The following is a 121,896-nucleotide window of genomic DNA, read 5'->3' on the forward strand; positions in this document are numbered from 1 at the left end:
GTTTATGTAATTATAGTTACTATATATTTATAATTTTTATTAAGATTATTTAATAGCAAAGCTAAAAAAAATTTATTAGGTAAACTAATTTTTTTAGCTTCTAAGCTATTAGCTAAGAGTTTAAAATTTTTAATATATAATTCTAAATTATCTTTATAAGAATTAATGGTAGTATTGTTTAGTTTTTTACTAATTAAGAATTTGCTACTAAATTCTTTTACTTTGTATAGATTTTTTAGCATTTACTATAATATATAAAAATTACTAATATATCTAACTTATAATAAAAGTCTATCTTCTAGAGCTAATTTAATAAAGCTAGTAGCTTTAATAGCTTTATCTTATAATAGAACTCTAGTAGCTTTGCTTAAACTAGATAAATTATATACTATTACTTCTAGATAGCCTTCTTTAGTTAAAAGAGCTTCTATTTTAATAGACTAAATATTATAATTACTAGATTTCTTTAATTTACGGATTTTAAATATAGTATCTAATATTTTTTAGTTATTAATTAAATAATAATTAAATAACTAAAGATTTTATTACTTAAAAGTAATAAAATTATTAAACTACTTTAAAAAAGTATTTAATAATAACAGATATAGAATAAAGACTATTTATATTTATTAATAATAATAAACTAGTTATTATTATTAATAATATAGCCTAGGTCTATACTTCTTTCTTCTATATTCTTTTAATAAAATAAAATAATTAGTATTATAAAAATACTAAATTATTCTTAGAGTAATATTAATTACTTATTACTTAGAATAATTCTAGAATCTAGAATATAGAAAATAGTAATAAAGCTAAATTTTTAATAGTAACTAAAGTAAAACTTTATTACTATAGATCTTTAATAATAAAGATAAAGTTATTATAGTAATAATAACTAAGATTGTAGACTTTTATATTTTAGATAATTAATAACTTAAAGAATTCTCTCTTTTTTCCTAAGAGAGATTACAAATACTAGTATATATAAAGTAGAACGCGTTTTTAAGGCGTCTTTTTATATATAGAATTTTAGTAAAATAAATTCTTTAAGCTTATTAAAGCCTTTAGCTAGTTTACTTTTAAAATAATATATATAGGTAACTAACTACTCTCTAAATAGAGAAAACGTATATAAAACTTTATTATCTTATATTCTTATAAGTAGGGTAAGTAGAGACTAATACTAGTAAAAGTCTTAGCTAATACTATTATTTTATTAATATTAATAAGAAGTACTCTAGTTTCTTTCTTATTAATTATTATTAATAATAACTAAAAGCTTTTTTTCTTATTATTATAAAATAATAATAAGTACTTTTCTTTTTATTATTAATTATAATAGAGGCTAATTAACTACTAAATAAAGATTATATATCTTTAAATAGCTTAAAGCTAAAAAGGTACTATTATAATAATAGATAAAAAGTATAAGTTAAACTATATAGTTTTAAAATAGATATTTTATTAATTCTAAAGAATAACTCTTTTAGAATAAATAAAAATCTTTTTTTTTTAAATATATTAATTACTTAGAATAAGTAATAATATAAATAAAATATGTTTTAACAAAGCTATAAGCGCTTAGCTAGGCTTATAACCTGTAAAGAATAGAGAGGTAATAATAACTATTCTCTAATAATAGAATATAGCTTTATTAGAACAAAGTAGTTAAATACTATAATAAATAGTATAACTAATAAAGATTATAATAAAGTAATTATAAAGTAGATAATAAGTAAAAGGTAATAATATTATTGCTAGGTTAAGAATAACTATAGAGAATTGCTATTTCTTTTATAGAAAATAGCTACTAAAATAATTACGTAACTATTTACCTATTTCCGCCTAAAGATAAGAATTTATAATTAAATCTACTTATTTTCTATTAATTTCTAGATTTATAATCTAAGTCTACTAAATTCTTCTTATCTTCTAGATTTATAATCTAGACTAGTACTAATTATATTAGTTTATGCGTTATATTGCATAGACTAATAATTAGTCTATTACTAGATCTTTTAGTAATTGTAGAAAAAGAGATAAGAAAGATAAAAGTTATTTAATTACGTAATAACTCTAATATTAACTAGGCTAAGATAAATAGAGGTGTTTTAGAATCTTCTAGTGTAGTAGATTAAAACTAGCTACTAAAATCTTAATTACGTAAGTAATTAGATTTACTAGGAATTTTTCTAATTTGTTAAGAAATAATAATAAGTGCAATCTTAACAAAGCTTAATAATAATAAAAAGATAATAATAACTAAGTTATTATAATCTTTATAATAAGTAACTAATATATCTTCTATAATATAACTCTTAACTAAATATTCTAAAAAACCTTTAATAAAGAACTAGTTTATAGTATTTTAGATTAGCTTATATAGCTATTAAAAAATCTAGTAGTATAAAAGATAAGCTACGTAAATCTTTACTACTTAGGTAGCCTTTTAAATTTTTAGAGACTAACTATAGATAATATTACTAGTTATAAGCTATTATAGTTTTATTAAGAAATAAGTATTATACTACTATATTAACTTTTAAGAAGTTTTTAAAGTTATAGTTATATTATATAAAAAAAAAATTCTTTGTTATACTATATAAGCTCTATAATTACAAAGTATTTATAAGATAAGAGCTAGATTTTATTAACTATATAGTAGATAGTATAACTAGTAAAAGTATATAGATATTTAGGTAGAGTGTTAATATAAAGTAGAGTAATAAAATATAGTTAGTAACTCTATATAGTAATCTTAATATAAGTATATTTTCTAAACACTTTATACTTACTATATATAGCTATAAGTATTAATAAAACTCTCTTTCTAATATTTACTATAGATATAGATAGTAATAATATACTTATAGAAAGTAATAGTAATAAAAAGCGTTTCTAGTAGACTTATAAGTAAACTTAAAAGTAGTAATAAAAAAGCTATAAAGCTATAAAGCTAAAAAAATATTAAAATATTCTTAAAAGTTAATATAAAAGCTTTTTAAGAGAAAGCTCTTAGTACTTAGATAAAAACTTTATTAAAAAAAGTAGAAGTTAAAGTAAAAGTTAGAGCGTAGTATAATATAGCCTTTCTCTTAGCTATAAGTATAGATAGGTAGAATTCTAAGTAAGTGTAAGTAAACTTTAAGTCTAGAGTAATATTAAATTATAGTACTATACTACTATAAAATATAAAAAGATATTTACGTAAGTAAACTATAGTATAGAGAATTATAGCCTAAAGAGAATTATAAAAAGCTTTATATATAAAGAATACTTCTCTTTTTCTTTTTTTTTTATTCTATAACTTTCTATCTTAAAGAACTTCTTATATTTCTAAAAACTCTATATACTAAGATACTACTCTAACTAAACTTAATACTAATACTAATATTAATATTACTTTAAAGATATCTCTCTCTATAATAAATAATATTATAATTAGTACTTCTAATAACTTTTTTAAGAAGTGTCTTATTATTAAGTATATAATAGCTTTTACTATACTAATTCTAGTAGTAAGTAACTATAAGAATAGTTTAAGTACTATTCTAAGTAAGACTTTTCTTCTTATTAAAAGTATAATAATATTTACTATTTAAAATATATAAAAGAACTTAAGTACTAAGTTTAACTTAGAAGTATAAAGTATACTAAATATACTTAATACTACTTCTAGAGTATTAGTTATTTTTTTTATACTAAGTAAACTATTTATAAAGTAAAGGCTAGACCTTTTATACACTAAATAAAAATTTATAAATATATAGTATATATAGCTTTAGTAAATAAAGGTTAAGTTATTTAGAGTACTACTAGTAGCTCTAATAATAAAAGAATATAACTTTATTAAAGCTATATTATATAGCGTATATAATAAGTAGAAAATAAAGATTCTTTATTATCTCTATTAGATATATAATTACTAGGCTAAGGTATAAGTAGTATATCTTAAAGAAGACTATATTAAGTAAGTATAGTATACTATTATAAATAACCTAAGTATTATTATAAAGTTTAAACTATAGCTATAAAAGCTTAGAAGTTATTAGTATAGATAAAGAATAAGTAGATAAGTAGATAATAGTAAATATAGATAGTAAGTAGTAGTTATATAATATAGTTAGAGTTATTAGACTTATTAGTAATTATATATTAAATATAAGTTACTAGTAATTATATAGGTATTATATAAGTGTCTTAGGTTAGTTTAGAAGCTTTATACTAGCGTAGCTAGACTTACTATTACTAAGTTATCTTTTAGAGTTACGTAATTATATAAGACTAGTACTAGTACTAGTTAATAGTCTAAATAGCTATTAGTAATATATAATAAATATAAAGTAGTTAGTATATTATAATTACGTGCGTAGTAACTATTATATTAGTAGTAATAGTAGTAGTAGTATAGGTATAAGGATTATAAGTTATAAATCTAGGCTTATATTAGAGATTTTTTAAGTTTACTTTTAGAGTCTAATATAGTAACGCGTTATTATATAATTATATAATTATATAATTACTTAATTACTTAATCTTAAAAAAAGTACGCTATAGGCCTTGTCTTTTAGGCTTAGAGAGAAAAGTATATAGATATAATAGTTTTATTACCTTCTAGATACTATTAAACTAATAAAGCTACTTTATGTATATTTTATATTATATTTAAATTATTTAACTAATAGAAGTACGCGTAGATTTAGTAATAAGTAAGAAGTATTAATAAGAAAAAAGAGTAGTAATTAAGAGTTAAGTATTAATATAGGTATCTTAAGTTAAATCTTAATAATAAAAAAATAAAACTTTCTTAACCTTACTCTAGAGTAGTAGTATAATAAGTAGAAATAGAATATTCTTATATTTTTAATAAGATATATAAGTTCTTATTCTATATTACTTTAAATAGTTAAGACTTTTATTATATAATACTATACTTTTACTTAAAGCTAGTTATTAAGATATCTATTATAATTATAGTAAAGTATTAATATAAAATAGCGTAATAATATATAGTTAGTAACTTTATATAGTAATCTTATTATAAGTATATTTTCTTAATACTTTATACTTACTATATATAACTATAGAAATTAGAAAAACTCTCTCTATAATACTTACTATAGATATAGTATATTAATAATAATAATATACTTAGAAGAGATAATAGTAATAGAGGCTTCTTTAGTAGATTTAGAAGTAGATTTAAAAGTAGTAATAAGTATACTATAAAGCTATTAAGCTATAAGAATATTAAAATATTCTTATATCTTAAATTTAATATAGAAATAAGCTTTTGTAAGTATAAATACTAATAGTAATAATAAAAAAGTCTTAGTAGAAAAAGTAAAAAGTAAAGTATAGTATAATAATAAATAAGAGCTTTTTAATTAGCTATAAAAGTAGAAAGAAAACTATAGTAGAGATAGTATTAAACTTTAGTACTATATAAGTAGATTTTTATTAGTAATAAAGTTAAATTCTAGTATAAAGAATAGTAGCCTAAAAGATATTATATAAAGCTATATATATAGAAAATACTTTTCTTTATTTAATATTTTACTTAATATCTCTACGTACTTTAAAAATTATAAAAATCTACTATTATATCTACTTAATATAAAAAGTCTTTTATACTAAACTTCTCTTTTATACTTATAATAAAGGCTTTACTTTTTATAATAATAATAATATCTAGTATATTAAAATATACTACTTTAGTAAATTTTACTAGCTGTATATATAGCCTATTTATCTTTCTAGTTCTTTCTAAAAACTTTAAAATAAGAGACTTATATTATATAGCTATAATAATAAAGCTAAAGAAAAGCTTTTATTAAAATAGAAAGAAGTAAATAAAGATAATTACTACTAATAAAAGACACCTTATAGCTTTATATATTATAAGTATATACTCTCTTATCTAAAAAACTTTTATTTATAATATTATAATAATTATAAAGAAATAGTTAATTTAGCTTAGTATATTAAATAAGAGACTAGCTAAGTTAGTAGATACGCTAGTAACCTAAAGTAAAAATAACTTTATCTAAAATATAGTAAGAAAGGTTTTTCTTAGCTAAAAGTAAGTAGTACTTTACTAGCTATATAAGGTAGTGTATATATAGTATAGTATTAAGCTATACTAATAGACATAATAATAGATAGAATAGATAGTTAGTATACTAGAGAATAGTATAATATAGCTACTAATATAGCTAGCTTAAAAGTAATTATATATAAAGTTTAAGTTACTAGTAATTAGAGCTCTTAACTTAGACTCTCTAGTCTAAGTTAGAATAATCTACTTATATACGTCTACTTAATATAGCTTTTAAGTCTACTAAGACTATATAGTGTTTTAGGCGCCTACTACTTTAAGTAGCTACTTAGCTAGTACCTTTATAATATATCTATATCTATATTTATACTTACTTATAATATATCTACTATACACTTATTTTATATACTATATTCTACGTAATATATAATTACTTATATATACTATACGTATTATATTATATTATATATATAGTAAGATACTAAATAAAGCTTTATATTTAGCTACTTTTATAGAAATATTATTACTAGTAATATTATAATACTATTATAATTACTATTATATATATATACTTATACTTATATAATACTTAACTAATATATTATACTACGTGCTTTAGAGGCGCTTAAATACTTAAGTATAATACTAGACTATTTTTATTTTATATAGTCTTTACATACACTTTAAAACTTACTATTATCTTTTTTTTTAACTTACTATTACTTTTACTCTTTAAGTTAAGTTTATCTAATATATACTATACTAGCTTATTAAACTTTTAAAGCTCTATACTTATAAAGATATTATAAGTTTTTATATACTATTAGTACTTACTTACCTCTATACTCTATATATATATATATACTTTATACTTTAATATATTTAATAAACTTTTTAAATAATTTTATAAGCTCTACATTTAATAGTAAGCTTATCTTCTTAGTATTTACAACTTTTATACTTTTTCTTCTTATAATAGTTACTATATTTAGATTTATAAAATTTATACTTATAAAAGCTTAAACTTTTTTATACTTAATTAGCGCTTATATATATATATATATATATATATATATATATATAGTAGTATACACTATACTTACTTAGCTTCTTAAGATACTTTATAGAAATTATCTATATTATTGTATACTACTTTAGAACTTAGATAGAATATATCTACTTATACTAAATAAAGCTCTTTTAAAGTACGCTTTTTACTACTATACGTCTATTACTATACTCTTAATTAGCTCTTTTTTAGCTTTTTAGCTTCTATAGTTTAATATATAACTTAAATTAATCTAAATCTCTACTATATTCTAGCTATCTAACTTATAATTACTACTTTTATACGTTAAATTTTATTTATAGCTACTATAATTATACTTACTATTTTTTCTTACTTATAATTATATAAGTATTATATATATATTATATAGATATCTTAGATTAGGTTAAGCTTTATACTAGTAATAGACTTACTAGCTTACTTTTTAGAGTTATATAATTATATACAACTAGTACTAGTACTAGTTAATAGTCTAGATAGCTATTAGTAATATAAAATAAATATAGAGTAGTAATCTATTATAATTATATATATAGTAAATATTATATTAGTAGTAGTATAAGTGTAAGTATTATAAGTTATAAATTTAGACTTAGGTTAAAAATTTTAAGTTTACTATTAGGTAATATAGAAACGTGTTATTATATAATTACGTAATCTTAAGAAAAGTACGCTATAGACTCTAACTCTTAGGCCTAGAGAAAGAGATTTATTATAATATACTTAGCTATATTAGCTTTTATAACTATTAATAAACTTTTAAAGAACTTATTTACTTATATAATACTTACTTTATACTTATAAAGTAGTTTATAAGTTTAAATTAGTTCTACTTTTAAAACTAAAAATAAATATATATTTTAACTTTATTATATATTTAAAGTATAGAGTAAAGTACTTAATATAGCTTTTTTATTAAAGTATTACTATAGAATTATAAATTTATAAAGATAATAGCTTTAGACTTTAAATAAAAGAATTAATAGAAAACTATAAAGCTACTAAAAGATAATTAGTAATATCTAGTAAAGAAAGTAGTAGTAAGAGCTAAAAACTTATTAGTATATATAAAGAATAGATAAGTATATAATAGTATATATAAATAGTAGTTATAGTAGTTTAGCTATTATAGCTAAACTTATAAGTAATTATATATAAAATATAAGTTACTAGTACTTATATAAGTATTGTATAGGTTTTTTATAAGTATCTTTAGTTAGTTTAAGCTTTTATAGTAGTAGTAAACTTACTAAGTTACTTTTTATAGTTATAGAATTTTATAAAACTAATACTAGTACTACTTACTAGTTTAAATAGCTATTCGTAATATATAATAAATATAAAGTAGTTAGTTTATTATAATTATATATATATTATAATTATTATAGAAATAGGAGAAATAGAAGTATTATAGTTTATAAATTTAGACTTCTATTTAAGAGTTTTAAAGTCTACTATTACTTTATAAAGTATACTAGTGTAGAAATATAAGTAGAATCTAGTTAATTAATATAGTGTATTATTATAATCTAAGTATTTTTTTTAATATCTTATATTATAATACATAGTAGTACGTGTAGAACTTAATATCTTTAATATAGTAAAGAAGGTTAATCTTCTTTAACTTATTATCTAAAATAACTAATAGAGAAGCTATTTTAAAAAGAGAGTAGATTATAAAATAAATTAGAAGATAGTCTAATATATTTATATTAATATTAATATTAATATTAATATTATTATTAATATTATACTTATTATTATAAGTTAGTATTATAAGAGATAAAACTAAAGATAAGTTTAGAAAGTATAGAAGATAAAAAGAATATAAGAAAAAAGAAAGCTAAATATAGATATTTTTACTTTCTAACTATATATAAAAGCTTAGTATATATATATATATATATATAAATGTTCTTTATAAACCTTTCTATAATACTCTTTTACTTACTTAGAATACTTATTATATATTAGATTTAAAGTAATAAACTAGTATATATTACTATCTTATAGCTTTATTTAAAATATAGCCTTAAATACTTTAAGTTCTAAGATATTTATTACTATTTCTTTATAGTTATAGCTTTTTCTTCTCTTTACTTTTATATAAAGCTTTTAGAAAGTAATAATATATATATATAACTTCTAGAAGCTCTTTTAAGTATTTTTATACTTCTAGTATAAAGTATAAAATCTAAAGTAGCTTCTAGTAGAGTTAAGCTACTCTACTTCTAGCTAACGCTAGAGGTAGTAACTAGATTTTTTAAAGTATAAGGCTGCGTAAGCTCTAGAGCTTATACTAGCTACTAGCTTATAAAGCTTTTACTTCTATCTAAAGTTTTATAATATTATATTTTATAGTATATATATTACGCGTATATTATTTTACTTCTATTTAATTATTTTATACTAATTTAAAGTTTTAGTATTTCTTACTAAGACTTAGAGTAGTAGTCTAACGTAAGTATTATATTAACCTACTATAGTAGCGCTAGAATAACGCACTACTATACTAAAACGCTAACCTTTATAATTACTATAAGTAAGTTAGCTAATTATATATATTTCTAATTAGGCTAACTAGCGCTTATACTTTTATTCTAAGATTATAATCTTAAGAGCTCTATAAGTAGAGTAATAAAATATATAAATACTTTTTTATTCTTTTTTTATAGATATATAAGACTTAGAAGTATTAAACTTTATAGCTTTATTTTAGTTTCTAAGACCTATACTATAAAATAAAGTATTTAGAAAATATACTTATATTATAATTATATACTATATTAATTAACTATAGTATATTTATATTTCTATACTAGTATATTTAATAAAGTAATAGTAAATAGTAGTATATATTTTTCTAAAAGTTTTAAGAATTAAAAATAAGCTATAAAGTTTAATACTTTTAAATCTTATATAAAAGTATAAAGATAAAAAGCTAGAGTTTAACCTAGAAACTATAGAAAAAAATATAGAGTAGAGTATCTACGCGTTTTATATATTTCTTAAAGAATATTTAAAAGTTATATATATATTTTATTACTTTTTAAAAGCTTTATATAGAATTAGAAAAGGTTTATTAGACTTAGTTTTAATAGCTAAAAAGTCTATTTTTTTTTTATTTATAATATAATATAAAATTATAAGATATAATGTAGTAGGCTCTATCTCTAAAACCTCTAGAGAGCTAAGTCTACTTTAAAGTCTAATATAGTAATATACTATTATATAATTATATTATTATACTATTATATAATTAAATATTTCTTAAAAAAATATACTTTAAGCTCTATCTTTTAAATCTAGAAAGACTATTATTTTTTTTTTTTTTCTACTTTATAAAATATTTTTAAAGTAAGCTTATTACGTAAATACTATTAATATATTACTTTTCTTCTAATATCAAGTTTCTTTATATTTCTAGCTACTATAATATAATAAATAATTAGAACTATTCTAAACTATTACTAAATTCTAGCTACTTAGCTAATACTTTCTTTATCTTTTTTATTATTTTATTAGTAAACTTATTAATAATCTTTTAGCTAATAAGCTAGTTTTAAAAAAGTAAGATCTATTACTAGTATACTAAAGAATATATAACTTAAAGTTTTACCTACTCTTAAAAATAAATAGACTAAGGCTTAAAGTATTAGTGCTACTACTTTTAAAATAAAATAAGCTTCTAAATTTAGACTAGCTATAGAGCTATTCTAATACTAAAGTACTTTATAAAAGAATTTTAATACTAATTCTTAAAAGAATTTCTTTCTAATCTTAACTATTTATAGTAACTATAAATATATTTTCTAAATCTTTTTACTTTATAAATAATGCTAGTATTATAAAAATATATATAGACTAGATTAATATTCTATATTATATTAGCTTAATACTTAAAGTAGAATATAGTTATTATAATTTAAAATTACTAGATATATATATAGTTCTAAGCTAATATAGTATATTTTCTTTATAGATATTTTTACTAAGTATATTATAGTCTAATACTTATAGAAAAGCTATTTTAGTAGCTAGTATTATAGATATTTCTATACTCTAGTATTCTTAACTAGTAAAGCTAAATAGTAAAGTAGCTAAGCTTTATCTAAATATACTTAGAGTTTTACTTATTATTTTAAATTAGTATAAGAAATATTTATTCTTAAAAGTTTTATATCTTATAATTATAAAAAAGCTATTAGATATTATAATATTAAATTATTTAAAGTAGATTAAGTACTAGAAGTATTTTTTTGTGTAGGCTTTAAATTACTAAACTTAGTAGTAGATATAAGAATGTCTTTTAAAGCTTTAACAAGTTACTATATATAAATTATTGTGTTTAGACTTTTAATTTTCGCGCTAGTAGGATTTATGTTATCTTATTATTGTACGACAACCTACAAGTAAGTATGCAGCCTTAGCGACGGATCTAGAGCTACCCCCGGATCGCTCGGTCGAGATTATCACCTGCGTTCATTTCGGAGCGAGGAATCAGGGGAGAATGGGGATGCTCACGGTGGTGAAGGGAGCGTACGACAGCTTGGCATACGGCTGGTCGGGTGTTTGTTTGACTAATGAAGTGAGAGTCCTAGGGGCGATTAGGTTCATGTTGAACGTGTTCAATCGGCAGCTCATTTCGCTACCTTAATGCACTCATGAACTTCGAAATGAGGATGGCCATGTCTTTCGAGTGATGCATCTTGCCAAACACGATGTTGAATCTCATTCCACCCTGTATGTACCGTACCGAAGCAGTTCCTATGCCTTGTAGAGATTCACTCTTCCGGCTCTACGTTCTCATCCACACCGTACTCTTCGACGATCCAAGCACAGTACTTCTCCCACTTGCTCACCCACTCCTTCAATCTTTGCGCCCGTACTCCCTTCCCAAACATTCCATCCTTGACATCCTGGGTCCACTCTTTCGCACTGTAATCATCCAGACTAGCCCAACGCACGCTGTTCTCCGCCAATGAGCCCAAGCCTTCAAGACCAAGATTCTCCCATCCTTGAAGCGCTTGCCAAAAGTCATGCGACATGCCAGATACGCCTTGACCAAGGATAGTAGGATCATCGTTGCAAAGCGAGCAAGGAACTCCACGGGCAAGCAGCGCTGGCAGAGGATGCGACATGATGCTCGAGCAAAGTCGTAGCACTTCATTGGATACTGGGCAGCTCTCCACTAGGATTCTCTTCTCCTTGACCATGTCGATGAGGAGGGGATGCTTGTAAAGGCTGAACCCATGTCCTATCCGTCGCGTACCCAAGATGATAGCGTCAAAAAGATTCTCGTCAGTTGAGTCGCCGTCGCCAAGCGTTTCACCGGCATGGAAGAAGAAAGGTATGTCGACTCCTTCTTGAGCGCAGGCCTTGCGAAACCAGAAAAGCTCGGGTGCAAGGTCCGAGAGCGGGCGGCCGAGATCTTCCTGGCCCACGAGGTCGTAGCCTGCGATAATCTCGGGGAATTCGATCTTCATCTCGATGCATTGCTTCATGCCTGGCCGATTGTTAGTATGGTAATACAAACGCTCCCAGGCGCGTTGAAAATGGACGAGATGTGTGCGAGCGGCAAGCAACTTACTCTCAATCACCTGCTTCTTTCCGAACTGTCTAATGGTCGTCCAGATCATCCTAGCGCCCCAAAACTCTTTCCCGTCCTCACTCGCCTTAAACTTCTCAATCTCGTCCGCCAGATGCTCAAGCAAACTGAAGTGATCCGAGTCCCAGATCTCTTTTTTGCTGCTGCGGTAGGGCGTATAGAACGCTGCACGCAAGTCAACGTAGTATACGCCATCGTCGACTAGAGCCTTGCACATCCTGCGTACGAACTTGCGGAAGATGGGCTCGTAGTATATGAGGGAGCCGAGAATAGGAAAGCATGATATGAACTTGCGCCATACTTCGTTGGGACCTTCGTGATGAGAGAGGTGCTCTGAGTGGGTAATAGTGACGCGGGAGCGAATCCATTCGATGAAGGCCTTCTTGCCACCATTTGGAAAGGTATCCGCGGCTTGATTTACAGGCACCGGTGTGTTCGCAGTGTAGCTGTCGTGCCATATTGAAGCGTCACCGTTCGCGTCCTTGGAGTAGGTGAAGGAGAAGCCGGTTTTGCGCCTAGTCTTGTCGTCGGTGATGGGACTATCAGCAATAACGCAGACACCCTCAGTGTTGAAAGCTTCTTCAAGCGCCCAGTCAAGGTCCACCATGGCTTCCAAGTGACAGTGCAAGAGTGCGCCTTTCGGCATTCGCTTGACTATCTGCCACAGCTTGCTCTTCTCCATGCGCTCCTTGGCAAGTGAGAACATCATGCCTGGAAAGACATCGACATGTTCGGTTAGTAAGCTGTCTTCGTATTCCTTTGTCCAGAGGGTCTGCTGCTCCTCAAATCGAATCTGGGAGACGATGGCGCATGCTTCCTGGGCCATGGGCGATAGATTCTGGCGGAAAAGATAGTCTGGAGGTGGTTAGACCACTGCACATGCTGTACAGTGACGAACATTTTGGTTCACGAACCGCTTCGTTGTCTCTTCTCTTGCTGAACCAAAGCGTCTCGGCCCTGTAGGTACTGTTGGATGAATGGGTCGCTTAGGTTCGGGACACCTTCGGCCTGCGCCCACTCGTCGTCGTTCGCAGCATCGTTCGTAGTCATGATAGCGACTGTGTCTGCGGCTCAGAACAAGGAATGTTTGGTGAAGGAAATGTTGTTCACAATATGTTGCAAGAGTGTCAGACGCCCTATCGGTGACTTCCGCGAGTTCCTTCCTGAATGGAGCTAGTGACTGCTGACGTAACAGGGTCTAACTCGTGCCAAGAGCGGCGAGATACGGAGGCCTGCACAGATTACATGTACCAGCAGGGCACGCGGGAACACAGGGAATGGTGTCTTTCACTCTCCGACTGTGAAGTCTAAGCCGCACCGCAATCGCCACTATTGTCCCATTCACAGCACGCGCTGTTGACGCGTTGGGGCTTTGCTTATCGATTGCCTAGCGCGCGTTGGTGCATGCGCGGGGCGGTAGCGGGTGATGGCAGCTGCACGGTCGCCTGCGATGGCATAACACATCATCTGCGCTCCATAGCACCGCAACCTCGACGCTAGACGGCGGAACCTCGCCCTGTGATCACCCACGTCTTTTGTTGCCACGCGGACCGGCACCCTCACTAATCCCGTTGCTGATGCCCCTACAGTCCTGCTTTTTCTAGATCCGGGACCGTCCATACTTCACATCCGCGGCTGGTGAAGCAACCAGACTTGGCAGGCACCACTGTGCATCGCCGTACTGATACGAAGACTTTCACATTTCGCAGTTGTGATACGCGCCACCAACCCGCACGCTCCGCTATCCATGGAGCCTCTTCTCTCCCGTCGATAGGCGTTCGACCAGCCTGCCACCAGCGCGTCCCCCAACCCGGTCGCCAGCCTCTCCACCGCCATGGCTTTCTTCTCTACGCTCTCGAGCTCCATCGGCCGGAAGATGCTCCTCTACGGGTTGCGCCACATCGACATACTGGACAAAGACCCTGCCGACTTCGTGAGCGTCGATGTCGGGTGGCGCACTACACTCGAGGTTCGGGACGTTGGGTTGCACGTCAAGGTACGTCCCGGAGATGTCCATCACTGTGCGCCTAGTACTGACACCATGTTCTAGAAACTCCTAGCACTATTACACCTCACCCTCCCTCCCGAGATCCAGCTGTTGAAAGCGCAAGCCTCGCTCCTCCAGGTTACCTTCGTCCTCGAATTCGGCGTCCCCCAGATATTGATAGAGGTACATGGCATACGCGTAGAAGCTCGGTTGACCGAGCATGTCGAAGGTGCTCCCTCTTCAAATACTCGCCGACAGCACACCCAGAAACGATCCTCGCCACCTTCAACGGCCGCTTCGCCTTCCGCTGCCCCCAACAACCAGGACACGGATGGTTCAGACAATGACACCGATGACGACGACTACGTGCCCACCGTAGACGAGCTGGCCAAGTCATTCATAAAGACGGAGCCTCTGGAAGAAATTCGCGAGCTGCAGCATGAGCTCGAGTCTCAACCTACGTATATGCACGAGTCGGTCGCATCGAGTGACGATGGCGAAGAGGCTTCTGCCGGTATTGGAGCGCCTCTGACGATCCCAACATATCTTCGCAATATGTTGAATACCGCTTTAGATCGTCTAAGCATAGTTGTCAACAACATCGATATAGATGTGGAGGATCACTTCCCTAACGATGCCATGGACTCGTCAAAGTCAAGCGAAACCTCACCTTCTTCTCTGAGCTTTCACATCGAGCGTATAGCGATTGACTCGACCACTGCCAAAGATGTTCGCATTGAGGCTGAGTCTACAACGTTGCCTCCCGCCACCTCGAAGCTAGGTAAGCGGAGGATGCGGGTGGAAAACATCTGCGGGCGCCTTGTGTCCGATGTCAAAAATTTCGTATCTCAATCGCAGCTCTCGCAGACGACGTCATCTCCGCCTACTTCGCGATCTCAGGCGTCAAGCAGGCATGAAACCACCAGCGAACCTGCGACGAGTCAAGTTCAAGACCAGCCTGTTGAGTCTAGGCAATCCATACAAGAGGAAGTGATAAGCTCGACAACATTCCGGAGCGATCAAGAGGCGTCATCCAGCCAGATCGTTTTGCCAACAGAAGTCCAAAGTGCCATCTCTCACGGAGAAGCTGCCTCACCCAAGCGTTCTTTATCCCCGGACCAAGCACAGCTAGCGCTGTCGCCGCAAACAACAGACGATGATCGTTTTGCAGACGCTACTTCCGATGACGGCGTGTATGGTCAACAACTGCAGCCTTCACTCGGCCAGTTTCAGCAAGATCATGATTTCCCTGATCTTGGCGAGGGTAGTTTATCGTATGACGACGAGGGCTTGCTCAACTTCGCGATGCAGAATGACATGCTCAATTCACAACTTGAGGAGCAACCGGCGATGGAACAGTCCTCGGAAGCGGCGGCGTGGGGGCTAAACGGTGCAACTTCAAGCCGACATACTCACATCTCCGAAGCCGCTAGCGATGCATCCGTGTCAGACTTGCCTACTGTGTCTGCTCTGGGTCGCTCCTTTCCAGTCCCGAATGTGATCGACTCATCGTCTCAATCGGGCCATAACCAGGCACCCCACATCAGTACTGACAATTTGGCTGCAGCACATGAGCGAACAACGGATGATACTCAGGAGCTTTCCGACGACGTGCACCAGCACCTTGATTCGTCGCCTTCACCAGATGAAGACATGGCCCAGTCACGGTTTTTCACGCACGATGAGGCTGAAAGTATGTACATGAGTGCAGTGAGTGCGACGCAGGCTAGTTCCGCTCATGCTGGGCATGTTCCCGGAGGCTGGGACTCTTCGTCAGACTCAAGTAAAGAATCTAGTTCCGATAGGTCGGAACCGATACCAGAGGATATGATCTCCGGTAGCATTTTAGCGCCATTGCCAGAAGCAGACGATGGATGCGAGACTCCACGTCCGGGAAGCCGCCAGAGCTCGGTCTTGCCGCCAAGACCCGAACTTAGACAAACCCCTACGCCTGACGCGCCCGGTCCGCGAAAACATGCCAAACGGTTTCTCACCATAGATGAGATTACTGTGTGGTTCCCCATGGCCCTCGGTGATAAAGAGCATAATGATGCAACAAGTGAGCAAGTCGATGATGCGGCAAGCATGGAGTTTAGTCCTTCCAATTTGGGTGAAGATTCTATTTTCACGGAGATGCCAGGATCGTTCTCCAATTATGCACATTCTTCTTCACATCGTCGAAAGCCCTCCCTGGAAGCGTTGTCTCGCGGACGACCTACCCCCGCATCCCCACAAACATCTCGGCCTCCAGCGCAGCCCACGACAACAGGCGTGGCTTCGATTATTGTCGATGTCGGCTCCATAGTCGGTCATATGGACATTTCCACTGGCCGCATCATGGCCGCTATGTTTGCTAGGGCAACACAAGCTCTCACCGGGGAACTGTCCTCAAGCGAAGGAACTGTGAAATCGAAGTCCACGGAAACTTTGGAATCATCTCCCATGAGTCTTGAAGTTTCCGTGCAGAGCATTGCTCTATCGTGGCTGGAGCACGTGTTGGCGGAATCTACGCAGGAAGGGCCGCTTTCAGGGCACCAACTGGAACTTCAACCTTCGGATGCAATATTGAGAGCCAATTTCTCGGCTATGCACCTCACCAGTGGCAAGCCTTCCGGTATTTTGCGAACTCAACTTCATATTGGCAAGTTCACATTAGCATCTTTGGATCAAGACATCATTTCCTTCCACAGCTCACGGCCGAAATCCAGACGGTCGGCCAATGTCCCGCTAGAACAACCCAATCACGATATAGAACTGAAGTACGAGCAGGGGCAAGACGATCGTATCACCATCGTCACCCGTCCCCTCAACATTTTGTTTGACATCCAGAAACTGGACGACGCGTTGGGCTCCTTTGGTGGGTTCAGCGGCGTATTAGAGTTGAGCAACTCCATCAACTCTAGTAGCGCAGTCGCAAGTCCTGTCATATGTCCAGCCCGTTCTCGGCCTCGCGGTGTACATTTTGGTGATGGTCTACCTCCCCCTGTCAAAGAATCACCACCCACGAAGTCTCCGAAGATCGACGTAAAACTCGGTGAGGTATCTTTGGCCCTCAGGGGGAAGTCATGTTCCATGCAACTTCACACGACGACGGTGCGCATTGCTGTGCGGCAAAGCAATGTGCGCCTCAAAGTTTCCGAGACACAGCTGACTGGCCCTTACACCGAGGTCGCCCCCAAGACTGCACCTTTCGTTGGAGAATTGAAAGGCACTGAAATCAACTTTCTCTTCGCCCCTGGCGAGCAGGATCTGACTAGGCTAATATCCTTGATCACGCCATCAAAGAACCCGTACGAGAATAACGACGACATTCTCATCGAAACCCTGCTACGTCAGCGACAAAAAGGCTCCGTACTTCGAGTTGAAATCGCTGAAATCGGTGTTCATGTCTCAGATCTTGAACACATGAAAGCGCTAGAAGCTCTAGGGATAGAGCTGGCGCGATTGTCCAAGGTCACCAAATACTTGCCAGATGATGATCGACCTGGCCTTCTAAGCCTCGCATCGGTGAAACGGCTGGATGCTCGCGTCACTGTAAATGAGAAACTTGGAGATGTCTCAGTCATCCTGCAGGAATCCGCATTAGCACACGTCGGAGTTCCTGCTTTGCTTGCTGTTGAAGTTGGCAAAGCGACTGTCCGGCGCAACGACGAAGTATTGGTTCAAGAAGTTGTGGAGCTACGCCCGTTGGAACAACTACCCGTCATCATGTTGAGGATGGTGGGCGACGAGATGGAACCCATGGTGAAAGTCAAGTTGTTCAATCTATGCGTTGAATACCGAGTCAGCACGATAATGGCAGCGCTGGGGATTGCTGAGGATGGCACGGTAGACGATCTGGCTATAGGCCTAGCCTCAAGCGTCGCAACTGTCACAGGCGCATCCTCTCCTAAGACTATCAGCCGACAGTCTTCCCAAGCGAGTTCGCCAGTCACAGCCGTCGCTCAGCCGCTTCAGGTCGATCTTCTGCTGAGGGATTGCGCAATTGGTCTCAATCCTCGAAAATCACTCTCGAAGGGTCTTTTCGTCCTCACGGAAGCGCATGTTACGGGTAAGCAAGCAAAAAACGACTACTCTGTCACGGTGAACCTCCGCAAGGCTTCGATACATGCTATAGATGACATAGCGCGCCTAGAAGAAGAACACGGGCCTGTCTCGACCACACCCACTGCCAACGGCCATTTATATGGACTGAAATCCTTGGGCTATGTGTCTCTAAGTTCGATTTCGGCCGCAAAGATATTTGTCAACATTGGAGGTGATGGACAGGAACACCCCCAGCTAGTAGACGTGGAGTTCAAAAATGAGCTGTTTGTTATTGAGTCATGCGCAGATTCTACACAGACGCTCATGACAATTCTGAGCGGTCTACAGCCCCCAACGCCACCATCAACCGCAGAACAGTATCGTATGGTACCGCTACAGCACATGATGGAGTCATTCACTGGCGATGGATTGTTGCAAGATGAAGAAGCCGATGACTTCATGAGCAATGCTGACTTGATCGAGGATGATCTGCCAAGGGATCCTACCTTCGTTGGTGGACTCTACAATTCACAACCCCTGCTGACTGAAGAAGAAATGGGCGACAGTCTATTGGGTGAAGAAGATCTCAGCGCTTTGGCCACACCGCCTGTAACTCGCCAACGTGGCGATCGAGCTCTCCTTGAGAGCTTCCAGGAGAAGCACGAAGTCACTCGAGGAGAAGAAGCGTTTGATTTTGACGACGACTACTTCGGAGAGTCAAATATTGAACCAAAGGGTAAAGCCCGTAAATGGGATTCTGCCAAGAACCAATATCATCCATCCAATGAGTTCAAGGTCACAGGCGCTCCACTAAAGGTACGGGTCCGCGACGTCAACGTAATCTGGAACTTATACGACGGCTATGACTGGCCTCGAACACGCAGCGTTATCAGCAAAGCTGTGGATGACGTTGAGGCTCGCGCCGAGGAGCGACGGCATAAGGGACGAGAAGAGGATGACGACGATGACTTCGTTGAGCAAGACTTCCTCTTCAACTCGGTTTGGATTGGTGTGGATGTGAAGGACGAGAAAGGAGCTCTAGCCCGACGTATCAACCATGATATTGACGATCTTGCCAGCGAGACGGGCAGTTACGCGACGTCAACAGCGACACGCTCGACTGGAGCTACTCTACGGCCTCGAAGTACTACCAAATCTAGGCGTCGTCTCAAGCTCGAGCGTAGTAAACACAAAAAGATTGCATTCTCCCTCAGCGGGGTCGCAGTTGATCTTGTCGTCTTTCCGCCGGATACAGGCGAGACGGTCAATTCCGTCAATGTCCGCGTACGAGATCTAGAGGTTTTCGATCACATGCCCAGCTCTACCTGGAAGAAATTTGTCACGTGCGCAATCGATCCAGCGAAGAGAGAGCTCATTCGTCCGATGATAAATCTTGAACTCAATACGGTCAAGCCGATCACTGATCTAGCGGCTTCGGAGCTCGTCATTAAAGTAAGTCTTGATGCATGTTGAACATCCCAGCTCTTGCTAATTTGATCGTCAGGTGTCTATCCTTCCACTCCGCTTGCATATCGATCAGGACGCTTTGGACTTTATCACGCGTTTCTTTGAGTTCAAAGATGATTCCGCACCCGCTAGCAGCCCAGCTGGTGACCAGCCTTTCATTCAGCGGTTGGAAGTGATGGCGGTTAAGCTGAAGTTGGACTACAAGCCAAAGCGCGTGGACTATCGCGGCCTCCGGTCCGGCCACACAACGGAGTTCATGAATTTTCTCGTCCTCGACGGCTCGGACATTACCTTACGCCACGCGATTCTGTACGGAATTACATCGTTCGACAAACTTCACAAGACTCTCAATGACGTGTGGTCACCGGATGTCAAGAACAATCAGTTACCAGGCGTACTATCGGGGCTGGCAGGCCTGCGACCTTTTGTGAATGTCGGTTCCGGCCTCAAAGACCTCGTCGTTGTTCCAATGCGCGAGTACAAGAAAGACGGTCGAATTGTGCGCAGTCTGGGGAAGGGTGTACACGCATTCGCTATGCACACAACGTCAGAGGCGGCACGTCTGGGTGCGAAGGTGGCGATCGGCGCGCAAATTGTGCTGGAAGGCACTGAGGAGTTCTTGAACCCACAGACTGCCTCATCGAGCCGCCATCAATCCCTCGACTGGGATGGCGAAGATCCTAATTCCGACACAGAAGAGCCACGCGCCGCATCGAACTACGCCAATCAGCCGATCGGTGTGGGCGCTGGTCTTCGCAGCGCGGTCCGGCACTTCGAACGGGACTGGAACACTGCTCGTGACGCAGTAATCGCGATTCCTGCATCGGTCATGGAAGAGGGTAGCGGCACGGGTGTCGCAAGGGCCTTCCGTAGACATGGACCGACTGTCGTCTTGCGACCTGCAGTTGGTTTTACGAAAGCGGTGAGCAATGCGTTACTAGGCGCAGGCAATGCGCTTGATCCCGAATCGAGGCGTAAGATTGAAGATGTAAGTGGTGCTACTATACTAGTGATGTGAACAGGACTAACATTTGTGCAGAAATACAAATCTTACTAGCGACCAGCCTTCGTTAACACGAGTATGAAGTCAAGTAGCAGGCCATCTCTGCTGTAGGCTGTTTGTTCTCGATCTAGTGTTTCTCTTCACTTTTCTTCAGAGCGTTTGCATAGCGACGGACGGAGTTTGGGTGGTGAAGGCGTCGCATTTCCAGCCTTTTGCTATGCCGTTGGCACTGGGCAGGCGTTGTCACACATTTTGACATTTTGATCTTTCGCTGAATACCACTAAATTTCCTTTCAAGTGTATATAATACTAGATTCCAAGCCGCAGAACGTGCTTTGTGTAGAACACTGTCGCCCGCTCCTGTACATGCTTTCCAAGGCTCCCATTCTGATGTTGTCTTTCCCGTTAATCATGAGCCTTCCGGACCCATAACTCCGTCCTTCTGGCATCAAGGGCGTGATTATACCCTTGGTAGGTGAGTACCTAACGATGCATCTCTGCTACCGAACTAACAGCGCCATCCCCGGACTAGCCTGTCCCAAAGCCTGTTCCCCGTCCCATTGCGCACGCCGCCTCGTCTCTACCTCACGGGCGGCACGTCGGTCTCGAAGAGGCAGGGTATCAATTCGGTCGTCTTCGCAGCTACGACGTGTCATCTCGCAGAACTTTCCGTTTTCGGGTGAATCCATATTGATCAAAAAGTCGACCTTGCGACGGGAGATGTTGAGGCTCATGGTGACGTTTCTGGTACTTGATCTAAACCTGGTCAGCTGCTGTTGAAGCTCCCGAGCGCGGGGACGACTCACGTACGTGAGAAACCACAGTGGAATGTTGGTGATTTAGCTCAAAGTAATGCTTGGTTTTGTGTCACCCCGGTTCGATATTGTAGTTTTGGTTGGGGTGATAGTGAAAGCTTCTGAATGTTTCGGTGGGTGATTAAACTCCGCTCAGGTGCTTTTATTGCAAATCTGGTCGTGGGTAGATTCGTGTGCCGTTCGATGTGGAGAGATAAGGACACGCAGAATTTATGTGGAGGGGCGGCCTCAGCCGCCCCTCAAACTTGACCGCAGTCAAGGTGCATGAACTTCGCCACGTTTGTGTGACCGGCACCAGAAATGCATGGGCTGAGCTCATCCGAGCTTCAGCTTGCTCCCCGACATATCTGTCGAATTACTTACAATTACCTCGGTAGATAAGGATCGCTTGGTCTGGCCTATCTGCTCCGCCTTAATACATCACTGCTTTGCGAACAATTCATCGTCACCTGGGTACAGCACATGATATCGAACCAAACCGGTCAAGGCACAAGCATAGCCACAACGTCATGACCCCATCTACTTCGCCTCTTGTCATCGATCTCGCCGACGTCAGAAATGGCTATCCATCGCTAGCCAAATGGATCGCTTGAGATCCTGACGATGAGCCGCTTGTGTTTTCGCAAATTTGGAGTACTTGCAGCGCGCAACATATTGTCGCTGCAATGCCAGATGGTGACACTTGAAGATGAGATCGAAGGTCTAGAATCTGAGATCAGGCAGTCAGCCGATCTGGACACCCGCCGGTCGCTTCAGCGGTGGGAAGTTATGTGCGAACGGGCGATACCCAGTTCTAACAGCCTCGAATTGCAGCTTCAAGTAAAGCTCAAAGGATTGCAGGGGTTATTGAAAGAATACTGTTGGTCTCTTCATCACATCTTGGGCTTCATGCTGATTCATTGGCCAGACGAAGCGCTGACCTTGCGCGCTCAAGTCGCCCAACTCGGTAAACCCAGTCAACGAATCCTGACCACCTATACGGACTATCTTAACGGAACCGCGATTCGAAATATGCCGGTCTCCTCGAAGAAGCTGATATTTGGTCGCACGAGCAAGTTTCTGGAAGAAACACAAGACCTGGTGGCTCTTCAGAAGCCGTCCAACCAAGATTACCTGTCTCGTTCGCTGAGGAACCACTGGCTCTTCACCAAACATTCACCACGCGAGGAACTAGACAGATCAAACAGATATAATGACACACTCGTCGCACAGATTGTGGCTGCGATAAGCATGGTGCTCGCTGCAGTTTTGCTAGTCGGCGCGATCGTCAGTCTCTACTTTCTGAGCAACCCAAACGCAAAGCTGGGGCTCTTAGCCGTATACACAGTGCTATTTGCACTAAGTGTAAGGCTTTGCACGAACGCAGGACGAGCAGAAGTCTTCGCTGCCACTGCTGCGTATGCTGCTGTATTAGTAGGTTCGTTTCGCCCTTTACGAGATCTTGTGGCCCCTGCTAAACATGCGCAAAGTGTTTGTGAGCGGCGATTTCGGTGGCAGCAATAGTGAATGTTTTATACAGCTCGAAGGAGGACTCTGGAAGACTGTGAGCTGTCCCTAGGAGGTGGAGCCGGCTATAGCGAGCGAGCTCAACACCACTTAGCCTGTATGCTCGATTGAATGCGAGTTGTGGGCTTTGACGTGTTCAGCGTCCAGTAAGACCCTGGATTCCAAATTGAAATCTGACAGGCGTGCACGTGCCAAGACGCGAAAATTGTGCCACCAACACACGTAGATGTGCTAGATAAGAAGCGCGTGCGCACATTCCGCCATCCAACGCTTTATGACGTTAGTTCCGGCAGCGCATAAAGTCGCGTTTACAAGAGCGGGTGACCCGTGCTTGAGTGGAAGCAGACCAACAAGAACATGATTACTGATCCCGAGGCTGGCAAAACACCATATAACAGCAGCCTGGTTGTGCACGCACGACGTGTACAGCTACCCGGTCCAAGATCTTTTCACGTTCATGTTGCACATATCTGTCTTCGAGAACAATCACCCAAGGCAGTGAACAATGGGGCATGAGTTCATTAATATCGGGCCGCATTCTAACGCCGGAGAAGAATCCGCGTGAAGAAGACGATCGTCGGGTGTGGCATCTCGAATTCGTACAGAACCATCAATGGTTTGATGATCCGGTTGGTGCAGCTCTAGTAAGTATACCTGAAGCCCTTCTGGTCGCCATCCTGTGCGTACGTTAATATCTTGTCACATGAGTAGAAGGTTGAGAAGACGTACATCATTGTACTCCAGTTCGAGCTCACCACGATCCGCACGCTTGTTCAAGCTCCAGGATCTCAGTGTTATGAGGATGACAATGACGATTGTGAGCAGGCAGCACGCAATGCAGGCGTACAGTCCTGGCTCGTATCCGGGCTTGTCTTGTTCCCTACTCGACATTAGAATGGCACGGTCGATGGAATGCAGTTTGCAGATACATACCTGAAGACGAGACCTCCAGCGATACCACCAACACCACCCATGCCGACCAAGATGGCAGAACAGAACGCGCGCTTCCACTGGCCTCTGATGTTGTTCGCCTGATATGACATCGTCGCGGGAATGTTGCTATTTGCGCCAGCGGTGGTCAAGAAGACGCCAAAGTACCTGACGTTCGGGTTGGAATGGAAACCCATGATGGGCAGACCGACAAGGCAGAGAACCATGTTGAACAGGATGATGGGTCCGCGAAGGTGGTATTTGTCTCCAAGCCAGCCGGTGGTGTACATGACGATGGCAGCAAAAGCGTAAGGAGGAGCAACGAGACACTGGGCAGCGCCGGTGCTGAAACCCATGTTCAATGTTAGGATGATGGGCAGGAAGTACGCCAGTGCGTATGTAACTGTGGTGGTGTTGAAGAATATCTATACCCGTCAGCGAATGGGAGATCATTGGAAATATTGGGGCTTACCATCGCGAAACCCCAGATTTTGATGTCAGCACCACCCTTGAAGAACTTGGCCATGGACCATGGCTCTGGCCTGGCATCACCACGATCCCTGTTGACGCGGTCGATGATGAACATGGCTTCACGCTCAGTCAGGAAGTTCCAGGACTTATGCGCCTTGTCCGGGAAATCAACCAGAGCCCAGTAACCGACGATACCAAGGAAGCATGTGAGCGCGCCTTCGATGATGAAGATCCCTAATTGGAAGATGCAACGTCAGCAGAGTCACATCAAGGCGTAACCGGGCGATGACTTACAGCGCCAACCATTCAGGCCCTGCTGTCCCTTAAGTTGCATCAAGCCGTAAGCGAGGATACCGGCGCAGGCAGATGCCAAACTTCCAAGGATGTAGAAGCATGAGTATCGCTTTCCGATATCAAACCGGGTATCTGAGAGAGGTCTTAGCAAATTGCGGCGATCCAAGGGCCGACATGCGCTTACACCAGGTGGACAGCAAGTAGACACAGCTCGGGAAAAAGCCAGCCTCGAGGATTCCCAGGAGGACTCGTAGCGCGGACATGGTACCGTAACTATCGGCAAAGCCCATGCCAATCATGACACCGCCCCACAGCACAACGATAGCCGATAGGAAATTGCGAGGTCCGAGATAACGACAGATGACGGTTGCCGGGGGTTGGAAGACGATGTAGGACGCGAAGAATACGATGGTGACGATGGAGTAGCGTGAAATCGAGCCCTCTAGGAGACCGAGTTTGAGGTCAACGGTCATACTACTTGCCGTTAGTCTTGATGACGCGCAAATTCACGTGTCGTTCACGAACCCAGCAATGGCAGCGGCACTGAGGTTGGTGCGGTCCATCAGACTGATGCAGTAGAGCACTCCCACGGTTACGACGAGGCGTCGGTCGATGCGATGGATGATCTTCTTCTGCTCGCGCTCGCTGAACTCGCACTCGTATCCGGAGCCATCCTGGGAGCCGTCGACGTTCTCTCTAAGAGAGACGGGCCTCTTCTCGAACGCATCGTCGTCACGCATGACAGCCACTTGGTTGGCCATTGTTGGGGCGCGTAGGGTAGGTGTTGACCTCTAGGGCAGTAGGTGGTGAAGGTGGGTTGTCCGGGTAGGAGCACGGAAGTCGCACACGATAGACGCGTTATATGTCAAAAAGCACCTGCCGTTTGCCTCCCCGCCTGGACGCTGCCAAGTGAAGTGGGCGTGTTGGGAAGGCATCCCGCAGGCAAAGTACCGAGGCTCGGGGATTCACCACTCATTCATCCAGCGTGTGGATACTCATCGAGGACGATACGACGCCATCAGCAGAAAGCAGGCCACCTGCGGGAAGGAGCGAAAACGCGAAGGCGATGAAAGCTGGGGAGAGGCTTGGCGTGTGGAGACCCCGCATGCTAGCGAAAACCGCCGTGGCTTCCGGATCCACTGACACGCCAGATGACCTGCGAGCGAAGCCTTTCCACGAGCCGGCCGCCCGTTCTTATCGTCCGCCCTGGCAAAGCTACTTCTAGGGACGAGAGCTGAAGATTCGGCATGGCCCGACTGGCGTGCTTTTCTTTGTTCGACCTCACGTTGTGCGACCCAGCTATCAAGCGATCAGCGTCACCACGTTTCAACGACACGCGCGGGGTAAGCGGGCACGTTCCTGACGCTGGAGGAACTCCACATGGACACATTCCACCTTTCAGGCTTGCCCCAGGTGGGAGACTGCTCCGACCTGCTTTGCGGCGTGTGTGGTTCGAGCCGCATTGAAGCTTGGGGCATTGGCACTGATATCCCGTTCCAAGCCTCCGGCGCCTTGGCAGGCTGTTGTCGGCGTCATTCTGATCATTCTCGCGATGCTTGACGCTGAGGAAGATTTCCTTTGCAGACGCTTGCGGCACGCCTACCTCCGCGGGGGACCCGGTAGCCAGCGGCTTGGACTGCGGCGCAAACCCATGAGTCTCACATTGTATCAGCTCAGCAGAACTGCTCCAGCTTTTACAGGGACATCAGATCTGGTACTGTATTACAAAGCCGCGAATGTGTGGGGCTTTGGCGAGAGAACGACGCCGCATGTAATGCTCTACACCCGAAAGCGAAACCTTCAACACACCGACTCGCTAATTGACGGTGCCTCTAGTCTAGACCAGCAGGCTCCACCAATCTTGTCCCGAACCTGCCATCATCACAAGCGCTCGCTTATGACTCCTTCAGTATCCGTCGCTAGGCCCGACAGCAAGGGATGCAGTGCATGTGTCTACCGGTGCACAGCATCACAGACGTGGCATGATGACACCGCCCAGTATCTACGCTCTGCACGAGTTCGTTCCACTTTCGCGTGTCTAATTAAAGCAAGGGATGTTCTTGTTGATTGTTCGAACCGGATGCTTATTGAAGGTATAAACCCCAATCATGGTTAGGGATTAAGACGATACTCTACGCACCTAGAAATCCCAGTTTGTCTGTATCTACGAGATGCGTTTCTTCCTTTCCATATCGGTTCACCATTCCTTGGGAACCAGATCTCATGCACCCATAACCAGAAGCTCGGAACACGGCGATCGTTGCATAGTAACCCGGTGCTTGGGAGCCTAATCGGTAACCTTCCCAAGACTCTGGCTTCCCAATAAACTCTCCAATCAGCGTTGAGTTGCTACTCAAATGACCGAGGCAATTATGGATTCGACTTTCCAAGCCAACGACACTGAAATCTCAGCTTCGTAGATGCATCCATGACGCGTGCCGCGACCACAATGTTGTGTGGCTCCTAAGTCCTCAACACCACCATACCTAGGTAACTCGTATGCCGTCACCAATCGCGGCGCATGCATGGAAAGAACCGAGGCATTTACGATGTTACCGCGTGGCATCTCAACACTTCCCGCGAGGCACCTGAACATGAACACAATTTCAAGGACCGCATTTGCACCATCGATATTGGAAGCGCGCGATTCTACCAATGAGCTGGCTTGGAACCAAACAAGTTCCGAGGCAACGCGCCGTCAGATCCAACGGCCAAGGAACGCCGTACACATCGACACAAGCCACAAAAGTTGCAGTAGGCGGATAGATAGGCTTGGACATTGGCAAGAAAAAGGTTCGGCTCCGCTTCGCGTGATGACAGCGCAAGATCGCTCAAGCAACCTTCCGCCAGTATCACACTACGCGTAACAGCTCTCGCATGTGACGACGTTTGGAGCAAGTAATGCTATGCGACGATGGCCTCGCTGTTCCTACCATTCTCGACTTGATATGTACCGGTCCCGCAAAGTTTGCAACTACAATGGAATAAAATTCCCCAGGCCTCTCGGTGGCTTCGGCATCCATTTCTCTCCAGCATCCGTGGAGTAGAAGTAAATCGCACAATTTCCTTTCTGATCACGGTCTTCCAATTACAAGTCAAACCCTGATGGGACAAATACGGTACACTTAGTTTCGCTGTCATCCTGCCCTCTACAGCATCGAACGTATCGGGAGGCAATAACGACAGATGCTGTGCACTGCGAGCTGGAGGTGAGGTGCTCGAAGTTACTATACGAAGTATGCAGAATGATGAGGCCGTAGCTACCCCGGGAAGAGACGTTGCTCGCGATTGATACATTATAGGTCTGCTCATTCTGTTTTCGGTAGTTCTCGGGGCAACATAGTGGCCACGTGTAGTATGTAGTCACTCTCACTCTTATGGAACCCGCATATTCCTCGCGGGATCCATCGCAACGATACCGGGCACATCATCCACTCGAGTTATTCTATTGTCACATAAGCAGACAATAAGAGAGGACATGTGTCTGCACAGCCTCTGTTACGGCCTCAACGGTCTGTAAGAACGTTGATTATCGATGGAGATAAATCGTAGAATCTTGGCAGTTTGGAAGAATAAAGTCGTATGATCAATATTCAATTGTAGCAATATTAAGAGTAAAGAACGCTGGTAAAATCGGATGAGGGAATACATGTGCATCAACCACCGAATGCAGTTCTATTCAGCCTTTCGCAGACGGCACATCGCTAACCTGAGTATCTGAAAGGAATTCAAGCGACAGATAACGCGATAGGCGATGCCTGAACAAATTGGTGATGGCTACGCATGAGGGGATTGGGTCAGGCATGGCAACTTTAGCCGAAGTCCAGCCGTCCCACTATGACAACATCGTGCCGAACTCCACCTCAGCATCCCAGCTTGCGCTGCCCTACATCCTGTTTACAGCATTCCACAGCATGTCTCCCACGCGCGTTGATCACGTCGCTCATGCGCTACCCACTCTCATTAGCCGTCTGCCTACTTGAACAACACAATGTACGCACTGACGCTAGCCGGCATTCCCATCTCCATTGGCGCCAACGAAGCGGTACACCAACAGCGGCTGCTAGACGAAGAAGCAGAAAGCGATGAGCGCCAAGAAGAGTTCTACCTAGATGTGTTCTGTGACGCGAAGAGTCGGAAGAGGGACGAGGTGGACGGCGCGATCGTAGTACTGAAAGATGGCAAGGTATATGCGACGAATCTACTTGTTCCTTTGGACAGGCTGACCAGTATGTAGATACGGCTTTGGCCCAAAGATCCGGAAACAGGACTACCAAAGCCCGGTCCGAACGATGAGCCACCACCACATCCATTCACCGGTTTCTACCTACCGTTCCCGTCATCAGAACTACCGCATCGCCCAATGCCTGCAGCACCAGTGCTAGGCCTCGTCAGTACTGTGCCACCTTCACCACCTCCATCGCCCGCTTCATCCGCGCCCTCCACACCATCCCCCACGCCCTCCAACAAAGCTCCTTCGAAACCCACGAAGCCCAAACTCAATTGGCTTTATGCCAACAAGACGACGCGCGAATTACGCTATGGACCGCGCGTTGAAGCGAAGAAGCATACAGTTGGGCCTTGGGACTGGACGGAGGATGAACAGGGGCTCACGTTGGATGGAGAGGAATGCCTTGTTGCCGTGGAAGAGGAGAAGGGGGGATATGGTTGGGCTGTGTACTGGGATCGGGAAGATGATTGTTTGAAGGAGCACGGGATAGGCAAAGACAAGAGGGTGCTGAGATGTAGCTTGGAAAGGAGACTTGTGGAGGAACAGAGGGTTAAAGGGTTGGACGAGGACTGATGCTACCCAGGTGCTGGTCGGAAACAGGGCGAATAGCATTCGTTTCCCAATCACTAGGACAGTAAAAGTAAAGTTCATACAGTGTTATCCCTTTGCGAGTTATGCGAAATATCCACCAATGCATCACCCCCGATGTGGAATTTCACTTGCATGCAGACAGGCTTGGCCACTACTTCAAGTGGATGCACTTATCCTCACCAAGGAGGATTTACAATGAATTCTATGGGGACAAGTAACAAAAGAACTTCTCTTCACCATTCACCCTTCACGATGCGTCGTCCTGAAACACAGGCGTTGTGTCAAAGAACGCGAACCTCGCGCGCTCTGATTGGACGAGGGCGATCGACGGTGAGCGGGGAAACGTGTGCAGGGATGTGCACGTGTCGGGGCCTCGTTGCCGGGCAGACGCAGGGAAATCAACACAACATCAAATCCACGCCGTGCCTGCATTAGCCACGCCGTCCCACGCGCCCTCCTACCCTCTCGCACACCAGCACGAACGAAGCAGAATTCACGCCAGCCTCTTGTCTCTTTCACACTACCGGACGGACCGGTGCTTTGCTAATCTCTCTGCGATCAGAACACAAGTTGCCCCGCTGCAACTCTCGACTCCGTGGTAAATTCTGCAGACTTGCAACGCAACTACGCCAAAAGTTTCGTCTTCAACTTCGACATAGACAAAATGAGCGGTGCAAACGCCAACATCGCAGCGCGGTCCGTATCCCTCCTACTCAAGATCCATGGACCTGCCACTAACGCTCTCTCAGTCTGCAAAAGGAGCTTATGGACATCATGACCAAGCCCACCCCTGGTATCACCGCATTCCCCGATGACGAGAACATGACTGTCTGGACTGCCACTATCGACGGCCCGGCCGACACCCCCTACGCCGACCTCGTCTTCAAGCTGTCCATGGACTTCTCCAACAACTACCCCTACATGCCGCCGACCGTCCTCTACAAGACCCCTATCTACCACCCCAACGTCGACTTCTCAGGCCGCATCTGTCTCGACATTCTCAAGGACAAGTGGAGCGCCATCTACAACATCACCACTGTCTTGTTGAGTCTCCAGAGCTTGTTGGGCGAGCCGAACAAGTGAGTCAAAGACTTGTCTTTGAACAAGCGTAAACAACGAAGTACTGACATCGAACAGCTCAAGCCCTCTCAACGGCCAGGCCGCTGAGCTCTGGGACAAGGACCCCGCCGAGTACAAGCGCCTTGTCCTCGCCCGCCACAAGGCTCCCGAAGACCTGGACGCGTGAGCGCCTTCGCCGCATCTACTTGGATCTGACAGTGTCTCGCGGCTCGGTGCGTCTGACAATCGGCCCGGCATGCTGCTCGACGGCACAGTTTGTTGCGCAACTTCAGCGGGGCGTTGGGTCTTAGTCGATTTCTTGACATCACCTGGGATAACAAGCAGGATTGATATGCTGGGTTGACTTTTGGCTTCGGCATGGAGTTGCATTCGGCGCTTTATATTGGTTCGCATTGCGACGGCGTTGGATAGTGTCAAAGGATAGTCACAGTAACTCGACTGTGATGTCTTGTGGCGTTGCGATCTCAGGAATTACGAATACCTACGACAAATCTCTGTTTCACGACATGCATTCTTGATGTCTTTATTCTGTTGAGTGATGTTGCAGTGCCATGCCATCGGTGGCTGCTTATCCCACCAACACCAGCTCACCCAGCCATCGCCTCAATGTACGACAAAACGTACAAACCTCATTGAGTAAAAGATCCAACAAGAGAATAGCACAGACACAAATCATCATCTACTGCTCGTGTGCGCAAAAACATGGCGGTGTCGCCCAACACAGGCGGCCTCAGCAGCGCGATCGCCTTGCCCCACGCCACTGCCGCTCAACGCGGGATCGAAGACCGGGGTCACGCCGCACCTTCGGAGTCTGCACTTGCGCCCACGCCCACGCGCCCAGCGCCGTCCCCCAGGGCCTGACCGACCTGCACATCAGTTGATCACCGCGCGCCTCGCCGATCAGGGCACGCAATCCACGATTTTGCTTCTTCCAGGTTTTCTAGACTTTCTAGACAACTGAAACTAGACAAGTTGCGCAAGTCAGGTTAGTGACGACGTACATGGCGGACTGACAATGTACGACCTGAGATTACAAAGCCATGCGATGCGTTATGAACTTCTAAATGGAGATTAGATGGAGTCTGGGTCATGGCGTTATGCATGACGGCGTTTCTGAGGTGGTGGTGTGCTGTGGCTGGGAGGCTGGGAAGCCCTTCGGATCGGGGATGCGCAATGGGAAGGTCTGAGTGCGACGCTATTATTTCCGCAGCGGCTGTTGAGGCAGACTTAATATTCTAGGTTTACCACAATCATTTACGGACATTGGATGCGTGGCCAGCCATGTGGGAGCCACTCTGTCCGGCGCCCAATCTCCCGAAGCCTCGTATTGCGTCGCGCGCGTAGCCAGGAAATGATGCGGACCTCTTGTGATGTGACAGGAGGGTCATCCGTAACGGTGCTGACGTAGTGTTCGTGAGGAATGTTTTTGCTCGGACTTGCTTTCCAATGTTAATGACATTAGCATAGTATAGGGGTAGTTCTAGATCAACGTTGTCCCATGATGTGCGGCTTTGAGTACCGCAGAATCGCGGAGAAAAGCAAAATCTCCATGCAGAGTGGGTATCAGCCTCATTCGTCAAGGATAAAATCCGATCATGATGAACACGCCCGGTTTGATCGGGTAGGACGAATCAAGCGGGAGGCGAATACTCAATTACCCCAGTTGCCGGCGCAGTCATCTGCAGACCCAGAAAGTTGCTGGACAAAGGCGAGGCAAGTTTTGGGGCTGGATCGCGATATGCAGTCTCGATCTCAGGTTTGCAGCGTTGCTTTTCGACACAACGTTGCACGAACGAGGGGCGAACCCATCGAAAAGTAATCGCCCTGACATCGTTGTGCTCACTTTCCATGGAGATTTGATGATCTTGTGACGGCAGCTTGTGGTACCTCATCTACGTACCCCGCCATGGCCTCGCAATGCAATATCGCCAAAAGACGGGGTCAGGGGTGCAGATATTATACCTCGGATGCCTTCCAGAACACGGATGGTCTCCAAATTGGAAGACGCTTTGCAGACCCGATGAGGTCGGGAGTGACGGCTGATCGATGTTGATCTTTGACATCAGCTGTTCGCATGGCTTGCTGGCAATGTTTGTTAGATACACTGGATGGGCAACACTGGCGAGCGATACGGACTGTATATGCAGGTCAGCGTTGGTCTCGCTGCAGGTGCTCGGGAAGGTCAGAAGCAACCACGAACACACGCTGCTCGTCTACCTGCAGCCGTCGTTACTCATGCACATGTTGAGTAACATGTTCGTTCACGCATTCGGTTATTGTTGCTGGCCGTCGAACCGGACGCGAGGTTCCGACGCGGATGGCTTCTAGTCTCTGATTTAGTCTCCACCATACCGCCTGACGCTGCAGCCGATGATATTCTACGAATCATAGAAGCAGCCCTGCTTGCCGACGTACGCCTGGTCAAATGGTTCGTCGTAGTCGATGAGTGTGGCTGACTGCTAGAGGTGGGGGGTTGGAGGAAGTGGCATGACTCGCATGAAAACTTTGAAGCGCAACGAATTCAGCGATGAATGATGTAGTCGTTTCGAGACACTGATGAAAGCTTGGAGAGCTGCTGGTATTTGCAGAGTTCCACCATAGCTCCCACAAGTGAGTCGTTCGAGGAAGCAAGCTCCCCACTCTCGGTGGAGGGTTCCGCAGGCACCAAAATAGGTCGGGCTTGGATGACCCTGTCATGGCGCCTCCCGATGAAGCTGATCTAACCAGCACCGAACCCGCCGCGCCGGATGACAGCGCGGGTGACGCGATGCCCCCAACCGAAAGCCTCAGCCCGTGAGGAATCTTTCTGGTCAGGCGATGCGCCCTGGGGGATGAAGAAAGCCTCACTGACAATACTGGAGAGACACCTGCAGGCCAACGTGAAGCATGGCCTTGCTGTGGTCTCAAACACGGACAGGGCAGCTTGGATTCGAAACAGGTACAGCACATACCCGACCCTGCCTGGCGCACCCGGCTCCCAAATTCCGCGCCCGTCGTTTTTAAACGCAGGCCATTTGCTGCCCGCAGTTCTGCCACGAGTGATGGTGGACCCGCCCAGGCTTGCCAGACTCAGCACACCGTGCAGCTCTGGTCAGCGTGTTGGAATATGGCGCAGCACTGGAGATCGAGTCCCGAGTCAAAAGCTGTCGCTCTGCGCTTTTTGCATGCTGTAATGATCGCATCGTACCGTGACAAGCATGCTGTTTTAATAAAACGAAATGGGACCAGTGGGCGTGAATGGCAATGCCTTGCAGCGGCCACAGATTGAGGTAGCACGAGGTACCTTGCAAGCGGGCCGCCGCTGGATTTGGCACCCTGAAGCGTAATCGTGCTATGCCTCGACCGCCCTTGTCGGCACCACCGCCTTCTCAGGCATGTGTGCTGGCCCAACACCGCAACTCGCTCGGCCTCCGTCCAGCTCACTACCCTTCACTTTTGCGTGTGAATACACTGCATCGTTATAGCAATATTGTCTGGTTCTCCCAGCCGTTGATCCTGTGCGTGACAACCAATCGTTTCAGCATCGTACCTTGATATCCGTGCACGCTTGCTCGCTGGATTCCGGGCGCGCTATGACAGTGACAGTCTGACCTGTCTGACGGTCCTCCGAGCAGCGTCCTTTGTTCGTTCCTCCGTCCTCCTCGAGCCTACCAACGCCTCACCCAAACGCCAGAGACGTCTGTGACGGGTCTCTGCCTCGGGCCCGACTGCACTGCTTGCTCTTCGCTCAGTGCCTGGGTGCTCTCTCCATGCATTGCCTCTCCTAGCAACATCCGGGTGCGAGCTTCACACCTCGTTCCGCCTCTTTGATTCCATAGACGCCAACAACACCAACATGGCGACCTCGCTGCTCCCCCCGGGCGGCATAGCCCTTGTCGGGGCTCCGGATAGCGACGCCGGACTTAAGGACGATAGACGACCGCCTGTGCAGGCCATGCAGGTGGACATTACCCAGGACATTGTCGACGAGCTCCTGGCCAGTGTCAGGAGCGGAAAATCACCGCAGATAATCTTCGGACGGACTCCAGTATGTGTGCACGCTTGGTGTTGTGTTGCTACCTAGGTGTTCCTGGGTGGTTCGACCCGGAATGGGGGCTGGCACGAGCTGGGCTAACCACAACAACAGCAACTCAAGTATGGCGACAAGACGCACATGCTGCAGAGCAGCAGCGAGCTCCACCGATACGAATTGTACAAGTCCAGCGGGACTGGCAGCCCGGACAGCCTCGAGTTCGCGGGCATGATCAACCACAGTCTGATGGTACACAAGGCGGAGGACGTGACGGCAGGCGTAGACTCGGCGCTGGAGCAGCTACGGAGTAACATGGCTGCGATATCAGAGTTCAAGGAAGCCAACAAGTATGCCTCCCCGGTATCCCATGGCTGCCCACGATCTCTGGCATCAGGTCGAGAGACTCGAGCACCCCTGTCGCGGATGATTGCCATGATGAAACCAAGTTGTGTATACCAGGACTGACAAAGATTGCTGCAGGACCATTGTCGGCGATGCTGCTCCCGGGCGCACACCAGCCCATCGCCGCTTCCCGTCGACGGGCTTCAAGGCATCGCACCTCGCTCCTTCCATGCTGGGCTCGCCCTCGCTCAGCGCGTCGTCGTCGCCCATGCACAAGCGGGCTCCTACCTCGCAGCCGAGCAACAGCCATGACGTGATCGTCAGCGCGCTCCGAGTGCCCATCATCCACCTCCTTGCGCGGGAGCCCGCCACCGAGGCCTCTCTCGCCGCCACCTGCAGGACGTCGCTGGCCAACATACGAGACGTCCTGCCCAAGATAGCCAAGCGCTCCACTGCCGACGCCGACAAGTGGCAGCTGACGGACAAATCGTTCCGTGAGGTGAATCCGTTCAAGTTTCCCTACCAGAGCGCCGAGGACCGGCAGCAAGCCATTGATGGCGCCATCAAGTCGTTCGACCGCCAGCGGTTGGCAAAGGACGACAAGCTCTGGCAGATCCTGCTGCCCCGTGACCAGAGAGGCCAAGGCATATGCCTGTCGCGTTCGACGGTGAAGGCGCCGGAAGCGAAGCCGAAAGCCAGCACCCCAATGCACAAGATATCTGATCTCACCAAGAAGAAGACGGTCACGAAGAAGGCGGCCGATAAGCCTGCAGTTGAGAAGAAGCCCAAGGTCGCCAAGGAAGTAGAGATCAAGCCCAAGTCGTCCATGAAGGAGAAGTACTTGGCCCGTGAGAAGGCAGCCGCGGCCGCGAAGGAAGTGAGCGTGAAAGAGGTGAAGGAGGAGCAGCCCACAATAGCAACAGCCCCAGCCTCTTCGACGCCTTCAAGCTCAACTCCTCGCCCCGTCGCACCTTCCAAATCCAACACACCTGCCGCCGACGCCTCGAAAATACGCAACAAGAAAGCCTCCACTTCGGAAGGCACCACCAACCCTCGCGCAAAACCCAAGATGAGTGGCCGCGATTCGCAGCGAGACCGCCCCGCCAACCGGCCTTTCAAGCCCACCATGCCCATCAACACCAAGCCGAAGAACCCCTCGCCGCTGTCCGCCTCGCCGCCTGTCAATGCCAGCGACTTCGAGGACTCGCACCCAGTCCACAAGGCGCTTGCGGCAGCTCCATCGCCCGCCAAGTCTGGTGGTAACTCTGACCGCTCGCTCAAGCGCAAGGCGAACGACATCGACAGCGACATTCACAACCACAACCTGGCGGTGAAGAAGCCCAGTGGCGACCGCGCAACCCCCACTCACACCCCCTCCCACACCAACGGCAAGGCCAACGGCTCTACGCCTTCCAGTACGAGCTCCTTGAAGCGCAAGTCGGACGACTCTTCCTCCTCCAACACTCCCACCACCGCGCCCAAGGTCCGCAAGGTCGCTAACATCGACACCGGCCTCGCCTCGCGCTACCACCACAACAACCCACGCGCATCCCCTGGCGCCTCCTCCACATCGACCACCTCACCCTCCATGCCCAACTTGAGCTTCCGGCAGACTGTCGAGCTCTCGCAGAGATTCCAGAAGTACTATAAGAAGTACGAGGAGCTGTACTGGCAGCTGACGGAGGCGGAGAAGCCCCCGACTGAGGCGCAGAGGAACGACCTCCTAAAGATGCATAAGAAGCTCGAGGAAATGAAGAGAGAGATCAAGGCGGGTGCCGTGCACCGATGAGCATCACACACTACCCGTCACTCACGACGCTGCGCTTAGTGCGCATACGACTTACTACATTACAACCTGCATATATACCCACGGCCTACCGATCTCATAAGGATGGCAGCGAATTGCATACCCACAAAAAGGTGTTTGGGATCTTTCCTACTGGCGGCGTTTGGATGGCAAGACCGGTCACGGATGCATTTGGGACATGGTGTTTTTGTATACTTTCTACTCTCCTTATTCATCAATACGTGTCGCCCACGATCGCTCTCTACATCCACGACTGCGACGATATCTTAATGCTGTCGGTTACAGAAAAGGATCATCTACGAACAATTGCATGGCGCAGTAACTCTGTTTCAATCACTTCAAATCAATACCATTCCAGATGATGCAACCTTTCTCAACATGAATAAACCTCCGTGTGAACTCTGTCCAGACATGCCGATCACCTGGTGGTGCCTGCATACTGCTTGAAGTCCGCTAACGCCACATACTGGGTAAAGACATAATTGCTGCAGCCCGCATGAATACCGCATCCAGGACGTCAAGACCCGGAATGACAATATCAGGGACGACAGATCAAAAGCACTCATCTACAGCTGCGATGGCATCACAATCTAGATCGTCGCGCCGATCGCCGCTCCTAGGCCCGCTCCCCGGCAAAGACGCCCAACGCCCAGATCCCAGCCGCGGCCCACGATGGTGCAACAGCCGATCGCGCAGCTCTCGAGATCTGCGGCAGCTACCCCCCTGCCAAACGTCATCCATTCAGCCCTACGCGCTAAACCTCCGCTCTAACGCTCTCTTGACGCCATCTTGAGCACACCACCACCCGTCAAGCCGTCAACCATTGTGTGCACGTTAATAACTGCACGTGCTGCTGCCATCTCCTCACTCATGCGCTTACTACGCAATCTCCTCTCCAACTTTACACGTTCAGCACGAATAGCTCCGAAACGCGAATACGCTCACGTTCACGACGTGCAGATTAAGTGGGAAAGAGCGCCAGTTCAAAACCACGGGGAAAAGCAACGGGAAGAAGCTGGCAGTATGTCTCTAAACGGTACGTAAGATCACATGATTCAATCGAGAAGAGGAGACAAGACATCGGGATCCCGCATTGGGTCGTCTCAAGTCTCAACGTTCGGGATCCAGCCAAACGGTTACACGACATCCCGATCCTGTGTTCATTTGCATGAAACAGTTTCGTCGCGGACTCGGGATCTTCAGGCACGCGTTTCGCAGTCTCAACGTCGTTCATGCACTGCGACGGGTGTTTGCGATTTGATAATGAACGGGCGGCATGTCCATGCTAGACATATACAAGGACACCCATCACCGGCCCACCAAAACTAACACACCACACGCAGTCTTCAAGCAACCCCTCGCGCTCCACTCGACACAGCCCCTAACCGGCTTCACGCGCTCAGGCTACTGCGAAGTGCCCGCCTCGGACGCCGGCAACCACGCCATCGCCGGTGTAGTATCGAAAGAGTTCCTCGACTTCTCTGCCGCGCGGGGCAACGACTTGCGCCAAGTGGGGCTGACGGATGGCTGCAAGTGGTGTCTTTGTGTGAGCAGGTGGAAGGAGGCGTTTGATGCGAGGACGGGCATGGATGATAAGAAGGTGCCGAAGGTTGTGCTCAAGGCGACGAATGAGAAGGCGTTGAAGGGTGTGGCGATGGATGATTTGAAGGCTTTTGCTGTGGATAAGGAGTAGAAGTAGAAGGGTGGGGTAGATGAGTGGTATTGCTATTGGTACTACTGAATGGTAGACATCGTACATGGATGGGGATACAGATATCTCTTGGACCATGACACAGCGGATATGCTTGCGTTGTCCCAATAGCTCGCAAACCTCATCAAAGACCAACAGCAGCCATCTCTTCCTGCACCTCATCACCCTTTTCAATATCCCTGATACCCTCATCAAGCGCCACCTCAACATTCTCCAGATCCCTCTCCGTCATCTCCATCAGCACCTCAGGATGCGCTCGCAGCTCCGCAATCCAAGCCTCAAACACCTTCTGAGCCCTCTCCTCAGCACTAACCTCAGCATTCGAGTCGATGGCAATAGCAACGGTGGCAGCAGTATCCTCGGCGGTAGTGTTGACGATTCCAGTCGCATGCATCATAGTCTTCTCCGGCTCAACCAAATCCCTCCTGCCCATGACCCTCACACCGGCGTAGTAAATCTTCGCACCGATACGGCACAAGTGTTTGTGCTTTTCTTTCCTGCATTGATCGTACATGTCTTCCTTGAAGTTCTTGTCGATTTTCTTGCGGGCTTGCTGTTGTGTGGCTTGATTAGTTTGTGGCTCTCTTGCATTGGAGAAGACCGAAAGAAAAGACCAGCGCGGAATTGTGGGGGAAAGGGAGGGTGAACTCACATGACCTAGCCTCCCCTGGCGCTTGAAGTTTCTATACGCAAAGTCATGGCGGATACACGCTGGTTTGACTACCTGACGTTAGATCCAAGACTCCCTCTCTCCGCTACCAGTAAACTCACAATCCCACTTAAACGGCCTGTCATCAACGCCTGTACAGGCATCCGTCACCCAGTCCAGACCTGTAACACCGTATGAGGCCTCATGGTCATGCCACATGTCCATGAAGTGCCAGAGAGGCTCGACAAAGACCATGTAGTTCACGGCCTTGGCTTCCAGGGTGTGAGCCGTCATGTCTTTCTCGAGTTCTGCGGCGGCTTTCTTCTTGTCTTTGTGGGCGGAGACATCGGGGATGAGGATGGCGCCTAGGGTGAGGAGGTTGAGAAGGGGGGTTGTGAATTTCATGATTGGCTGGTGGCTGGTGACTGGTGAGAATGTGGATGGGAAGATGGAGTATCAAGATGCTGGGAGGGAGATGTGGAATATAAATGGGGGCATTTTATCACGATACTTGGAACGGTAAAATAGGGGACAGGATTTCATGATGTATTCAGTCTGGCATGGAGCCTATTGGAAATATACAGTCCAGGGATGAAAGGGAGTCTTGATGACGATGGACGAGGGGGGGGAACACGACATGTAGACGTGGATGACTTATCTTGTCTGGAAACCGACCCTTGAAAGACTACACGTATTCGCTGTGCTTAATCACGATGGAGAAGAGGGGAAGAAGAGGAAAGGAGCGTGATGATGCATTCGGTCTGGAATTGAACCCTTCAGAATTACACGTATCCCCAGTCTAGAGTTTGTAGGACCAAAGAACACACCCTTGGCGCCGACCAGAAACGCCCATCGCTGATGCCTATAATAATGATAAAAACGCGACGGAACAGCACTGTGCCTTCTCATAGATGGCTGTGGAGAACCACTCGATGCATGTCCTCGTGATCTGTATTACCCCTCTGTTCCCCATCACACGTCATGCACTCAACCAACCAAAAGACCCTTCACCCCGCTGCCAAACCAAACCAAACTACGCGCAGCAAGTAATCCCGGTCCAGCATATGCAGGTGGACCCATACCCTTGAGTCCACCTACGGCCCTAATTTCCAAATCCCCAGTCACAGGAACGTTAGTCCTGCCCTTTTGTAGAATAGCAAACCGGAGCAGAACCTCCAGACACGTTATGCAGATACTCAGGACAATGAGTACGATGATGATCCACGTAATCTTGGTCATCTTCTTGTCGCTGATGGAGTCGGAGAGGATCTCGCCCAGATCTAAGAAGACTTGGCATCGCTCGTTGAGGACTTGGATGCGGGGTTTGATCTCGAGGTATTCGCGGACGGCGGTGTAGAGTGGGTGGAGGGTAGGTTCGGAGTCCCAGAAGAAGCTTGGGGTGTCGAGCATATTCGATGCTGGGAGAGTGGTTAGTAATTGTTGGTTCGTGAGCGGGTGGCTCAATACGTACACAGGTTCACCTCGACACGGCTGGTGAAGAGTTGTCCAATCATCTTGACTACGTCCGTTCTCCTCATGCCCAACTTCCCGGTAAGTGCTAAGCGCTTCGGTACGTATTGCGCGGCGAGCATAGTCCGGCTCATGCTTTCTTCAAACAGACTAAGCTTGGTGCTCTGCGCGATGGCGTGGCTCATGGCTAGCTTAATCATGTGGTCTCCGCTCTTGAGGGTAATCATGTCGTTGTAGACGCGGGGACGCTGGATCTCGGGGTTGTATTCGAAATGGAACTCTTCCGTCTCGAAGTCGGACTCGGCCAAGGGTCGGCTTGCGATGTTGATTCCGGTAGCGACGGCGGAGAAGGTGAGGTCGGCCAAGATGTCCTTCTCCTGCTTCTCTGTAAAATTCCAGAAGACGACGACACCGTACGAGAAGACGAACATCTCGCCAAAGGTCAGCGCATTGGGGGCGATTCTGGAGTTCTCGGTCGAGTCTCGGCGGTCGTGCATGCCGTCCCAGGGCTGGTCGAGCTCGTGGTCGTCGCGCACGTAGTATGTCTCTTCGTCGCCAAAGTAGCCTTCGTGGTGATCGCGCTGCTCGTTGCGCTCGATTTCTTCGTCGAGCACTGTCTTTCCGCCTGGGCTCTTGAGCGCCGGGCTACTGCGGACCCGGTAGCCATCGTTTCCGGGCAGAAGCGGGAGGTGGTATACGGTGTAGAGGCAGTCGTCGTACAGCTTGGTGCGCGCATTGTGGGTGTCCTTGACGAACTGAGCGGTGCTCTTCATCTTATAGGCCTGGGCGGTGCAGTAGGCCGTGACGCGCGAGAGCTTATCCGTCCGCTTCGCTTTGGGCAGGCGCTCGGCATAGCTCTTGTCGTTTGGGCCGCCCTTGGGGGTCCGTCGCGCGAGGTCTTCGTCGGTGGGCGGGCCCTCGTACTCGTCGTCGTCAAAGTCGCCCTTCTCGTCCTCCTCCTGGCCCTCCGTCTCCGGCAGCAGGACGAGCTTTTCGCTGAGCTTGCTGGAGCGCGTGGGCATGTGCTGGGGGATCAGGCGGCCAGTGAGTCTGGGATCGAGCGGATGGCGTCCGCTGGGGGTGCGCGTGTGCATGATGGGGCGGTTGGCGTTGCCAGGCGGGCCGCGTCGCTGCTGCTGCGAGGGAATGTCGGAGGCGTACTGCAGGATGTTGTCCACCGAGATCAAGCGCGCGCCTGTCGCCTGTCGCTGTCCTGCGCCGGGTCGTTGGGGTGCTCGGGGTGCGGCGTCGCGGCTGTCGGTCATGAGCACCGTCGGCCCTCTCTTGCTCTTAGCTGTTGGCCCGCTCATTTTGCTGGTTGCTGCTATCCACTCCGCTAGTGCCTGTAGCTGCAAGAAGGTTTGGCACGCCGGATGTCGCGATTGCAAGCGATTGGAAGATCAGAGCGTTGGGCTATAGAGTGCTGGCAGTGGTTCCGATAGAGCTATACAGAGCGCGACTGGCGATGCGCGTACTCTGCCGACAATGGACGTAGAGGGCACGTCGACGTTGTGAAAGCCGGCCGCGGTTCACGTCATTGCGCCTTGGCGTGCATGCACCAACTCCACACCTAACGGCTCGCCAAACGTCAATCAGGGGTGCATACATCTCACGCTTGACTACTTTCACATGGCATCTAGGCACTGCTATAGATGAATATCAATTGATGGGGGTTATATCTCAGTTGAACTCGCTATTGATCGTCTCACAGAGAACGCCTGAACACCATGCTCTAGAAAGAGAACAGCCGTCCATTACCAGAACATGGCCGATCCAAGCATCGGTTCAAAAACAAAGGAAAGCCTGCTGGAGGTCGGATGGCGACGAAGCGAGGGGGTATCTTCTCCATGTCCCCGCTGGTCTTGATTCCCTCCGCGCTTCGCATTCTGACAACGCCAAGAATAAACAAACATTACATGTGGTATCAAAACAAGCCATGCAGCTGCACTGGCTTACAGGCGCTTGCCTGGAACGAAGATGAAGAGACAGCAGACGGCTACCGTGACAGCCAGGAACATGACCATGACAGTGATGGAGCGCCGGTTCAGCGTTTTCTTGACGAATGGCTCCCTGATGCGGTTGAAGTCGAAGAAGGTGTACTCGCTGAATCCAGCCAGGGCGAGGATTGGGTCAAGCATGTACTGGTGCGTGAAGATGAGGTAGATGGCGATAGTGAATGGGAGGATGATCTGCATTGAACGTTAGTTGATTTTTCATCGTACAACTGAAAGGTCACATACCCAGCAGCGCGTGCTTCTTGACTTGTCAAGGAATATAAGAATGAACGACGTCCACATGGCCGCAAAGAAGCTGATCAGTCCTACTATGAGACGGAGCATCATGCTCTGGGGCACAAGGTTGCCGAGGCCCTTGTTCTGCAAGAAACCTGGGTATGCGTCGCGCTCCATGGCTTGGAAGACGTAGTCTTTGGCACTGTCAAAGAGCTCGGGATCCGCACGCTGCTCTGGCCCTTCTATGGCCTCTTGAACCTCGGTCAGGATACTCTGGGGAATTATTATTTCCCGCTCGGACCCGGGGAGCAAGTACGTGTACAGAATCTTCTCTGCCGACGCGCGCAGGTCCTCTCTGCTGGGCTGAGTGTTATCAGTGGACGAGTTCTGGCCGGGTGAGCTCGAATCACCCGGAGTGTCTAGTAAGTTCAGGCTTGGACGCGGGAACTCTCGGCTTTGATTGCTACCCTGACTGTTTTGTGGCGAGTGGTTGCGGCTGCCGCGGTCGGAACGAAGAAAGGCGGACAAGCGCTGGTCAGACAGATTGTCACCTTTCTCGTTAGAAGGGCCTTCTCCAGCGTTGTTTAACATATAGGACGAACGCCTACTGTTTTTCTCGAGATCAGGAGTTTCTTCTATCATGCTCCTATGTAACCGTCGGACGTAAAGCCTGCATAGCTGCAGATGTTGCGACACATCAAGCCTGTCGGTGGTCAGCAAGGTCCGAGAGCCTGGACATGGGATTGTCTTACCAGAAGTCCAAGTAGTCGACAGAGCGCTGCTGGTCGCGCATGTAGATGTAGAAGGAGAAGAGATCCAGCGGTGGCCTAGTTGTCCTACTGAGGACTTCGAAGAGCGTTGGGAATCGATTGCGGTGAGCTGGAGGCACCGGAGAGCCGGCATCCTGGGGGTGCGACATGACTGCGGTGAGTCGGGAGATGTGATGTTAACGAGAGGCGCGCGACGATCGTCGCTGGTGGGTGAAGAATGGCAGGTATCGATAGACGATAGACGATAGACGCAGGGTCTGGCGTGGGCTGGCGGCGGGCGGTGTGTTTGCGTTACTAGTGCTGTGGTTGCTGAGCGAACGGCGGCGAGCGTGGTGGTCCGGCCGGTCGCAACGCCAGGGACGACGTGTTGATAGACGGTGGGAAATGGGCGACGGTGGTCAGGTCGCGGGGAATTGAGCTTTGCGGCGTCGCGTCAGCGCCTCGGAGCGTCGTGAAGCTGGCGTGGCAGCGGGAAATTAGGAGTGAAGTCGGCACCTCTAGCTTGGCGCGACGGTTGGCGGAGCAGGGAGGCAGCGGCAGTGGCTTGCGATGGGCTTGGTCGCGCACTGCACGACGGCGCTGGTGTCGATAAGAAGCAACGGTCACATGAAACTGCCTTCACTGTGCTGCGTCCGACTCGCGTCCTGTGGATGAGCTGGTGGATCAGTTGTGCGCGGTGACGATGATGATGCAGCCCGGATGCAGCCCGTGTGCCTGAAACGCGAGGCTGTGAGGGTCGAGAAGGGCCGCGAATAGCTACTGCCTTTCCACGTGACAGTCCCTGCCACCCCAGCACCCAGCAACACCTGGACAGGTAACAAGGCAGCTGTCACCCATGGTAGGTGAAACGTTGAGAACACAGCGCAGAAGGCGACGGCCGTCTCTCTAGAAGTCATTTGTCCAGCTACTGTGCTTTCTTTTCGCCGATCATCGTCCCGCGGCCACGCCAGGGACCCGCGTCATGGAGCTACTGCTTGTTTCTTCCAGGGCGACCAAGGCATAAGATGAGCAGGAAGTCGCTCCTGAGGGCTTTCACGCGTTCCTTGTGGGCGATATGCAGGAAATGCACGATAGACGCCTTGTGGCCTCCATGTCTCTCGTATGGATCGACGGCTTCCAGGCAGCAGTCAGCTGGTTTCACAGCCCGGCGCAGCCTTTATAGTCCGCATTGATTCAAAAATTCATTTCAGGACATGCTTCCTTTGCGCACATTCCGAGTTTCAGGGCGATATCTATCAACAATGGCAGCTACCAGAACCTTACCCGCGGACTTGAAGGAGGACCTGCTTCGCACCCACGAAGGTCGGACATCCGTCCAGCCCAGCCCTCCACCCTCCACATTTACACTGCCCAATGGTTTCCTCGAAGGCCCAGCGCCCAATTTGACCAGGTCCAAAATTGATTTTAAAAAGGCTGGCCTGTTAGAAGACGAAAAGTCATGGGCTGTCATACTTGATGGTGTCCTCTCCGAAGACGAGTGCAACACTTTAGTGCAAGCAGCCGAGGCGACCACAAACGGCAAGTGGGAAAGGGCTCTGGTCAACGTTGGTGGAGGCATGCAGGCTATGTATGAGGACACGAGAAAGTGTGGGCGCATTATCTGGGACAACAAAGAGATCATGGCCAAGCTATGGGCGAGGATAGAGGCGTCGGTGCCAGAAATCCATCGATTGCACAACTGGGTCGACGTCACAGGCAACGGCCCAGCGAGACGGGGCGAGACGTGGAAGGTGACCAGACTCAATGAACGCGGACGCTATCTCAAGTACATCGGTGGGGAGTATTTCAAACGTATGTATTGCATTGCATGGTGCGACTATAGTTGCTGACTAGATCAGCGCATTGCGATGGGACCTACGAAACGCCCGACGGCACCGAGCGCTCTTATTTCACCCTGCATCTCTATCTCAATGACGCGGTATCAAAGAGCGGAGAGAATCAGCTCGAGGGTGGCGCCACTACATTCTTCAACAGCAGTATGAAGAGCCGCATAGACGTCGTGCCAAAGGCCGGACGCGTCCTGCTCTTCCAGCATCGCTTCCTTATTCACTCGGGCGATGACGTTGTGAAGGGAACTAAGTATACGTTGCGGACAGACATCATGTATGCGCTGGAGAAGGACGTGGTATCGGAGCCGCAGGAGGAGGCGCTCTAGGAAGAAGATAAGAGGAAATCCGCGCAGTAGTCGTAGGGCTTTGTTTCGTTGGATTCGCATGAAGTTTTATTAGCAGTATCCCCGAACCAGAGGAGTCAGCGCAAAGCGCACTTACATAGGAAAAAAAGGTGAACGGCCTGCCTCGCCAGAGTAATCAGAATCGAATGATACCGTGCCCTCTTTCGCCCAAAGGGCTACTCAAGGTCAAGTACGCTGCGTATTGTACTACAGTGTCACCTCTCACCCGAAGGATCAAAGCACACAATCTTCGCACCGACTCCCATAGGGCCACCAGTTCCACGCTCCCTCCCGCCGAAGCAAGAAGTCGCGCTTTCTGGCGCCCTGAGTTTTCTGATGCCGGATGCAGACGTGAGTCACGCCAGGCTCTTACGAGCAGTACAGCCCACAAGTGGGCGTGATAAAAAGTGAAGATTACTCCGAATTTCTCATTTGCAGGGTAGGACGTGCTCTCGAAAGAGTGTCTGTGGGTGTGCAAAGAAACGCAGCGTTGGCGAGGCAGGCCGTTGGAGGAGCAAGGAAATAGTTTTTGGCGGGGTTTTGTAGCTGGCGCGCCGGCGCGCTAGTGCTCGGCTAAACTGCGCCCGTGACGCGGATCCACGTGGAGACTGCCCGCGTCTTTCCTCCGTGCCTACCGACCATGATTTCTAGTCATCTCTTTTCTTTGGTCATTCGTCCGAGTTTGAAAATGCCGAAGGATACTACGGGTTCTGGTCCATTGATGTAGATGGCTTGATGTGGCGCCCACACCAGCCACTTCACACATTTCCAATGGTCACCTCTCGCTTTACTAACTGTACTGGTACACAGCAATTACGACCAAAGTTCTTAGGGATGCGATACTTCTCCTTCGCAGAAGAGCTCCTTGCGTATAAGTCGTACGAAATGCGGGATGTGTGGTTGGCTCGTCGCCTCTGGGTCACCGCAGTAATTACGAGTGGATGCTCTCTCAATTTCACCTCATCTTTCACTCTCCAACCACTTGAGTTATTGCACAATGCACCCTGCCCTTCAAACCTTTTTGGTTTACATTGGAGTGAACTGACATATCTGCACGACTATTTAAAATCGCGTGGCCCATACAACAGCTTCCCAAACTCACCACACAACCTAAACAACAACCATGTTCGAAAAGCTATTCGGTGTTACGAAGAAGACCTTCCTGGAGAAGAATGTCGTCCGCGCTAGCGACCAAGACAAATACTACGAAGACAAGTGCACGTTCTGTAAGTACTTCCACCTATCTTGATATGTAACTATGTACTAATATTCTTAGGTTGGGGTCCATACGACGAAGACCATCGCGCTGTTCGTGTGCAGCCTTGCGATCACGTATTCGGAGACGTCTGCCTCGAAGACATGATCGACGCCCCGAATGGAGACAAATGTCCCATCTGCCGAGCAGTATGGTTTCAGCCTCCTACTCAAGTTTTCCTCTGGCGTATCCTTCTGGACAACTTTATGCGTCTGCAAATTTGGGCAATTTTCGCCTTCAGTCGACTCCAGGCATTCTGGTACACACTCCAACCGTTCTGGTATAGACTTCCGGCCTGGATCAGGTTTCCAATCAAGGCCGTCAACTCCTGGTTCTACATGTCGAACGTGTGCTACCAGATCGACTTCGTCTTACAGCGGCTTACCAACATATATCCGAGGAACCCGCTCTTGCAATCCCAGCTGGAACTGGGGATGCGGAATTACGCGATCGTTCAAGCCCTCTATGTTCATCTCATGATTTCATCGGGACGTTCCAGAGCCGAGGCGGTGAAGACCAGCATTTTCTACCTAGTAGACGAGATTTTTCAGACGCCATGGCAGTGGCAGAAGCTTCCAGTGCTGTTTCTCTGCGCCATCGCAATTAGCGTACCCGTGGGTTGCATGGACCTTGGACTATTGAGTCGGCGCGACCGTGTCATCTTCTCAACCACCGTATTCTCGGTTATATTGGTTCGCTTTTGCTTTGCTCAGATCGTAATAGCTTTGCTATACGGAGGGACCGTCTACAATCCGTCGATTTTTTAAGCCCACCTCCGATCAAAGGTGGGTTGGTTTGGAGCGGCAGAGGTACGAGATTGTTTAAGCGTCGTTTATGGGCATCCACCAGCAATAAGCGTACTTCTACGCGTTGAGGTAAATTAATACTCTTTATCGTAATCATGTTCCTTGGTTCTACCACTCCGTTGTCCAATATGCGCAAAGAGCTCTCTTCTCATTCGTCCAGCGTGGAAAACTGATTTGATGGCACCAACCAATTCCAACATCATCCTCATCCGTGGTTGCCCACCGCTCACCTATACTTAACACGCCCTTGCATCCCGTGCTGTACTAAACGAACTCTACAGACCTACCACCCAACTAAACACCAGCCATGTTCGAAAATTTCCTCGGCCTTTACGTCTCCAGAGACGAATTCTTGAATTGGCGGACCTTCCCGGCGGTACCGACTGACACATTCAACGACAACACATGCTGCCTCTGTTGGGAACCCTATGACAACGCTACTCACGCCGGGATGCTCTTTCTTCCCTGCAACCACGTTATGGGCCGAGACTGTCTTGCCGAGCTCGTTAAATCTCCAGGTGGACATTTATGTCCTATATGTCGGTGCCAGCTGTTCGATCCGCCGTTTGCTATTGAAGAAAAAGTCGGCCAGCTATTTTACGCCTTTGGCGTATTTTTCGCCATTCTGATGGTTATGTTCATGGCGGTTGCGGTACTTTTCCTGTTGTGCGATGCCGTGATTTGGATAGATCTCATGATGGATGAGCGAGGTTTGAGAGGCACGTTGCAGACTCTGCGATAAACATGTTGTATGCTTGGAACACCATGTTCCTGCGGTTTTAGGCGCTGGTCGACTTCGCTACAGAAACGGAAACATGATCAACACACGGCTCCGGGAACGACAAACGCGCGAAAACCGCAACCTGCGTACGAGGAGTTGAATCTCAGTGAACCCATCCACGATGCGCATGGAGGCGAACAATACTGTTTCCTACCACACCCTGGACCCATTCTGCGACGCAGCCATCACTTGAGATCTGACACCAGTCTTGTTCTCCCAATTCCCCCAACTCGTCCCAAGCCTACCGCCACCATCCCCAACCGACCTCACCGTACGGCGATGCGCTGCATCATAACTCGATACCGCCGGCAAACTGTTCATTGGGAAGTCCGGCGCAATTGTTGTCGCATTCGGGTCAGGCGGCGCACTCGCTTGCCATTCAACCTTGATGGAGTTGTCTTTTGAAAGCTTGACACCGTTATGCCACAGTTCGAAGGATACATCAGCGGGCCCGAGGTTCACTTTGACGACGTAGTTGATGCGATGGTATTTCGGGCCGGAGTTCCACCAGTGTCGGTTTTTGAGCTTGAAGAGGGAAAGTGGGAGGGATGAGAAGTCGGATTCGATCTTGCAGATTGAGCGACAGGCTGAGGATGTTAGTATTTCATTTCATCATGTCGGGGATGTACACCTACCGTTATTTTTCACTGTTGGAAGTTCAGACTTGTCGACTTCTGTGCATATTACTTCCGTGGGGTAGATTCTCGGTGGGTTGGGGTACTTGGACGAGGCTGGTGGGCACTTTCGTTGAAAGTTCTTTACTATGGGGAAGTCGCTCGAGACTGGCTCGCCCTGACACAGTCAGCGTCTTGTTATCATATTGTACCCATAGAGTGCGCTTACCTGCTTGATAAACCAGTCGATACAGTCCATGACGTATTCCTTCTTATCCAAAGGATCAAATTCCGTCCTCAACCCAAAATGCGCAAGGTTGAACGGGTCGTACAGCATCTTACACATCGTTCCGTATGATGCACGGCTACATCGCCACCCGAGCACCGATTGACCGGTCTTGAGCTTCTGAATACGGTCGGCCACGTTGCCTTTGCAGACCACGAGTTGCGGGTCGGGTGCGATGCGGATCTGCATATGCTGTGCGTTGGAGTGTGGCGTGCTGCCGAATGCGTATCGGCTTCGTAGACAGTTTTGAACGTATGCGGAGTTGCCGAGACCTCCGGACAGGACGAGATGAGACTGAACTGGGTGAGACGGTGACATTATAGCGTGACATGTAAGTTGACGTACCACTTGTTCGGATGGAAACTTTTGCTGTACACGAGCGAGCTGTTTGTCCATCATTTCGAAAAGCTTAGATACCTGAGTGTCGAAAAAGCCTTTCAAATCGTCGCTACAGAGGTGTCAGTTAAGAATACCGCGAGTAGGTCTCATGTGTAAGTCTAACCGCTGAAAGTACATGTCGCCGGCGCTAATAGCGCATTCTCGGTTGTTGTAAGCCTTGTCCAGTTTGGGTACCCGCACCGCAAACGTCTCGGTATCCATCAAAGACTCTTCCGAGCCGTAATCACATTTTGCACTGAGCGGTCAGTAAGAATGTCATCGCTCTCTTCGATGATGCAAACTAACTTTTGGTATTCCTTCGAGATTCGCATTTCCCATGCCGCCTGATGTATGTCCTGAAGTCCCATTGGCTGAAGTCGGTCGGCATGCTCCAATCGCTGTAGCACCTCTTTTTCGTATAGACTGTCGAGTTGTGCGGCTCCGATAGTGGCACCTCCGTGGAGTCAGTATAGCACGGATGTAATGCTGCGAGAATCTTACCGAATACAACATCAATCTGTTCGAGAGTAAGAGAGCCACCTTGAGTGTTCTTCACTCGAAAAACCGATAGGTCCTATAACACTCAGCGAACTAGCCATGAGGCGGCACTACGATGCTTTCTCACCGTTGTACCTCCACCTACGTCGCATACGAAGAGTAACTCGTTCTCCTGTTGGCAATGTTACAGTCTGCGCAAGAGTATCATGATTTGCTAGGCGACTCACCTTGAAGATACCAGGCATACTACGCGCTGTATGCACCGCAGCCGCCTCAGCTTCCGTCAGCCCTATTGATGCTGTGTGGTTGGCGCACGACCCAAAACCAGCTGCGGAGATCGTCTTCCTGAATCGTTTCACAGTGGGTATAGGCTTCCATGTTGTAGGTACCGAGAAGATGAACTCGATGTTCGCGTCTTCCCATCGGCTCGCAAGCTCGCCTCGTAGTCGTGCTTCGATCGTACGGTAGAGGTAGCTGAAGTAATCCGTGTACCTGGAAAACCGTTAGCTAACTACCCGACCGACTTCGAGTACCGGACTTACCATTTCTCTACTTCTTGGATACGTGGTACTTTCGATGGCTCACTAGACCTGGATCTCATTTGTTCCAGTAGGTCCTCGTCGAGCATGATCTTGAACCATTCCCTACTCTCGTGGCCTGCACCACTGCTCTCTTGTGCAGTTTCAGCAAGAAATCCCCACGATGATGGCGCTTCGGAGTTCTGTGGGTATACAAGTAACGTCGGTACCTGCACGAATTTAGCTTGTGTTTCGTGGTATACCGTCGAATATCTTACTTTGTTCTCATTCGCTTGCGTTCGTCCGGGCCAGCGTTGAATGTGCCGTACATTATCAGACCCAGTCGCTACGTTGCAGTATGCGACACCAGTACCTGTAAAACCTATGAGCGCTGAGATCTTGCCGACTCACAAGTCGCAACCTACATGTCATTCCAAAATCGATGGATACAACTAAATCTGGTCGAGATTGTGGAAGTTCCATGATGAAAGCGTGTGTTAAAATGATGAGCAATTTCTATCACGTAGTAATAACACGGACACTACAGCTTCGCGTGGTTTCAACAACACGTACTGATGCTTGTCATGTATGAAATCCAGGTGCAAGAAGTGACAAGGCTGAGGTATGCCGGTCTTCCCTGTCCGGTCACTGGAAAGCCATCCTTGGCTCAGCCTCACACTTCATTCTTGCCGACAAGTCGAGACCGCTCCCAAAAAAAAGTACTACGTGGGGTCTGCTGCGATGCCAATTTATTTGCGGCGGTGTTACGCGATGTTCATTCGGTGTGACAGACGGATATGAAGTAGTGACAAGCCACACGGGCTCGTGCTGATGACCGTTCGGCAACAATGCATTCGGACCCCACACCATAGAGTTCAAGACCATGTTGCTAGTATCAGCCTCGCCAACATTTACCAATTCCGGCGAATAAATCAAGTGGTCAGAGCTTCGCAGCCTGCGTTACTGTTGTACAGCTGAAGCCTGCATATTTCTGATCGGGCTGAGCTAGCGAATCGAGGTATGAACAGCCTATATCACGGCATCGCGAGCTCGATCAGAGAACACTGTCTCGCTTCCTTCTTATTCCCGATCACTTGTTAATTCTCGAGGGTTTTGGCGCCAATATGAAATTCGTGTGGAGGCAACTCGGAGAGACTCCGCAAGTGTCTGTGACATCAACAACTTCCACACCTGCAGTAACAGAACCGGCTGCTACAGCAGTCCCAGATCCAGCGACTTCAGCACCACCGCCACCACCACCAGTCGGTGACCCGAGTACGGTGCAGACACCTGCCGGAACTATAATCCCAGATCCGGCTACGAATCAAACTGACTGTGCCCCAAATTGTTCCTCAAGCGCAGCGCTGGAAACTGGCTCACGCAGTGAAGAAGCAAGCCAATCTCAGTCCGTTGTCATATCCAAAACTGCTAGTCCATCACCGAGCAGCAATGGTACGATTGCAAGCGGCAACCCTTCCCCGGACACGCAACGAGCAACCGCCGGACTGTCTGGAGGTACGGTGGCCGGAGTGGCTATTGGAATGTTTCTCGTCGGCTTGTTGATAGCTGGAGTCGTGTTCTTTTTCCTGTTACGCCGTCAGAAACAGAAGCGTTACAATCCAGCATCGACTCATCTACCGTCTCATGCCCACAATCATGGCGCTGCTGGGCACGTGGAGAAAGGCCCGACTGTCGCTACCAGCGCTTATGCTTCGAATATCGACGACATGCTGCCTCAGCCTGCATCAGATGATACCATCACCGACGCAGCCTTGAAGATACGAGACAACATCAAAAACCACGTTCGAGAGTTTTATCATGTCTCTCCTGTCCCGGCAACCAGTATCATCCAGGCAAATATCAAGGAGCTGGCAATTGCAACTGGCACAAGCTCTTCCGTACTTGCAAGTATGCTCTTCAATATCTCAACCCGAGTGGAAACGCTTCGCCTAATTGTCGCCTGGAGTGTGCTCTCGAGATGCACCGGAGAACGCGCTGAGAGCTTGCTTCCGGGAGAGCTTGCGCCTCTCGCCTCAGCCGTTCCTGGAAAGGACGGTAAGAATGCCGGTAAGTTCATCCCAGCCTTGCGAGTCCTGGAACAGGAAGCTAACTCCAAAACTCAGCGCAATCAGCCATGTACAGCAAATGGAAGACCATGACTGGTGCTCTCCTGCATGGTCGAGTTGGTCAGGATACGCAAGAGCGATTCCAAAGATTCGCCAGTGCGGCTGCAGACCTGGATGCCGTTGTGGCGTCATTCGTGCAGAGTGGCTTGGAAGCTCAGCGCCGCAAGAATTTGGACATGATTCTTGCGCGATCGGCGAACTTCGCGTTTCTACTCTTTGAACAGCCCGGAGTATTCCGTTTCGGATTTTCTAGCGAACATGGGGGGTTGGCAGTGTTCCCAGCATTGCTACAGATAATTGGAGACCAGGGGCAGGTGCTGGTGCCGTCACGCGTGCTGCTGGAAAAGGAGATTGCGGCATGAGAATAAGGTGTGGTGGGGCGAAAATGGCGTTTCATCGATAGTTTATGCAGTGTGCAATGCAACCATTGATCAGCTGAGATGCGTCTAGGACATGGCGATGGGTGCGGGCGGAGGCGCACAGGAGGAAGGGACGAGGCTGAAGAGCGAAGTTGATGCTTGCTTTTGCACTAAACCCTATGTGTCTTAGCGCCAGTGCCACCGGCGCGGAGAAGGAGCGTCCCTTTTTGCTCCGTCCAATCTGCGACTCGCCATCGCGACACACGCAGCAGCCACTCGGTCGTGAGATATACTTAGGTTGATGGGTTCGATTATCTGGTATAGGCCCGGCATCATGGCCCGCAGAGCAATGACCCTATGTTTAGGCGCAGGCGCATGAGCTCAGCCCGTGGAAAGAAGCATTGAGCTGCAGATCGGTTCTCGAAGCACGGCAACACAGCATGAGGGGTATTCCAGTACCCGCAGGTTCAGCCTTGTTGGTGCTTTCGCTGCTTACAGAGTCTTGGGGGTCTATGAGTCGCCCACCGGCAGCTGCCATGCTCGTGAACTTGTTCTTCACGACCTGCATCTCCGTTTCAACATGAGCATGAGCCGTCACTGAGGAGCTTCTCCGTTACCATTCGAGCTAGTCAGAATCTCCTAATATGAGCGGACTGATAGGTACGTATGCTGTACGATCCGAGCGCAGCGCAAGCTTACTATGTAGCAGGTATACCCACGAGATCCGCCAGTGTCAGCAAGGCGTTTCAGTTCGCTGATCTTGCGATACGTAGCGCAGACATAGGAAGCGAGAGCGAAGTCTTCTTGCGAACGATACGAATCGTTCGTAACGACCTGTCCGAGGTCGAGCGTTTGGTCGCCGTTGGCTCGGTACGGACAAAACTCGCAAACACACCCGAAAGACTCCCTTGGATACGGAGTTGTATCGAGAACACCACCTCCGCCTTGGAGGAGATCGGCAGATGGGTGGACTGCGGCAGCGTCGAGCAGCATCGCGATGTCTTGGACCAATCTCAGAAACTTCGACACATTCTCAAAGACCGAGAACGACTAGCGGACCGCAAGAGCGAACTCATGGTATGCCATCAACAGTTGTCGAATGTACTCAGCTTCCTTAATCGCTTGGAGGACCTTCCCAGTACTGGGGCGCTTCCAACGTATCAGGATACCACCTACTTTGATGACATCGTGTCGCGGCACAGAAGATCAACCGGCCACGCTCAACTGGGTGATGGCTCACCGAAGGTCTTCTTTGGGGACAACAATCGAACGACATCTTACCCTACCAACACTTCGTGGCCAGCGAATCAGAAGTCGTTCTTTACCGAAGCACCATACACACAAGACGCGTCGACCATTGATGCGGTGAAGTCCACCCTACGATCGTTATGTGGACAAATGCAAGTAATGCCAGACCACCGAGACTACAAGCCATACAACTCGCGATATCAATCGCCTCCCAGCCTACCAAGCAGTCCGCCCCCTACATATACATCAGCTGAACAGCGCAGTCCCCGCTCGGAAACATCGCTCGAAGATACCAAGCGTCATCTTAGTATTGATCAGCCGATCCATAGAAGCTCGCATTCATTGCTGAGTGAAGTACGTGATGACGCGCATATCGTACCATCAGCCCGAAAAGACACATGGGCCTATACGTATGAGAGGCATCAAGTGCCCGCAGAACTGGCAGGCGACAGCTTCATGAGTGGCACAAACTCAGACGGACCAGTGAATCCGTACGCGTTCCATCCTACCGCACCAACTCTGGTCCCAAGACCCCATGTCTTCCAAGACAAGAAGACGGAGATACTTTCGGAGTTGTTGGGGGATGTGAGTCTGGCAGTAGAGCTGCCAGGTAGCGTACCAGCTCATACTTCGAGACATAGTCTACAGCTCAGCTCGCGAACGACTAACTGTGAGTTGCCTGCGAGCCAAGCATACAACACAACATTTGCTTCAGAATTACCGGCTATCCCGATACGCAGACCCGTCATCTCGCATACGGTCAGCGAGCCGACCGCTACCGCCAACGAAACGTCAATCGCGCCGCCGAGATTCGAGCTTGATTCTGTCTCTTCCCGAACACACCCTTCTCTGGTCACACGAGATCAGGCTGAGAGTGGTAGAGCGTGGTCAGTGTCTTCTGTCTCTTCAAGGCTGCGGCCACCTATGAGCAGCACTGCATCTTTGAACAATGCAACAAGCATCGCTCCACTCGCGCCCCAGGCAAGCCATAGCCGTGAACGGCCAGCGTCATTGCATACGCCACAGCCGACACCCAATTCATCATCAGCGAGGATGCGACGTCAGAAACACATGTTGGATCTACTTGATAGCATCGATAAATGACAATATCACTATACATCTGTTTCTCTCTCACACATCATTCACATGTGGCTGCGCTGAAATCTGTTCTTACGGGCTGACCAAGTTGATCATCATATAGCATATGCATGGACTGATAACATTGGCCTACTACATTCAACCCCTACCTCCCAGGACGCGGATGCATGACACATCGTAATGGAATACTAGGAATTGTTCATTTCCTGCTCTCAATTCTCGCTACGATCTGAACGAGAACCATCTTCATCCCACTTATTCCATCCGGCAACACCGTCTCCCCATTTCGTCTCGTCTTCATCATTTGCGCCTTCTTCACTATCTGCCTCCTCCTCACCACTCGTTCCATCCGTGAACACTCCAACTTCATAAACGTCATCCGCGATCAGAAATCGACGCACGATGAACGTCTGAAGAGGCCCGTCGTTGAGATCTTCCGTGGCAAGGACGTCGGTCTCGCTGTACTTGTCCGCAAGTTCGTCCCTGACCTCCCTAACAGCGTTGTCCAAGCTTCGCGCGCCGAGATCCTTACTGTAGTACTTCTCGGTCAAGGCGGTGCATATCTTGCCGTCGTCGACGAGTGATAATCTACAATGTCCGATGTATCGGATGACGCTAGGATCGTGATCGATCGGTTGGCGGATGCTGGTAGCGTATTCCAGCATGAACTTGTGAAGTACGACCGCGCACTCAGAGGGCGAGAACGGGAGGAAAGGGACGAAGAGATGTAGACGCCCGGTGAACGGCATCTAGAGTGGTTAGTGGATACGCGTGGCTGAAAGAGAAGTACTTACCCCGAACTTGCTACCGTACTTCTGTGCCAGACTCACTTGGAGGGGTCTGATGTCGAGGTTGTGCTTTTGCTTCTCACTGAGCCTCTCGATGTGTTTGGCATAGTACGTGTTGATTTCGTCGTCACCGAAATTCGTTGCAACAATCCATATTGTCTGTGTGCAGTCCACACCGGTGTCGGAACGCCGATCTGCGTACTCACCTGCTCAAGATTAGCTCATAGTGCGCGAGCATCGTCAAAGACGTAGGAGACTTACCGTTTTGCATGATGACGAGAAGCGCGTCCCGGACCTTTTGATCGGTCTTATCAAACTCGTCTAGGAATACAACCGATCGTTTTCCACTGTGGTCAGTCAGGAAGTTGTTGAGCTTCGACCGGTAATCATTCCGGTCCCAACCCGCGGTCGACCCGAAGAGTGCCCAAACGTCACGGCAACTGGCGCAATCAATCGATACAGTGTCCACGGATAGAAGCTGTCCCATCGATCTGGCCAGTTCTGTCTTCCCGTGACCAGACGCACCCGCGAACGCCATGATCAGTGGTTTCATGGTACGATGAGCGATGTGTGAGTAGACCTTCTTCATGACCAATCTCGTCGCACATCGCTGGCCAACAAGGAAGTATGGAAGCTTAGTAAGCTCAAGCATCTTGTTTCCTTTGGCGATTTGACGCGCTCTGGCATGCAGCGGTGCTATGTTGTAAGCCAAGGACAGTAGATATCGATGGGTCAGGTGCAGGGCCCGAGCTAGAACAGGCCGGAGCGTCGGGGTACACCATGCTGACTTCTGCAAGGCAGATTTAGGAACCGAGATCGCGGCAACAGGCTCGTCTTGGGGCGTTTCCAAGAACTTGACCCACATGTCCATGGGTATGACCGTAGGATTGGCCCCATTGGCAAGCACAAGCTTCATGACTTCGCTGGTGTCGATGGCTTCTGCTTGACCGTGAATAGCTACGTATGCTAGCAAGGGAATGGCAAACGTGTTGTTAGGGACTTCAGTGTTGACACCATGTTGCTGAAGAACAGATATCATCTCGACAGAGTTGCGTTCAGCCGCATAATACAACAGGGGCCAGCCGTGGTTGATCAAGGTCTCTCGAAACCCAGGACTTCCCGCGTATGTTTGTAGATACGCTTTGAAGGCCGTGAGAGAGCATTTCTTTTGGATAGCAGCACATAGTGTTAGGATAGAGAAGGCTTCGGGAGGTCCCCAGGACTGAAGTATATCGTCGGCTGGCGTTTTTGAGTCGTCGTAGTAGGGATGCAGTGTCAGTTCGTGGAGGCGATAAGATTCAGGATCGAGCGTTAATAAACCCGTCCAGGAATCTGGATCGTTTTTCTTGGTGATCTTATTCTCGACTGTATCACTGCTGGTCATGTTGATGTTGATATTGTTATGGATGTTGTGTGGTTGAGAAGGGTACACGAGGGCAGCGTAGCATGCAGGTATTTGAAGCGATTTTGTTTGCTTAGAATGCACCTGCACTGGCGAGGAACATCTTGCATTGCGCTTACAAAGCGTTGTGTGATGATGTTTGCCCAACGCAGAACATTCCTGTAGCGGCTAGACGCGTCAATGAAGGTCAAATTCTGTGTGGCTGAAGGGTTGAGAGCGAGTTCTGCTTCGTGCTGACATTCCAACGAAGCAGAATTGGCCGTGAAATCTGCCATATTCCAGTGTACTAGATAAAATAGCAAGCAGCGGCCGTCCGGAGGCACTCATTCCTCGGCACCCTCCATGTCGACATCGCCTTCTTCGCCCTCTTCCTCTTCTCCGCCTTCAGCCCACCATAGAGTAGGACCAAGACCAGGTTGAGCCATTGATCCCTAAGTTACACGTCAGCAATGCTTTGATATTGGAAGTTCAGAAAACCTACGATGATCTTCCAGGCCGTCGGTCTCTCTTCGATGATCTCGCCTTTCTCATCCTTTTCAATAATAGTCGGTCTCTGGTCGTACCATTCCTCATGCTCTACCCTGAACAGAACTGGCTCGCCCTTATCGAAGAAAAGTTCTGTGCCTTCAGAGTTCCAGATCCAGACCATCTCCGCTTTAGAGAAGGACGAGTTCTCTGGTAGATTTTGGTAGGGAACGAAGACTTCCGATGTGAATTCCAGGTCCAGAATGATGCCTTCTTCGTTGGATGACTTGATCCGTCCGTAGATGATTTCGCCGCGGAAAGGGCGGAAGACGGTCATACGGAATTCGACTGCGCTGCATGTAAGCGGCGTTTCCACGAGAGATGTAGTAATACCTACTATTAACATTGACAAGCCCAGTCCCGTGACCGATCAGACCCTCGGTCGCGGAAATGAGATCCCACATGCAGAGGCATAGGCCAATGCCAGGAACGATCCTATTGCTGTACTTGTCGTTGACTACATCTTTGATAGCTTGTGCGCTAGGCTTCTCGAAGTCCTGCGGCTTGATTTGTATCAAGTCTTGAATCGTGGTCTATGCAATAATCAGTACAAGATCCACAATATCCACACGACGCGATCCACGGCTACTGCTGTACGCGTAGTCATAGCCAAGTCATGTCTTTCTCATCCGCTCAAATTTTCTGACGCGCAGCGCGAAAGCGCGTAGGCGATGAAGACGACAATGGATTTGGGAGCAACCTACAAGTATGAACATGATCGCAGCTTTGGAGGCTTCATGGGTCTAAGAGCAGAAAATCGGTGGCTACCTGGACATGGCGGATATAGACAATGAAGTTGATGGTGAGAGTCCTTTGGGTGACCACTAGCGCCGCGCTAGTAGTATCGATAAGGAACTTTTGGGATTTGCGGACTCCCGAGGCGCGTCGCATGTCCTGCAACAGCCATCCCAGCGTTTTCGCGATTTCCACTCTGCCATCATTCGCTTCTTGTAACTATTATACCCAATGTCTTAGCACTTTTATTCGCGCGCAACACGATTTCTCAACCACAGTAATGTCGTCCTTCAGATTTCCTCCTCCGCCACCACCGCCGCCGAAGGCTACATCCAGCGAGCAACCATACGCGAGTCAACGGGGCGGCTCTGCCCGAGGAGGCGGTGATAGGGGTCGCGGCAGAGGCGGCAATCAAAACCGTGGAGGGGGCTTCAATAGCTCTGGAGGCAATCCAAGAGGAGGTCATGGGCAGAGTCGCGGTCGCGGAGATGCGCGCGGCAGAGGAGGCCAGCGAGGAGGCTATCAGAACAACAGAGGCGGCGCAAATAACAGGGGAGGTTACAATGCCGGCAACGGACAACATCAGGCGAATGCGCCGCCCAACAACGCCTCCCCGAATGGCTACAACAATACGTCCTTCGCCGGCACCGCTCAAACATATGGCGCGACACAGCAGCAATACGACCCCAACGCTCTCGCCCAGGTCATGTCATACATGTCGACACCGGCCGGTGTACAGTCGATGGCAGCATACGCCAACCATATGACAAGCACAGGCAACGTCCCCTTCCCCCCATCTCCACAATCCCATCAGTACCAACCGAGCCCTCAGTATTCGCCGCCTCAACACGCCGGTCAGAAGAGAAAACTGAATGACCGAAACAGCAACTCACAACAGCAGCGGAACCCACCGCAGCAAAGTTCGAAACCACCGAGGGCCAAGGCCGCCGTACCTCCTCAGGTGCCCAGCTTCGGCTTCTCCCTGCCTCCACCTCCCGTGGTGCGACCGGACAACAAGAAGCGCAAGGTCAATCTAGGACTCTCGAAGCAGCCAGTTCCTGATGAGAGCAGCGATGAAGAGGACATTGACGAAGAAGCCGCGTATACGGAGAAGCTCAAAGGCGGAGGCTTCGCGTTCGAGCACGGGGGAGAGATGATTAGCATTCAAACAGGAGCTGAGGTCGCTGCATGGATCAAGGACAGGAGAAGAAACTTCCCCACACAAAAGAGGATCGTGGAGAAGGCAGAGGAAGCCGCGAGGAAACGAGCAGCCGAGATAGACTTTTTGCGCAGAGTCAGCGGCAAGCCCCCGAGAGAGCACCACGTCGACGACCAGGTTCAGCAACCGAAGCCCCGCGAAAGGAGGCAGGAAAATACGATCAAGAAGGAAGACGGCGCAAAACGTGATGCCGAGGACCGCAGACAAGAAGAGCTCGCAGCTTTACGGAAGAAACTTCACGAGAGCATGATAAAGAAGCAATCTGCGCCGAGCGTGGTGGATCTGGGTCTAGGATATGAGAGCGAGACAGAGTCTGAGGCCGAAAGTTCAGTGTTATCCGAGTCATCTGTGGTATCAAGTTCCGAAGAAGAGGAAGAGGAGTCCGAGTCCGACTCAGACGACAGCGACGAAGCGCCAGAACCCACATCTTCGAAGATTGCTCCACCAGTCATTCGAGTTCCTCCTCCCCCGCGGGCACCAGTCACCGCAAAGAAGGAAACGAGTGTGTGTAGCAATTGGAAGCGCAACGGGAAATGCCCTTATCTCCGCAAATGCAAATTCCAGCATCCTCCAAAGGAAACAAAATTACAGGGATTGTACGAGCGCATGGTAGAGCAGGAGCTGGTCAAGGCAGACCAATTGGCACTCGATGCCATCAAATACTTGGGACAGCATGGGTTCTTGGGCTAAGATGCTGGATGGACATGCGTGCAGTGCTCCGATAGTTCATTCTCCAATGACATATGTACAACCTTGGTTCCCTACCCATACTTCGTGCACCTTATTCGCATCGACATCCCATCTAGCGCCGGGTCCTACTGTTTCCTTCGTCGCGTCGGGGTCATCAGGGTATGTGTATGTTATAGAGCCATTGAGTACAAGATGTGTCGTCTTCCCGCTGTGCTTGTGTGGCGAGTAGTGCGCATTGCTATGAGGAAGTCAGTCTACACCTAATGTAGTAGAGCGATTGTATACTCACGGGCTATCGGTCCACGTAAACACATGGTCGAAACCCCAAGATCGGACTTCGCTTTCTGCTTCTTTCCGTGACTTCACCATTGTGAATGTGATGTACGTCAAGAATGTCAGTGCTCATCGAACGATGATATCTTTGGCCATGCTGGACCCTGAGTGACGTCGGTGGGCTTGGCGAGGCTGCAGAGGCACATGTCAAAGCTAGACCCCTTTCACTCAGCGCCGCAAACAGGGCAGCCCCCATTCATTCACCTTGCGCATGCAGCAAACGTCGGAAGTTGCGTGTCAATCTCCAGCAGGTATTAGCGATGAGCGTGCTCCACCAATTGGATGATCAAACGCCGGTGCGGCAAGCCAAGGCAGGCACGAGCTGACCATGAGGCTATTGTGCCCGCGTCAACGTCGCGGCCCGCACCCCTCATACCTTCACAACTAGATCCCGCTACCACTCCACAAAGGCTTTGTAGTCGCGAAACTAAGTTGCGCATACTTTTGGTGCGTATTGCATGTATGTTGACTATACCCGCCTATGAACCAATCGCGCAATTGGGAAGGAGATACTGACACCTCAGAGCCAGCTGAGCTGCCTGGATTCAGCCATTACTCAGGCACGCATACGCGTCCAGGATCATACACCGCTGCCACTCTGCACTTTGCTGCCGCCTATAAACCCTCTCGTCGCCCCTCTGACTTTATTCTCCCTTCGACCCCGCTGTATTCGTAACATCAACACAAGATGTTGCCCGACAAAGACAGCAAGAAAGACAGCAAGCTGGGTACGCCCAAGGTCGACAACCCCGAACTTCAAGCAGGCGGTGGTACAGCATCCGCCTCTGTAGCAGCTCGCAAGGTCGACGCCTTATCACCACTCCTTACGCAACACCTCAAGAGAGTCTACGACCAGATCACAACGCGCTACGACTTGACGACAAAGAAAGGGCAACAGCAGTGGCTGGTCGAGGAGCAGGAATGCTCAGGACAGAACGCTGAGCTTCTGGCCGACGGCTCATTCTCCAACTTCGCCAACTACTTCATGTCGGGCTCAGCAAGCGTCCTGAAGCCTGCGCAACCAGTCGACGAGTCGCATCCCATCTCCAACTACTTCATCTCATCGAGCCACAACACATACCTTACCGGCAATCAGCTGTCAAGCGACGCCAGCATTGATGCCTACAAGAACGTCCTGATGCGAGGATGTCGCTGCGTCGAGGTCGATGTCTGGGACGGAGACGAGCTTTCCGACTCCAGCTCTGACGAGGAAATGGCGAGAGGCAACCCAGGATCAAATGATGCGAGAAAAGACAAGAAGAAATCAAAGTCCGGTCTCAGCATTCGTCAAAGGCTAGCCCAGAAGTTTGGCAGCAAGGACAAATCCGAGGAGGAAGAACAAGAGACATCAGAGCCGCCTCACGAGGACGCCAACAAGGTTCAGCCCTGGCATTCCGCTTCCTATACATCGAGAGCCGAGCCTAAGGTAACCCACGGTTACACTTTGACCAAAGACATGACGTTTCGCGCGGTGTGTGTAATCATCAGGGACTACGCATTTGCTGTGTCGAACCTTCCCTTGATCGTCAGTCTCGAAGTACACGCTAGTCCAGAGCAACAGGAGATCATGGTCGAGATCATGAACGAGTATTGGAAAGGCATGCTACTTGAGTTACCTCTCGATCCAGCGCAGGGTCTGCTCGAAGCTGAACTTCCCACACTGAAGGACCTGCACAACAAGATCTTAGTGAAAGTCAAGCGTGGACATCTGAAGCCAGCCGCGGCTGAACCACAACCAACAACGCTTGCCGCGTCAGCTGCAGCGCCCCAGCTACAACATACCATGAGCACCGAGTCTGCGGCTTCGGACGACTCTAAAGAAGCCGGACCAGATGGCGAGAACAACCCTCCAGCGCCGAAACCCAAGGTCATTGAAGCGCTATCACGATTGGGTGTTTACCTAGGAGGATACTCGTACAAAACTCTCGATGCTCCAGAAGCGAAGGTTCCTACCCACGTGTTCTCTTTGTCAGAAGGTACACTGATGGAAGTTCACGAGAACGACCCCGTCCGACTCTTCGAGCACAATAAACATTTCTTCATGCGCGCATACCCCAAAGGCACGCGGTTGACATCAACAAACCTGAACCCATCCGTCTTCTGGCGTGCGGGTGTGCAGATAGTAGCGCTGAACTGGCAACGCTGGGACGGCGGTATGATGCAAAACGAAGCCATGTTCGCAGGCACCGCCGGATGGGTTCTCAAACCAGAAGGCTACCGCAGCACGAGCGAAGCAGCGACACAAAAGACCGCAATAACTCATCACGACCTCAACCTAAGCATTGAGTTTTTCGGAGGACAAGACATCCCTCTGCCGCCCGACGAAGACGATCCGAAGGATCTCAAACCTTATGTCAAGGTCGAGCTGCATGTTGAGTCGCACGAAGAGCGCAACTCCGAACATGTGCCCGGTGATGGAAAAGGCACGAAGACCATCGACCCCGACCTGAAGAAGGAGACCGAGAAGGCAAGGACCACGAACCCCGACTTCGGTGGTGAAATGGTCAAGTTCGTCAATGTTCCTGGTGTTACGGAAGAATTGACATTTGTCAGGTGAGTCTCATCTCTTTTCTTTCGCTACGTGTCAGGCACATGCAGGTCGCCATAAGAGCCTCAAGCATCAGCCTCGCACCCACCCGCAGATGCTTTTGCCGATCTACCAAGAGAGGTGGTAGAATGGCGGTCATGGGGTCCGGTCGGGTGACATTGTATCATTTCGCTGCATGCGCGCCATTACATTGTGTGGCGAGCGTTGGAAGAAAGATTCCGAGTGAGCAGTCGTGGCACGGCTGTTGAATGAGGGTCGGGATCACTGCACCTGCAGATCGCCGTTATTCCCGTTCACGCCGTTCTAGCGCCAGCGCCTCGTCGTTTCTTCGATGACACCGCATGACTCTGCGTCTGATCCAAAGAATCGGTATTCAGCGTCGAGCTATGGGGCAGCTGCAGTACCAAGGCGGTATACTGCTGTGGCTTCCGTCCATCGGCCGTCTGGTGACGGCTTCAATCCGCAGCAAGAGTAGCTTTGCTGTGCGCAGATGGACGTGGGCGCGATGTTTCCTCTCGTCATGACATTGCTCGCTATCTCATTCATTGACTGACCATGTCCATGCTAACCCCTACCTCTCAGATTCAAAGTCATCGACAAAGAGCGCTTCGGCAAGGATGACCTAGCCGGTTGGGCATGCTTCCGCCTCGACCGCCTGCAGACCGGCCTCCGCATGCTGCATCTCTACGACTCAAACGGTGTCATCACCAAGGGTGTGCTATTAGTCCGCATCACGAAGACGGTCAGTACGGCTTGAATCAACTATATCTGTTATTCCTGACCGCTACTACTTACCGACCCATCTTCTTGTTTCCTTGGAGCTGGTGCACACTTTACTGGGTGCGCTGTTGTGGCTAATGCTGTGCTTTAGTTGTTGCCGAGAGGCGCGCGGGTGCAGCGTGGGAACCAGTTTGATCATGAGAGTTTGTCGCGGCCTCAGCATTTTGTTCATAAGTTGTGGGGTGAGAAGCATAAGCGGGGTGGTGGGCTGAGGAGAAGGCTTGCGTCGTTATGACGGTGACCGATGCTCCGTCTTGGAGTACATTGTATGTTATCTCGGGTGCATGTGTCTGTGATACACTGCGCGGTACCCACTCAATTTGCTATGCATTTATACATCATAAGAAGAACATGTATCCTGAATCTCTTAGGAAAGCATCCGCATGGTGTGTAACAAGATTCAGTCTCGTTGCATCCAGCCTTTGATGAGTTGATGTCGGCAGTTTCGGGGTATAGTGTTCGCCCAAGTGTCAGCAAATGCGCGCAGAAGCCAACGCCTATCGGCTTCGCGGAATAGGTCAGGAAGGACTACCGGCTCGAGGAACACAGAATCAATTCGCACCAGCAAGCACAAAGACTTAGCTGAAAGTGTTGACATCACCTCGTCCCACGCGGCAGCATCACCCGAGCGACAGCCGCGGTTTGTACGACATTGCGACTGTTGACACGGCAGTTGCGTGGACACATTTCCTTGAGGCAGACAAAAGCGACGCCTGCAGTGTGACTGAAATCGGAGGGCAAGGCTGATGATCACCAACGGCCACCATCCCGACCTTATGCGGCTCTGTGGCGTTACTGTGCATGTTGCCTGGCTAGGGACTATCTCCCGGGTGTGTTGCTACACCCACCAGCTCGGTGCGTCGCTGCACTAAGGATTTCCCCTTGCAGATTGGCGTCGAGCCTGGCGCGGACGAGTCGAGTCTTTGACGAAGATACTGTGATATTGGTGCGATGTCATTTCTCACGATAGTTACAAGGCAGCGTTGTCTCACGATACAACTAGGTCCGAAACAAGTGCCGCAGACCTCTTGCGCGGGTGTAATCGGATGGCTGGTGGTAAGAAATGAGGGAGGTAATCAGAATTTGCTGGCGGTACGTACCGTGGCCGATGCTGTGTGACGAAGATGTTGAAACTCACTCCGCGTGGCGTTGAGGCTGTACCTCTTGGGTGTCTTGCATCATGCAAAAAGTACCTTGTTGGTTGTTCGAGCGGGACGCGGATGCATTTGGCCAGTCGTGGATACTGGTGCTGGAACATATTCAATGTTGCCGATCGACGGGAACGGAGGTCATGGGCTTTGCAGATGGCTCCATTTGTAGCCATCGTCGGTTGCTCATCGGTGGTGTATGGAATGCCCAGTTCAGATGTGATTCAACCTGTGGTGATGAGCTGGATACGAGCAAGCCGTGCCGAGCGGATGCTACAAGAGCCTTAGTTAGGTTGGGAACTTTTCTGAATTCATCGGTGTAGCGCGTGCACCAGATCAAAAGTGAGCACCGAGCGGCGAAGTATGATGTGAGTAGCTAGCTCGCGAAGTGAAGCGACCGACAGCTATCGCTCGGTGATGAGAGTGACGGGTGGGCCTCACGGATCAGACCCGGCATGCTGCGAGATACTCTTACTCTCAGCGTTTGACCAAAGACTAATTCTGCGGAGGCGATCTCTCGAGCCCGGTGTATGACTAGAGAGGAAAATCGCTGGGGACTATCGAACGTGCTTCGACAGTCTTAGTGGGTACTTAGCACCATATGGTTCATTTTCCCGGAGGTAACAGTATGTCTGGATCCGGGCAAGTCTTCACAATGGTGTACCCTGGTTAATCCCAATTCGTGGTAGCTTTGATGAATACAGCTATCGCATGACAATGAATGAGTAATTCTGCCCGATAGCTCACTTGCTGAAAGAAGCATGACAGTGCCATTGTTACCACGCGGGTTTATTCGACACGGTAAGCGGACGGAACGGCCCCTTAGTCTGGGGGATGCAGTACACAGATTAGCGCCAGACTAATGGTGGATAATACCCTCGCATCTTCGTGTGAGTTGTCGGGTCGACAATAATGACGTAGCATTTCCAACGCCCGTAATTTGTACCGCTGGCTGAAGCAACTGGGTTTCGAATTCGTACTGTCTACCTGTTGCCGAAAGGGTTTGACCAGCGATGCCAAGCATCGGTACGTGAAGGAGCGGTGTAGTGTTCGGGAGTAAAGAGTCGCTGTCGGGAGAAAACGTTTAGCCACGGGTGCTGCACGAAGAAACGAGACAGAGAATGCCTACTCCGTTTCAGCTGCGGCGCAAAGCATGCAGCCGAGATCGGATTGAGCGCTGTGCCACGGCTTTCAAAGCAGCTCATCAGGGTCTGAGTCGGAAACGTGGGCGCGAGGACAAAGAGCTTTGCAAAGGCACTGTTGCCGACACCCTTCCAATATCCGGAGGATTGGCATAAGAAAAGCCTGAGTAAGAGGCGAAGGGAACTGCTGCGTTTTGTTGGCTATAACACCGGTGCTTCATCGAGAAGTATACCCCAGGGGTAACAGTGCTTAAGTCAGATATGTTAGTCCCATCGACAAAAGACCAAGTGATGATCCACAAATAGAGGAAGCTTAGCGATGTCAGTAGGATAGTCATGATTGGTCGATCGAAAGTTCGACTCGTGATTATATTGCACCGCACACAAGAGCTTGGAACGCATCCTCAATCTGAGGAATATAGGGACCGGGGTTCGAAGGATTGTGTAGTACAAACGACAAGCCGTTATCTCAGATCGCGATCTCGTAGCTTGCCTACATCTTTCAGATGCTTGAGATTGGACAGCTCGAATTGACATCCGCTGTGAACGTACGACAGTTGTAGATGGTCATACCACGGAAGGACGGCTATCGGTATGAGCTAAGAAGCGAAACGGCGATCGCAGTCCAAACGGGCGGCGGGTCGCGAGATGTATCGCCAAACGGTTTGGCTCATGCAAGGCTGCAAAAGCATCGCGAGCCTAGACTGTGCAGAAAGGCGGGGATAGGGCGTAAGTTTGCTTGCGGCTGCATGTTGCAGGGCTTGTAGATAATCGTGGCTTCGTTAGCGCCGAACTTGACAAAATGAAAAAGCGACGAGGCTCAGCGAAACTGACGGTGCCGTGACACGCACGTACACTATCTAGCAAAGATAGGGTAGCAAACCATAGTGGTGCCATTGAGTTCTGATCGAATGACCTCAAGTTGGCTTGGCGATTCCGACTTGGTGTGATGGAAGCAGTACTGTTTCATCGCATATTGATGAAGGACACCTCGTGCGGAACGTATCTTTTCGTCGTCAGCGTCAAATTGATCCATTACGATATGCAGCTGAGCTCCTTGCGTACCGGTATTGGTTCCGCAGTCCAAATCTTTGTGGCACCAGTGTATACAGCCGTTGACAGCCTCTAGAGCGACTTGCGGTTAGGTAGACGATCTGGAAGTTTAGCGTCCCCGGGATACTGGTTGACATGTACCTGTCCATATGCTCCCAGGCAGGTGGATAAACATGGCGCAGGCATTTTCTGATCTGCTCTCGTTGGAGGTGTACAACGCACCATGCACATCGTGCAGGTCAGAGGCACAGGAGAGAGTCGTCTCCTTGAATTCGGAAAACTGCAGACCGATGGCGCTACAAGCGCACTGCGAAGGACAAGGGTTACGCTAGCGATAGAGAATCCTGGTGCACCGAAGCCGTTCGGGAAGCTGAGAATGTATAAAGACGCGTCTCTGGCCTAGATGAGAGGTACTCGCTCTGTTCACCTTGATTCTTTAGTGTCGCTCCACATTCCTTCAAACCTCAAGTCGTATTTTGCTCGCCTCTCTCTTCTAGATCATCACTGTCATTCGCTTCAGCCATGTCTTCCAAGATGCAACTCCAACACCGACACCTACCCAGAAGCGTCATGTGGATGAACACGCCCATCGACAGAGTAGCCATTCCTTGTATGAATGACGCTGAAGGCATCGTCACTATGCCGGTTAGTAAAAAAGCATCATCGTCCTGGGCGTCCACTGATTGTTAAAGGTACCCGGTCGTCGCTGCCCTGCCTGTCTCGAGCGTGGAGACACGGTCTGGGTTATCCCTGGAAAATGCTGCATTCAGTGCGGTACTCCCGTTAACTAGACGGATGCTACATCACAGTGAGTATACACTGAGGCGACGCTGTGACATTGACTGATCACCGTGCAGGACGAACGTAACTTCCGAACTTGAGCCTTCGCGTACTTTCCGGCGGTCGTCATGGCGCGCTTAGAGTGACTTCCGCATCTTGCGTTTGGGGGTTGTTTGTCTGCATTTTCAATTGTTGTCCAGTAACGTTGTACTTGTGCTTGGATTGGTGGATCTGTAATCAACTCAGACGGTTCCATGTGGCTTAGTGCTGGTGTGAGCGTTAGATTCGAGCTCAATCTACGTGTGTCAACTTGGTGATCAGTGAGTGCCTATTTTGGATGTGGCTACTCTTACCGTCATGCCCGGAGTGGACATTGTAAAGTGGAAGAGCGGTTCGTGAAGTGCAGTCCACCCACAATTGTGAGAGTATTGTGAATGATGAAGCTCACCCACGATGCTCTGAGTTCCTGTTGTATTGTCGTGAAGGCACCATCTCGCGCTGTGACGACGTTTTCGAGTGTGATGTAAACAAAGCTGAGCGTGGAAGGGGCCGATGGAGCTTTGCTTGGCGCGTCAGGGTCCGGGAAAGAGCGCCAAAGGATCAGCTGCGGCTGACGCAACGGCGGGCGGCGGCAAAATCAATCGCAGCCTGTTGAAGTGACCAGTTCAGATTTTGAGTGTTAGCAATGGAAAGTGAAAGCATAACTGGGTAGGACTGTGCGACATGAAAATACACGGATGAATTAAGTGAGATAGCTGGATCGGAAAACAGCCGAACAGTGTCCGGCGCGTGCAATGTCAGAATGTCAAGCCTGACTACGATCTCCAATAAACGCCTATTCATCCCAGCATATGTGGTGATGTATGCCAAACCTCAACGCCATATCCAAATATATTACAGATTGCCATTCAGCCCAGGAAACAAAGCTTGGTCATTATAGTCGTATTGTGCGGGACCGCAGAGGCCGGATCGTGCTTGGTGCGCATGCTGGCTCGGTCCTATATCGCGTCTCGCTCGATGCCCCCTTTACCGGGTTGTTGGGTGACGTGTGGAGTACGTGATGAGGCGTTTATTTCCCCCCAGTTTGCCGTTCATGTTGAGTCATGACCCATCGCATCTTATCGCGGGTTTGCTCCAACGAATCGACAAGTTTCTGCGCTTCACGCTCCTTCTCTGGTAGTGCGCGTCGCAGCCTCTCTGCTTCCTGTATGAGACCGTCCATCTCTTTCCGGTGCTCCTTCTTGTATACCTCCATCAGATTGACCAGCTTGGCCTCGGCCCGTGTGGATCGCGAAGATTCGTGTTGCAGCTGGTCGCTGATGATGGCTTGTCGCTTGATCTTGTCGGCGTCTTCGAGGCGCTTTCTCCGTAGCTCGTTGAGCTCGTCGTTGATTTGGCGGACCTTCTTCTCGTAGCCGTCGGTGATGCGCTTGAAGCCGTCCCGTGCTGTTTCGAGGTTCGTGTCTGCCATGCCCCTCATCTCGTATGCTTGCGAAAGCTGTCGTTGCGTCTCGGATCGTGTGTCGCCTAGCATCCGCAGCGCTTCTTCGGCTCGCTGTTCGGCGGACTTCCTTCTTTGTATTTCGGCGTCGAGTGTGGCCTTGAGTTCTTCGAGCTTCCGGTCTTTCCGCTCTATGGCTCGCGCATTGGTGTCGGCAAGCACCTGGAGATGTTGGTGCTCGGCGCGGGAGTCTTCGGCTTTGGTTTGCGCAGCCGACCAACGCTTGGCCTCATCTTCTCTTGCGAGCTTCTCGGCCCTGAGTTCTCGTCGCAGGCGGTCGTTCTCTTGTGTGATCTTATCAATATACTGTGACGTCTTTGAGTTGGGGGTGCTGTAGTGGTTGGGGCGGGCCCACGGGCTGTTCTCATCGGCGGCGGCAGCCATGGCGGCTTTGTCGACGGCTAGCGGGCCTGAGACGTTGCGGGGCGATGTGTACGAGGGCATGGTGGTGGTCGAGGTCGTGCGTGCTGGTGCGGCGTTCGCAGTGCGAGAAGTGTCGTCGGTGGTCCAAGCTGACCCGTTCATGTCATTCCTCTTGCGGGCGGTGAAGTTGAGTTCGGGGAGCAATGGGGCCGAGTCTTGAGAGGGTTAGCATCCAACGTTGTGAAGGCGCGTTTCAGGAAGCGGCATCGGGGGGCCAAACAATGCAATTGTGCAGCGCAGCGCGGACAGGAAAGATGTTTATGCGGCGCGTCAATCAGGACGATGGGTGATGCGCTGTGTTTGGGCACGCCAGGGGTCCACCCTAGCGCTAACTTACCTGGAGCCGTAGCGGCCGCGACTACCTTCCTTCTGCGAAAGGGAAGGAGCGGCATGCTTCGAGTGCGCAATGCGGCAGGACTGGACATCTGTCTCTGGATTAGTTTTGGTTTTTCGAGAGCCGTCGACCAAGATCCAAGATCCAGTGCTGCTGCTCAGCAATTGCCTACGAAAAGGCACGAAAAAGAATGCAACTGCAGCAATCTAGCGGAGATTGCGCACCACCAACAGATGACTGGGTTGAGGGGGACTCATACCTTGCTGATGGTCTTGTCGTGCTCCGGCGGATCTTCAGAAATCGTTAGCAACCTCTATTGTTCTTCACTCGTTGGTATTTGGCAGGCGGCGAGGTTGGGCGGATGAGGTTCGAAACGGTCGTTATATCACGAGCAACAGGAGCGGCCAAGTCAAAAGCAATGCATTTTGCAGTGAAAACTAGTCTAGCCCTTTGAAGCGCCTACAAACCTCCCCTTCACTTCACCTTGGATTCATCGTGGTCTGGTAATGCTGGTGTAGCAGTTCGCCAATCAGCGATGATCCCCGTTCAGGAACCCGCTGTCAAGTGGGGCGGAACCCTAGCAACTGCCCTACGGAACGTGACGTGTGCGTTTCCCGCACGAAACACCGTAAGACTGCTAGGCTCGTCAGCATGAACGCGTTCGTGCCGGGACATTGCGATGCTTACGAGTGTGCTGGGGAGTCCTTGGTACTCCAAGATTCGATGCTTTCGCACCGAATGACCACCACGAAAGCCAGCAGCCATCACAATGATGCTCATGTACCAAGATATTGAGCCTACTGTAACCCGCAAGTCTGCCTGCTCCCTCCGTCACAATAATATCGCAGGCAGTATACCCCACATTGCACTACCAACGTGGCTGAGCCTCACCGCCCCCAGTATGACTGTGCTGGGAGTCACTGTGCAACATGGTTGGACATGATTTTCACTTGTAACAACGGCCGCCACCCTCCATGCAGATGGGCCTGGTACTGTCTCTATGAATAGACCCCTGAAACATTTTCCGTAGATTGAGGCTTGATGTGGTCATGGACAAGTCAGTTTCTTGGTCGATGGTGCGCCTTTCCACCGTATAGACCGAAGGTAGGCTGTCTCACAGTGAATCAGGGCGGCCAGGAAACAATGGCGGAATTAGCGATGCGATACTGGATACCAAAGACCGACTGTCAAAGCACAGTAACAGACACTACAAATAAAACGGATATCATTCCTTGAGTATGTACATCTAGCGAGCCAAATTCATCTTTATCTAGAACATGTCGGGCGCCTTCTTGACGCGAGTCTTTGGGCCTGTCACGGGCGTCTCGGACGAGATGTCGTTATTCCTCAACTTTTCCAGCTTGCGCTCATTGTCCTCGTACGCCAGCTTCTTATACTTCTCGATGACCTTGTCCATTTGCACTTGGCTTCCGGCGGGGACGTTGTATGGCGATCCAACGTTCATGATCCTGTATTCGTTAGCCTCGCACTTCCATGCCTATCAGCCCTCCATGTGTGCTAATTCGCCTTCATCCCAAGTCATAGTTCCTCCTCCTATAGGGCTGCGTGCCGCATTATGGGTATACGTACTCTGGGAACTTCATGTCGACGTATTCCTGAGGCCGTGTGTTCGCGAACAGCACCCTGTCCTCACCCGCCTGCTCGATCATGCGCACGTGGTGGTCGTTCTGCGAAGTCCACTTCTCGTGTAGTCCAGCCGTCGCATTGGAGATCATGCGGGTAATGTAGGGCTCGTTGTTCTCGCCGTCCGGTCGCGACAAGGCGTATACGGCGATTCCAACGGGGATGACTCCAATGGTCATGAAGAAGCCATACTACATGCCAATTGAGTCAGTAGTGTCCTTTGTGTAGTAGTGCGATATCTCGGAAGAGGCCTAGGACCATCTGGGAGGGGTAAAGGGCGGTTGACATACGCCCATGGGCTCGTCGGCGGCTGGGGTCGGGTGGCCGTGAGCGTGCTCATCGTGTGCGAAGCGGCGCGGCTGGCGCGGGAGTGAGGTGCGGCTCGTCCGGGCAGCAGCCACTGCTGTTCTGCGTAGTGACTGCATCGTGAGGTTGCTGGCGGTCGTTGGTACCGCTGGGTTTCGCGATGATGCTGAGCTCGAGATTCGCTTAGTCAGACGCTCGTAGTGGCTTGGCATCTGCGGTCGCTTGCTCTCAAACTTAGCAATCATCGCATCTGCAAGTCATATCTCTGTGAAATCATTTCACGTGTAGGGAATGGTCTATAGTTCTGTTCCGCAACTAATCATCATATTGAGAAGGTGACCAGTTCATGCACGTGTTGACGTGAACATGCGCCCACGGAAGCAGGCCATCGCCACTCTAGTAGAGTTCTACTCAAGTTATCGAGCATCTCAAGATATGCCTGAAAGTCTGAGAATGTCAGCTCTGAACACACACGCAATGAGTCGTTGCGTGATGAAGATTAGTAACTCTTACGGCCGTTGAGATTCCTTTGTTCGGCCCTTGGATTATGTAGCGGTCCTAATCGGGAAACGACCACCCGAGCCTCGGTATCTTCTCCGCAGAACACCTGTGGAGGATCTGTGCGGACACGAACTACAAACGCGACCGAGCTGTCTCTACTTTTGACTTCCCATACCATCAGTCTTCATTCAAAGGCACCTTGCTTTCTCGTCTCGTCTCCCAAATCACTACCGCGAAAGTCGACCAAAGCACTCAAGAGCCAGCCATCAATCCATCAACTCCATCATCATCATGCCTTCATATACATCTATCCACCTCGCCGAACGGCCAGTCGATGCTGTTGTCGCCGGCAAGACCTTCACACCAAAGCAGCAGGAAGTTCCATCGGCATCATCACTCAAAGATGGCGAGGTACTTTTCCAGACACTCTACCTATCACTTGACCCGGCGATGCGCGGCTGGCTGAACCCAACGCGTTCTTACATTCCTCCGGTCGAGATTGGTGCTGTCATGCGTGGTAGCGGTATTGGCCTTATCGTCGCGAGTAAGAGCAAGAAGTTTCCCGTCGGTACCTACGCGACTGGTATGTGCGGATGGTCCGAGTACTCGGTGTTGAATGAGAAGCATGTTGAGTCGTTGGATCTGCCGGAGGGGGCTGTACCAACCGATGCGCTGGGCGTATTGGGAATGACCGGTCTTACCGCTTACTTCGGCCTTTTGGAGATTGGTCAAGTCAAAGCAGGTGACTTCGTGGTTGTTAGTGGTGCAGCTGGAGCTACCGGAAGCGTGGTTGGCCAGATCGCGAAGCTGAAGGGCGCCAAAGTTCTGGGTCTTGCTGGCGAGGACAGCAAAGTATCATGGCTGAAGGAGGAACTCGGCTTTGACGAGGCGCTGAACTACAAGGACCCGGAGTTTGCAAAGAAGTTCAGGGCTGCAACCAAGGGTCTAATCGACGTGTACTTCGACAATGTAGGCGGAGAGATCCTTGATCTTGCTCTCTCTCGAGCGAAGCCTTTCGCGCGCTTCGTCATGTGCGGGGCGATCTCGGAGTACAACAAAAAGAAGCCACAAGGACCAAAGGTATGCTGTGTTCGGTCACTAAGTCCATCCATCAACATACTAATCCATTCATAGAACTACATGATGATCATTTCAATGCGCATTCGCATGCAAGGTTTCGTCGTGTTTGATTTCGCGGACAAGTACGCCGAGGCTAGGAAGCAGCTCGCGCAGTGGCTCTCAGAAGGCAAGCTCAAGAGGAAAGAGACAATCATCCAAGGAGGCATCAACAAGGCCGAGGACGCGCTAGTCGGACTGTTCGAGGGAAAGAACACTGGTAAGCCCGTCCAATCACTGTTGAAGAATCGAGTCACTAACCACTGCAGGCAAAATCATGGTACAGGTCGCAGATCCTGAGGCAGTCAAGGCGAGGTTGTAGAGGTTAATTGATCATCAATCGAGTTTCTATTAATCGAATGTGTTAAATCTGCGTGTAATCTTGGTAAGTCTGTTGTGCGACGAGGTGCTCCTTCCACCGCGGAGGCGCACGGTCACACCTGACGTAGCCGCCTCCCTCAGGCGCGCGATCTCGACAGTTGAGCTACCTAGGTACACTCGACACCCAGCGCACTCGATAAGCTCACCTCCCGCCCTGACAGCTACATGACCTCGCAAGTGACACCAGCTTCAATGGCCGCGACCATGTCGACTCCTCGCTACGCAGAGGCAACGAGCCGGCTGGAGTCACTACCTGCTGAACTCCTCGAAAGGATCCTACTCGAAGCGGTACGCGGAGTGCAACCCGCACTGACGGAAACAACGGTATCTCTCAACAGACGATGTATGCAAGAAACGCTCAGCGGGCAATCCCGCGCTTCCAAACTCCTCGCGCTTAGATACGTGAGCCGCACCATTCACAACCACGCATGGCGCGCTTTTGCAAAAGTAATCGACGAGACCACGTTCGACTTATGCTCAGAGCAGAGCATGAAAAACTTCGTGGCCTTAACGAATTGCAAGGATTTGACCTCGTGGGCTCGAAAATTGACCGTCACTTCTCGCTACACCGAGCACCTCCTGCCAGAGGTTGGTAACGTGGAAACTGGTGAAGTTTATAAGCACGAAGACGTATTCGAAGCTGGTCTTTTGAATAGGACTCAGGCTATCATCAAGAGCGAGCTCGATTGGTACCCGGAGCTATGGTTGTCTTCCGATGACTATCACAGCAGTACTGCACGTACACTCCAGGATGCTGTTAGGAGCAGTCAGCTTTGGCAACTCATTCTATCGTGTCTGGAAGCTTTGCCGAATATCGTCAACATCCATTACTGCGCCAGGAGAGTCGCGGGCAGATTCACCGAAGTCTTTCGAGAAATGGCAATCATCAAGGACGTCGACATATTTTGGTACATATATGAGCACTCAGGCATTCAGATAGGTCAAGACCTCCTCCTCAGCGTCCTAGCGCAATCTATCGTTCTTCCCAAGAGACTCGAACTCGTTACGGAGATGAACGGATTACATTGCTTCACAATACAAGCTACGATACAAGTCATCAAAAAGGTCTCGAGCGAAGTCGAGGTCCTGATTCTCCGAGATGAGTTTGGCGAGGGTGGGTCTCCACAAAATCCACCCCAAGCATTGTCGACCGTGGCCATCACCAGAGACACATTTCCAGCATTACGCACGCTCGTTCTGGATGGCTCCATTCAGCAAAGTACCCTCGGCGGCAGACCGCTTCCATCAGCCATGGACGTACCCACTGTGGCGAATCTCGTATTCAGAGACACCAGAGTCGACTACCCGAGGCTAGTCAATTTCATCGCTCTGTTTAGAGAAACACTTCGCCAAATAACGTTCGTGGACATGTACATCGACAAATACAAGTCGATATTTGAGCTTTGCCAAAATCTCAATCTCGAGCGCTTGGACATCACTGATGGTTATGGCGACGGCCCGCATGAGGTCGTGCTCTTCACAGACGTTCCGAAAGCACTGTTCTATAGGGCCGCAAAGACTGTTGTTGTCGATCCACCAAAGAGTATGGATGCGCTCGCCAGACACTGGGCAGAAAACGAAGTCACCGATACGAAGAAAAATGAATAGGTCTAGAGCCTACATCACCGCCAGCTCACATATCTAGTATCTTTTCATGTTGATGTAGGCTGCAGGCCTGTCCAGTTTCTTTCTTGGTTGATATGCTAGGGGCGATCTGGGTGTCTTAGATACTATCATTGAACGAATCAAATGTCTATGCAAGTAATGCGCGAGCTTAGTCAACATGGTTGTTGACTGTGCCACCTTCCACTGGATGCGGAAGTCGCACCCCGCACTTCAGATGCCCAGTTCCCAACACGACACTCCACTTGTCTCTTCCCGTATCTAGCATGGCAAAACCTCCACCTTTCGCTTACGATCCGTTGCCCGCAGGCTCTATTCGCCTGCTCACTCCCGTCTCCTGCGAAGCCGCCGATGGCCACACCTGGAAGTTGCAAACGGTCGCTCTCGACCGACCCGACTTGGAGTTCGATGCGCTTTCTTATGTTTGGGGCTCTGCGTCGGAACTGCTCAACATTCGTCTGAACGGCTGCGTAGCGCAAGTGCATCGTAATTTGTACACTGCACTACCGTATCTTGCGCGCCGCGACAATACTACGCCAGTGCGGCCGATTTGGATCGACGCCATCTGCATCAACCAGGCAGACCACATGGAGAAGATGGTGCAGATCCGGGAAATGAACCGGGTGTATAGACAAGCGAAGAAGATCTGGGTATGGCTCGGAACTACAGCGCATCAAGAACACATTCCCGAAGCCATTCACTTTCTTCGACGTGTCTCTGATGAAAGGCACGGCAAACCGGGAAAATATGTCGATGAACTCGTACAGAGAAACTTCGACACCTTGGATGTTTCATTGAAAGCCGCACTCCATCATATCGTCCTCAATGCCTGGTTTGGAAGGCTTTGGATTGTACAAGAGGCGACTTTGGCGCGAAAGATAAGTTTTCTTTGCGGGGACAGCAAGCTAAGCTGGACACTTATGAGGACGTCCATCAAAGACGGACGGCTCCTTTGGGCCCTCCAGGATGATCTTCCCACATATGAGCATCTCTTACATCTATCCGATGGATTTACATGCGTTGAAACGAGATCATCACGACAAGATGGAACGGTGTTCTATCTACGAACTACGGTGAATACGGCTTGGAACTGGAGAGGGCCTGCTGCAGACAGCTATCAGGCCAACGTTCTGGCATTCGCCATGTTGATTACCCAACAACAACAGTATCTCAGACCTGAGGATCGCATTCTGGGGTTGTTAGGGTTGATTGATCCGAAATATCTAAAAGATACCTATCTCGATCCAAACATCGCTTATGTCTCAGTGGAAGACTTATTCACTCGATTTACCAAATTCATACTGGAGACAGCTTGGAAGCAGGGAAGCAGTTTCCTATGGGGATGGTTCAGCTGGGCATTCAGAATTGATGAGCGAAAGCATCTACCGTCTTGGGTACCAGATTTCCTTGACTGCGAGCGTTTGCATCTACATATGGACGCCAGCCACAGAAGAACGTCTCGGTACGCACGTATGAAGCGATACCACCGGTTGCTAGGCGGCTCGAGACTAGAGCAGCTGGTGTTGACAGGGCAGGTACTCGATGATGTCGTGAGGGTGTTTCCGATGATGCCTTCTCCTAGCCCGACACTACATCTGTCATATGAGCCTGGGTCTGAAGAGAGTGATTACCTGATAAGTACCGCTATGTGGGAAGAGACGCTTGCTCATGATACGCTGGGGCGCACATGTTCAAGTGGTGAGGAACGGCCACAAGTAGAAGTCAGAGACAAAGACTCCCTCGAAGAATACTGGCGTATGCTGATCGATCAACAAGAGTGTTATCGATACGAGACGATAACGCAAGATTGGTATCTTGACTTTCGGGCGTTGGGACAACAGCTGAGGAGAACCACTACTGGTATGATCACCCAAAGGTAGGCCATCCCTCCTAATATTAGTCGATATATTCATGCTCTGCAGAAACAACACAAACATTACAGGTGCGCTTTCTCACAGTCTTCTGGAGGATTCCGAACAGGTCTTCAGTACAGGACACCGACATGAAAATGCGTACAAATTCTTGGCGGCCATGTGCACGGTCTCCGAAAAGCAGTTCTTTGAAACCAAAGAAGGCCATTTTAGCTCAACGACGCAGGGTGTAAGACCAGGTGACTTGCTAGTCGCACTAAATGGAGCGCCGATACTACACGTCATCAGAAAGAATACTGCTGTCGGGAACAATGAACCAGAGACATGGAAGTTTGTGGGGGAGGCATATCTGCCTGAAACTGTGTACGAGGACGAGCCGCAGAGCCGTCCAAGATTGGACTTTATAACGTATAGAAAGGACATAGATGATGAAGACACGGAAGATGATGATGATGAGGAAGAAGACATGAAGGGAACACTCGGAGAATCTGATGAAGAATTTAGTAAGAGGATGGGAGAGAGGAATGTAGAAGGAAGAGACTTCATATTTGTATAGCTAGATCAAGGATGATCCAAGTGATCAAAGCTTTGATGCTCCAGTGCTGGAAAGAATATCTAACCGGTCAGAACTCGTGTGGCAGTTCTCAGGGCCCAGAAAACCCAAATTTGAATGCTTAGTATCTAGTCCGGAAGGTGATGTCAGTAGTGAAGCGTTAGTAGGAGAGGTGATTGTATGTCTGCCAAATGGTACCTGCAGTGACGCCCCCGCGCTAACCCCACCCACGAAGGCACGTGCACTGAACTTTCAGATTCGCGCTACGATTTCCCTCCCCACTCACTCTGATCAAACCTCCGCCCTCTGTGAAGGCATGTTATGCTTCGAACCCTATCACGATCGATAACACGAGCCATGGCATCCAGCGAGCCCGCCCGCGTCCCTATCCCAAAGAATGGTGTCGACTACCGTGGCAAAGTGGTGCTTGCGCCCATGGTGCGCTCCGGCGAATTGCCCTCACGCCTCCTCGCGCTGAAGTACGGCGCCGACTTGGTCTGGGGACCCGAAACCATCGATCGCGCCATGATTGGCACCACGAAGCGACTAAACCCGCACACAAATACACTGGAGTTCTCGCGCCTGCCGACTTCGAAGATCAAAAACCCCACCCTCGATCCCGAGAATCGCGAAAGCGTTTTATACCGCATACATCCGGAGCTGGAGAAGGGAAAGCTCATATATCAGATCGGTACGGCGAATCCGGAGTTGGCAGTCCAGGCAGCCAAGATGGTCGCAGCGGATGTTGCAGGCATTGATGTCAATTCCGGCTGCCCCAAGCCATTCTCGACTTCAGGCGGCATGGGCGCAGCGTTGCTCAAGACACCAGACTTGCTTTGCAAAATTCTGACAAGCCTCGTGGAAGAAGTGGGAAAGCCATTCGAGATTGGCATTAGCGTCAAGATCCGAATTCTGGACACGCCAGAAGAGACAGCAGCATTGGTCAAGAGACTAGTGCGCACCGGCATTACGGGTCTCACAGTGCACTGTCGAACTACACCCATGCGACCGAGAGAGCGCGCGATCCGAGATCAACTCAAGATGATTGGAGAGATATGCCACGAAGCAGGCGTCGCATGCCTGATGAATGGCGACGTCACATCGCGCACCGAAGCCCTCAAGCTCGCGGAAGAGTTCAACGTCGACGGCGCAATGATCGCAACCGCAGCCGAGAAGAACCCCAGTGTGTTCCGACCCGACGCAGAAGGCGGGCCACACGAGTGGAAGTCGCAGTGGAAGGCCGTCGTTACCGAATACATGCGTTTCGCGCTACAAGTAGAGAACCGGTGGGGGAACACAAAGTATCTGCTCAGTCAGATGATACCAGGGAAAGAGAAAGCGTATCAGGCGATGAACAAGTCAAAGTGCTACACGGACTGCATCAAGGCGCTGGGCCTGGAGAACGTTGACGACTTGCTACAGCAGGCCAACGTTGTTGACGAGCATCTGGGCATCCCGCAGAACGAATCGCGTGCTTCTAAGCGCGCTCGGGTCAAGGAAGCAGCAAATCCAGAAGGCGATGCTGTCGAGCGGAAGGAGAAGCGCAAGGAACGGGATGATGACGAGCCTGAGGCCAAGCGAGTCAAGGTGCCTGAAGTGGAGCCAGAAGCAACTGTGGCCGTCCCACCGCAGGAGATGGCGGCTCCTGCTGCGTTGAGCGTATGAAATATGTAGAGATTTATGGAATGGGCGTGTATCTATTTGGGCATTGCAGGCGTATTGAGCATTTACGAAAGTGTGGGGTTCCCTCGGTAGTATGCAGCCATGATATGGGACAACGAATTGATATGAATACATACATTACTGTGACTGCGATGCACCGCATGTGTTCAAACGACTAACAAAGTCCCCGTGCGTTACGTCGCGTCGCTGATGTACTGAACGCTGGCACGCGAAGGCCTTCGAAGATTTGGTACTAGGGTCTGCTGCGTGACGGCTAGCGCCACGCTAGACGACCCCACTGCTACCCGTGGACGGAGGTACATACTGTGCCACATACTTCGCTACCGTCTTGAACGTCAACATTCACTTTTCATCCTCACACTTAATATCCTTAGGATACATAAAGAGCATTCCAGGGCCGACAATGGCCGCCTCTACAGACGCGGTTATGGCAGATATCGGCGATGACAAAGCGCAACTCGGTAGTCTACCGAACGAGCTACTAAACCTCATTACAGACTTGGTGGTCGCTGGTGGCACGCCAATGGCGGTGATGCGACTGGTGAACAAGCGATTCAAAGCATGTGCCCAATCCCACCTCGTCGAGGCTCTTCAAGCGAAGGTATGTACATCACCAGCTTCGACGCAAGGATAAGTTGTGCCGGCAGCGGAATGTCGTCTAGTACGATCGGCACAGCTGACATTGATATCTTACCATAGGCTTGGGATATTCGTAGTCCCCATGATCTTCGTTCGTTGAGTGAAATCAGCAAGGTGGATGCCTTAGCCCAGGCGATCAAGTCTCTTCGCATGACTTGCTGTTATGAGGAATATCACGAAAATCCTGTCGCTCTCAGAGACGAAGCAAACCATCGACATAATAATGCAATCAAAGAAGTCACGGAACGTACGGTATCGGCTCAGGACAGATTCCGTATGCAACGCAGAACCGCCCTGTTGGAAAGGTTCGCGCACGCTTCCACGCTTTCAGAAGAGATGGAAAACGACAGGGTAGCTGGGAGTAGGAACTACGCACAGGACCTCTTTCCCGAATCTTCTTCAGAGATGAACGTGGGTTGGTTGAGAACAATAGTTCTACCTGATCTGGAGTCGCGCTGGGAAAAGTTGAAAGAGGAAAATAAGTCCATCTTCGGCAAAGTATGGTACTCTTCCATCGTACACCCCAGATTATATGGGGCGCATTATGATGCCGTCGCCGAATACGTCTTAGCGAAAGAGGGGCTGATAACCACCATCGCGAAAAGCTTGGCTCCATTCAAGCAATTACATACTTTCGCCTTCGTCGAACCCGAGATCGATGCCTGGAGCCGTTACGAAACGCTTTTCAAGGAAGTTGGTGAAGAGCACGGCCGCTTACAGGGATGTAGGAGCCCATATGCCAGGGGATCAAAGCGAGACGCAAGCTCGGAGGCCATCGCATACAGCGGGATGATGATCGGCCTTGACGTTGCACTTCGAGCTCTACAGCGAGCCGAAATCCACCCAACCAACTTCGCAATGCCAGTACCTTCTATTGGATTCCAATCCTTCAAGACCTCCGTCTCGAAGTACGTTTTGCACGAGGTTCTTACACAAACAAACAAGCTATGTCTCAACCACCTGTCGTTGAGATTCCTACGTATTGGGGGAAGTATCGACGACAGACCCACCTCTACAAATGTCTGGTCTCGAGAGACTCCCCCACCGGTTCACACCGAAATACTCTTAACAAATGACAGCTTTCCTAGCCTACGCGACCTGACTTTAAATTTTAACCAGGTCAGATCTGAGAACGAACCGGGTCCAAGCATCCACGGCTGCAAGGCAGCAGAACTTGAATCCCTAACCATTCGATACGACCCACGATTTGAAGCTTCGGCAGATGTTCTTCTATGGCACCCAGACTGTTTGAACCACTTCCACCAGAGTCTCAAACACCTGACTATTGTCAACGCTTTTTGCGGCAACTGGAATAACTTCTTCCGCGACATCGCAAAGGCTCAGCTCGAGACATTGGATATTGTGATTGAGGATGATGTTCTCGGGGTGGTTAGGACGAAAGTGCCGTCGTATGACGACGTGGAGAATGGGTTGGTGTGTGTTCATGAGCGGTTTAAGAAGGCCGCGGAGAAGGTGGAGGTTAGACCGGATTGGGTTTTCGACCTTGTGAAGCGGGTGTGGAAGAATCAGGATGATATTGTTGATCGGTTGTTGGAGGATAGTGATGAGGAGGGTGCGTTTGATTGGGAAGAGGACGATGACGAGGAGGAGGAAGTTGAAGGATGAGAGCACGGCATACGTAGATGAGGTTCAAACGCCTGGGATACGGGGTAGATTCGATAGCAATTGATGTACGCACTTGAATTGCAACAGGGCGACCAACTGGGACAGTTGGTCAACAAGTGTATTGTACACAATCAAAAGTCCGGGTATCAACATGTACATCCTAGCATCGTATACCTCCAGGCAAGTACCACTACTACAAAGGAAAGCGCACTCCAAGATATGCCGCAAGGATATCGCCAACGTAAAAGCTATGAAATATCGAAGAAGCAAAAAGAAGAAGATGTGGTATAAACAAAAAAGAAGTCGTGAAAATCTCAAGAAAAAAGAGACGTCAACCTCTCACAACCCATCCATCAACCTCGTCAACGCCAACCAATCCGCCAACTCCCCCCCACTCTCCCTCTGAACCACCTTCGGACTACTTAACTTCTCATTCACAATCTCCAAATCCAAAATCCCCATCACACTACTACTACTCCGACTTCCCCGCTTCTCACTCAACCCACTATCCACTCTCGCCGCAGTCGTGCGCCGCTGTATCGCCGCCGGCAGCGCGATGACAGGCCGTGGATCCATCATGTTGTTGAATTCTGTGCTGAAGAAGTCGGGGCTGGCGAGGATGTGGGGGGAGGGGATGGCGCGGTTGGGGATGATGGGGGGTTCGAGGTCGGAGTTTGGGTGAAGGGGTTGGGGCTTGGTGGGTGGGGTGTTGATGCGGAGACGGAGGAGGGATGCTTGTTTTGGTTTGGGGAGGGTATCTGAAGGGAGTTGTGGGGTCGCAGCTTTGGACTTGTTGAAGAAGAGGGAGGTCTTTCGGGAGAGGAAGGAGGGTTTGCGAGTTGTGGGTTGTGGTGGTGATGTGGGCATTGGGGCGGGGAGGGACTGTTGGTGTTGTTGCTGGGGTAGACGTTGGGCTGCGGCTTCTTCGTTGGCTTTCTGGATGCGGAGGAGCGCGTCTTGCTCTTGTTGGAGCTTTGCTTTCGCTTCGTCATCTTTTAGCTGCTGGACCTTGGCTTCGTGCGCGGCGGTTGCTTCGATGCGGTTCCGTTGGTCTTGTTCGTCTTTTTGCTCCTTCTCTTCGGCTTCTTTGAGCATGGCTACGATTAGGCTCCGACCTTCCTCGGAATAGTTGTCGCCTACACATGCCATGGGTGTTAGGCCTGCCACGTTCTTTACATTTGCTTTGGCGCCTTCAAGGAGGAGGGAGGAGGCAATCTTGTCATTGCCACCGACAGCTGCGGCGTGCAAGGGTGTGTTGTTCTCTACATCGAGCGTGTCCATGCGGGCGCCGCTCCGAAGCAACAAGTTCAAGATCTCCCAATCCCCACCTTCAGCGGCCATGAAGAGTGGTGTTCGTCCCTTGTTATCGAGACTGTTCACGTCCGCCCCGTGCAGCAGGAACTCTTGCACCACATCAAAGCGATGCGCCACAACCGCCGAGTGAAGTGGCAAGCGACCGTTGGAAAACGGAGATGCGATAGTAAGCTGCGCACCCTTCACTACCAGCAGCATCAGGACATCCAATGCGACTTCCGGGCACTCTTCAAGCAAGAATGTGAGCGGATGCTGCGTCACAACAGAGGTCTGCGTTGGCTCTGGCGCAGACTGTGGCGACGACGAACGCATTGAGCTTCGAGGAATGCCCGCGTTCGGGTTCGCACCTCCATCAAGAACCACATTGAGTATGCTCAAGACGTACTCCGCGGGCATTGGCGGGTGAAGAGTAATGTGGCGAAGGACCGCGCATATCAAAGAGACGCCCAGAGCTGATCGCGGTAAAGCATTCACATCCAAACCCATCGCGACCATCTGCTCAAGGTCCTTGACAGGCAACGTCGTGGAGAAAGACGAGACTTCCGCAACAGGATTGCTAGGCCGTCTTCGCAGTAACCCTGCGCGCTTCATCCACTCGTACTGCGCAAAAAGCTTTAGAATTCGCTTATCGGCCTCCACCGAAAGCTGCAACTTGCTCTTAGCAGGCACCCAGTCTTCAAAGTCGAATGTGGCACCATGCTTGAGCAGCGCATCTACGAAGATGGGCTTGCCTGTCGTCACCGCGTAGAACAGCGCATCTTGCTTCTTGTGATCTTCGTGGTTGACGCAGTTCCGACTCGCTTTGCGGTCCGCCTTCTGTGCTAGCAAGGCCTCGATCACGGGTAAGCCGTCCTCCGGTAGTGTCTTGATGGCAAGGATGAGCGGTGTAGCACCTGATCGCTCGCGTGTAGTCCGGCTGACGCCGCGCTCGCAGAAGGGGCCAACGATGGCGGCGATGTCGTTCCATGTCGCCGGCGCTTTGGGTACGGTGCAAGCAATGAGATGGAGAGGACTCATGCCGTCTTCATCCCAGGAGTTGATGCTCGGTGGTATCGTGAGCAGTGGTACGATGGACCATTGGTGATGCTTTACGGCAAGAAGAAGCGGCGTGTTCTTGTCCTTGTCGCCGATGGCGGTGTTTGCCCGGGCTCGTAGTAATGACTGCACAGTCGCCTCCAATCCATTGGATGCGGCAAGATGCAGCGCTGTTTGTCCGTTCATGTTGGTCTTGCGGAGGTCAGATGCCTTGATGAGCGACTCCAGATCTGGCTCCTGGTCTTTTGTACTGTTCGTTGTAGCATTGAGCAAAGGCGTAAGCTCTTCAGCATTAGTAAGATCTGCGTTTGCTCTTTGTCTTAGCAACAGCTCTGTGCAGACTCTACTGTGCGTTGCGAGATGGAGAGGCGTGTCGCCGTCTTGGTCCCTCGCATTGACCTCAGCGCCAGCGTCGATGAGCTGAAGCGCGATTTTAGGATGGCTGAAACGAGGAGATACGGCATGATGAAGCAGTGTCTTGCCGTCCGGGTATGTCACTGTTGCGTCAGCGCCCTGCTCAAGCAGAGCACCCAGAATGATAGACATGGTCTCCTTCTCTTGGGCTAGTGGGCTCTCGAAGGTGGCCTGGAGTACAGTAAGGCCCTTTCTGTCGCGGATGGTGAGATCCGGGTTGCGCTTCAGTAGTGCACTTATTACTGGCGCACCGGCACATTCCAATGCGACGAAGATGGGACGAAGGCCGTTGGCGGTCTCTCGATCCGGATCCGAGCCTTTCTCTAGAAACATCTCCACCAAGCTCGCGTCATCTCTCTTGATGGCCTCCACAAGGACGTTGGACTCTGAATCGCAAGCTGCGGCGAAGATATCCGCGATGAGGTCATTGCCTACGGAGAAACGGCCCTGTGTCTTCTTCACGTGCTTCAGCAGCAGCTCCCTCTCTTTCTCGAGCTTGTTGCGCTTGCCATGTGCGGCGTTGATGATCGCTACGGCGCCTTGTATGTTGTTGGCGTGTAGGGCAGCTTCGGCTGGCGTCTGACCGAGACCGTTGAGCGCTTCGTAGCTAGCGCCATGCTTGAGCAAAGTCATGACTGTGGCCAATGATCCGGACTTTGACGCTGCGTAGTGGAGGGATGTCTCGCCGGTGTCGTTCGTCTTCGTCTCGAGGTTGGGTCCGTATGGGATCAAAAGTTCGATGAGATCGCTGCGACCATTCTTGACGGCTATGTGAAGGGCTGTTTCGCCGCTGGTTTTGATCACAGCATCGGCATCGGCACCAGCATCTAACAGTATTCTCGCCAGACTCGCGTAGCCGTTGGCGATGGCGATGCATAACGGTGGTAGTCCCAAGCCAGCGGCATCATTCGGTGTTGCGCCAGCGCGGAGGAAATGTGAAAGCGCTGCCTCTCGTTGGTGGTAGACGGCATAGTATATCGGTGTCCAATCTTTCGATGGCTTGAACTCGCCAGCACCCTCCGGTGATCCCGCTGGCTTCCCGAACTTGCATCTCATAACCTCCACCGATGTTTGTAGTGTTGAACCCTTTCGTTTCAACGCAGTCGGCCTCGTCGTGTCCCGATCCAGATCAAGGTCGATATTGCGGGGAATTGGGGGCTCCATGTCGCTTGAGTATCTGCTAGTAAGGCAACCGCAAGACTTAGATTTCATGCTCGCGACCTGACATCAAGGCCTGATAAAGCAGACAATCAGGGTTCAGGATAGCGACAAAAGAAAATATGCAGGGTAAGGAAAAGCATCCGGGTACCCACCGCAGAAGAAAGCTACAAGAGCGACAGGAGCTTGACAAGTACGCTCCCCACCTTTCCCCTTCTTTTTGCCAAATTGGAGGAGCTGAAATCGTGGCGCGCCCACGAATCAAGTCATTCTCGTCGCGGTTGTCGTGCCATTTCGCCTTGCTTACCGCTAGGAGCCATGGTTCAATTACCAACAACGGGTGCCTTGTCGTGCTACAAACCTAATCGCGCCTCTATGTAGTCCCGAAACGGGTAGCTAGGTGCCTGGATTCAGTCGACGGCAGGTGTACGACTCGCATTCTCGCGGAACGGTGCGCCTGGGGCGATCGCCGCAGCGCTTCCCTGCAGGCTACAGCGCTTGCTGTTGTCAATCATCTCAGAAGGAATCCCAGAGGCGTTGTACAGTTGTCTTTTCGCTTGGCTTGCTCGCGACGGTCCGCGAATGACGGAGACGCTACTAACTATAGAGGGGCAATGGCGCGGTGCAGATCTTGCTGTTGGACACTGCAAGCCAATGCGTCGTGACGGCGATGGACGCGAGGCAGAACAACAAGCAAAGTCAATGGCGACGGAGGACGCGATACTTTCGCGCTCGATGTTCGGAGGGAGGTGCGCCCGGTGCTGCTTGCGGCGTTTCGCTAGCCGACCCACGTGTTTGTAGCTGGATTGGCTCAGGGGTAAAGTGGCCTCCATCGCCTCGCTATTGCGCGCCGTCGTCCTTGGCCAAGTAGACGGCGCCAGTGCTACGGGTACAATGTTTCCGCAACAATGTTGTCGAGTGTGCAGGCGTTTATTGAGTGGAGATTGGACGAAAAGTCGAATTCTAGCCGCGGTGATGCATGGGAATTTCCAGGCAAGGGATTCATTCCAGCTGCGGTGGCTGCTCCGAATAGCGGGAGATCATCCGCAAGCTTGGTATCACGTTGAAACTCAAAATGGGAGCCGGTTTGCTAAGATCATGCGCAAGAAAGAGTGTTTATTCTTCGTGTACTATGCCCGCGAAGATCGTCCTAAAATCAAGTAAAGAGTGTAAGAGGACGCGAAACCGCCGTCCACAGTCGAGTACGCAAGTGCGCAAAAGCAATTCCCGCCTTCTTTTTCCAATCTGTGTCCCCTTCGTATTGCATCGTCCTCCTGTTACAGCGATCGAATCGCATTCCAACGGCAACGACGAGTACGTAAGTCGCTGCACGTTCAACCTCCCCGCAACCCCACGTGGCCGCCAACACCACTCTCAGAACTTCACACCCAACTTCCAGCCAACTTGGAGTGCGCGACTCCACACAAAGCAAAGTGACGCCACGATGTAGCAAGCTGCGGTCCAGATGACCACTCCCCAGTAGTGTCCACCAGTGGCCTGGATGATAGCACCCGCAATAGGAATACCGGTAAGCGTGCTGAAACTGACCACGGTGTAACAAGTAGCGTAGTACCTGCCGTAGACATTCGTATCGCAAAGCTGGCCGACGCAGACTGGCGTCAATGAGATATTGGAGCCAGATGCGAAACCAAATAAGACCGCGTAAACAATGGAGAGTGCTTTGATAGCCGTAGCTTCGGCCGCGGAGGTGGGGGTGAGTAGCGATGCGGGCAGCCAGAAGACTAGCGATGTAGCTGAGCAAATGGCGAGTGCAGCAATCATGCTGTTGAAGCGCCCGAGCTTATCGGCTAGGAAGCCTGGAACCCATCGACCAAGACAGCTTCCCGCGTTGAAGATGGCGATGAGTTGGTACGAGAATGACGGGCTGAATGCGCCAGTACTGACCGCAAATGTTGTAAGGTAAGTGATCGGGATGAAGAGTGCCCATTCCATCATGAAGATGCCGACCGTGAGCAGGAAGTAGCTCTTGTGGCGGAAGATTCGAAAATCCGGCCATACTGATTGTCCAGCTTTGGGTGGTAGGCGGGAGCGGATCAGGAAGCAGGCACCAATGCAGCAGAAGAGCGTGATGAAGCCGATGATGCGAGTCGCCCATGGGAAGCCTACCCTGGGTAGCAGCTTCTCCAGCGCCAGCGGGAATATGACACCACCCAGCGAGCCTCCAGCTGCGGCGATACCCGTTGCGTTGCCTCGCTTTTGCAGGAAGAAGTGGCTGACTGCAGCGAACGCAGGCGTGAAGATCAACGATGTACCGAGACCCCCAAGCACGCCGAAGACGAGGAAGAAGTGCCAGTACAGTGTGCAAATCCCGAGCAGGAAGTTTGACAAGCACAGTAGGATGCTACCTGCCAGCACCAATAGCTTCGGGCCGTGCGCATCGAATATGGGTCCAATCTGAAGTCCGCAGAAGAACGACAGGAAGACGTACATGCTGAAGATCCACGAGATGGTCGACTCGGTGTAGTCCGCAAGGTAGTGCTCGGCAATGTAGGCATGGTAGATACCGACTGTGTTCATCATACCCAAGGATGCGATGAGTCCAAGGAATGACCCTAGAACAACCGACCAGGCACCTAGGCCACCTTCTGGATAGGTTACTTCGTCATTAGCGATGGATGTTGATCGAGATTCCTCATCAAGAGGTCGGTGGGCTTTTTCATCTCCAGTTGCAGTGCTGCTTGGGCGATTCTCCTTGGAGTTGGCCGATGCCGGGGCATCGGCGTTGTGAGTTTGGGCACTTGGGCATGGTGACAGCGTGTCCGATGGCGGGATGGTAAATTCGGCGTGAGGATAAGTGTTGACTCTAGTCAAGTTGTTGTGTGGGCTAAGTGATCCTGGCGTGCTGCCTTTTGGTTCGCTGCTCATACGAAGGGCCGAGTTGGTTTGGGGGGAGGTTTCGTCTAATATGTATGACGATGCGCGTTGTTGCGCTGCAAATTGATGTCAAAGGCGTGAAAGATGTCGCAAGCTCCTGCACAGTCCCCGAAAAGCGTCCTCGCAGCCTTGAAGTACCTCCCAATCGATGATGCGCGCCGAATTTGAATCACAGATTGTGGTTCCCCGAGCGGTTTGGTGTTGCATAGTCGAGCTCCCCGAGCGGTATAAGTACGTTGGATGCCACAGGAGGGGTAAAGAGCCATGACCAATAGACCCACTCTGCCGCTTCGGCAACCACTCGCAATGCGGTATCGCCCGCTGCCGACGAAGGGTTTTCAGCACACCTCTATTCCGACACGGTGCATGATTCGCCCTAGACGCCGAGAACCAAGACTGTGCTGGACATTGGCGGTGAAGTCAGCATGATGGTCTGGACGACAATGCCTCCGGACATAGTAATTCTCGGAATTGAAGTCGGAGTTGAGCGTCATCGGCATCGGAAAACTTCTTGTGGGGGTTTCCGACCTGCTCGATGATGTCGAAAGCTTTCTTCTCTTGCGAAATGTACCCCAGGAGCTGTTCAGCCATTGGTGCGATCTTCTGGGTGTCGTCGGTGGCTTCAAGAATGGAAAGCCATAGATGCGCGGGAGACGGTGTGAGTGTGGATGTAGGAGCATCGCCAAACATAGAGTCATAGCGATCATGGTCGCTGCCATGTCGGGTATATGGTGCAGCTCGCATCTTACTGACCTTGGGTGTAGACGATCGAGTGCTTTGGTTCAGCATATCTAGAAGCATTGTATTCTCGCTGGCCTTATCCGTGCCGACGCTGGAGGCATCGTCGCTCTCGTCCGGACGACATCCTTGGATAGCTCTGTGGAGCACTAGCCAACTACCGCGGAATCTCCAACGGTCTTCGTGCGACATGTGGCGGTCACGAGAATCATACGTAGCCCTAAGTCTGTTTTCTAGGAGGTAGTAGAGTGTACCGGGACAGTTCTCTATGCTGATTTGGGGAGTGCCGGGACTATTTTGGGGTGGTTCCAAGGTTTGGAGTATACGCTGTCTTGGCCGACATGCTGTGATGACGGTTTGCTGCACGGAATACCTTGCGGCAGTTGTGGATACGTTCCTGGTACAAGCCTGTTGGTGCGCCGAGCTGCTTCTCGCAACGTCTACAGGACCGCCTTGGTGCTTCGATCGTGTAGTGTACTTCGCCCGGAGGTTGCGTACATCGCGGTGGAGAAGCTTGGCTGTCCAGCGGACGTCATACGGCAAGAAAGAGCGCATCATGATGAAGAGTATCGCTATCAATATGACTGACTGTATCCATGTTAGTTGAGATTGCAGATTGAGGGTTCACTTGGCGCACACTCACCAATATCAACATGCGTTTGAGTGGCATGCGCTTGGTGTTGTGTACGGAGGTAGAGGCTAACTGAATGTGAAAAGAGTAATACACGCGAGTGAATATAGTGTGATTGAAGTTGAGTATGCGCGCGGTTCCTGTACCTGATATTGCTAGACTGAGAGCAAAGTGACAGTAAAGTGACAATGAAGGGTCCAATCTAATCCCACGTGGTTTGCGCTCGTGCGCGCTTTCAAGGCAGCTGCACTTAGGCAGTGTAAACAAACGCACAGCAGGCGCGCCCTTCACTTCCACACGCTTCGATTCGAAACCATCAGCGTTCGCTCCACGCTCTCAGTACCCGAGATGAGCAAACAGTTCACGTACCCAACGGCGTTGCACTTCCTCAACCCTCACTGCACGAGATGAGAAGACATAGTAAAACGCACCGCATTCCAGCGCCTACCTGGATGAACAGAAAAGAGTCGGTCGGTAGATATGACTTCCGCTCTTTCCGCATACGTCATCGTATACCTACGCCGTCCACTCCACCACCTCCCCCAACTTCCAATCCACATCCTCCATCCAAGCCCCCACACTCCACGCCCCCAGTCCCCTCGGCCACCAATTCTCCTCACCCTGTTCCACAACCTCACTCTCCTTCTTCTCATGCACCTCAACCCAGCACCCCCGCGCCCTCGGCGTGACCGCTGCAATATCAAACGCCCGCCACTTCTGCGTTCCTACTAGCACCGCGTCCATTTTCTTAATGTCTATGTCGTAGTCGTCTATCTGTAGTCCTTCTTGCACCTCTTTAACCGCTTTCTCGTGACCCGGCGCAGATGGGAGGGGCGGTTGCGCGGCGGCCATGCTAAGTGGAAGGTATTTCGTGTTCAACGGTATGGGCGGAACCCATTGCCAGGGTTTGAGGGTGCAAGCAAAGAACGGGGCGCCGCCATCGCCTTCTTTGGTGCCGGGCGGGAAGACTTGCACGGTGAGAGTGGATGGGGGCGAGGCGCCGGGTGGGGTTGGAGGTGCGGAGAAAGAGAAGCGAGCGAGCTGTTTGGGGATGTTCCAGTTTAGGCGCCCGTTGTAGGTTGTTGTGCGTTGGGAGACGTAGATGCGGGATATGCGTTGGGCTTTCTTTGGAATTTTGATGTGTGGCTGGCTGGATGGGGAGGTTGTTGGTTGTGGGACGGTGAAGTTTCCGGGGACGAGGAGGAGTTCGTCGTAGGGGCCTGTGATGATGTTAGAGGAATTGCTATAACTGTTATCATCTCGTGTTGTCTTCTAGTGTATTCTTCCTGCTCATTCCCATCCCTCAAAAGAATTCTCGTTTGACATCCAATATCCACCATCCCTTCCATCCACAACCTTCCCTCTTCCCACCCTTTCACATCCCCACCCATCCCAAAAAACAAGAAACATCTCACATACCAACAGGCGTATCCCTATACCTAACAATACACACCGTCCCCAACCCCCCCTCAAACCTCCCCATCGCCTCATCATCCCACCCACCCTCTTTCCCCTCAAGCTCCCCATGCACACCCTCCGGCAACTCCTTCAACACATGAAACAGCATATATACCTCCGCCGTGAGTTTCCATGGCGCCGGCGCACGCGCAACAGGATGGAACGACGGTTCTTCCATGCCCGACGCAGACATAGCGCGTTATTACGATCGAGAAGATGGAGCAAGCGGGAGAGCAATGGTGTAGGAAAGACGACACTGAATAGATGGGAGATGGTGATACCCGTTTGTTGTAATAATGCCAGCTACCGGGTAACGTTGTTGCGATCTGGCATGTGATGGGCAAGATATCCGGTTCAGCCGCGGCTGCGGTGCGCATCTCGAGACATCCCTTGCAATATTATCTCGGTAAAGTACCAAGTCGATTGTGTGGCACAGCACGGCAAGCTTACATCGCTTTGTATAAGCGCCAAGGTGCTTTGTAGTTGTCAGTCAGCGCTTGGCGACGTCGTACAACTGATGGTGAACGACTCAGAAGTAATGTGAAGATATTGCGCGTGGAAAGTGGGAGGTTGATTAGGAAAGCGCGATGGTCTGAGCGCTGCGTGCTTGAACCCATCCATGCCGCGTTCTTAAGTGCCCCCAGCTCTTCGTGTGACGCATCACCAAGATCTGGTACGATATACGATGACAGTCACACAACGATGAGATGGTACTTCTCTCAACTTACCTCGTCCATTCTCAACCTTGGAAAGCACACAGTCACCACCAAACCACCAAACTGCCGTCGTCGCAACTATACCCACCAAGTCCCGCCTACACTACCTACTCCTAGCCCCGCCCCGCCTCGCCAAAATTCTGACAACCACCACACCAACACTTACGCACATGCAGATGCACTCATGCCCATCGCGCCCACCTCCCTGCGAACCAAAGAATGTCTTGCATACCAACCGCGTCACAAGTCATCCTAAACATTCTCCACATCCTTCCATCCGTCCACCCATCCCCATATATCCCTACATGCATCTGCACCCTTCCTTGCACACCGCTACTGATGTGCCGTCCTAAACATCCCTTAAGTTTAGTTCCCTTAGTCCTGTCAATACATATGCAGCTCCAAATCCTTCTCGGCGCGTAGAAGAACCTAAGAACACCTTTCAATATTTTAGAATATTTTAGCAGGGTGGTTCTATCCGTCTAGTCACCGTGCTTTCATGCCCACTTCTTCTACTTAACTCCAAGTAGAATTATCTGGGGGTAATAGAAACTCACCCTGCCCCGCTTTAACCTTGATAGCCCCAGTAACACCCGCGTCTACACATGGGCATGTTTTTGTTAGACATGTAGCGGGTGCCTCTACTACTACTACTACTGCATAGCTCGCAGTGCGAGCGGAGATTAAACACGGCATCACTCCCACCCATGCACATGTCTCTGTATTGGGCAAAGACTCGTGTGCGTCCGTCATTGTACTCCGGAAGAACTTTTGTAGGATCTGATCGCTGGAGGAAGAAAAGGGTTCGTGGGCACCCCACAGCACGAGATCAACGATTCGCTGCTCTGTCGATTACTACCAAATCGCCGGTAACGTAAACGCGGCTCTGCGTCGATCATCATACGTACATATGTCAGCTCAATGTCCACACCCTTTCTTCCTCCCGAGGTGTTTCCCAACGATTTCCAGCAATACTGCATCGTTCGTTCTCGTTCTTTCTCCCCATCTGACTTCCACATCAATAGTTCGATATTTTCCCCAGTCGTTGGAGCACCGTCTCGTGGCAACGCGTCTATTGGCTGAGAGTCGGGCTATTCAATTCCCGGCTAACTACGGCGTGCGCGTCCACACACACAACAAAGCCGGGGCGGGAGTGTGTCGAGGCCAAAACCAATAGACCCTACAAGCTAGGTCATGCGGCTCTGCACCTACCCTTTCGACCTAAACTAGGGCTGGCGGCGGACTGACAGCCCTGGAGTTGTCAATGCTCACGTACCAGCCTTGTCCCCAAACAGCAGTCCGCTTGCATGACGCGCAGCAGAACGACGATGGAGCGGCGGCCTGTGGCGGGACAAAGCGTTTTCTTGGCGGCTGAGGCGCGCGGACGAGTCAGAACGCCAGCACTACTACTATGGCACGTGGCATGGTAAGCTGTGACCCTGAGGGACCGGGCGAGTGGCAAGACATCGGCATGTGATGGCTGGTACGTAGCGGGATGTTGTAACCTTGGCATGAGGGTACCTCGTGGTTGTTCGTGTGCAAGGGAACCCATTGTACGAATGCGGTGGCGTATCCCTCGGTACGTTGGTAGCGCAAGTTGGTGGTAAGAACCAAACGGCGCGCTACACCGAACAGGCGACGGGTCCGGTCGGTAGTCATGTGTAGCCAGATTAGCGATGTTTGGACGCGGCTTGGAAGGGCGCATGTCCGATGGATGAGCGTCATCACGAAATTGTCCGGAGATGAACGATGAGGTTGAGGGGGGAGCCAAGTGGTGAATAGTGTCGTGGGCGAACAGTGGTGAAATCCGACAAGCATACAGCGATACAGATGTGTAGTCAGGTTAGCGATTTCGACCCCGCTTGATAGCGCGCATGTTAGATGGTCGAGCCTCATTACAACATAGTCGGGAAATGAACAATGAGGTTGACGGAGGAACCAGATAGTAGTGTGTGAAGTATGTAGAGTGTGGTATTACGGGACCCTCCAAGATGTACTTGTCAGGATAGCCGTCATGTCTATCAACTATCTCCGAAAATCGAAAACGCCTGTAGAACTCAAGGATCAAGGTCCTGTTTTAGATAATAACTTTTTGTGTACTCTGCGATAGAGGAGAACGCCGTTTCGAAGAAAAAGAGAGAAAAGAGACCCAAGTCTATCAAGCTCAGGGGGATATTCCGCGTAGAAAAAAAAAGACGATTTGAAAGCAAAAGATAGCCAACTCATAACACCTCTGTAATGCACATCGAATTCGTCGTTACTAAGCGCTGCTGTGTATACCGCCACCGCCGGTTCAAAAGGAAGATGTACAATCTCGAGAGGATGTACAAGGAAGCGAAATACGTGGGCGGAGCCAAAAGAGTCGCTTTATCCAAGATATCAGGCCTGGCTGAATGGTTTGGTAGACAAATCCCCCAATCCAAGTGTAACGCCAGGTAGATGCAAGAACAAGGGACGGGACGAGTCATGACTTTTTTCGTGTTGTTGCTGAACAACATCAGCCGATAAAGAAACAAAATGTCTATGGCGAAGCTGCAAGCGTCGTCGCGGATATCGAAGATCGGGGTATTGGGAGAAGAGTAGAAGGTTGGGAGACGCATGGAGAGCGATCCGAAGAAGTAGAGTTCTAGAACATGGAGGGGTCGATGCCCATTCCAGCACCAGCGACATTCGCGTTCTGAAGATTTTGCAAATTTGAGGTGAGACCAAGCTTCTGCATCGCCAACTCAGGGTTGCAGTGGGGGGCGTGGGAGCGGTGGTACTTAAGACCGTTGAGGTTCTTGTATCGCTTGCCGCAGACTTCGCAGCGGTATGGCTTCTCCTTCTCCATGCCGACAGTTCCCGGGTAGGGAATGGATGTGAGAGGGTCGACAATCGAAAAGGTACCGTCGTCGTTCTCCTTGAGTTGCTGGTTCTGGTGACCGTGCTGCTTGTGGTACTTGAGACCGTTCTGGTTCTTGTATGCCTTCTCGCAACCAATGACTGGGCACCGGAATGGCTTGACCTCCTCGGGGAAGGGGAATTGGGGTATGCTTGCGCCGTTGATGAGCTGCTGCTCCCGTAATCTCCTGGCCATCTCACTCTGGTCGTTTCCGCTGAGCTGGTAGTTCTTGAGCGCAGCTTGCAGCTGGGCCTGGTTCAGACCGCCGCCCTGCTTGCTGAAGAGACGCTTGCCGGGCTGGTCGATTGTGCCGTTGTTGTCGAATGCGCCCATGCCAAAGTTGCCGTTGCCGTTGGCGAAGTTCATGCCCATGTTCATGTTCATGTCCATGCCCATCATTGGGTTGAAACCGCCAAAGTCCATGTCGAGCTCAGCCGGAGTGCCCGGGTGTGAAGATTCGGGCGATGTCAGGTTGTGGTTTTGCATTGGCATGGTGCCCATTGTGGGGGTGTTGACCGACGAGACGGTGGGGTTGTTCTGGAGGTTGAACTGCTGCGAGGCAGACGGGGTGGTGGGCGTCGATGTGCGCATGCCCTGGTGATTTTGCATGTTGTTGGCGAGGTTGACGTTGACGTTGAGCTGGGGCTGCTGGTTCTGGTTCTGGTTGAACTGGTTCTGGACGGGGAATTGCTGCATGTTCTGCTGCTCCTCGATGGGGCCGAGGTTGTCAAAGTTGATGTCGTCCATGTCCATGTCGTCCAGCGTGTCCATGTCCTGCACAGTCGACAAGTTGGAGCGGCTGACGGAGCCGATGCGCTGGCGGGGCGCGCCTATTGAGCCGGAGCGCGACTGGAAGCCGTTCTGTGTGTTGAAGGCCGGGTCGCCCTGTGTCTGGCTCGGTGCAATGGAGCTGGTCGGGGCACCGGATGTGGCTGTGAAGCCGTTCTGTGGCTGCTGCTGCTGCTGTGGGCGGGCGGCCGGTGCGTTGGCGTGCGTCTCCTCGAAGTGCTGCAGGAGGTCGTGCAGGGAGGCGAGGGTGAGGCCGCAGCATGTGAAGTCCTTCATGAAGGCGGCTTCCATCTTGGGCAGGTAGGACGACGAGTGGAAGGAGGGCGAGTTCTGCACAAAGGGCGCGGGTGAGGTACCCATCATGATGCTGGGCGGAGGTTAATTTGGGCTGTTACAACTGGGGATAAGTGGATACTTACTCGTCGCGGATCCAAGACCCGACCGAGTGGCCGCCCCAGCTCATGCCACCTGCGAAGCTACCCATATTGGTGCTTTCGCGACGCCCACGGTCCTTCATGGTGATGGGGCGGGCGCCGCTGTTGCCGTAGAAAGAAGAGCCGAGCATGCTGATGGAGGGGTGGCGCTCGCCTATGCTCGGGCGACCATTGTTGAACTCGAAGTTGTTCGGGTTGAGCAGACCGGGCGTCGTGGCCATGTCGGGCTGAGCCTCGGCCTGGCGTAGAGCCGACGTCAGGTTGGACGTCTGGTTCTGGGGCGAGTTGGAGCCATAGCGCGGGGGCGTCTGGATGTCGATGGGCGAGGCGGTGGCCATGTCTGCGAAGCCGCTGTGGACTTGCGGCTCCTCAGGGAAGAGGGGGAAGCTGCAGTCACCCGCGTCTTCGAATAGCACGTCCTCGTCGGGCTGGCGGCGGGCCACAAGCTCCGTGGGCTTGCGGTGCCAAAGGTGGTGGAGGCCGGCGCTCGGGTCCTTGTTCCCACGCCCAAACTGCGGCGATGCGGGCTGCTCGACAGGCGTGGAGATGGGCGTGCTCGCTGCGGTGGATTCGCGCGGCGAGTGGGAGAGGGGTGGCGGGTGCTCGTAGGAATCCAGCTTCACGGTGGGCGAGGTGAAGGGTAGAGAGGCAGTGGGGACGAATGCTAGTGGAACGGCGACTCGTTAGGCGCAGTTTCAGATGACTGTGCGGGTGTGTGGCGTTGTCGGCAGTGGTCGTGAAAATGAGAACACCGAATAATAATGGTGTTCAAGTGTGTTTGAGTGTAACTGGAATAGTCGATATGCTCAGTATTATGCCAGTGAATTTACGTGGAATAGCCGTGCCGGGGCGCGGTAGATTATATGCGCAAGTGGGAGCGGTGACGACGAGGGTTAGTATGGGCAGAGCGGCCGACCTCGAGGATCCCTGCACGGTGGGTGGATACGGCCAATTGCGGGCTGGCGCTACTGTGCTCTGTATGCGTCGCTCCTGCCAAAAATGCAACTCTGACGAAGGGCGATCTCGGATTATGCGATGCGAGTGACGGGGCGATGGGCGGAATGCAGATGCAGCGATGCAACGGCTGCCCGTTAACATATACTGGCTTTATGACCCGTGGACTCTCGGCCTGGCCAGCGCCGGCTTCGTGATTGAAATACGGCACTGCCGGCCGAGGCAACTTTGGGAGAGAGGCGCGCACGGCCACATGGTTTCTGGTACGCGCCCCTACTAGAGCCGGAGCATGGAGACGACTCCAAGCGTCTGCGTCTGCGTCTGCGAGCACTCGTCGCCGTCCAACGCAGGCTTCCCTGGCCCAGCGCAGTAGCATCGCCAACAACTTCTTCTAGAAGCCATCGTGCGTGGCGCCCTGGCCAACTGGAAAGTACCGTCGGTCGCTCCTGCCCGTGGCGCAGGCAACACCACCATAGCCTTCGCCGCGAACCATCCTATACCCGAGTCTGCTCCGGGCCAGCTCTTGGCTCTTCACTCCCAGTCTCCCACTACCCTACCTAGCAGCTTTTGAATGATCTCTCGTGCGAACCGCCGCTGACGCCCATGCACTCACCATCACTTGCAGTCTGCCCTGCAATTCCACCTGCTCCGCACACTAATATGACTAACATGGCTCTGCTCCGCTGGCTGCTCGCTGCGACTCAAAGGGTCCTGGTCTGCATCGCGCCCAACATGCTTCATCCCTACCCGCCTGCCTAGCCACACCAGCCCGCTCGCGAGCATCCCCAGCGATGGACATCGTCGTTTCGAACCGTCACTATGTTGCTCGGCCAGGTCGGCAGAATGCATCGTCTTGGCCGGACTGCTCTCGGCTGTTTGACTCTCTTGGGCTCTCTTACACACGCACTCAACTAACCGCCGCCGCTGCCCTTAGCCTGCGCTACATGCGGTACGTACTCTGCTGTTGGGACGACTACATGCCTTTGCCTATTGATGCTCTACATGTAGTATCGTCTACTCTCAAACTCAAAGTTACTGCACCTCTAGCACCTAGCGCTGTGATCACTAACCACCGCGACAATACTCGGCAGGTCTTGCGTTGCTTTTTACCCCATGGTCTTCCTGTCTGGGGTAACGAGTCTGTCGCTTACCCGCCTGCATCACCGACTGCCTGACTGCCTGACTGCTATAGCTGAAGCTACCGACGACCCGAAATGTCGTGCTCGTCCACCAACCACGACACGATAGCACACACCAAACCCCCACGGCCGCCTCACAAGCCTCATTTCCAACTCCTAACTTCCGTCAGTTGCATATTCGAAACATGCAGCCTGTCCCGTGACGGGCACCGAGCACCGGAGTCTTCTCATACCGCAACTATGTCTGCCCTACCCAAGGCCAGCCATCCTTGCAAACGTCACGCCCGGCTCGCTTCACGTCGTGAGCGCTCGTTTCATTGGACCCTGCAGCAGCTCATTCTCCCACGTCGTGCTCAATGAGGGATCCCGCCCTACACCAGTCCCAATTTCATCCCACTTGCTGTGTCACTCCAGACACCTCATCACCGCCCCAGCGAAACACGTACCAAAGACGTCGTCCCGCGGATTACGACGTCTTCGAAATATCACCGACGGTACGCGCCTGCACTCGTCATGCTTATGCTGACTGGCCTCCTCGGCGAGGGCGGAATCCGTTGGGGCGCGGCTCTCCCGCTGTCGCTTGTATACAGCACCACCGCCAAGCGCTATTGGCGGAAGGCACAACCGGTGCAACTTCCGACTTGCGAGCCAGACACACGGCTGGGTGGCGACGTCACCCACTCTGCCCATCCATCGCCAGACGGCCCCAGCCCTGAGAGGCACCTCGTCTCAGCTCACGCTGCCAGCCACCAATCCAGCGTTCTTCCGCCACGCACGGTACCGTCAGCTGAATCGTCGCTCCCGACCCGAGACGAGCGCATCTTGGTACAACTCTTGTAGTAAGTGTGGCGAGCGACGCATCGTCAGATTCACGATGCCCCAAGATCGCATCAGGACTCCAGCCCCAATCCTGGCTAGCAGCCTTCACCGCCAACTGCCGCCGTGACGTACCCGGTATAACAACGTCTGCTATCCGGTAGCGCACGACAGTGCATCATCTCCTAGGCTGCTTCCAGATGTATACCATCTTCCGATCTTATCAATGTCCAAACTGCACCATGGCTCTTTTCCGCCGGTTCACAGTACCATGGGTAGACACTCTGGGGTAACGGCTAGAACGGCTACAACTCCAGACAAGATCACTGTCATGCCAATTGCGGGGTAAAAAGTAACTCTGGTATCCAAGTACGTCGACGTAGACTGACCCGAACATCAAGCGAACGTTCTGTACCAACATCTGTGACGACTCCAGCACGCAGGCATGAAGCCAGCGCATGGCACACGCAAACGCCCCAAACGCTCCCGGAATCGGATCCATCAGTGTCCAACGTTGCGACACTACGTGGTTAGAAACGGCCCTTCATCATGTTCACAATATGCGCGTCATTGCTTTTGGCGTCAGGCACGCCTACCCCAGGGGACGAATCGCAGACCATAGCAACCCGTGCTACTATCGTCTAACGTCAGTAGTCTAATTCACCTCGCTTAAAGGCTCAGCTCTCGCTGTCACGTTGTCGACAATGCAACACCAAGCAACACGGATAATCACTTATCCCACTCGGTAGTCGCAATTTTCATGAAATTGTCCGAAACATGATCGCTTGTGGCGCCTCACACGATGTCTCGAACCCACACTGCACTGTCTAATACGTTGTATCCGCCATCTCCACACCTCCACCTGCAGCGCCATGCATGATTTCAAGCTTCAACGCTAGAACCTCTAGCGCGGGCTCGGTCCTTTCTTGGGTCACGTTATCGGGCCGCTACCATACACGCAGAGCACATTCGGCAACTGCCAGAGATCAAATGTTGACGTGAACAGATGTGCAGCATGGATTGACATCGGAATACCGATTCTAGATTCTCCGACTATGCAATCGAAGGATTCCGGCCCTGGACAGCTGAGACGTTGTGATGTTGTGTTCGGTCAAATACATCATCTTCGGCCCTACATCCATGGGCAACACGAGCGCACGATCAGCCTTGTGACGTCAACCTCGACAGGATGAATCGTTCCTCTAGGCAGCTGAACCTAACGCTGGCGAACTGCTCCGCGAACGATGTTGTTAGAGGCGATGGGATCGAGCATGGCCGACCTTATCTACCTGATCGGCAATATGCTAGTAATAGCTTCCTCCCGCACTTCGGGATGACTACATCCAGTGTGTTGATATGCGAGCCCGCGCGTCACTGTCGCGCATGTGTGCGGCGTGGCATATGTCATCCCGCCAAACCCTGGCTTTTGTGACGAAAGATGCAGCACTCATCAGTCGATGCTCCTCGGAACCGCAATCACATTCCAGAGGGACTGACCTTCCGAAAAGGTATACTATGGGAATTTGTACTCGACGATCGTTCAGGCGTAATGTGGCAGGTCCGGCTTGCTTTACCCGGTGGGATGCACGTTGGAAGTGAATCATTTGTATTGGATGATCGTCGATATCGTCAGGCTTCGTGAGTAATGCTGTGTACATGACTTCTTTCGCTCACCCTGATGGTCACGGACGGTCTTTGACATCAGAAGACACGTGTGCTCATTACAACACCCGATTACCTCTTGCCCTTCGATCCGTCAACAGCGACAAACCGAGATGCTTATCTGTGTGGAACGACCATACGCGCAAGAGACCCATTACGACCGAAGTACTACCAGGCGACGATGCTACAACAACGATGAGAGTGTGTCATAAGGACATGTCTTCATCTCGACATAGGGGTATCCTCAGCCATCGTACACGGCATTCCGGTATTCGGAGCTTCGAAAGCACGGCCAACATTTCTCAACCCCATTCTCTAAATGGACATTTTCCAGGTGGATTGCTCCGTATACTTCCTTCAGCAACTCATCTCCGCAAATCCTCGTTGAGTATTTGCTACGCGGGCCTAAGATGTGCGGGCCTTAGATGTGCGAGCCTGGACAAGACTCCAACCCCGGACTGCGCTTGACCACAAACGCATAATCACGTGGGATTCTCAGCGTACAACTTGGCGATACTCTTCGTGTTTCAAAATAGCAGACCTTCGAAGCTACCATCAACCCAATGGTCCGGGGCAGATTCTTCAACCGTCGCGCGCCTGCAACTTGCCTTGGTAGTTCTGCTTTACCTTCACAACGACTAATTTGGGAGTGCTATCTCATCATTCCTACATTTCAAACGTCTCTCATACACACCATCCGCAAACCGTCCTCTTTCATCTCTGCTGCGACATCCCACGGCACCATTGTTACATTCATTGCAGGGACTTCTTGACATCGCTCTTGCATAATCTCCGCATTCGCCACGCTGTGTCACTGTTGCAATAGTATGCTTTACATATCACGACCGGTACAATTCTAAGTTGCCTACTCGTTGAGTGTATTGGACAGTCCAGCTCAGCATCAATACAGCATCAGTTGCTAAGAGAAGCATCGAAAGATCTGTATAGCTCAAGGCAACGCTACCAATGAAGATCAGGGTAAAGATGAGACGATAAATGAGACGCTGATCCAAATCCTCTCTAACTCCCAGACCCAATCCAGTGACCGGAGTCCGCAAATCCCTCAACTGGTCCATAGAGCTTTGGCCAAACTTCTTTGGAATTAGTTCGCACATGTCTGTTTCGAGATACAGGTTCTGATGTTTATCGGTACGGCTGTCGCTCGCAAAACCCCATATCAAATGAGCCAAGTGAACAACCGAGGGTAGGAAGGCCTCAGGCTGGGTGGAATAACACGAAGCGTGGCTGTTTAAACCTTGAGGCGATGCAACACGGACAATCGGGCAATCGAAATCTTGGATGACAAATTGAACGTAGCCAAGAACGGAAATCCTATAGAAGGGCATAGCGAATCTCCAGTGGCTGCGCCTAGCGGCATCTCTATATCGACGATTCAGTTCTTGCAATAAACTTCCTCTTGTTTTCAGCCGTGAAAGGTCGACTTCAACCAGTATTGTGGCCTTTCCTCGTAGCGTTATACAAAGCTCCAGTGTGGGAGTATCCAGAAAGCGGGCAAGGTTGTGCTCAATCTTCCTGATGGCATCGAGTGCGCCGGACGCTGATGGTCGAGAGAGAGGCCGCTCTTCGAGCATGTTCAAGATCAGTCCTCTGAACTTGCTGCTGAAGAATCCCAAGCCATCACTGACTGGACCAGCTGAACCCAGGCGGTCTTGTAGAATCCCATTAACTAGGTCAAGATTATTCGCGAATTGGCAGCTATCAGTACCCATCGCTGCGTCATATACGTCTAGGAGGGTCGGCCAGGGTCTGAGAATGCTTTCTATCAGAGCGAAGCAACAGCCGAGAGAGAAGACATCAGAAGCTAGAGTCGGTTCTCTGTTCTTGATTTGCTCGGGTGCTTTGTACTCGTAAGTCCCAGTATTCGCTGTCGTAGCTCCATCGATATGCTCCTTGCTGATTCCAAAGTCGATGATTATAGGACGGACTTCGAGCTTTCCAGAACTCTGAACTTCGGCATAGAGGAGGATGTTATGGGGTTTGATGTCCTTGTGCCGAATGGGATTTGGCTGCTGGCTGTGAAGGTAGACGAGGCCGCTCAGACACTGTCGCACAATACTCGGCCAGGGGTCTAGTTCCTGAGGCTTGAACCAGGGGCACATCGTCGAAGAGCCGGACGAGCTCGTGAGATCCTGGATGAAATGATGCAGAGATACATGCGCCCATGGCTTCGTTACCAGGCGGATTGTATGCAGCATGTGATGGCCGGGAAGATCAATAACGAAAGCGTCCTCGAGTTCGAGAATATTGGGATGCCGGAACTGTCGCAGAAACTTGATCTCTTGGGCAGCCGTCAGTTGATCCTTCATCGACACAGCTTGAATCTCTTTGATTGCGTAAACCTGTCCCTTGCCCACGAGGCGCCTCGTTGTCGCTCTATAGACCGTGCCATAGGAGCCTTTGAAGGAACCCCATGAGTCGTCTCGTACGTAGGGAACATCCTTGACAGTGTTGTATGTGGTCACTCCTGCCGCGCGGAGATCCTCAGAAAGGGTCATCGGTCTGATGCACCTCGGGTGAAAGTCACCCACTCATCGCTGGTTGGTATCGTGATGTCGAAGAGGTGGTGAGCGGGCACAAACGCGAGAGGCCCAAGGCAGCAGGTTCTTCCATCGAAGCTCATTGGCGCGCTGCTCCTGCAATCAAAGTACGCAATCGACATCATCATGCTTTTGTGGCTGGTCGCGTTGGCTGCGATTGGTGGTCGCTCCGGTTAAACGAACCAACCGGATTGGCAAGGCTGAAAGGATTGGTGTGCGACAACAGATACAGGCTGTGTGAAAAGCAGGAGTAAAGCACAACAATGCGAACATCACATACTACACAAACCAGCAATAAAGATAGCCAAAAGAGACGTCTAACCTAGTCATGACTGTCATACCAAGCGCTAGCTCAACTCAACGATCCGGATCAAAGTCCCCAATCTCCCCACGCGGCTTCCTCCTCCCCTTCCCCTTCTTCTTAACTCCTTCAGCCTGCAGCACCGTCTTTTCAGCAGCAGCGGCGTCCGCCCTCTCAGCCATCCTCTCCAAAAGACCCTTCCTCGCATCCGCCTTCTCCTTCCTCTCCACCCCCAACCAATCAAACACACCCTCCACATTCGTAAACTGCATGAACCCACCCTCTCTCCACGCATCCCCATGTATCTTCTTCCCGGTTTCATTATCCATCGAAGCAGACTTTTGCGAACTGAGCGCCCGTCCCCAACGACAATACACCAAGCCTTGTGTGAGTACACGCACTCTCACACCCATATTCTTGTACTCTCCTTTTTCGTAGACGGGATTGTTAGCGGTAGACGAACCAACCTCCCACCCACCTTTCCGATACGCAGTCACCCCGTTGAAACATAGGATCTGCGTCAACGCCGTGTCGCCCCTCGCACGCTTCTTCTCAGTCTCACTCAACGCATCACGCCGCTTCTGCTCATCCTCGTCTACGTCTTCGTAATTATTCCGCATATTTCTTTGTCGCATGGAGGGGTCGTTCCAACACTCCATAACCGATGAATCATAGTTATCTTCTTTGAAGAGCGGGACATGGTGGTATACTGTGTGCGGATCGAGGTGCATGTGCAGGGTGAGGAGGCCTGCGGAAACGGTGAGGCGTCGGAGATCAGCGAAGACGGTTTTGAGTGTCGGAGCGGGGATCGGTAGTGGTGTAGAGGCGGGGTGGGCAGGTGGGTGGACTAGTGAGAGGAGAGGTGAGAGGTGTATCCATAGTGCTCCGATGATGGTGTTGACGTGGGCGTTGAAGCCCTCCGGCAACGACGTCGGAGTCGGCAAGTGTTGACGAATCGTCGCTGCATACCGTGCATTCCTCTCAAATCCTGGATTCACGTCAGTCTCCTCTCATTCCCATCCCATCCCATCCCCATCCCCATCCCCGTCCTCCCACCACAAAACCAAACTTAACTTACCATCCTCATCCTTCCCCTCCCTCTGCACCTTGCTCAAAGCTGCCACACCCTCCTCCCCTCCCCCAAAAAACGCATGCTGCAACACCTGCTCACTCAACACATTCCCAATCATCCCACAAACCAACGCACGCAGTTTCTCTTTGTTGACAAAAAGATCGTGCCACCCCCATAGTCCACTCGGCCCTCCACTCGCCACACAGTTGATTAGTTTCGTTGTCTCTGGTGTTAGGGTTTTGAACCACTCTTTCTTCACTGTGATATCCCCGTTCTTGTCCGTCGTCGTACGGCCGTCATGCGCACCCTTCGAAAAATATTTCTCAGCAAAGTCTTCGACGGAGGACATGAGACTCCACAACCCATCCCTTATCTCGGCGTCGCGGAAGGCGTAGTCTGGCTCAGAGGGTAGTTCTGCGCGGATGAGGCGGGGTGAAGCGTGGAGTTCGCGGGCGCGTAGGTTGGGTTGCTCGGACCATTTGTCGGCGGGTGTCTGTTCGTGCCAATTCCGAGGATATTCGAAGCCTGGGGGGTGGGTTGGATGGGTTATGGGGAGGGGGGACGTCATTGTGTGTTGGGATGGTGGTTGTGATTTTGATTGTGGTGATTGTAGTTGTGGTGTGGTGAGTTTGGTGATGGCTTTGGCGGATGAAGATGAAGGTCTGGTCATTGCAGGCCGTGTGGTAGTAGTATTTGATCCAACAGCCCCAGCCCGCGGTCTAGGTTGTTTGCCAACAGGTGTGTGTTTGAGTCTGTCTACTTCGATCTCGCCCATACTAGTAATGACAGGTCCAGCCGACGAAGTGGTGGGAGAAAACGATAGTTCTAGGTCGTCGTCGATGCTAGACCAATCTTTTTCATCGATCGCTTCGTCTTCTTCGTTCTCGGTCTCGCTGCCTGTGCATGTTGATGGCGACGGCGACGGCGACATGGTTACTTTGGTGCTTGTACTCGCCAGCGTCTTCCCTACTTTGTCGTGTGGCTCTGTCCTACCTGTCCTACTACCTGTCCCACGCGCTTCAACCGCGTTGTACAGATCGCGCGAAAGTTTGCGCACAGATTTGGGCGTCGCGTGCGGTCGGGCTTCATCTACATCGTCAACTTCATCTCCATCATCATCCTCTCCAATCTCAACACCAGCTTCAAATTCAGCTTCGTCTTGAAGTTGGCACGCTGCCGCTACCTCCTCATCCAGCTCATCCCCATCCATCTCATTCCCATCATCTCCACCCACCGCCACCGTACCCGCACCAGCATAAACAGCATTCTGGTATTCCTCCGGATCATACGCTTCTCTCTTCCTCTTCTCACCCGAGCGCGTTATATCTGTATCTGGATCTGGTAAATTACGCTTCTTGGGAGGTGGGTGTTTACCGGGCGAACTGAAAAGGTTGTGGAGGAAGGACATCGCGCGCGATGGTGGTTGCGTCGGAGGAGTGAGGATGTGCGCTGAATGTTAGATTTGGCTAATTAGCCTTGATCGTAATGAAGGGTCAGTCGCATGAATGCGATGTCTAGCGTCACCGGCTCTTGTATGTTGTATGGCTACGGTGGTTGCTTTGTCTTTGTTGGTGCGGGACCGCATCCGGCAGTTTGTGGGAGCGTGCAGCTGGATGGAGGGTTGTATTTGTGGTGCGCAGGAGCAACAAAGACACCGAGAGGTGTTACTGTGGTATCTTTGCGGTGCAGCGTAACAATGGGTGTCTTTGACGTGGCGATTGCCTATTGTGTTGCGAAGTTAGAGTGAAGTCCGGTGAGGGTAGATGCATGCGTCGCATCCTTCTAGCTCACACATTCAGCTATCAAATTAGCAGAAGACACAACAAGGCACTTCGAACCTGATTGAGGAAGAACCACTATCATTACCTCAGTGTAGAGTAAAACCCGCTATGCTAGTTACGCCTGGCTCGATAAGTAAATGTAGAGCGATGATGCAAGGAAACGCTAGATGACAACAATAGACAAAGAAACTTGAATTGAGTTTATGACTTGGGTGGTGGTGTGAAGTTCTTGTAGAAACAAGAACATAACGTGCTCTCAATCTGAGGCTTGAGCCTGACGTCGTCACCTGACGAGCTCGTGCAAGCCGGTACTCCTTGTCCACCTGCTACGCTTTGTTCGATCTTGACGGCTATTTCAAGTTAGTTGTTGTTGTACGTGAGATGAGAGCTGCTAGTGGTGCTTACCGTATGGCCACGCCTTGTTCGCGACCTTTCCAACTGCGATTGTGTCGTCTGGGTACGTTTGCTGCATCTTGGTGTACAAGATGCCCTGCATGTTTGTCGCACCGTAGTCGCACTCAAAGTCGCCTCTCTTTCCCCCAAGGCTTCCCGTCATGTTGACAGTTTTGGACCGCGTGATCTGGAACCGGTATCGCTCCGTGTCCTTCCCGGCGTCCAGCAACTCGAGGTCTTCGTTCTGGAATGTGGTGTCGAATGTGTCGTCCTGCTTGCCCGATGAAATCTTCCAAGACCCTGCAGATCCGCTGATGTCCCAGTTCAGAATGGTGAGGGCCTTCTGTTGGTCGTCGTAGTAGTTTGTGTTCGGCGGGCATGTCCAGGTGTCTGCGTCTGAGGTGCAGTCTGTTGTGACGGTGTCGAGGAAGAGCACAAAGGACCAGCTTCCGATGGGGAAGTTCGAGGGGACAGCGGAGGGTGTAGAGGTGGTGACTGCAGATGGGGGATCGTCGTCGGTCGTGGAGGGAGAGTTGGAGTCGGGCTTGCTATCGGTGCCTGCTGGTGTCGTTGAGCCGCCTGTGTTCGCTGCGGGCGCGCTGCTGTGTAACTGTTAGCCCATATCCCATCGATGATAGCATGAAGTTAGCCTACCTCTTCGAGTCCTTCTTCAGTCCCAACGCGAGTCCAACGCCCAATGCTACGATCAGCGCAATGATTAGGGCGGCGACCACGGCAAGCTTCTTCCATCCCCAGGCAGCACATCCTCTCTGTCTCCGTTGCCGCACGTGTCCAAACTTCTCCTCATCCCGGTCACTCCACACGCTGACACTGAGATTGCTCCCATTGTGCATGTCCTCGCTGCTTTCCCTTGGCGTGAGCAACCTGCCGCCCGTCAAGACCGATTGGATGAAGCCAGGCTTCTTCTCGACCCGGTGGTGTTGTACTGGTCCGACATGCTGATGTGACGGGTCGTTGCAGAATGTGCTTTCGGTGGTGACGCTGATTTCGGCTGCCTTGGACGAAGCCGACTTGCCTCGTTTGGCGTCGAGGATTACGGAGAGACGCTGGCCAGCCGGCGTCGAGATGCGCTTTGCCGGCCGGTCGTCACCGATCTCATAGTGTGCCTTTGCGCGCTTGGAGCGATAGAAGTTCATTGGATCGGAGGCTGTGGGCTATATTGCTTGTGACTCGCGGTGTATGGTGTTCTGTGTGTCAAAAGAAACCGTCCAAGTTCTCCTGACTACGATCGCTATCGCTCTGCGGGTGGCTTGCCGCTATATCGCGCGCTATAGCCTGGGAGCGTAGGGATGCTGATGACGAAGACGATGGGGGTAGGGAGGTGAGAGGAAGATAACAGGAGCCTCCCTCCACGGCTGTCAGGCGCGACGCACCCGCCTGAGCCATGACAGCTCTCGAAAGCTTGTACGAGACGGAATCTTGTTGACATGATCCTCCTCAGGCCTCGAGCGTATGGGGCCTGCGCGATATCACGCGCTAGCGACCGTTATAGTATCGAGGTAGACTGCAACAGGCTAGGTGGTCACCCCATTCTCCTGACCATCACTCATGGAGCTGGTTCTCGGTGGAGCCGCACGGTGCTGCGTCGGGAACGGGTGCGCCATGCATGGGCAGATCATGAGAGCTTGACGGGAGCTCTTATGCAGACAGGATGATGGCGTGCTTGACATCTGGGGTTCAAGAGACAAAGACACCCTCCGAGGGCTTGAGGTAGTCTCAACGCCCTGCGAGGGATGTCGCACGAGTGAAGCTTGTTGGTAGTAACGTTGGTAGTTCGTTTCGCGGGCGGTGTTTGTTTTGCTGAGTGATTAGGGGGTCGCAAGTCGCTAAATTCGGAGCCTGTTCCTGCATTCGGCCCAGGGATCCGGGTCCGAGGGATTTTGCCGCCAAGCCTCGAGCTGCACCTCACGACTTTCTTTCACGTGCTTGCGTGTATACACCGTGGCAATTACAAGTGACGATACTCAGCACGCTGAAGACACCTGGGTAGGCGGTACTACAAGACTGTGATGTCTGATGAGGAGCGACGCTAGTGTCGAACGCGCTTTCCTCACGCGCTCTCGCTCTCACCGCGCGCTTCACCGACGCGTCACAAACGCGACTGCCTCAATCATGCTCTCGCCTACCGTGACGTTTGCACACCTGCGCGCACTTCAATCGAAAAATCCTTTTCTACCGCCCTGCGCACCTTGACTCCAGCATCACCGTGCGGCCACTTCCTGGTTCTTAACAGCCGTTTAAAGCTACAGCAGTTCAGCAACCATCATCAGCATGTCGGCCAACCGAGTCAAGGTCCGCCTTGTCCCCGGCTGTTCGGACGGCGATCCTCTCCATGTGCCTCCTCCAGGAGCCCATTCCCAGCTTGATCCGCCGACTCTGTATCTGGAGAAGATTGGCCAACAATGGATGGAGAGCCGAGGTGAGGCTAAGCCAGGTGTGCACTACATCCTAAAGGACCTTCCCTTCGGTTACACCCTCTGGCATCGCCCCAGACCGTCGAAACCAAGCCATCTCGACAAATACCTATATGGCCATCCTGGAAAGAAGGCATTCGATTCGCCGAACCGATTCTTTCCTCACTTTGAGCATCTGATGAAGAACCATGGCAGCAACATAGGCTGTCCATGCACTGTTTGCAGTGGCACTGCGGGAATACTCCCAAAGACTTCAGCAAATAGCTCGCAGACACGAACGCCGAGCGTGGCTTCCTCGCGAAGGTCGAACTCTTCTGTGTCAGTGCAGAGTCGACCTACTAGCGCACATCGCATGCAACAGCTGCCGGCTGCACCGCTTCCTATTCAGGCGTTGCAGCACAAGGGTCGCCCGAAGAAGATCACTCCGGGTCTAGACACGACCAACGTGGACAGTGAGGGCACTCCAGACGTCTACAGGAATCTCATCGATAAGCTTCGCCGGCATCGCGATGTGGACGAACCCATACTTGAGCCCTTAAGTCCAGACTGGCGAGCCGAACAAGATCACCTTACAAAATTCCTTAACGACATCAAGACCCAGGAGCAATGGATACCACGCATCGGGGACATCGTGTTGTATATACGCAACATGCCTGACACCGTTGAACTGGTTCGAGACATCACCACCGGCGAGCTCCAGCTGTACGATGAGCGCCGCAAGCAGCATCTGGGTACTCCACAATGGGCGGCAGGCCTGGTCACTGAGCCGGCTACTGGCACCACGGTCGCTGAGCTCGTCACCTCTACTCAGGAGCGCAGTGTTTCCAGCATAGGTGTACGCGTTGAACCGATCCCAAACCCTAATGAGTCGGACAAGTCGCTTTCTAAGAGACACAAGTACGTCTTGTTGCGACAGACAAGCCCGTTCATGATGTGGAGAGATCTCTTGCGTCGCATCCCTCAAGAAGGATGGCATGACACGGTCAAGAACGCTCTCGCCCTGATGTCGACGCTCTCTCTAATGGGCAAGTATCGGTTCCGAGGATCTTGGCCTAACGCGAGCATATATTGCCATGGCATCTACGTTGGTGCTGAGATGCTCGCCGTGGGTGACACAGTCCGTCTCCTGCCCAACAAGCAATCTGGTCAAACTGGCTGTACGGACGTCATGAGCATCAAATCGATTCGATTGAAGTGGACCAATCTGGATAAGGCCTCTGACAATGACTACGACGAAGGACGGCCATACAACTCTGAGATCTGGATATACGGGTCCGCATATACGAGCGACGGGTCACGCTCGAACAAGCTGTGGGTTTCCGAGCAAAACGTCGAGGCTCCGCGAGTTGCAAACGACTACGCAGACTGGTACCCATTGCATCCTGCCGATAAGGAACTGGCAATACCTTACTCACGCGTCCTCGGTCGCCTGCATGAGCGCGATGCCATGGCCTACTTCCTCAAGTCCGACGATGACAATCCTCCAGGACTCGACGTTGGCCGGCAATCTGTAGTAGAGGCGCGCGCCTTTGCTCGGAAACACGATCATCGTATAGCAGCGGAGTCTGATGCCACCTGGTACTGGGGAGATGACCGGGCCGACGCTCTGAATCTCCACATCATCAACGGTCTCGACGTGTCTAGATACGACCTCGACCGCGATGTCAAAGATCTTCGACGCAAATACCGGCAACTTGACGCTGTCGCGAATGGGGAAGCCAAGTCTGCTCTAGAGACGCTTGGCAGCAAAGGACTCCGCAGCTTCATGGCACCCACCTTGCCACTCCGCACGAGCGGCGCGAAAGCACCAAGTGATAGTGGAAGTTCGTCTACCGCAAGTGCCAGTCAAGCCTCCCGAAAGCGCACGCACATTGTCGACCTGGACGACGACGAGGATGATACCGAAGAAGACGACCTTGATGGAGAGATTAGGGAGCACACCAAGGTCGTCGCGGAAGACCGTGAACGTCCGAAGAAGAAGCCAAAGGTTATGGTCGTGATTGACTGAAGAGCGAATGGGTGCATATGAACCCGACAGTCATGGTTTGGTATGAGCCATATGGTACGAAGATGATACATGGCATATGCCCTTTATGGCGAGAGAAGTTATGATACAGTGGAGGATACGATGGTGGAGACGAGAGCTAAACTACCTGTCTACGATGGCGGGCATGGAGGATCACTGTTGATACCGATACCCATTACTGCAGTATGACCGAGCAAATGCATGTTCATGTACTGGAATAGATGGATACGACATTAGGGCAGTTGACGAAACTGGCCTATTAGCTGCCACAATAGCAACATACGATTAATATCTTCATTTGCATTTCACTTTGATGTCGCACTCACGAAGCAACCCAAAGCGCATACTTAACCCCATCAACCACTTCCAACCCCTCCACCATCTCAAACTCCTCCGTATCAACATCATCAAGCTCAACATCAACCCCCACCACCATCTCCACCTCATCCCCCGCCCCAAAATACGCCCCCTCACTAACTTTCTCCGCCCCCATCTTCCCCGTACCCTCCAACATCGCCAGCTTCTGCACCCGATACGCCAGTACCACCGGGCCCTTATCCGTATAACCCACTTCTAACACGTTCTTCCTCGACCGCGACGCGCTCGGTCCGAGTGAAAGCCCTGGACTGGATATCCCGGCGCTGCCTTCATGTTCTGCTTCTCGGGATGTGGAGGAGGTGAATGTTACGCCCGTGGCTAGAACGACGCCGGTGATTAGGAAGGTGGATGCGTCGGGGGTGTTGCGGAGGGTGTCTTGTACATCTGAATCTTCTTCCACGGCTTTTAGATAGTCTTTTGAGGGTGTGAATGTGGATATTGTCATGCTTTCTATCGTATACGCTTCTTGGTCGCTTTTTGCGCGTCGCGAGGATGCGTTGATGCCAAAGCCGAGGAGTTCGAGGATCTTGGTGAAGAGCCCGATTTTGTTAGTCTTACTCGCTTCGGTTGATATGCGGTAGTTTTGAAGTGTCTTGGAAGAGGGCGGAGAAGGGAGAGGGTGCGATGTGAGGACGTTGTCGGGTTCGGAGATGCGGTAGAGGATGTTGCCGAGGCGGACGGTGTCTTCGTAGTTTATCTTTTCGTCTGGGACGAGGAAGAAGGATGGGGGTGTGCGGTGGGGGGTTGGCATGGTGATCTGATCGGTTGGTACGGTTGATAACCCTGGAGAGTTGGGAGAGTTGGGAGAGTTGGGAGAGTTGGGAGAGTTGGGAGTCTTTCGGGCTTTGCTCTTGAGCTTCAAGTCTTCTCGCGAGGGACTTTGGATGTTTACGTTGGAGGGTTGGTAAGTCGACAACGGTGGGATCGGTGACAGTGGCCGTTTGGACAATCGTATGCGCTGTGATGGAAATAATCTTAGTCCAGGGACGCACCGAACCTTGTTTCAAGATCGAAGAAGCGCGTGCGACTTGTTGCTGCCGCTTCACTGCTGCGAGTTGTGATGGTTGGTGACGCAACATGTTCATGATAGCACAGCCCGGCGCGTATGCATTGTTGCGGCACGGTCATGTAGATGTGCCCAATCGTCACACAACACATCCTTGTCATTCGTTGCGGGGTTAATGTTCCTACTATCCCAGGTCAATCGCCTCCCTGAACACTTGCGCTATCTCCTCGGTGGTTCTGTACCCTTTTACCTCGAGCTGCCACGGACAGAGGTACCACTGATTCTTGGCTTTCGGCGTCATCAGGCGAAGCACTGCTCGCATGCCGGGATAAGATGTCAATTTCTGCCAGCGCTTTTGGCTCAGCTTCACTTTTGCGAAGTCCAATACGTTCGCTGCCATGCCCACAGCAATTGGTGTGGCGTATGAGGTGCCGTGTAAGAGGATGCTTTCGCCCTGCCATCTGGACTCGATTGCAACTCCCAGAGTTCTGAAGCAATCACCGTCTTCATTATCCGGGTTCATGCTATCGCTGGATCCGTTACCGTCGGATGCAAGGATGCAGAATATGCCCTTCTGGTTGGATGGGAAGGCGAGTCCATTGTTTAGCCCCCAATTACCCGCTGCGGCGAAAACAATCCTGGGCGGAGTATCGTCATGTTCGGGTGAAATCGCCTCGCGGATCGCAGATCGAATCTCTGGGATAGTTTCACGAAATCCCAACGATAAAGATATGATGTCGGCATCGTTGTCGCATGCCCATCGAATAGCCTGTCACTTGTCAGCTTCCGCTGCGTCTTGCGTGTTTGTCACATACTGAGGCAATATGCTGCATGCTTTCCAGGCGGAAGGTCTTATCGTCGGAAACTTTGGCGATCATCAGTTCCGCATGGACGGACGTATTGAGTATCAGGCGAGCTATGTGCGTGCCATGGCCACATCTATCATGGTAGGACTTGGAGTCATCATCGACCCAGCTGTGCCCATCCACGACTCTACGCTTGAAGCTGCGCACGGTAGAATCGGTAAGGTCTAAACCGGTGTCGATGATGCAGACCTTGGTCTTCTTGATGTTTCTGGGAAACGCTCGGGGGATGTGCTGTTTGTTGAATCTTGTTAGGTTCGTGAAGAACCCGCGCGCTAGATTCGCATTCCTGGATCCTGTTAATAGAGTGATATCTGAGGGTTGGAGACTCTTACTTGGCGTCTCCATGTGCTGCAAGCTCTTCGAAACCATCCATAAGTACATCGGTCAGGAGCGGGGCGGCGGGACTGCCCTCGTCGGTACGATCTGATGCTAAGCTTGGTTTGCGAGCATGTCCACCGTTGTTCCCGATGCTGTCGCCTGCCACCTGATGGTCAAAAGCTCGACTATTGATAGGAGCTTTTGCAAGCATAGTGATGTTCTGACGAATCGAGAGATCTCTTGGGATAAGTGCTGCCTTCGGGTTCATAACTAATCCCATGTTCCTCTCGAGATGCACAACCACACTGTCGTACAGCACCTTGGTCGGCAGGTACTGAGGGTCCTTGGTACTACTCCTCTCACATTCCTCTAATAATAGCTCGTTGAAACCAAGACACCCTTCGATCGCATTAATGTAGTGCCCGCGCGCATATCCGTCATCGGGAAGGTTTGCTAAGATCTCTTTGAGCACTTGTTGTAGACCATTAGCAGCAGCCGCTTCTGTAGGAGATTCAACGCTCTCAATGGATCTTCCGATCTCAATCTCAAGCAACAAGCGGGCAAATGAGACCGTGATCCATCGAGAGCTGTGTGGAGGTGAATCTGGTGTGGCGTCGGCAAACGAACATCTGATGTAGGGCGAGTGTATGTCTATCAAAACTTCCTCGCTGTCCTTCTGGAGGAAGTTTATGGTCTCGCAATCCCATGCTCGTTGCATCCAAGGCCCTCTGAACAGGTGCAGTAGGCACCGGGCCAGCGATAGTGCAAGTACGGCCTTGTCATTCGGTGGAAACGCACCATTTTCGCGTGCAGGAAGAAACAGGCCATTGTCGAGTAATGATTTCAGAGACACAGTTGGATGCGCATTGATATGGGGTTGTGCCTTTTCCATTGTTGTCGCGTCGAAAAGGTGATTGCTGTCAAACTGGAGACGCAAGTATTGTGGCGCCGACCGGTCGGTACAATCAGAGCGTAGGGTTTTACACATGTCAGTAATGAAGTCACCCCTTGGTTGGTGAAACCTAGTATTGGGAATTAGGTGCTGAATGATTGAGGGATTCTAGATAGCTTACATGGGAATAGAAGTACAGGTACTTTCTTTCCAAGCGGCAGAGGCTTTGCATGGCGAGAGATACGTTCTGAAGGTCCCGTGAGGTTCGACATTCTCGATCTCAAAGCCATTCAGTCGCAGCATTGCGCAATGCGAAGCACAAGAAAGTAGCTTATTCCGGAGAACGTCGAATAGTCGAGTAGTCGAGTTCCACGGCGCGCGATTCTCCCACTGAGTGACCGCAACAGTGGCCTTGTGCTTATCCTTGGTACCTTTCGGTTGTTCTTGCTTCTTCAGAGACTTCATGCATGCAACAAACAACATAGCTTTGTACTGCCCGCCTCGTAGATGATCCATGCTGTGCTCGAGGATGAGCAGGTCGCGGCAGTCCTTGGTAGCATCGTTGCCGCTGTGCCAACACTTTTCCATGGTCTTTTTCAGAGCGCCAAGCTTCGGAAAGGACATGACCTGACCCTGGTCAAGATCGGATGTGCTTACTTTGGCTGAGCTCTTCACGTCTTCTACTTGAGGAAGTGGATCGTCGCGATCGTTTACGAAAGATGTGAGGCCTAGGACACTCTGCAACCACGAGGTTATCGAATCTGGTTCATGATCGGCCGAATAAGAATCAGATCCCGCCACTGAATCCGCACGATCGTTGTTCTATAGTACAAATGAGTATGTGTCTTTACGCGGGCTACGATCCTGGTACCTTTGGTTTCATTTCTCCCTCTTCTGCAGATGAACCCCCTAGTTCTGGGATTCCATCCCGCACGACGCTTTCCAAAAACTTTAGTAACTCGACAAGGGCTCCGAAAAGGGAATGAGCTTCCATTTTCGAAAGGCCTTCTGGCGGAACAAGGCTTTGAGCGGACTCTATGTCGGCTGTGAAGCACGCACCAAAATTGTCGACTGCCGCTGACATTAACGGGTCAACGTCGTCGCGACCATCCGATCCCTTTGCTTGCCATGGTAGTTCCACGGCAAACAGTGGCCGCACGTCGTCAAAGAGAAGCCACGCTGATTCATAGTCGTCGGTTTTCAGAAACATCGCCACTTCGAGTGGCAGGTCGGTAGCTGGCGGGGTGTCGCACGTGAATCAAGGCGTGTACATTGGCGTATGTGATGGAATTTATCGCTTGATGGCTGAGACTCCGAAACGCTCACAGGGACTTAGACGTCGTAGTTCTATCGTGCGCCGATGTTGTGATGGATGACGCGAGGATAGCCAGCGAGCAGGATTGCGGCGTGGTTCCCAACCGGCAATACATGTGACCACCCCACCTTCCTTTTCAGAATACCCATGGATATGAAGACCGCTTCGCTGTTCCGCCTCTACAACTTCATTCACCAGAGACAACTACTAATCATCTGTTTCAACCAAGATGAGCGACAATAAGGTCTTCTTACTCGCCACCGAATGCGAAGGGCTGTTTCAAAAAGCCCTAGCGGTCGCGCTACCCTCGAACACTCAGACAGCATTATATCGCGCCCTGGCCGACTGCCATTCACGATTTGAGGTCTGGGCTGGATTTACAGGCGCGTTCGCAGATTGGGAGTCCTCTCTGGACCGGCGACTGATATTCAGTCCAAACTTGCAGAGTGCTGTCGTTCGACTGATGTCGCTCATAACAAGGTGCCTGAATCGAGGCAAGACATCGCATTACATGTTTAATCGCATTGCAACTAATATATACAGATCTGGTGTCTGATTGCGACGCGTATACGGGGGATGCAATACACTCGCCAGCCGACGATTATGACGCAGAGAAGCACGGCGCGCTGCTAGCGAGCCTGCCACCCCTAACAAGAATTAGCCTCATAGGTATCCATGAGGCTATTGACAGGCTGCAACGGATTGCAACGTCCGTAAGAAGAGTTTCAAACTCAACTGTCACGTCTCGAGTAGGGAATTTCGCCAAGAAGTTTGCAAAAGACGACTTCGATGCCATTGCGGTTTTGCTGGTGCTGAGGCAATGTCCTGTTATGCCTGAGACCCTCGCCAAACAACTGGGCTCGTCTATCGCATTCAGGCGTCTTCGCCTGCTTTATCAAAGAAGACACCAGCAAAAACTACAGCAGCATCGTAATTCCCGTGTTGAAGAACAACGGAACCACGAAGCACTAACTGTGCCTGTCGATTTCCCCCAGGAAGCTGTACAGACAGAGGGGCCAGTCATATCACCGCCCGTACAGCGACAAATAGTGACTGCGTTTGACAACTTATCCGTCACTGATCATTCAACGTTGCGACCAGTAGAGATACCCGATGATGTCTCGGATCAACAGAGTGTCATATCTGGATCGACGGACATGTCTTCGATAGCTGGCCAGTCACACGCCTACCCAAAACCGCCAAAGTCATCCGAAGACTCCGCCTACTGCCGCTGTGAGTGGTGTTTCGAAGAGTTACGAGCAGAGAGACTCCAGCGCAAAGGATGGTGGAGGTAAGTTTGTTATGGAGCTGTTACCTGTCATTATGGTATAAGCTCACCATAAGTAGATCACATTTCAACAAGGACTTGGAGCCGTACGCATGCATATCTGAAGAATGCCAAGACCCACCGATTTACTTTACTAAGATGAGTGCATGGCAGAAGCATATGACAGCAATGCATACCAATCGTTGGACGGAGCTGGTTCACAAACCTAAGACCTGGTACTGTGACTTGCAGCATCAAGATCAGGTAGAACAGTCTCGCCGGAAGAGATTCAACACTGTCGAAGCTTTTCGCCAGCATCTCACTGTAGATCATAGCTACGATCTTACGCCATCGACGATAGATGCCAAACTCCGGACCAATGTTCTTTCACCATCTCGACAACCGGGGATTTGTCCAATCTGCAATTTCGACGCTGCCGCCGTAACACATTCAGAAGATGAGCCTAAAGCTACCACAGAGTCAAAGGCTCGCTCTGAAAGCCCGGCCGCCTCGGAATGTACTGTCAAGTTTCATGTGCCAGAGATTCGGCTGCACCCAGAATCCGAAGAAAACTCTCAGGGCCGAGATAATCGACCCAGAGCTGGCAAACCAAGGGATCTGATCCAAATAAAGCTGTCCAGGCATATCGGACAGCACCTCAAAAGTCTTGCATTCTTGTCGCTGAGATGGTTTGAAGAGGAAGAAGAGTCGGACTCGAAGGAGAGTGTCGCAAACAATGACCGTACACGTAGTTGGGGGTCGAGCCGAGTGAGAGAAGGCTCATCAATTGCTGGTTCGTTGGACCCTGTCGATGGGGAAAGGGGCCAGGGTGACTTGACCGCCCTGCGCGCTACCGCACGATACCTCGCGACATTATCTGGTATTTCCTCTGCTTTGAACTTCTACAAGAGTCTCGCCAACAGGACGAAAAGAGTTGTCAGTAATCGCCGTGAGATTGAACATCTAATTCATCTCTTGAAAGTAGAAGACCAGAGGCTTCGAACGTCGCTCGAACGGATGTCAACATTGGATACACCACTACATGAGAAGCTTGTAAACAACATGCTGGAGACGGACGATATTTCTCACGAGGAGGAGCAATTCAAACGTACTTTGGGCCAGTCTTACCAGACCTTCAGCTTGTCTATCGAGAGGGGGCTCAGGTCCGCGGAAGGTTTAAGAGAGTTACTCGAACTCGACGTTGATTTTGAGGTAAGCACCAGATGTCAAGCTGCATCATTCTAGTGTTCATTCCATGAGAAGATCTGTATCAAATCATCGCCAATGATAGGGATGCTAACTGCAAGCACAGCGCAAAATCGATGACTCTGATCTTAAGGCTCACCGTCAAATAACGGCGTCTCTTCGAAAGTCAGCGTACAGTAAAGACTGCGATCATATCAGAGATGCAAACGAACAGATCGAACAGATTATGACAGATATGAATGTAATCAGACCGTTTAGTCTGGACGATGAGAAAGTCCGCATTCATCAGAACCCGATTCACATAGCACAATCACGTCTCCGGCAATTACACGATGCGCTGAAAAGGCGGTACAACGACCCGAACTTTGATCAAGAACACAATTACAGTCTTACGAAAGCGCCATACAGATGCTGTAAGTGTGATAGTGCTCAATGGGGGGCGCCGAGCGTTGACTCCTGTGAGCCCTGTCTGACATGCGGTTTCGAGTACTGTGCGGCCTGCCCAGAAAACAAACCTAGCCCACATGAGTCGGCAGTCTATCTGGAGCTTCAACTGCGACCGTTGAAGATACATCAGCAACCAAGTTCGCTGGTCTTTATGAGCGAAAAATCCCCCGCTCATGTTCTGTTGGGCACTGGTGTCCGCACCAGGCTACAGAACATTGATTGGCTATCTCGGGGCATAGAGGCAAACTGCTACGTCTGGTCAAATTCCGACAGGCAACCAGAAGAGGATAGTACTATTCTTCGAGACGGCTCCGATCATCGTTACTGTCTGGATCCCTATCCGAGTGGGCAAAGTCCACACAATTCCATGATCAGCTTAAAGAATGCTATAGCGAACAGCATGATCGAGGGCGTCCGAAAGTATGAGTTAGCTTGCCTCCTAGTGCAAAGTTTTCTACAGCTCTACAAATCGCCATGGCTTGGAAAGAATTGGCCCAGAGACCTATATTTCCAGCAACCGCGTTACGACTCAAGCGAGACCTTGGGCAAGCTATACATCGTCACTAAACTTGATGCCGCGATCTCTGCGGGACATGAAGAACCTGAGAGCGCACACATCAAGGATAGCGCCGTCCGACGTCATGAGGATCTGTTCAAATTGGGCGTTGTTCTCATCGAGCTTTGGCACCAGATACCAAAGGAGGTTGAGGTCAACAAAGAGGAGCTACTCGAGATGCCCGATATGCTCGATTATGTCCCGATTCCTGAAGAGCTGTACCGCTCGGCGAGCAAAGCTTGCGATGAGTTGGCGTCCGTTTCCAGCGACAGCTTTGTCAAGGCCGTAAGACAATGTATTGAGTGCAATTTTGTGGGGAGCGATGAAGATCTACGCGATCCAAACTTTGAAGAGGATATCTACCACGGTGTATACGTTCCTTTGAGCCATACTTACGACGGGTTGGCTGCTGGGAGCGGTTCGGCCGCAG

General features: G+C 50.0%; 32 protein-coding genes across 32 annotated transcripts; 15 read left to right on the forward strand and 17 right to left on the reverse strand.

The window, feature by feature from the left end:
• Positions 1-11,914: 11,914 nt before the first annotated feature.
• J4E88_008356 (uncharacterized protein) lies at positions 11,915-13,788 on the reverse strand (the record flags this gene model as incomplete). The annotated part of the gene is made up of 3 exons (XM_049401966.1): positions 11,915-12,636; positions 12,721-13,593; positions 13,653-13,788. 3 exons carry the CDS (start codon positions 13,786-13,788, stop codon positions 11,915-11,917), a joined length of 1,731 nt encoding a protein of 576 aa, XP_049252064.1.
• Positions 13,789-14,572: 784 nt separating this feature from the next.
• J4E88_008357 (uncharacterized protein) lies at positions 14,573-21,275 on the forward strand (the record flags this gene model as incomplete). Its single annotated transcript, XM_049401967.1, has 4 exons — positions 14,573-14,734; positions 14,789-20,203; positions 20,256-21,206; positions 21,258-21,275. The coding sequence occupies 4 exons, from the start codon at positions 14,573-14,575 to the stop codon at positions 21,273-21,275; spliced, it is 6,546 nt and encodes a 2,181-aa protein (XP_049252065.1).
• Positions 21,276-24,183: 2,908 nt separating this feature from the next.
• Positions 24,184-25,998, reverse strand: J4E88_008358 (uncharacterized protein; the record flags this gene model as incomplete). Its single annotated transcript, XM_049401968.1, has 7 exons — positions 24,184-24,219; positions 24,272-24,422; positions 24,476-24,897; positions 24,945-25,177; positions 25,238-25,369; positions 25,422-25,711; positions 25,763-25,998. 7 exons carry the CDS (start codon positions 25,996-25,998, stop codon positions 24,184-24,186), a joined length of 1,500 nt encoding a protein of 499 aa, XP_049252066.1.
• Positions 25,999-29,228: 3,230 nt separating this feature from the next.
• On the forward strand, positions 29,229-30,041 carry J4E88_008359 (uncharacterized protein; the record flags this gene model as incomplete). The annotated part of the gene is made up of 2 exons (XM_049401969.1): positions 29,229-29,423; positions 29,475-30,041. 2 exons carry the CDS (start codon positions 29,229-29,231, stop codon positions 30,039-30,041), a joined length of 762 nt encoding a protein of 253 aa, XP_049252067.1.
• A 682-nt stretch (positions 30,042-30,723) lies between these two features.
• On the forward strand, positions 30,724-31,305 carry UBC11 (Ubiquitin-conjugating enzyme E2 11; the record flags this gene model as incomplete). The annotated part of the gene is made up of 3 exons (XM_049401970.1): positions 30,724-30,755; positions 30,809-31,138; positions 31,197-31,305. The coding sequence occupies 3 exons, from the start codon at positions 30,724-30,726 to the stop codon at positions 31,303-31,305; spliced, it is 471 nt and encodes a 156-aa protein (XP_049252068.1).
• A 3,669-nt stretch (positions 31,306-34,974) lies between these two features.
• J4E88_008361 (uncharacterized protein) lies at positions 34,975-38,993 on the forward strand (the record flags this gene model as incomplete). The annotated part of the gene is made up of 5 exons (XM_049401971.1): positions 34,975-35,166; positions 35,266-35,498; positions 35,632-37,270; positions 38,261-38,336; positions 38,644-38,993. The coding sequence occupies 5 exons, from the start codon at positions 34,975-34,977 to the stop codon at positions 38,991-38,993; spliced, it is 2,490 nt and encodes an 829-aa protein (XP_049252069.1).
• Positions 38,994-39,135: 142 nt separating this feature from the next.
• J4E88_008362 (uncharacterized protein) lies at positions 39,136-40,065 on the reverse strand (the record flags this gene model as incomplete). Its single annotated transcript, XM_049401972.1, has 2 exons — positions 39,136-39,575; positions 39,783-40,065. The coding sequence occupies 2 exons, from the start codon at positions 40,063-40,065 to the stop codon at positions 39,136-39,138; spliced, it is 723 nt and encodes a 240-aa protein (XP_049252070.1).
• A 582-nt stretch (positions 40,066-40,647) lies between these two features.
• J4E88_008363 (uncharacterized protein) lies at positions 40,648-42,440 on the reverse strand (the record flags this gene model as incomplete). The annotated part of the gene is made up of 2 exons (XM_049401973.1): positions 40,648-41,078; positions 41,132-42,440. 2 exons carry the CDS (start codon positions 42,438-42,440, stop codon positions 40,648-40,650), a joined length of 1,740 nt encoding a protein of 579 aa, XP_049252071.1.
• Positions 42,441-43,082: 642 nt separating this feature from the next.
• J4E88_008364 (uncharacterized protein) lies at positions 43,083-44,280 on the reverse strand (the record flags this gene model as incomplete). The annotated part of the gene is made up of 3 exons (XM_049401974.1): positions 43,083-43,319; positions 43,371-44,064; positions 44,114-44,280. 3 exons carry the CDS (start codon positions 44,278-44,280, stop codon positions 43,083-43,085), a joined length of 1,098 nt encoding a protein of 365 aa, XP_049252072.1.
• Positions 44,281-45,372: 1,092 nt separating this feature from the next.
• On the forward strand, positions 45,373-46,286 carry J4E88_008365 (uncharacterized protein; the record flags this gene model as incomplete). Its single annotated transcript, XM_049401975.1, has 2 exons — positions 45,373-45,922; positions 45,970-46,286. The coding sequence occupies 2 exons, from the start codon at positions 45,373-45,375 to the stop codon at positions 46,284-46,286; spliced, it is 867 nt and encodes a 288-aa protein (XP_049252073.1).
• A 1,141-nt stretch (positions 46,287-47,427) lies between these two features.
• J4E88_008366 (uncharacterized protein) lies at positions 47,428-48,326 on the forward strand (the record flags this gene model as incomplete). Its single annotated transcript, XM_049401976.1, has 3 exons — positions 47,428-47,530; positions 47,581-47,818; positions 47,864-48,326. The coding sequence occupies 3 exons, from the start codon at positions 47,428-47,430 to the stop codon at positions 48,324-48,326; spliced, it is 804 nt and encodes a 267-aa protein (XP_049252074.1).
• Positions 48,327-49,296: 970 nt separating this feature from the next.
• Positions 49,297-51,923, reverse strand: J4E88_008367 (uncharacterized protein; the record flags this gene model as incomplete). Its single annotated transcript, XM_049401977.1, has 12 exons — positions 49,297-49,733; positions 49,782-49,938; positions 49,990-50,340; positions 50,392-50,494; positions 50,549-50,680; positions 50,731-50,878; positions 50,926-50,998; positions 51,050-51,094; positions 51,150-51,414; positions 51,465-51,670; positions 51,719-51,813; positions 51,866-51,923. 12 exons carry the CDS (start codon positions 51,921-51,923, stop codon positions 49,297-49,299), a joined length of 2,070 nt encoding a protein of 689 aa, XP_049252075.1.
• Positions 51,924-53,501: 1,578 nt separating this feature from the next.
• On the forward strand, positions 53,502-53,928 carry J4E88_008368 (uncharacterized protein; the record flags this gene model as incomplete). Its single annotated transcript, XM_049401978.1, has 2 exons — positions 53,502-53,507; positions 53,593-53,928. 2 exons carry the CDS (start codon positions 53,502-53,504, stop codon positions 53,926-53,928), a joined length of 342 nt encoding a protein of 113 aa, XP_049252076.1.
• Positions 53,929-54,569: 641 nt separating this feature from the next.
• Positions 54,570-55,994, forward strand: J4E88_008369 (uncharacterized protein; the record flags this gene model as incomplete). Its single annotated transcript, XM_049401979.1, is given in 4 exon segments — positions 54,570-54,585; positions 54,635-55,002; positions 55,018-55,758; positions 55,914-55,994. 4 exon segments carry the CDS (start codon positions 54,570-54,572, stop codon positions 55,992-55,994), a joined length of 1,206 nt encoding a protein of 401 aa, XP_049252077.1.
• Positions 55,995-56,483: 489 nt separating this feature from the next.
• J4E88_008370 (uncharacterized protein) lies at positions 56,484-58,443 on the reverse strand (the record flags this gene model as incomplete). The annotated part of the gene is made up of 3 exons (XM_049401980.1): positions 56,484-57,020; positions 57,066-57,265; positions 57,321-58,443. 3 exons carry the CDS (start codon positions 58,441-58,443, stop codon positions 56,484-56,486), a joined length of 1,860 nt encoding a protein of 619 aa, XP_049252078.1.
• A 341-nt stretch (positions 58,444-58,784) lies between these two features.
• J4E88_008371 (uncharacterized protein) lies at positions 58,785-59,702 on the reverse strand (the record flags this gene model as incomplete). Its single annotated transcript, XM_049401981.1, has 4 exons — positions 58,785-58,892; positions 58,943-59,274; positions 59,324-59,519; positions 59,691-59,702. 4 exons carry the CDS (start codon positions 59,700-59,702, stop codon positions 58,785-58,787), a joined length of 648 nt encoding a protein of 215 aa, XP_049252079.1.
• A 299-nt stretch (positions 59,703-60,001) lies between these two features.
• On the forward strand, positions 60,002-61,630 carry J4E88_008372 (uncharacterized protein; the record flags this gene model as incomplete). Its single annotated transcript, XM_049401982.1, has 1 exon — positions 60,002-61,630. One exon carries the CDS (start codon positions 60,002-60,004, stop codon positions 61,628-61,630), a length of 1,629 nt encoding a protein of 542 aa, XP_049252080.1.
• Positions 61,631-61,666: 36 nt separating this feature from the next.
• On the reverse strand, positions 61,667-61,999 carry J4E88_008373 (uncharacterized protein; the record flags this gene model as incomplete). The annotated part of the gene is made up of 2 exons (XM_049401983.1): positions 61,667-61,868; positions 61,920-61,999. 2 exons carry the CDS (start codon positions 61,997-61,999, stop codon positions 61,667-61,669), a joined length of 282 nt encoding a protein of 93 aa, XP_049252081.1.
• A 652-nt stretch (positions 62,000-62,651) lies between these two features.
• J4E88_008374 (uncharacterized protein) lies at positions 62,652-65,268 on the forward strand (the record flags this gene model as incomplete). The annotated part of the gene is made up of 2 exons (XM_049401984.1): positions 62,652-64,516; positions 65,094-65,268. The coding sequence occupies 2 exons, from the start codon at positions 62,652-62,654 to the stop codon at positions 65,266-65,268; spliced, it is 2,040 nt and encodes a 679-aa protein (XP_049252082.1).
• Positions 65,269-70,483: 5,215 nt separating this feature from the next.
• J4E88_008375 (uncharacterized protein) lies at positions 70,484-71,730 on the reverse strand (the record flags this gene model as incomplete). Its single annotated transcript, XM_049401985.1, has 2 exons — positions 70,484-71,493; positions 71,676-71,730. The coding sequence occupies 2 exons, from the start codon at positions 71,728-71,730 to the stop codon at positions 70,484-70,486; spliced, it is 1,065 nt and encodes a 354-aa protein (XP_049252083.1).
• A 1,212-nt stretch (positions 71,731-72,942) lies between these two features.
• Positions 72,943-73,741, reverse strand: J4E88_008376 (uncharacterized protein; the record flags this gene model as incomplete). The annotated part of the gene is made up of 3 exons (XM_049401986.1): positions 72,943-73,141; positions 73,263-73,507; positions 73,607-73,741. 3 exons carry the CDS (start codon positions 73,739-73,741, stop codon positions 72,943-72,945), a joined length of 579 nt encoding a protein of 192 aa, XP_049252084.1.
• Positions 73,742-74,414: 673 nt separating this feature from the next.
• On the forward strand, positions 74,415-75,561 carry J4E88_008377 (uncharacterized protein; the record flags this gene model as incomplete). Its single annotated transcript, XM_049401987.1, has 3 exons — positions 74,415-75,203; positions 75,258-75,459; positions 75,509-75,561. 3 exons carry the CDS (start codon positions 74,415-74,417, stop codon positions 75,559-75,561), a joined length of 1,044 nt encoding a protein of 347 aa, XP_049252085.1.
• Positions 75,562-75,812: 251 nt separating this feature from the next.
• Positions 75,813-77,228, forward strand: J4E88_008378 (uncharacterized protein; the record flags this gene model as incomplete). The annotated part of the gene is made up of 1 exon (XM_049401988.1): positions 75,813-77,228. The coding sequence occupies one exon, from the start codon at positions 75,813-75,815 to the stop codon at positions 77,226-77,228; it is 1,416 nt and encodes a 471-aa protein (XP_049252086.1).
• A 2,796-nt stretch (positions 77,229-80,024) lies between these two features.
• Positions 80,025-81,332, forward strand: J4E88_008379 (uncharacterized protein; the record flags this gene model as incomplete). Its single annotated transcript, XM_049401989.1, has 1 exon — positions 80,025-81,332. One exon carries the CDS (start codon positions 80,025-80,027, stop codon positions 81,330-81,332), a length of 1,308 nt encoding a protein of 435 aa, XP_049252087.1.
• Positions 81,333-82,847: 1,515 nt separating this feature from the next.
• On the forward strand, positions 82,848-83,615 carry J4E88_008380 (uncharacterized protein; the record flags this gene model as incomplete). Its single annotated transcript, XM_049401990.1, has 2 exons — positions 82,848-82,897; positions 83,114-83,615. 2 exons carry the CDS (start codon positions 82,848-82,850, stop codon positions 83,613-83,615), a joined length of 552 nt encoding a protein of 183 aa, XP_049252088.1.
• A 339-nt stretch (positions 83,616-83,954) lies between these two features.
• J4E88_008381 (uncharacterized protein) lies at positions 83,955-87,542 on the reverse strand (the record flags this gene model as incomplete). The annotated part of the gene is made up of 1 exon (XM_049401991.1): positions 83,955-87,542. The coding sequence occupies one exon, from the start codon at positions 87,540-87,542 to the stop codon at positions 83,955-83,957; it is 3,588 nt and encodes a 1,195-aa protein (XP_049252089.1).
• Positions 87,543-88,910: 1,368 nt separating this feature from the next.
• J4E88_008382 (uncharacterized protein) lies at positions 88,911-93,392 on the reverse strand (the record flags this gene model as incomplete). Its single annotated transcript, XM_049401992.1, has 6 exons — positions 88,911-90,487; positions 90,887-91,757; positions 91,813-91,872; positions 92,170-92,198; positions 92,421-93,020; positions 93,374-93,392. The coding sequence occupies 6 exons, from the start codon at positions 93,390-93,392 to the stop codon at positions 88,911-88,913; spliced, it is 3,156 nt and encodes a 1,051-aa protein (XP_049252090.1).
• A 3,208-nt stretch (positions 93,393-96,600) lies between these two features.
• Positions 96,601-99,287, reverse strand: J4E88_008383 (uncharacterized protein; the record flags this gene model as incomplete). Its single annotated transcript, XM_049401993.1, has 4 exons — positions 96,601-98,011; positions 98,064-98,742; positions 98,995-99,005; positions 99,280-99,287. 4 exons carry the CDS (start codon positions 99,285-99,287, stop codon positions 96,601-96,603), a joined length of 2,109 nt encoding a protein of 702 aa, XP_049252091.1.
• A 4,201-nt stretch (positions 99,288-103,488) lies between these two features.
• J4E88_008384 (uncharacterized protein) lies at positions 103,489-105,165 on the reverse strand (the record flags this gene model as incomplete). The annotated part of the gene is made up of 1 exon (XM_049401994.1): positions 103,489-105,165. The coding sequence occupies one exon, from the start codon at positions 105,163-105,165 to the stop codon at positions 103,489-103,491; it is 1,677 nt and encodes a 558-aa protein (XP_049252092.1).
• A 3,397-nt stretch (positions 105,166-108,562) lies between these two features.
• Positions 108,563-109,911, reverse strand: J4E88_008385 (uncharacterized protein; the record flags this gene model as incomplete). Its single annotated transcript, XM_049401995.1, has 3 exons — positions 108,563-108,711; positions 108,767-109,356; positions 109,409-109,911. The coding sequence occupies 3 exons, from the start codon at positions 109,909-109,911 to the stop codon at positions 108,563-108,565; spliced, it is 1,242 nt and encodes a 413-aa protein (XP_049252093.1).
• A 1,630-nt stretch (positions 109,912-111,541) lies between these two features.
• Positions 111,542-113,197, forward strand: J4E88_008386 (uncharacterized protein; the record flags this gene model as incomplete). The annotated part of the gene is made up of 1 exon (XM_049401996.1): positions 111,542-113,197. One exon carries the CDS (start codon positions 111,542-111,544, stop codon positions 113,195-113,197), a length of 1,656 nt encoding a protein of 551 aa, XP_049252094.1.
• Positions 113,198-113,537: 340 nt separating this feature from the next.
• J4E88_008387 (uncharacterized protein) lies at positions 113,538-117,263 on the reverse strand (the record flags this gene model as incomplete). Its single annotated transcript, XM_049401997.1, is given in 6 exon segments — positions 113,538-114,551; positions 114,850-115,368; positions 115,415-115,751; positions 115,798-116,700; positions 116,920-117,243; positions 117,256-117,263. The coding sequence occupies 6 exon segments, from the start codon at positions 117,261-117,263 to the stop codon at positions 113,538-113,540; spliced, it is 3,105 nt and encodes a 1,034-aa protein (XP_049252095.1).
• Between the last annotated feature and the right edge of the window lie 4,633 nt (positions 117,264-121,896).

This window comes from Alternaria novae-zelandiae, assembly GCF_023758075.1.
Source record: "Alternaria novae-zelandiae strain BMP 2774 chromosome Unknown scaffold_19, whole genome shotgun sequence".
In the NCBI taxonomy this organism is placed as follows: Eukaryota; Fungi; Ascomycota; class Dothideomycetes; order Pleosporales; family Pleosporaceae; genus Alternaria; species Alternaria novae-zelandiae.